General features: G+C 31.6%; 3 protein-coding genes across 9 annotated transcripts; all 3 read right to left on the bottom strand.

Annotated features, from left to right (window-relative positions):
* Positions 1-3,245: 3,245 nt before the first annotated feature.
* LOC143083215 (DNA damage-regulated autophagy modulator protein 1-like) lies at positions 3,246-25,409 on the bottom strand. Of its 5 annotated transcripts, none has more exons than XM_076259464.1 (10): positions 25,257-25,409; positions 15,585-15,708; positions 13,954-14,007; positions 12,613-12,680; positions 12,008-12,162; positions 11,410-11,578; positions 10,601-10,662; positions 9,968-10,141; positions 6,711-6,752; positions 3,246-5,778 (listed from the first exon to the last, which is right to left on the bottom strand). In XM_076259464.1, exons 2-9 carry the CDS (start codon positions 15,674-15,676, stop codon positions 6,717-6,719), a joined length of 810 nt encoding a protein of 269 aa, XP_076115579.1. In that variant the 5' UTR covers positions 15,677-15,708; positions 25,257-25,409; the 3' UTR covers positions 3,246-5,778; positions 6,711-6,716. The 5 variants fall into 5 exon arrangements, with proteins under 5 accessions (XP_076115579.1, XP_076115580.1, XP_076115582.1 ...); XM_076259465.1 differs by lacking the exon at positions 25,257-25,409 and adding an exon at positions 24,864-25,012; XM_076259467.1 differs by lacking the exon at positions 25,257-25,409 and adding an exon at positions 21,351-21,372.
* Positions 25,410-26,737: 1,328 nt separating this feature from the next.
* On the bottom strand, positions 26,738-48,909 carry LOC143083216 (DNA damage-regulated autophagy modulator protein 1-like). 3 transcript variants are annotated; one of them, XM_076259471.1, is made up of 8 exons: positions 48,758-48,909; positions 36,538-36,611; positions 35,908-35,961; positions 34,887-34,954; positions 32,650-32,795; positions 31,905-32,085; positions 27,669-27,748; positions 26,738-27,019 (listed from the first exon to the last, which is right to left on the bottom strand). In XM_076259471.1, the coding sequence occupies exons 2-8, from the start codon at positions 36,606-36,608 to the stop codon at positions 26,837-26,839; spliced, it is 783 nt and encodes a 260-aa protein (XP_076115586.1). In that variant the 5' UTR covers positions 36,609-36,611; positions 48,758-48,909; the 3' UTR covers positions 26,738-26,836. The 3 variants fall into 3 exon arrangements, with proteins under 3 accessions (XP_076115586.1, XP_076115584.1, XP_076115585.1); XM_076259469.1 differs by lacking the exons at positions 26,738-27,019; positions 27,669-27,748 and adding exons at positions 29,117-29,366; positions 31,269-31,354 and having other exon boundaries at positions 48,758-48,907; XM_076259470.1 differs by lacking the exons at positions 26,738-27,019; positions 27,669-27,748; positions 48,758-48,909 and adding exons at positions 29,117-29,366; positions 31,269-31,354; positions 47,333-47,472.
* A 9,015-nt stretch (positions 48,910-57,924) lies between these two features.
* LOC143083217 (plastin-3-like) lies at positions 57,925-90,492 on the bottom strand. The gene is made up of 13 exons (XM_076259472.1): positions 90,333-90,492; positions 73,663-73,821; positions 72,658-72,827; positions 69,598-69,693; positions 68,478-68,688; positions 67,710-67,895; positions 66,815-66,889; positions 64,559-64,766; positions 62,868-63,044; positions 62,108-62,209; positions 61,420-61,529; positions 59,355-59,498; positions 57,925-58,329 (listed from the first exon to the last, which is right to left on the bottom strand). The coding sequence occupies exons 1-13, from the start codon at positions 90,396-90,398 to the stop codon at positions 58,162-58,164; spliced, it is 1,872 nt and encodes a 623-aa protein (XP_076115587.1). The 5' UTR covers positions 90,399-90,492; the 3' UTR covers positions 57,925-58,161.
* Between the last annotated feature and the right edge of the window lie 33,672 nt (positions 90,493-124,164).

Here is a 124,164-nt window from a genome sequence, read left to right on the forward strand (position 1 = left end):
CTGTAGTCAAAGATACAGTTTTGCCCCAAAAAATTATTTCAAGAAATTTTCTTTTTAATTTCTGAAATCTTGAGAACAAATTGTCCCAACTCCAACCCCCAAATTTTGTTTAACCTTTTTCTAAAAAAAAATATTTCCCTCAATATATGTTCATAATCTCCGAATTCAAATTTCCAATGGAGTTTGCAACCATTATAACCCATTTAAATACATCATAAAAGTCTTAAAATATATAGAAAATTACATACACAATCATGGCAAAAATTAAATTACCATTTATCAGAATTTAAAAAAAAGCAATTTCTAAAAATAAATTGACATCTAATGCCCTCAAGACAATACAACATTTCTTTATACAAAATTTAGCAGTGTAAGGGAGGTACTTCAAAATGTTTAAATTGTCAAAAGGTGTTTGAATTACCTCCCTTACACTGCGTTTAAATTATGTTTTGTACTCAAGTAATCGTCCATTATCCATTTTTCCCTTTTTTATCCTTAATTCCTGAACGGTTTGAGTCATAATCCCCAAAATCCAATTCTTACCATCCCTTTGTGGTATGGAAACTTGTGGTATAATTTCAGAGAGATCGATACACCATTCCAAAAGTTATTGTCTGGAAACGAGAAAAATGCTTCTTTGGGCCTCTTTTTGGCCCCTACTTACTAAACTGTTGGGACCATAACCCCAAAAGTCAATCCCAACCTTCCTTTTGTGTTCACAAACCTTGTCTTTCAATTTCATAGATTTCTTATGTTATTGTACGAAAACCAAAGATCTTCGGACGACGACAGCGACGACTACGTGATACCAATATAGTTTTTAGTACCGCCATTTTTTTTTTGTGATCGCATAAAGAACGACACTGCTTCTTTTGTCTCATTTTTAAACTTATACCTCGAATTTAACATAAGCAGTTATCTAAGGACCATGAAACGATTTTAATTTTGAAATTATTTTCAACTTAATAATAGAGGGATGAAAGATACCAAAGGAACAGTCAAACTCATAAATCGAAAATAAACTGGCAACGCCATGGCTAAAAATGAAAAAGACAAACAGACAAACAATAGTACACATGCCAGAACATAGAGAAAACTAAGGAATAAATAACAAATCTGGTAAATAGTATAATTCGGTAGGTCACATTCATGAAAGGGAAGGGGATTGTAGTTACGACGTAAGGAACATATCCGATATTATTTGTGAAATGGTTATTCCATAACGGTCAACCAACTCGTGATGGCGTCCGTAAAATTTACGAAGGGATGATTTCAACTCCACCATTTAGAACTCTTGGTTTAATAGCTTCCTTGTGAGCAGCAACCCTCTATCAAGAAAATCATAATAGGAAATGCAAGCACGGGAATATCGTATCAATTGGGAGATATATACCCCGTATGCAGGTGCTGCTGGAATGTTGCTATTTAGAAATGGAAAGTTCACAATTGGAAAGCTGAAATCATCTCTATTGTCGTAAAGTTTTGTTTTAAAATTTAACCGACCCTCATTGTCAATTTCTAGATGTAAGTCAAGATATGAGGCCGACTTAACTGTATCTGTAGTATCCTTTATCTCTAGTTTGATGGGATAGATGCGTTCCACATAGTCACCAAATTTTGAATTATTTAGTGAAGGAACATCATCTATATAGCGGAAAGTAGAGTTAAAGGATATCGCTAACTTCTTATCTTTCTTCCTAGGAAGTTCCTGCATGAAGTCAGCCTCATAATAATAAAGAAACAAGTCGGCAAGTAGAGGGGCACAATTTGTTCCCATTGGAATGCCGAGTCTGTTGAAAACACGTCCTCCGAACGAAACAAATATGTTGTCAATTAAGAAATCAACCATCTTGATAATATCAGTTTCAGATAATTTTTTGTTTTGTTTGAATCAGAGTGATGATTTATATCTCCCTAAGACAAGATACTTGTATCTACGTTGGCCATTCGTTTTTATGAAGCAAAGCAATACCAACTCTTTCAATTTGTCTTTTAGTTTGGAATGTGAAATACTTGTGTAAAGAGTAGAAAAGTCAAATGCTTTAATACTATTACAAGATGAAAGAGAGTTAGATTGTATGTACTCCAAAAGATCTTTGGAATTTTAAAGTAACTACATCTGATTCACGCCACTTCTAGAATAGGCAGTTTCACAATAAATTTGAATCCCGTTTTTGATTGCTGATAACAATAGATGTTACTAATCTAGAAAGAGGTTTCGTGGAGCACTTGGAAGACCTGGCAATTTACCGTTGTTTGTAAAGACACTTATGTAGTTTAGGTATCAAATACAGTAATGGAAGATCCAGTCCTTCATCTTTGGTTGAAATTCCAAAGGAACAACGAACAGACCTATGATTATCCAGGATTTCCCCTTTGGTAAGTGTCGTGAGGTTATATGTTGAGTTTCCAAATAAATTGTCAATATCTAATTCGTCAGTGATCAAGCAGTTAATGTAATGAGTTTTACACACAAAAACGATGTTGTTTGGGGCTTTATCTGCGAGAACAACAACATATTTGTCATGGAGGTAGGATAAGTGTTTTGCAACATTTAAGTCTTTTAAGTAGCGATATACCAACTTCACCTGCATATTCATGCATGCATATGCCTTTTTGTTTGTCTTTGATAGTCTTTGTTCTAAACGTGGTTAAGGTTGACTGATGTACCCTTATTTATGACGACATTTTTACCTATTCTGTCAGTTTGTTTTGTTCCTACATTGTTGTCAATATGATTAAATTTTAGGCGACTTTTATACAAGTGAGAAGTTAAGCTAGCTATAAAACCAGTTTTAATCATTTTATACATAAGAAAATGCCTCTACCAAGTCAGGAATATGACAGTTGTTTGATGATATTGATCTTTTGAGTTTGCTATTTGATTACGTAGGGACTTTGCGTTTTGAATTTTATTCTGCATTCGGTAGTTTCGCTCATTATGGAGTTAATCCGATTTCCTCTGTTTTTGTTTGTTACCTTGGGTTATCCATTTTTTTTATATAGATGAGACCATTGATTTTCTCGTTTGAATGATTTTACACTAGTACTTTGTTAGGCCCTTTATACTTGCTGTTCGGTGTGAGCCTAGGCTCCGTGTTGAAGACCGAACATTGACCTATAATGGATTACTTTTATTAATTGTTAATTGGATTGAGAGTTGTCTCATTGGAATTGCAGCACATCTCCCAATATCTATATACCCCTCATACAGCCCGCTAACATAAATGAGGTATACAAGTAGCTTGTGAGAATTTGTACACAAATTTAATATACAAACAATTAAATCATGTAAACCTAGAAACCACATGTATCAACAATTACATGTTTTAAATATCACATTTTACAATCTTCACAATTTCATTCACAAAGTATTTTATGAACCAAAATATAACCTTTCTTAAAATAATCAAATCATTGCGCACACAAATTTTTATTTATAACCTGGAAAAGTACTGATATGGGAGAAGACTTTATAAGTCATTTTAACTAAATTGTTTTTCATCCCTTTTGCATATTTAGGCAAATAATTCGTTCAGTCATTCTTTTATTCTTTACCGATTGTTGATGCTAGATAGTAGTTAAAGCTAAAGATAAACACGTTCGGGTGAATAAGGACTAGTCTTGTGGCGTGCTCTAAATATGAAAGTAAGTAGAGTCTAATAGTTTAAGCCCTAGCATTTCGACGGACGTGTCCAAAGTAAATTTTCCAATGGGTCAAAAGTGTAATCGATATTACACTGCAATATAAATGCAAACATAAAAAAAACTTCCATTTTATTGTGGTTTCATAACTTTAATGTTTTTCTTCGTGGCCATTCACTGTAAAGCCATACGATGTACATATGAAATGATGAAAGTTATATGCCAATTGTATATGTTCATAATAATGAAACATCGTTTGTATTGTTTCTATATTTGAATGCATTTTTTTAAACGAAGATTCAAAATTATTAAGAAATACTTGCCACAGATTCGGTATATTTTTTTCGCATGCGTAAATAATATATTAACCAGCTCGATAATAACAATAGCACTTTTTAACAGAGATGAAAATACAGGAACAAACAAAGGTCTTTATCCTTGTTTTTGATACATAAATAAACCCAACATAGATAACAGGATTGAGATTTTGTATCTGCACCAGACGGGCGCATAAGCAACTGAAAATTTGCTGGGATATTAATATCTACATTTATCATTGGTACCTTTTTTCTATAAAAATAAGAAAAATTAACAAGGATCTTAGAAGATTTGAAGAAATATGCTGTGAAACGTAATGTATCAAAATTATGAAAGAGAAAGGAAGCTGAGAGCAGGCAAACGTTTTAATGGCACTACTTGGATAAAACAATGTCACTACACGGATAAAACAATATAGCTACATGTTCATGTATAAATCCAGAGGATTCCGATTAAAAAGTACAAATGTAAAAACACAAGAGCAGCGATTATCCTTAATTACAAACTTTGGTAATCAAGGATATCTATTATGACATAAAAATGTAATAGCTTTATATATAATATGTTTATGAATAATTGGTTAATTATATGAACAGCAATGACAAAAAAATCGTATAAAACGTTTTGAAATAAAAATCTGAAGATTATATTTTATATGTTGTATACAATACCCGTGATAAACAGCTGTTCATGTGAGATATAAAATAATATGTCCAAAAAGAGATTCAAAGGTGAATTATTCAAAAAGTTATTATATCATTTTATTTTTATAAATATAGAATGACTGTATTGGAATTTGACTATTTTTATCTCACTAGCACACATATGAGACAAGAACACAGTATGTTATTGAAGGTCTAGTAAATGCAACTAGTTTGAAAATGCTGACATGGTAAGTTACTTGAATATAAAGCACATACATTCTTAAACTAAAACTATCAATATATAAAAGACCAACTACTAGTATACAGCAAAACCTAATGTTATGGATGCACTACATTTAAAGATCAGTCGTTTGGTATCTAATCTCTCTATAACGAATTGATCGAGTTGAATACTAAAAGTCACTTAGGTTAACCATCGATGTCCCATTTCTAATGGCACCTGCGTATTTAGAGCCCCTATATAGTAATGGAAATAATAGGTGTTACGTTGAGTGTTTTTGAACATTTGATATACATGTTGACAACTGTAACATCAACTCGTATACCAAACTAACAGTATTACTCAAATAACCCTTATAAAATATATCAAATAACATTTCTATATGGAAACACTGTTAAAAATAATAATCTTACTCCAGGTAAAAGTGTAAATGCAATGTACGTTGGACCTAAGTTAAATTATCAAAAAGGTTTTGGGCAGAAAACATGTTTCTTCGAATCCATTTAACCATGTATAGTTACTAATCAATTGTTTTGCAATATACCATACCAAAAATTTATAACTGGCACCATACAAAGACATTATGAAAATTACATTGTATATATAGTTAACATATAAAAATATAAACACACCGCATGGTTAATTTAATTAAAAAATATAACATACAAAAATATTTCAAAAGTTGGAAAAAAATACACGTCACAAAAAGACTAATAACTAAAATGTTCTGTTGTAAAATAAATTAAAAAACAATTGCATTTAAGGCTTAATATACATTGCTAGCAAACCATGTGTCAATTTCTGACTATGTGAAACATATCACTCACTCGATCACAAAAACACTTTTGCAAATAGTCTTATAGTCTTGGTAATCATCCGAATCATACTTCTTTTGTCATGATTACTAATTACTGAATTCAATCATACAACCTGAAAGGAAACAATATGATATCATTAATAACAAGTACATAGATTACTTTTACCATCCTATTTGTGAAATAAAATGTTTGGGATTGAGCATTCATGTTGAAAATTAAATCAGAAAAACACCTGGAACACACATAATTAATAAAGTTATTTTCAATTTGTAATGTAATATATGAGTCACAGATTGTCATGGTTAAAACACATCTTCTTCCTTGCATGTTATACATGACCAATAAAATTGTGGAAACGGCCATGTGCTTTAAAAATTGTCTCAGTAAGAAATTGTTAAATGGGCTTGACATTTTGATTAATTTTAAATGTAAAGTATATCCAGTGTTAAACTTTGTTATAGTCTTGTTTTATATTATGTTGATTTTCTTACTAGGTATTAGTTGCTGTTTGCAATTTATTTTTTTGGAAACGTTTCAAGACTCGTCTGTGGTTATACTATTCTGGTCAATGATCAGCGTTCAAGGACACATAAAAACAACATATGGTGTTTATTAGTATTCTGTTTGTTTTGCTTAATTTTAATATATAATACTTTACAATTATAATTACTTATAAGCAACATGCCATTCATTCCGATAAAATATATGGGCATAATATAACAATAAGGAGATGAAGTGTGGTTGCAATTGAGGTAACTATCAACCAAAGTTTAAATAAACTGGAAGTGAACAATTAAAGGCAACTGTACTGAATGTAAACTGCGTTAGTTATGTATTCTATATTCATGCACATATCATCACTCGTGCATTATATATATTTCCATTAAAAGTCTACATAAATGGAATTACTAGTATGAGACACATTGATGATGCGCGTAGTGTTTATGTTACAATCACAGAAAGGTTATTGACAATCAGAAAGTAATGCGATCAAATAATGAAAGTAAAAGTAAGCGTACATGCAGATCTAATAAAACATTTTACCTCATGCTAAGCGGTCGAAGGGTCCGTTAATGCTTCTTGTAGCTGAAATTACACGAATGATGCATCTAAACAACTAACATGCATTGTACCTTCATACAAAGTAATGTTAATTATTTAGTAGACATGGTAGAGGATGAATAAACATAAATTAACAAATGCATTTAGTAAGAAGTTAGATGAAATTATCTGTAGTTAATTTGCACCAGAGTATAAACATATTCGACGTACTATTTTGAGAAGTATTTAACTTTAACTGTTACAATACAAAACACCAGTCTAGGAAAGTTTGATCAGCAAATGTATACAAGTTAACAAAAAAAAATGCAGTTCTTATCTTAGTTTTAAATTGTTATAAGGGAAACAATTTGTCGTGTTGCCCAATCATGCAAAGAATTGAGGAATTTGAATATTTCAGTTAATATTTTCGATGTCAATTTAGAACATATAAACTGATAGCAATGCGCAAAAAAAATGCAAATGAAAAATTTTGTTGCGCAAAAATGCAGAACATCATTAAATCTAAAAAGATAAGTAATGCAGTTCCTATAATCGTTTTGAAAAGGATTAAGGAAATTAACTTTGTTATGCAGAATCTACAACATTACTAAAACTAACCATCCATGCAACTATATTTATGAATTTATATTTTCTAACCAGATTATTACCCGATGTATTTCATGCTTGTTAAAACGACTTTTTGGTAAAAAAAAAACAACGAATGCAGTCAAAAATGTCATACAATATATATCATGAAAAAGTACTATTTTCAGTAGGATTTCTAACAAAAGCAATACTTTGCTGTCAATTTATTATCTTTCAGCATGAAGTGCACATGTTGTGCCAATGTATTCAAACTCTAATAGAAAACAAATATTATCTTATGTAGGTATATATTTGTATAACTCTGTATTTTTCGTGGGATCGTTTGAAATCACAATGAAACAAACATCAAAACATACAAACAAAGTCAACATTAATGAAAGGAAATCGCACAAATACTCCGACCGAAAATTCATTACATTTGTCAGATACTTGAACCAGAAAGCGAAGAAAACAAAAGAGAATCTCTATTTTGGTCCTTAACTATAATTTCCATATTGATTGTCCTCGGAGTTCAGTATTTGTGTGATTGTACTTTTTTCTCTCTATGTTTCTTTAAATCATATATAGGTTTCTGGCGTATTTTTATAGTGATAAAGATTATAACACAATGTTGACTGATGTATCTCTTTTTTGGACATTTTACTTATCATGTTCGTTTGTTTTGTTAACACACATCGTTTTTCAATATTATGGAGTTGCCTGGTACTGTCATACAAGTGAGCGGTTTAGCTATCTATAAAACCAGGTTTAATACAGTTAAGCTATCTATAAAACCAGGTTTCATCCAGTTATGCTATCTATAAAACCAGGTTTAACCCAACATATTCTACATATAAGTAAATGCCTATACAAAGTGAGGAATATGAAAGTTGTCATTCATTTCTTTTTATGTGTTTGAGCTTTTGATTTTGACATTTGATTAGAGACTTTCCGTTTTGAATTTTCCTCAGAGCTCGTTTTTTTTGTTATTTCACTTTTCTCTAAAATAAAATGTAATATGATTATTGTATGTTGTTCTATTCAATTTATAAACCAACAACCCAACTCAAGTTAAAATACTTGTTTACAAAATGTCCTGTACCAAGTCAGGAAAATGGCTTGTGATATTATAGTTAGTTGTTTCTGTGTGTGTTACATTTCAATGTTGTGTTTCTGTTGTGTCGTAATTTTCCTCTTATATTTGATGAGTTTCCCTCAGTATTAATTTATAACCTGGATTTGTTTTTTTCAGTCGATTTATGAATTTCGAACAGCGGTATACTACTGTTGCCTTTACTTACAGCATCATCCCTTTGTCTCATTAATGACCATATACCACTTTTTTGTTGTTGTAATGACTTCATTCCCATATGCTATATCTTAACGATGCCTCTAATGTTAATTTCGAATTTATGGTATGCAATCAAAAACATGGTTGTATTTGCATTCAGGTATCGCAGATCAAATTTATTTGTTCATAGTGTGTTAATTTACGTTTTTTTTATTTAGTAAAGTATCCAATTGATATTTAATCGTGTGGTTTTCTATGTTGTGGTGTTATACTATTGTTTCATAAAAGGAAGAAGGTTTGGTATGTACCATCAAAACGTTTAATCCCGCTGCAAATGTTTGCACCTGTCCTAAGTCAGAAATCTGATGTACAGTAGTTGTCGTTTGTTAATGTAATTTATACGTATTTGGACCAACTTTTTGGAATTATGGATCCTCAATTCTCTTCAACTTTGTACTTATTTGGCTTTATAAATGTTTTGATATGAGCGTCACTGATGAGTATTATGTAGACGAAACGCGCGTCTGGCGTACTAAATTATAATCCTGGTACTTTTGATAACTATTTACACCACTGGGTCGATGCCACTGCTGGTGGACGTTTCTTCCCCGAGGGTATCACCAGCCCAGTAGTCAACACTTCGGTGTTGACATGAATATCAATAATGTGGTCATTTTTATAATTTTCCTGTTTATAAAACTTTGAATTGTACGAAAAACTAAGGATTTTCTAACCCCAGGTAGATTACCTTAGCCGTATTTGGAACAACTTTTTGGAATTTTGGATCCTCAATGCTCCTCAACTTTGTACTTGTTTGGCTTTATAAATATTTTGATATGAGCGTCACTGATGAGTCTTATGTAGACGAAACACGCGTCTGGCGTACTAAATTATAATCTTGGTACTTTTGATAACTATTATACGTGTTTCTCGTTTCTCGTTTTTTTTTATATATAGATTAGACCGTTAGTTTTCCCATTTGAATGGTTTTACACTAGTAATTTTTGGGGCCCTTTATAGTTTGTTGTTCGGTGTGAGCCAAGGCTCCGCGTTAGTTAAAGGTCGTACATTGACCTATAATGATTTACTTTTATAAATTGTTATTTGGATGGGGAGCTGTCTCATCGGCACTCATACCAAATCTTCTTATATCCGTTGTAAACATGTATCCCTATTTGATTAGGGACTTTCCTTTTTGAATTTTCTTCGGAGTTCAGTATTTTTGTGATTTTACTTGATACCAATATTAAGTACTGGTCTTATGAATGAACCTGTAGTAAAAATGAATTAAATGCATTATACACGTTTTAAACATTTCTGAGACTATATGAAACATTGAATGACGATAACAAAACAATCACATAATGAATTTTGTGAGAATTACCTGTCCATTTTCCTGATCTCTGTATCTGTTATGGTCTTCTTTTAACTGGACGTCTATTGTTATTACACGTAGTTCTCTAAAACAGCTCACAAAGGTTATGACAAAGGCCATGATTGACAGGGCTAGGAGCCATTCGGTTACTGTTGATAACAAGAATACGCCTCTTAATTTGTCCTGGAAATAATTGAAAGACGTTATATCTAGAGTCTCACAAACCAAGTTTATTTGACTATTAAAGCGCATGTAGCTTAAACGCATGTAACTTAAACGCAATACTAAATATTGATTGTTGGGTATCACAATGTAACATTTGTAACCACTTACAATGTAAAATACAATAACTTGATTCAGGAACAATCCCAATGAAATTAAACACCAACACATCAAATGCAAATCATACTTATCGATTGAGGTGGTGTTCTCTATCTTTAATTTCTCGTGACATTTGTACATTGAAATATACCCAGAGAAAAGGGAAATAATAGTCTGCCTTCAGTTTGTTAACTAACCTAAAAAATATATCTCTTCATTTATTAGATCATTTAGAGTTTACAGAGTAAAATCTGCTTAAACATAGAAAGAAGTTTTCAACATATTTTCAGAAATATTAGAACAATAACGTGTAATACGTACCCATTTTGTGTACTCCGGATGTGCCTTCCGCTGCATTTTATAATATGTTTTTGAAAAAGAAACTGAATTGAAAGTTAAGGTCATTATCGATTAGTGGTGAGCAGTGACAACAGCTTAATGATTTAGGAACGGACATGTATACATGTCTGCAAGCATATAAAACAATATTTTTATATAGTATGTCTTGGTTTTCAGAATCGTGCGGTCGGACAATCATTATTTTTAAGTAGTCGAAAAGGCATTGATTTTAAGTGAAACATTTTAAGCATACATCGTGAAGGAACACATACAACATCAACACACACACACACAATACATGATAAAACTATTAAATTTGGAATAAGGAGAATTTACGAACCTTACGATGTATCATGTTTTTTTTTTTTTATATTAACCATTTTGAAATTGTTGAGAGTAATCTAGTATTTTCTCAACAAATGTGACTTTGCGATCGTTCTGTTAACCTCTTCAAATTCCCGAGGGGATGGCCGAGTGGTCTAAGTAGTTACTACTGTAATCACTAGCCAGACAAGACTGGGGTTGTGAGTTCGAACCCCGCTCGTGTGAGTGCAATATTCATTGACAAGAATGTCAGTTTTCCTATCGAAGGTTGGCGGTTTTCTCCGGGCACTCCGGCTTCCTCCACCAATAAAAACTTGCCGCCACGAGATAGCCTAAATGCAGTGCTTAAAAGTGGCGTTAAAACACCAAAAATCAAAAATCAAATCAAATTTCCGGATTTCAAATATTAAATTTGTGTTTTTAAATTAATCTAGAGTTTAATCTAGAACCATAAATATTAAGGATACACAGCAAAAAAATAATACACGTGGCAATGGAATTAATAATTTGCCACACAAACTCCCATCTAGCTCTCTGTAGCTTAAATGTGATAGCTGTCTGCAACCAAAGGTATGCCACTGCCAGTGTAAAACAAAGGAAGGCACCTGTATAATGAGGTGGCTTCATGGTATCCACCTGCAAAATAACAAAAATACATCACCTTAAAACTTGTTTAGCAATTGCACATTTATTAAAGAATTATATTCTAAAAAATCATGTTTTTAGGGTTTCACTTTGTGAATTCAGCTGTTTCTCAAGCCACTCTAAATTACTAGTTTGAGAACCTGTTACAACTGTTTTGAGGATTTGAGAAATAACATAAATTCTACAAGTTTCCACATCTTATAAAGAACAAGCACAAAATGTAATTCAGAACAATAACTAAATGTATATTATATTGCCTGAAATACTTTTTCCTTATAAGTCATTTTTTCGAATATTTCTGAATTGGCTTTAATGAAAAAGTTTATATATCAACCCATCACAGATTCCATATCACATAAGGTGTTGTTTATGTATACACCTTAGCATATTTATTTAATCGAAACAGTAGTAAGCGCTTACCTGAAAGCATGCTACCAATAACAGACCTAACGATGACAATAAAGCTAGAACAAGTCCAGCAGTATTTGCTCTCTGCCAGTGTTTAGTAAAACTTGCTCGGTTTCTTGTCATTTTTTCTCTAATAAACAGGAATCTCATTTCAGCATTTGCTGCCACTGAAAATTAGAATTCGAACTGAAGATAAAAGAGGGACGAAAGATACCAAAGGGACAGTCAAACTCATAAATCTAAAACAAACTGGCAACGCCATGGCTAAAAATGAAAAAGACAAACAAAAAAACAGCACACATGACACAACATAGTGATTGTTATGCACACTGGTTCATATCAGTTATACAGGTTATGTTATTACAACGTGGTCAAAAGTAAGTTGAGTTATATACAACACCAAATGTGTTTTCCCTGGTTGTTTAAGAATCTATGAAACGTTATAAACATCGTTCGTTAAAGTTATTAGGTTCTATAAGGAATTGAAGCGTAGGTCAAGTAAACTAAAACAAATGCCGAAATTTAATATATAACTTTCAATCAAAATTATTACTACTAGTAGTTAACTGTTTGATTCAATTTAAAATTCCACTTCAAAATCGATTTTACAAACTTACACATAATAGCTGACACAGCAACACAGAACGTAAATATACCACTCTCTGGTTCTTCTATACCAGTATAACTAAAACACAAAATAAAAAGATTGTTTATACACATGAATTTTGAAAAGGATGAGGGCATTCATTGCATTCTTTGTAAATGATTGTAAATGCCTCATATTCTGCATCATATTTATGATATGTAATTAATATTCTTCAAATTATAAGTCTTATTAAGGTGGTACCTAACACTTTCATTAAAATCAATTTGGCTCGTTTAATTTTCATAAAATTTTGACAAAGTATTTACTTTGGCCCTTTGACAAAAATATAAAAATTTCAAAAAATTTGAACCAACCATTTTATCAGAAAAATTACACTGGTTATATAGCAGTTTGACAAACACTAATTTTGATCATTGAGAAGCTTAATATTCTCTTAACAACGTAACGTAGTGTTCAGCTGATTTTACAAGGTTATCTCCCTGTAGTGTTAGGTACCACCTTAACGGGTGATTACCGATTCAGTAGAAAAAAATCAGTGTATGTATGTTCATGTTTTGATTATTTGTGTCTGGTATATTACTTAATTAGTGTAATTGATTGCTTGTTTGTTGCTTTACGTCTAGTTGCAAATATTTCATGAATATTCAAGACGACAAAAATTAACAATAAATTTAAAGATCATCATGAAATAGAGGTCGTCAGGGATAAAGGTCGGAGAAATTTTTATTATCACTGGAACATAAGGGTATATTGGATAATAACAATGATGCATTGCAACAGCCCACATACGAACCCTCCCTTTATCCTGTGTTGGGAACCCCCTTTTCAAAATGGCTGGATCCGACCCTGGACCGTCCACATTCTGATCGGTTGTGGCTGCGAATTTTTACAATCCGCACAACCAAGATGTTTATTGCGGGTCGGAAGAAGACCAAGAGTGACAATAAGTTTTTACCTCACTCACCGTTAGCGTTATAATCTGCAGGAGAAGTAAAATAACATAATATTTCGGAACAAAATTCATCCTTACCAGTGACCAATGGATAAACTCATCATAGATACCAGGCTTAAAAATTGTGTACACCAGACGAGTATGCAAAAGACGCCTTATTGACGCTCGAATGGAGCAAGTTAAAAGAAGTGAATGTAAACAGCATAGAGGACCCTAAATTCCACATTGGTTTTTTTTCAAAATAATACGAAAGCAATCTATTAGCGTGTTAGAAAATCTTTAGAATTTCGAAAAATTCAAAGTTTTACAAACAGCAAATATTCATTATGCCCATATCAATGATAATTCATACCAACACAGAAGTGCTGACTACTAACTAGAGTCGTGTCTTATTCATACCTAATATATGGAAAATCTGGAAATGTGTGATTCTGTGCAACAGCTAGCCCATATCTGTGAGAGAGAAAAAATATTGACTATATATATTCAAATGGCAAATAGAAATTATTGATAAATAGTAATTTAAGTTTTTTCAATATTTTCGAAGAGCATAAGGAAATTTGAAATGATATAAAAGTTTTATGAGGCGTTTATAACCTGATAACAATAGATCCGTCTTTATAAGTATAGACATACTTAAAATAAAACGGAAACAATAAATTAAAATTAATTACAATTACGTCTGCATCTAGTATACGTATTAGATCATAAAACTATAATCATTCGTGGATGTTCTATGAATCACATGTAAACTTGACAAAATATTTCATGGTATATATTGAAGTAATAACGATAAATATAGAAATTAAAACAAAATCAAGTATCTACTACTGCTTTATGATTTAAAAAAGACAATAATTGAAAATCAAACTTTACAATTTTCTGCGTCATATATATTTGTTTATTTATACGTTATAATAACTCTCATAGTTTAAAGGGGGACTTTCCGACTTTTTGTAGTAAAACAACTGCATCCGTCTTCCTGCATGAAATGTTCAACACTAAAATATTTACTTGTATTGTGTTTTCTTTTTGAAACTATATAGAGTTAATTTTTAATTTCCTTTACTTATCTCGTTACCAACCTATCTTCATATATATAATAAAAAAATAAATTAAAAACATTTTCCACATGGTTATATCATATTTTATTATTTATAGCGGTCGTACATGTATGTATTTAAAATGAGAATGAGTTCAGCTACATTGTCATGCATTTTCTACCGAAAAAGAGGGTATGTCTCTCATATGAAAGTACACGCAGACGATGTCGAAAATATCCATGGGCGAAAATTCAGAGGTACATTGTATAAAGCAATGGGTCATACATTTTCAATTTCAAATATAGTATGGTGTCTGTTTATACAATGCACCACTCTTTACGTACAACTGATGTTTATATATATATATATATGATGGTCCTTTCTTCGTCTGTTGAGATTTTTATTGACACGACTTAAATAATCACTTTTTAATTTATTTGAAAAAAAAGGTGTCTAAGATTTTATAACGGAAAATATTTAAATGGGTTATAATTAAGGAATTATCTCCCTCAGGCAAAGCTCTGATTGCTTGCCCGGCTTTGGTTATACTTTTTTTGTCCTTTTTGGGTTATAGCTCTTCAATCTGTTAATACACGTTGGATTTTAAAATATTTTGGCCTAGAACATCACTGAGATACATGTATTGGTGGACAAATCTTCGATACTGTAAATTCAGAAATTATTGCGTGCATTTATTATTGCGATTTTGTCATTTTAAACTTGAATGTGATTTTAATTTTAACGTGTGATTTTGTGAAAAATCTTATTTAATTCATATAAAATATTTCAAAATGAGTGTTAAAATTATTGCGTTTACAACTCTTTCGCATTTATCGCAATAATAAAAACCTCGCATTAATTTAATATTTTATGAATCTACAGATTGAATGGGATGGGTTTTTTTAACCAAGCTGCACCCCAGTACCCAAAATTGTATGTTATTCCCCCCTCCCCTTTGTATATACAAATGTAGTTTAATATACTTACGTAGTTGCGAATGATAACCAAATCCACACATTTGTTACTATAGGTAAAATCCAGATCCATCTTCCCAAACACCAACTCGCAGCGAAAAACATATTTAGAACTAAAATTTATCGTCTTTAAAACACTGAAAAATATAAAATACTGCACCTGAATAAACTCAGAAGTAAAACTTATATATCGTCTTGGAACACTGTAATATACATAATACTGCACCTGAATAAACTGAAAAGTAAAACTTATCGTCTTTGGAACACTGAAATATATATATAAAAAATGCACCTGAATAAACGCAGAAGTGAAACTAATCAAAATAATGCATACAAATTATTTTACGTAATAAATATTCTGTCTTAACGGAAATGAACTGACATGAACGTTCAATGGGTTATTAACGCAAGTGTTTTGCTTTACTTCTTTCAAGGAAATAAACAATTTGTGGGTTAAGTGGACTTTCAAATCAATAAAAATGTGTAGTTTAGAACTAGTGTAACTCGTTTAAATATCTGAATGTATTGTGATGGAGAAAGATCAGGGGGAAATGTAGGATTTAATAATGTCCCCCATGATGTCCAATGGACACATTTTCAATTTAGCAAAAAAAAACTGTCCATGGACAACATTTTATTAACTTATTAAATGTGTCCTGGACACAATTTCCTATGAAAATATGTCCTCAGGTATGAAAAAGTGTCCATGAACATGGACATTATCCACTACCATAATATTGTCCAGGGGGACATTTTTTCACAGGACATTGTGTCCGCCAGCATGGCCAGGGCATTTTTTTATATAATTAAATGATATCCATTGCCTTGTTATTACTGGCCGCATTTTAACTTTTAATTGCGAATTTTAATTAATTGTTACATTGACATAGAGTTGTCTCATTAGCACTCATACCATCCTTATCTTCATATTTACAAAAATGTATAATATACTCAAACTCAAATAGTAACAGATACTGTACAGTATTATTTTCCTTGAAGGACACAATTTAATGACATTTACTACAAAAATGTGTTCTGTAGATGGACCATATTTCATAACTGTTGCTGTAAAATGCTGTCCACTTAGGAGACAATATTTCATGGCAATGGACATTATGTATTTTGAATTGCCTTCTTCTCTGACATAATAAATATAGTAAAGTCCTTCAGATTTAATTTTACACTTCCTTCTTATTGTTATTCTTTCATTGTCATTACCATTTGCTGGAAATTTCTTAGAACTTAAATTTCCATCCATTATTTGTTGGTTTACATAAATGTATATCAATCAATTTCGCATCAATCCTTCATATTTTAATTAAAATTCAAGTATAATAAAACTTTTTAATGACCTTAGTATTACTCCTTTGGAGGACACAATTTAATAGCAACTATTATGAAAATTTGTCCTGCGGGTGGACACTATTTTTTTATCTTTTGCAGTAAAATCTGTCTATTTGAGGGACACTATTCCCTGGCAATGGACATTATTAATACCAAAATTCTATGAAAAACTGTCCTCATGGACACTTTTTCACAGGACACTTTTATGTCTTACAAAAATTTCCATATGGCGCCTCTTGGAATAAATTGCAAGGTGTTAAATATGTTTATTTCATACAATGAATAGATGCCAAATCGAACTCTTAACTACAACAAGTCAATTTGACAGATGATGTTATTTTGTACATTCATGAATAGCATGCTGCAATATACATGTTACATGTATATGTCAAGATTGTATACTAGATCTGTTAACATTCTCTCCAATCGTGCGACAACATAACGACAGACGTGTTCCGTCGCAACACCTAACATCATGATTTTAATAAATATGCACAGTAACACCGCATAGAATTTAACCCTGATTCTGTGCATGTGATCTTGCAATGTTTCCACCGCCTAGCTCATACCAAGCGGCCAACAAGGCAGTATGACTTTTTCGTTGTTTTAATTTCTTTACATTTGTCGTTTTGGGGTATTTTTACAGCTGACTATTTATGCGAAATGGGTTTTGCTCATTGTTGAAAGCCGTATTGTGACCCATGATAGTTGTTATTTCTGTGTCATTTTGTCTCTTGTAGAGAATTTTCTCATTAACAAACAAATGATACTACATCGTCTTATTTTCATATTATAAGTGTAATGTAACCTTGCAATTCTAAAATTTATTAAAGAGCTTTTCTAAGATCAACTTTTCCACCACTGCTTCCCTTTGTTCTATATATCTGGATACTTTTATTGTATAACAATTTAAATGGACATAGGCGGATCCATTGTGGACTGCCCCCCTTTTTAGTGCGAAAAATATGGTTGATCATATAAGAAATCACTGAAGCATGACCAGAGCGCCTCCCCTTTATAAAAAATTCTGGATCCCCCACTGATGAGGAATTTCTGCTAGTTTATATATTTAATGATTTGCCCTCCTTTTTATTCCTTTTGTGTAGATAATAAACCAGAGAAGATATCTAGGGTCAACAGATGGTCTTATACCATAGACATGCATGGAAGTGTCTATAATTTATGTCTAACGCTAAACAGTTCTGTAATGAACAGACCGATAACAAAAATAGATCTGTGGTATATGCAAAATGAGTCAGCAAACTTGCAACACGACGAAAGAGAAAGTGACGACATACTTATTCGTCATATGATCAAGATAAAATAAGGTCAAATGATCCACTTGTGGTTTTCGATATTAAACAACAGTTAAAAATCAGTCATTAATAGTCAGATAAGGTTTGACATTTTCCTCTAAATTTGTTTTTCTTTGTGATCGTTTATTTTGGAATTCGAAATAAAAATACGGTTTCTTATTGATTCAAAATGCTAGAAAATGCAGTATTTTGCTACAAGGCCCTTAAACCATCTACACTGAATTTTGATTTATTGTAAAAACTGTTGTCAGGTCAATAACGATGGCATAATTAAAACATACGGTTTCCTACCGATTTCATATCGGCAAATCTTAATCCACCTTGATTATATATAATATTCCAAAATGCCAGAAAATGCATCAGTTTGCTACAAGGCTAAGCAGTAATATCCTATAACCATCTACGCTCAATTTTGACTTATCATGCTTATTGCTAAAATCATAAGCTTAAAAAAATGTGTATTGCACATCTCGATCAATGACGAAACAGTGATTAATCATGTTAATGAGAGCATCCAGAGGGCTTGTAAATAAACAGCCGATTACTGTACTGATCATGTATAGTAGTAGATTTAGGTAAAAAGTACAAGAGACAAAACTGTACTAATACGTTTTCTATTAATTGTTCTTGAATTCTAATTGAAATAAAAAGAAATGGGATAGCAAAAATATGAATCAAAACATATATATTATGGAGCCTTTTTGTATAATCTAGGCTTAACTATGGTACCATCATCGGTACAGGTACATCATTCGTAAATATAATCAACACGCAGACATCTTATACATTTAGGTTTTCAAATCTAATCTTTTATGGTAATATTCTTTACAAAGCACAAACGATGTCGGCATTCACCTCAAAAAGCTAACCAAACCTTTCAATAGACTTATTCAAAAGGGATATAGTTACTATACTAGGGTCGTCAAGTTGATTACCTATTCCTATTTCTTATTTGTTACCTATTCGTTACGTATTCCTTATTCGTTACTTATTCCTCATTCTTATACCTTTGTTATAGTCTTGTATGTTTATTAATTCATTTATATGTTTTAAAGTTAAGTATGACGTGTACACATTTTTGTTTAGGGGCCAGCTGAAGATCGCCTCTGGGTGCGGGGTTTTCGCGCTGTGTTGAAGACCATTGGTGGCCTCCGACCGTTTTCTGCTCTTTGGTCGGGTTTTTGTAACAGTAAACCTTAAAGAGAAGGGTACTTAAACTTTGACAACATCTTTCAACACTGCTGATTTAGCCATCTTTAAACAGTTATCAAAGATCCAATTTTTAGAACTCATAGACTCCCTAAAACTATACTGTCACATGCCAACTGTCATGACTGTATACATGATTCTGGGAACTTTAAGTGAACATTTTTTTAGTTATTCGACTGTGCTGCTTACTGCTTAACACTAGAGCTAAATATTACTTTATTAAATGTGATTTGCTCATTGTTGAAGTGTAAGACATAATAGTGTCCTGTGAAAAAGTGTCCATGAGGACAGTTTTTCATAGAATTTTGGTTTTTAATAATGTTCATTGCCATGGAATAGTGTCCCTCAAATAAAGAGATTTTACTGCAAAAGATATAAAATAGTGTCCACCCATAGGACAAATTTTCTTGGTAGTTGCTATTAAATTGTGTCCTCCAAGGGAAGTAATACTAAGGTCATTAAAAAGTTTTATTATACTTGAATTTTAATTAAAATATGAAGGATTGGTTTGAAATTGATTGATATACAAATGTAAACCAACAAATAATGGATGGAAGTAAATATAGAGAAATTTAAGTTCTAAGAATTTCCAGCAAATGGTAATAACAACGAAAGAATAACAATAAGAAGGAAGTATAAAATCAAATCTGAAGGACTTTACTATATTTATTATGTCAGAGAAGAAGGCAATTCAAAATAAATAATGTCCATTGCCAAGAAATATTGTCTCCTAAGTGGACAGCATTTTACAGCAATAGTTATTAAATATGGTACATCTACAGAACACGTTTGTGAAGTAAATGTCATTAAATTGTGTCCTTCAAGGAAAATAATACTGTACAGCATCTGTTACTATTTGAGTTTGAGTATATAATTATACATTTTTGTAAATATGAAGATAAGGATGGTATGAGTGCCAATGAGACAACTCTATGTCAATGTAACAATTAATTAAAATTCACAATTAAAAGTTAAAATGCGGCCAGTAATAACAAGGCAATGGATATCATTTAATCATATAAAAAAATGTCCACCTGGACAATATTATGGTAGTGGGTAAGGTCTATGTTCATGGACACTTTTTCATACCTGAGGACATATTTTCATAGGAAATTGTGTCCAGGACACATTTAAATAAGTAAATATTGTCCATGGACAGTTTTTACTATGAAAATGTGTCCAGTGGACATTTTGTCATGGGGGACATTATTAAATCCTACAGAAGGCCATACGATGACCTGTAATTGTTCACATCTTTGTCCTTTAGTCTTTATGGATATTTTTCGCAATGACAATCATATCACATTATATCTCCTTAATTCCAAAGCACAGAGAAAAATGAACATAACAAACTAAATGGTGTGCAAAAAACACGATCAGAGAATAAAGGACAGAATATTAAAGAATACAGAAATACATGACCCCATCTAGACCCTTGGTGTTTCACTCAGGGGTCACAGACCGGACTGAGATGAAACCTAGTACAATGAACTTACATACATGTACACATAATTAGCTCTAATTCGGTTTTATTAAAGGGGCACTAGCTGTCATGGTCACCGATTTGACTCAAATTCTCATGTTTGATTTATAACAATGTAAAACATTTATCCAAACTATCAAAAGTCTAAAATAAACAGTTTAAAGAACATGGGGTAGATAATATATAGGTTCGTTTCGTGTGTATTTTAGTCGGGACGCAATCTAATTAACTATCGATTTGACCTCAGATGACCATATAAGCGATGTAAACATAAATAAAGATATGAATAGATTAAACCAACACGTGCATTTGGATTTTTATAGGTCTGTTTGATTTGATTTTATAGATCAAAAATAGATGTTTTTCATAGTTTTTAACCGTATAAGAATGATTTTATGTGCATCGAATTAGTAATCAAATGATTTACCGTAGTTTCACTTTCATTGTTGACATTCTTTTTCTCTAAATAACCAGTACACGTACAATGCATGCGTTGTCAATCTCTAGCTAGGGATTAAATTGAAGTTCACATGAATACGGATTTAAAGAGGTCGACTCATTCACTTGCAAGTGAATTACTAATTATCAATGTTTCTTAGCGTAATTTGACAAAATTGAACCTTTTTTGGCTGCAAAAAGCGAATTGTTATTTCACTATTTCACTTTCATTATTGCTTGAACAGAAAAAAATCAAACTTTAGATTTTTTTATATATCTCGTAGCTTGTGTCCCTTTAAAGTCATAAGAAACGAGTGACCGGTGAAAAATAACGTTCTTCCAATTCTTGAACCAATGCATACAAACATCATAAACTTAGTCTCCTGTTCAAGAATTTTTCATTTTTTTTTTTTTTCGCATTAATTTCGTATAATCGTCAATTTTTTTTTTCAATCGGTCAGTGTTGTTGTGAAAATATGGCAGGTAATTAAAGTTCGTGTTTTGAAGCCGAAGTTTAACGATTGTCACCTGTTTGTCAACAATTAACAAAAAGTCAACAAAAAAGCATGGAAATTGAGCACGTGTTTAACATGTAAATTCAGATAATAGTTTATTTTAAAGACATCCATGCGTATTGCGATCACCGGAGTTTTACGAGATGGGTCACACTGAGGTCACTTTGCATACGGAAAATATGTCGGGGGAATTGCTTCCTGGAAGGAAGCAATTAAAATAAAGTAAACTTCTTCTAAATATGAATAAATTAAAGAATTTTCTTCAGAAAAAAGTATATATACATAAGTTTTATAATGTAAACTATCCATTGAGTTATAAAAAACACATGCATTATTTTTTTTTAATTTGAGGTTTCTTATAACTTTAAAGAATGTCACTTTGTTCATTGTTGGGGATTATATTACATTAAGTTTTTACAAAATTGCAGTTTGGAGCTTTTTTTAAACTGCGTGTTCGCAGGTATGAAAATCGGCTTACACTCTCTGAAATTATAACCGAGAATTTTTGATGTAGTAAATTTTAGTAAAGATTGAAATATTTTTTCAGTGTGAAAAAATTCTAGAGACAATCGGCATGCACCTTTCGTATCTTTTCTAGACCGTCTAGATTGACATATTGTGTAGATGTTCCAGACCGTATGAGTATTTGGACCGTACGCGTACGGTCTGGACCGTATGCGTACTTTTTCAAAATACACATACGGTCGGACCGTACGCGTACGGTCGGACCGTACGCGTACGGTCCAACTAATAATAAGAAGATGGTCAAATTTATCAGATACAAATGTAAATAACAGATAAAAAAATCTTATATCTCAAATTAATATAAAAAGTTCAATTGATATTGAAATGAAAACTTAATATTCTAACTTTTTAAAAAGGTCACGCTAGTTTAATCTGTTAATCTCCTGTAATTAGCATGTCAGTAAATAATTAAAGGCCAGTATGCTCATTGAAATTGAGGTTAACGGATGTAAACAAAACGTACAAGGACAATTGGTTTATAATATTTGTGAACTTTAAAAAAAAAATGCATATGCTAAGGAACATGAATGGACCGCAAACATGTAAATGTAAATTAATAAAAAACATAATATTCCTTGTGGTAGTTAGTGTCAACTGGAGCGAGAGTACAAAAATGGGATTCAAATAGAATTAAACAAACATTTAATTTCAATTGTACGCTTATTCACTTACCAATCTGATGTAAAAATAGCATCTTGGAGAACTAAAGCTACAAATTTTTGGTTATTGTTTTTTTTTTAATTTAAGCCATATGATACCAAAACATGTAAGGTCAGCTGTACCGTACGAGTATACTCATACGGTCCGACCGTACGCGTATGGTCGGACCGTACGAGTATACGTATACGGTCCGGACCGTACGCGTACGGTCCAAATACTCGTATGGTCTGGAACATAGACACTAAGGTTTGTCTTACTGTTGAAGACAGTATTTTGACCTGTGAAATTCGATAAAAATATGTGAAAATTTTAATATCTTTTACTGAAGGGTATTTCGCTGAATAATTAAGCAATATAATGTTAAGGATTTGTGTAAAATGAATGACGCATCTTTTAAGTCAATCATTCAAGCTCTCTGGTATTTAATAAAATAGATGTCGAAAGGTGTTTGCGTCGTTCGTCTACTTTCTTGCACATTCCTTAATTCCTTAATGAGTTTTATAAAGAAGGACTACTGAAATGTAAATTTGCTCTCATTTATAGAAAACTACAAAAACCGAAAGGGAAACCACCGTGCCTTAAAAAAATCCTCCATGACCTACAATATCCTCTTTAATTAATGTACGTTATCTATAATAATTCATGATGTTATGGATTGAGTTTAAGAATTGAAGTACCCCTTCCCCTCCAGATCCTCATTCCTGGTATTTATAATTAGAGAAACCATCAAATTAGAAGGCAGAGGCGGATTTAGTGGGGCGCAGGGGGCCCGGTCCCCCCTTTTTCAGAAAAAAAATTGGTTGGTTATATAGGGAATCACTAAAGCGTGAAGGAATCGGCCCCCCCTTTTTAGGCAGTCAGTGGGCCCCTCGTATGAAAATTTCTAGATCCGCCACTGGAAGATACAATACATTTTGGCATTCCACTTGCTGCTTTACGCCTTAAATATGTGTCTCGATAAGCCGTATAATTACTTCGTACTGGTTCTTTTAAATTATAGTCGCCGTCAGCTGAAATTCGTAGCGGTTATCGGTAAAAATAATCTAAACTATCAATCGCGTTCACTCAAGATATAGTTTTTCATATTCCATTCATAAATCGCATAAAGAAAAACCACTACTGACCTACCTTTAAGTGATCACACTGTAATAATCCTGACCTTCACATTTTCCAGAATATTTTCCATTGTAATTCCGCCATCTTCGTTTCTATGAGGATCATTTGTTTACATATGACATTCGTCACTGTACGCAGATTCCTGAAATGTTCCTTTCATTGATGTGATAAGGTTTCCCGCGCTTTATGCAAATTTTATGAAATTGAACTCCACGGAAACACTTCCGGTAAAAACAATGGCTGATTCCACCATTCAAAATCGTCTATGAAAAAGTGAAGGTCAGGATTATTACAGTGTGATCACTTAAAAGGTAGGTCAGTAGTGGTTTTTCTTTATGCGATTTATGAATGGAATGTGAAAAACTATATCTCGAGTGAACGCGATTGATAGTTTAGATTATTTTTACCGATAACCGCTACGAAATTCAGCTGACGGCGACTATAAAAAAAAAGCTCAAGAACGTAAATTTACATAAATGTATAAATACATGTACTAGTATATAATTATATCCATCATGTATACATAAGTTTAGAAGTCGTATTACCAGTAAACAGAAAGTAGAAATAATGATGCTAATATATATTTATATACACCAAAAATATCTACAAATTTTCAAACATGATTTAGAAGTATCTATACACACATTATGTACTATGTGATAATTTATACATATACCAATACTTACAGATCAATAAAAAGTATAAAGGACAAATGCTTCCCTCAGTCAATATTGTTTTCCATAATACTGAAACCGGAAGACAAATTAATATTTGCCATAATCCAAAGTAATTATCATAATAAATCGTGGGGCGCTAAGAGGAATATAAACAAGATAACGAAATAATTGTAAAATGCTATAATGTAACGCGTACGTAACATAGGAATGCAGTGCGTGGTCATCCATAAACAAATATTTCGTTAATCATTGTATACGCGTTGTTTATTTTATCATGTTTATCGATTTGCACTTTAGAACAAGAGATCAGACTTGGCGAAATGGCGATCTATCGCTGTTCATCTATATTTTCTCATATATAAAAAACGTAAATAAAAATATAAAAATACTGTTATTTCTTACCTGTGTGATTTAACGTAATAACATGTGGAAATGTAACATCTATGTCAAAATTGTTGTGTATGCATTGTCCTCAGGTAAAATGACCTGATTAGTAAAGCAAGTGTGGGAAGTTTTATAAATGGATCAAAACTTCATTCATACCAAATTCGCCGATTAGAACCATGAATCATTGTATTCTGCACAAATATTAATTTTCACTGTTATCAATGTGTGATTGTAAATTATAGACCCACCTGTAAATTTTAGGGTTTTAATACAAGTATTCATATAGGAGATACGTATCAAGATTTTTTAAATTCCTAAATATATATATAGTAATATTCAAAAATAAGAACTGAATGTATGATATAATGAAAACATAATTTTACCTGTATCCTATGCACATGTCTTTTGGAAGTAATTGGCATATCTTTTGGTTCTTTTTTTACTTTTATTTTGTGAATAAAAACTGAATGTATAATGTGTTAAACTGAAAATTGTAATTTATTTAATCAACACATTAATTTTATTAGTTTCAGTTACTTTAGAATTACATGTACCACTAAATATCAAACAAATGTAATGGAGTTTTTCTATTTATTAATCATTTCCCCAAAATTGAGCTATCATGATTGATATGTCCGTTTTATTTTTTATATCGGATATATGACAATTTTTAGAAAATATCACTGCTTTTGGCGTATATTTAAAACAAAATACTAAAACTTTTAACTTCAACAAGTTTGAGCAACACTGGGTATAAATAAATGATCAGCAGCTAAACGTCTTTTTCCTATGTCATATTCAGAAATACCAAACGTCTAATTTAGGAGTTATTGCACCTCGAATGTAATTGTACATCATATTTTGAAGTTTGGGTTTTTTATCTTGAAAATTATCATTGATACAGAGAAAACTGACCAGAACAATTATATATCTAAATAATTCAAAAGTGCAGAATTTTTTGTTTGAACCCGATCATAGTTGATACCCTCGAATGATATGTTTACCTTTGCAAGGAATTATTCATAATAAAAAAATCAGAAAAATAAGATCTTCAAATAAATTAACATATTCGAAATCGTTCATTGATTGCATATAGCAGTTATTGCCCCTGAAAAAGCTATATTCTTACAATTTATTTCTTGTTTTGTAGAAATTATGATACATATTGAGAAATTGAAAATACCAACGATGGTATATATAATAAGAACATTAAGATCTACAAATATAAAACTTCGCCGAAAACTTGTAGTTGTTGTTTTGTTTACCCTTTTGGAGCCGTTGTATTATATTTTACAATTAGTTGTTTTAAAAGAAAGGCCTTTTTATTCTGTTGTGATGCCAGTGGGTATTTGTTTGTTTACGTTTTGTCTGTATTAATGATAAACTTGTCTTGTCTTGTCTTGTGGATGTGTTCGTTTGGTTTTGTTGTTGGGGTTGATGTTTTCTTCTTCTTATTCATGTTCTTCTCTGCTATCTTTGAAATAAACTTCAACATATATGTTGTAAATTTTATTAACAAAAGTACTAACAAAAAATCACTCAAATAAGTCAATAAAATAAAACATTTTGGCATAAAAAGATTAATTTTTCTGTGATTATGCAGATTGTTCATTTCCTGTTTGTTCGACACTTACAACTTTTGTTCTGTCATGCACACTGCATGTTGGCTTTTCCAATTTGAAATACCTGAATTCTTTGTAGAAAGTTGCTAAGAATATCACAATTAAAAGTGCAACTAACCATTCTGATACGGTTGAAGTTATTCTAAAGCCATAGCCCTGAAATATATATATTTGAAGAAAAAAAATACTCGATACAAGAAGCAATTGTTATTTTCACCTAATATTATAAAAGTTGGAAGCTCGTCATGTTTATGTCCTTTACCTATAAGATATGCACGGGTGTACGGTAAATATGGATATAAAACACGGAGCAAAAAACATGTAAAAAAATTGTATGTTTTTAAAGTAGCACTTGGGTTAGAGCGAATTTTATTTTATAGGCTTTGTTAGATGCGACACCATCAAATCGGGCCCGGTAACAAAAATACATACTGGAAAGTAGTATAATAAAACAAAACCACATTTGTGTATGTAGTGCAGATTTGTAATATTAATTTCCAATTATTTAATTCCAGTTTGCTCATTGTTGAAGGCTGTACAGTTACATAAAGTTGCTTATTTCTACGTCATTTGGTTTCTGGTGGAGAGTTGTTTCGCGGCAATCATATCAACTCTTATCTTTATATTATGTAGTAATAAAACTTCGGCTTCATTATTTCATAGAACATTACAGAATATCAACACCCATTATCAACTTATCCCAATTATTTGTTTGACATCCTAGGTTGAAGTGAATGTACCACCAAACAGTCTAGATAGAAATATTATCAACGTACTAACTAAGTTTATATTTATCATTACTCACCGGAACTGAAGGATTCCAATAATCCAAATTACTCTCTCCTTTGGGTTTCTTTAATTTTGATAGTAACGAGAATATTCCTACTGGAAAATGCTAAGGAAAAGTTCATATGATAAAAGTCTGATCTTCTGTTTTCATCTTTCACGGTCAGTGGATTGACGAATCAATGCTTTTTATCCTTTCGCTCAGGATCACGCATTTTTTTTTAATTTATTCAATCCAAACAGAACAGAACAGATCAGAACAGAATAGCTAAATAAGGACTAATTAAGGAAAGATTAGATGAAAGCAGTTTGATAGCTGAAACATATATTTCATTTGTTTTCATACCAACATAAATTGTCAAATTTGCTGCTTGAATTTGCAGTGATAATATCTAAATTTGCCGTGTTGTCGAATGTATTACCCTTTTCACTTTTTAATATTCATAATCGAGCATCACTGATGAGTCCTATGTTTACGAAACGCGCGTCTTTTGTACAAAATTTTAAGTCTAGTATCTTTGATGAGTTTTGTCATATGTACTTGTATCATATTTACTTGGTTGAGCTTGTACAAAGTACAACGATTCTAAGTTGGCTATAGTGTAAGATTGATCATAAAATCAATGTCCTCCTTGTTATCAAGCACACACTAACAATAATTATAACTAGCATCATAGGGAAGGAACAAAAAGGATAATAAAAAATTGTTAGACCTTCAGGTTGTTTGTATACTTACACATGCTAGTTAACACTTCATGTATAAAAGGAAAATGAAGAAGGCAAAAGAAAATGAAAAAAAAAACACAAGTCAAATAAACATGGACAGAAAGCTCACCAAAGAAGAGGCAAATAAACACCATTAACAAAACATTACAAAAAAAAAACCCAAACAAACAAAAACCTAAAGATGGAGCAAAAGAGGGACGAAAGATACCAAAGGGACAGTCAAACTCATAAATCTAAAACAAACTGACAACGCCAACCTGAGACCCGCCTCAAAAAACGGGGTAAACCCAGGTGTTTCGGGCGGGTAAGCGGTAGAGGTTGCTGCATCAAATGTGGCACACTCTGTGTTGCTAATTCAAGTAAAATTCCGGTGACAAGTCACATTCGGTCATGTCACAATTTATTTAAAGCGGACGGGAACGTGGTTACGGCAAGTGGAATACTAGTATATAACCGTGAAAATATAAAACGGTAAAGCAAATACTGAAAGCGTCTTGATACCTTCGAATGTTAAGAAAAACGAAGCAAATTCAACTTGTGTGCAGCAATTACATACTATAATTCTAGTAACTATGTTGTAAATTCAAGTCTAGTGTTTGATTTGTAAACGACATCCGACAGAGAAAGCAAACGAAATCCGACAAGGCAAAGAAACGATATAGTTTTACATTTTGTAAAAATATCAAATAAAAGTATGTGTTTAACTATAAAAAAAAAATACAAAAAGGATAAACCTAGAAATACAAAATATAAGGCAATTTTATTGGCAAATGTATAAACATATAAAAATTGTGTTCGATTGAGATCATGGCAGTCCACTACCAGATTGTTCAATATTATAATTGTTTGTTATCTTTTTGTCTTTATGTGTACATTCTGGTGTGTACATTCTGAAGAATTTGAATTCCTTCACAAAAGTCAATAAAAAGAACACAGTAGATAAGGCTAGTAGCCATTCTGAAATTGTCCCCGCTAGTCTTAAACCATATCCCTGCAATAAAACAGTAAACGTTATGTCCAGTGGCAAATATTTCATGCATATTCAGTACGAGAACAAATAAACAAAAACTATATCATAGGTAAGTCATGTAATGGAGGCCATCAATAATGGAGGTCAGTGAAATTTGTAATTGCACAGGTAACAAACCGCTACTGATGTTATATTGGAAAGGGATATATATTTTGCCATATGTCAGGTCATATACGGACAAAGAGATGCTGTAAATGTTTTTAGCTATCTGCACAATGCATCATATTTAAATCCTTTTTATAATCAGACGTGGCTGCGTACTTGCACATTCGGAGCAACCAAACAGACGCCTCAGGCAAGGGTTTAACTGCCTGTTGGAGGAAGACAACACTAGACCATATTTTGCTCACAAGTCACCTTGGGAGGTAGCTGTATTTTGCTTATTTCTAAACTTTTAACATACGTTAAAGGGGAAGACATATATTGGAAAAACTCTGAAACTGCGTATACGTCGTCCATGATACGGGACGCTAAACCTTATAATATATGAAATTATTTTAGAGAAGCAAGGCCGCATGTTTCGGAAAAAGTTGTACCACTATGGCAGAAACTAACGACCACCAGATACATGCGTAGGTGATTTGGATGTTTATAGTACGAGTTTTCTTATGCTTTTAAGGAAAATATAAAGATATCAAGATGCAAATTAAATAAAGCCCTTAACCTTCATGTCATGATGGACAAAAACAGTATTGCTACATAAATTGATGTTAACTCTGGTGTAGAATGTTTCAGTTCCAACCAGGGGTTTAATTTGGCGCTGGTCCGGTGGTCCGAGACCAGTAAAATTCGCCTCGGACCAGTAGATTTTGTCAGCTTGTGGTCCAACGGACTAGTAGAAATTTGTCGATAAAACTCACTGATTGCATCGCAATATCGGTCTGATTGCAAACAAATTTAACTGCTAAATCAATTACACGGTAATGGGGGTACTAAGTATTACAATTGATCAAGTTAATCAATATCTCGGATTAACGTCCTTCAAAACAACACAAAATGTGGAAATTTTGGAAGGACCGCCAGACAAAAAAATGTGTCATTCAAGCGGAAGATCGGAATAATGTTTATGAAATTGAAAAGGAAACGTAAATATAAAAAATCCTGGGAAATAGATCGCATTTATTAAGTTATAAAGTCGATCGCATAGTAGTTAATTATATAACATGTGAAAAATTTGTCCCGGCTATTGATATGTGGAAAATTTCTGGACAACGCTCAAGACGACCAAGTCAGGCACACTATGGTTGTCGAGAGGACTGTATCGATGTGAAAGACAATGTTGACAACTGTCCTTGATCCTGATTTTGATAAAGAAAATCATTGAGATTATCAAAGCCTTTATCAAAATCAGGATAGAGACTCTCTCGTTTTCTTATCTAATATTTGTAAACATAGCATGAAAATAAAAGTAAAAATCTATCATTTACATTAGTGTTTGTCAAATGAATGTCATTTTTGTAGGACCAGTAGATTTGCAGCCGGACCATTAGATTCTTCAGTCCACTGGTCCGGCTGGCCAGTACACAAAAAAGCTTAAATTCGACCCCTGGTTCCAACAGAAACGTATGCTACCTTGTTAAAATCAGATGGTAAGTAAAGCTGAGTAATTTATCTCGACAGATGATATGGTCGATAATTAGTATTTTATTATACCTTTTGCGGCATTTATAACTTTCATATGTACATTTATTTTAATATATTCAAAATATTATGTTGTGGTTTTCGTAACAACACTATCGGCAATATATAAGATAATGCCATTAAACTCCTTTCAGTGGAGCAACTGTTCAAAATTCTTTCAGATGTCCATCAACATTAACGGTTAACATACAACTGAACTAATTCATTCTATTATATACCTACCGGTTTTCCGGGTTTCCAATAAGTGTTATCTGTAACGTTAACCCAGCTTGGCGCTTGCTGGTTTGAAAGCGTTGGAAATATAAATACTGTTTAGGGTAAAGAAAACAAGCATACAAGTTCTTCCAAAATGATAATAGAACATGCAAAATAAAGAGATGTGTAAATATATTTGCCATTGAGTATCCACTAAAGACCAAACACCATTACTTTGTGTGATAAACGATAACATGATCAAATTACTTATGAATTGGCTTAATTCAAACTAATTCAAAAATGTATCGTGAATTCTTGAACTCAATGCACTATTAAACGGACTGGAAGTAGCAAATAAAAGATGCATGGGGACTCTAAAAATCAACATGTCACCTGGTCCAAATGACAGCCATAATATGTACCGATTATCAGATTGTTTGCATATTGATATCGTAAAATGTCAGCCGCGAGTCACAAGATGAAGCTTTTTGTCGAGTTAGCGCAGAGGTTGCTAGTTATGTTCTCGCAAGTAAAACCTTTCACTTAGTCTTTCTACTTTTGTGGGTTGTTTTGGTACAATTTTGTCAACTATAATTCTCGAATTACGCTAAATTATTTTTCTATCGTAATTTACCATACTCATTAGTTGTTAGAAAAGGATACACATAATAATAAATATGAATGTCAACACACTAATAACTGTCCGTATTCGACACACTATGACAGAATTTCCTGGAAGATCTGGCATTTTAAACGACATTCCAGTCTGTATCCAGCAATATATACTCCCTACAACAAATGCTAGAAGTGCTCCAATAAGATGTATCACTATAACATTCGTTTCCTGAAAAAGAGAATTTGAAAGTAGATATAAGAAGATGTGGAATTAGTGATCATGAGTGCTAATGAGACAACTTTCCATCAAAGTCAAAGTTAACCATTATTACTCGTTTTCATTGAAAATATATCTATATTTTTATAATTGATCCAACCATTAAAATACGTAACTTAAGTGAAATTATACTCATTTGGGTTATTTTCATTACTCTTATATGTACTCGTCTTACAAACAATGGAAAGTATCATATAATTTTAATATTACCAACTACAAGTACTTATATTATATACTTTACTATCAATTGAAATGATAATCAATTAAATCAAAAACTTATCATTTAATACTTTAATTGATTAATCTACTTTTATTTTATTTTCTTTCATTTGATTTTCATATTACATAATTTGCAAATGAAATATTTTCATATATGTTTCAATTTGATAGAAAAAGAAAGTCTTCGCCGTTATAATTCCCTTTACTCTAGAAAATGTATTTCCTCTTTTCATTTAAACTGTTATCTTTTTTTTTGTATAACATGTAAAGTTTATTTGAATATTTATATAATTGTACCTGAAAGTTTCCTACCAGGCTTATACCAAGTGCAGCTGTAATTCCCATAACAAAAGTCACTGTGTTGTATTTTAATAGTTTTGTTCTTCCAGCTCCTTCATAATGCGTTCTTATTTGTCGATATCGTATATAAAATATAATGAAAGCTGAAATATAATCAATTATCATATACTTAGACTAAATAACATATAAATTTTACCGTATGATAATAGCATTAAATTGACGTAAATTCCATATTTTTCGAATTGGTGCTTAGCGGGCTGATATGAAAAGTTTATCACATGCTTCGATTGTTATCACATGCCTTTCCGTAACGTTATCACATGGCATTCCGGTAATACTCGGCCAATTCCGGAAAATACACCTCAATGCTACGTTTTCAGTGAAAAACATTACAAAGTAGTGTACAAAACAATTATTTGAATACTGGAAAGTATATTGTTTAAAATAATAAAAAAATAAAAATAAAAAAAACCAAACAAATTATTTAATAAATGCATTTTTTAAGTTTTTCTGAAACATAATTTAGAAAGTTTCTTTAAAAAGTTGACTTTTCCAAACAATGATCATTATGTATATTGTTGAATTATTTTTTTGCCGATTTGTCCATATTAAAATGTTTTTTTCTCTCTCTCTCTGAGGCATATGATAGAAAGGTTTCATATTTAATGTATCAAATTGTGGGCCCGACGGTCGTGAACTTTTTTTACTCTTTAAACTTCGGGAACCACGTAAAAGGATCAATATATGAATCTGTTATTTTTCTCTACTGTTGAAGCATATGATACAAAGATCATAACATGTCATTTTTCATATCGCATGTATTATCAACCCTCGGTCAATATCAGCCCTCGAGCCGTGCGGCTCTTGGGCTGATATTGAACCTAGGGCTGATAATACATGCGATATGAAAAATGCCATGTAATAATCTGATATTATCATATACTTAGACTAAATAACATATGATTTTTACCGTATGATAATAGCATTAAATTAAAGTATTTTCCATATTTTTCGAATTGGTGCTTAGCGGGCTGATATGAAAAGTTTATCACATGCTTCGATTGTTATCACATGCCTTTCCGTAACGTTATCACATGGCATTCCGGTGATACTCGGCAAATTCCGGAAAATACACCTCAATGCTACGTTTTCAGTGAAGAACATTACAAAGTAGTGTACAAAACAATTATTTCAATACTGGAAAGTATATTGAGTAAAATAATTAAATTAAATTAAAAAAAAAAAAAAAAAAAAAAAAAAAATTAAATAAATGCATTTTTTAAGTTTTTCTGAAACATAATTTAGAAAGTTACTTTAAAAAGTTGACTTTTCCAAACAATGTTCATTATGTATATTGTTGAATTATTTTTTTGTAGATTCGTCCATATTAAAATGTGTTTTTTTTTCTCTGTTGAGGCATATTATAGAAAGATTTCATATTGAATGTATCAAATTTTGGGTCCGACGTCCATGAACTTTTTACTCTTTCAACTTCTTTTCGGGAACCACGTAAAAGGATCAATATATGAATCTGTTATTTTTCTCTACTGTTGAAGCATATGATAAAAAGATCATAACATGTCATTTTTCATATCGCATGTATTATCAGCCCTCGGTCAATATCAGCCCTCGAGCCATGCGGCTCTTGGGCTGATATTGAACCTAGGGCTGATAATACATGCGATATGAAAAATGCCATGTAATAATCTGATAATACTAGTTCAATGAAATAAAAAATCATCTTGACATTTTTGTTAGATCATTGGATTTGACAAAACGGTTGTTATATAAATTTATGTCTAGACTATATTCCTCTAAAATGTTTATCAGAATATAGAAAATTACATTTTTGTAATATATAAACAATATGTATAATGCCTCATACTAGGACAAATGAAAACAATTAATCGTTCTCTATGTTTTTTTGCCAAGAAAAACTGACTAGCATAGAGAAGTTCGTTTTATATTTTTTCGATAGTTGATTTAAACATACATCTATTTTACCGCAAAAACCCAGGTTCGTATCCTGGTCACGGCACCATATGTGTTGGAGTTAAATAAACTATTGCAATAAAAGAGGCAGAACACACTCATAGAATGGACATTTACTTCATTTTTTTTGTTTTTTTTTTGTGTTAATGCTACGTCATACATAAGACGACAACCTTAGATTCGAAAGGCAAAACACAACGTCGTTAAATAGTATCAAACTAAGGCGGAATATATAACCTCACCTAGGACGGCACCAATATTGAGCATCTGACCGAACACACAACTCTCAGGTGGTTTTGTACCTGTATCACTGAAACATATAGTATGGATAACGTTCTGTAAAATTTTGTAGATATGTAATATGTTGCAGACAATTAAATTAAAAACAAAAATATTTATTTCCATACACTTCAAACTATCAAAGTGTAAGCCCGTAAAGCACATACCAGAAATGTTTTACGCAATCAAGGTAATCTAATCGATGAGATTCTAAAGACATTATTTTGAAATTGTCACTAATTGTGAAAGGCACCAGGCTTATAATTAAATACGCCAGACGCGCGTTCCGTCTTCATTAGACTCAGATCAAAATAGTTATAAAGAAGAGCTTTGAGGACCTATAATTCCCACAAGTTGGGCCAAATACAGCTAAAGTAATCCATAGATATTGGAAGATATGGTATGAGTGCCAATGAGACAACTATACATCCAAGTCACAATTTATAAAAGTAAACCATTATAGGTCAAGGTACGGTTTTTAATTTGAAGCCTAAGCTCACACTAAACAATAAACTATAAAGGGCCCCAAAAATTACTTGTGTAAAACAATTCAAACAGTCTGCGATACCGAATGGAATTTGATTATATACATCTGTTTTATTTAAGGTTGATAATCACTATATATATTTTCTCATATAGAATTTTCTAATACTTTGCCAGAATGCAAATTTGTTTCCGCTTCGTTGACAAGAATATGATAAAAGTATTGGTTCTTTGTCACTTTGCAATCTACAGGTCATGTAAAATTGCCAAATTTATACATTGCCAAAATGTGTTAATGGTAGATCTTGGTTCTCTTGATCGTCATTTTTCGACAAAGGTCAATTTATAGCTTGTCAGATGGAATAACTGCACGTGTCACATGAGACTTTTGTAGCGGACGATATTCCTGCTCATATTTGTCTTTCGGATATTCATGTTGTTTGATTCTTGTCACATTAACGTGTACCCTAGATAACATTGTAATAGTTATACGTATCTTACCTTATATATGGAAAGGCTGGTTCTACATGACCACTGGTTACTGCTAAAATGTATCTGAAACAAGTAGTTTCATGAATTCAAAAAAGGAAGCAGAAGTTATCAAAGTAATATTCAAACTCGTTTAAATCAAAGACAAACTAAACACTACAATGACACAATATAATCTCCTAAACACAAATGATGTCAAAGATAACTAAAATGGTTAAAATGTATTTTGTTGGACTGGTAATTTTCCAGTTCTACTTAATAAATCAAGACAAGAATTTCTTTTCTTTTTATTTCTGTATTACTGGTACTTGTTATCTTGTATCAATGATACCTGGTAAAAAATTAAAACTAGAAATAAAAAATGCTTTTTTTTAAAAATTATATGGTAAGATTTTATATCCCATTAGAATGTTTGGATTGATTGTGACACAAATCGATTGACATCATGCAACAAGATCTGGAAACTATACGTTTAGTGTCCAGATTGTATTTTGCCTTATTACATTGATATCCTCAGTGGGAATCAAAAGCCTTCTCTGTTTTTTTTTTTTATTATTTTGCCAGCGAAATTTTTAATGTTAGCATAAAAAATTTCCGTGAATAATGTATATTATTTATGTCCTTATTTTTTTATATACTTACGTTATTGTGAAAGTCAGTGGTACAAAAATTGCTATAACAATAGGATACACGTGTAGTCTGTCGCCAAACATTACCTTAAAAGATAGATAACACCATTTTCAAATGATTGTAGTAGAAAATGCAATAAATAGAAATCAAAAGAAAGCCTCCCATTTGAACTATCTTTTGTACAGAATAAGCAAAATACACAGGCAAGGGTTTTGAACTGAAGTCTTGCAAAATCAAAGACACACTCTCTATAATTTGAGGCACGTAGAGCGCTTTTTGTCGAGCCTGCGACTTTTGTCGCAGAAAGTTTGATATAGGGATAGTGATCCGGCGGCGGCGGCGTCGTTAGCTAACTTCTTTAAAGCTTTATTTTTTTGAAGGTGGTAGACCTGGATGCTTAATACTTTGTATATAGATACCTCATGTTACGAAGTTTCCGTCAGTCACATGTCCAATGTCCTTGACCTCATTTTCATGATTAAGTGACTACTTGAAAAAAAGTTAAGATTTTTTGTAATGTTAAATTCTCTCTTATTATAGGTAATAGGATAATTATATTTGGTATGTGCGTACCTTGCAAGGTCCTCATGCCCGTCAGACAGTTTTTACTTGACCTCGACCTCATTCGTGGATCAGTGAACAAGGTTAAGTTTTCGTGGTCAAATCTCTATCTCAGATACTATAAGCAATAAGTCTTGTATTTTCGGTGTATGGAAGGTCTGGAAGGTGTACATGTCCAACTGGCAGGTTTCATCTGACCTTGACCTCATTTTCATGGTTCAGTGGTTATAGTTAAGTTTTTGTGTTTTGGTCTGTTTTTCTTATACTGTATGCAATAGGTCTACTATATTTGGTGTATGAAATGATTGTAAGGTGTCCATGTCTAGCTGGCAGGTGTCATCTGACCTTGACCTCAGTTTCATGGTTCAGTGGTCCACGTTAAGTTTTTGAGTTATGGTCTTTTTTTTCTAATACTATATGCAATAGGTCAACTATATTTGGTGTATAGAAATATTTTATGATCTATATGTCATTCGTGCAGGTTTTATTTGACCTTGACCTCATTTTCATGGTTCAGTGTTAAGTTTTTTGTGTTTTGGTCTATTTTTCTAAAACTATAAGCAATAGGTCAACTATCTTTGAATGGAAGAATTGTTAGCTGTACATGTCTGCCTTGAATGGTTCATCTGACCGTGACCTCATTATCATGGTTCATTGGCCAATGTTTAGCTTTCTTGGTTAATGTTATGTTTATGTGAAAGTTGTAATAAATTTTATATATAAGTTTTATATATAGGACTATCAACACTATCAACATAATATTAATGCTTAGTAAAAAAGGTGAGACATTTTAGTGTGTGTACTCTTGTTTGTTATATTCATTCGAACTGAGTAGAAAATGAAATTGTATAAAAGACCGTCAAGAGAAAATCAAAGACAACTTGATTTAGTTAACATATTTTGTAACTACAATGCTGTTTGTATAGATTATAACGATATTATCACAATTGCAAAGCAAAGCAATATACATATAATGGTGATATAAGAACTGTACATGAATATCGACAAAGGATAACGAAATTAAAAATCAGTTATGATTCAAGAATGTGAACAAAGGAATTATGTGGAATTGGCAGAGTAACACTGACTGTACATCTCCTCGTCCATTTGAATTTTTCTCACAAGTTTTCAATACATATTTTCCCGTGTACTGAATGAAATTTCACGATTGACCCAACTTTTCAAAAAATTTTGTTTAAAATATTTAAAAAAAAAAGGGACTTAAATGATGTCCACTTCCGTTTATCTTCAGCATTCGTCGCCATACAGTCATGATACAGCTGTTATAGGTTTTCAATTTTGTCTAAGCATATTTAGCTGATGTTTTAAAATGTTTTGTACTCTATGAAAAGCCGTTTTTACTTTTCCAATATTGCTTTGATTTTTTGTTCAACTTTATCACATGGTATACTGTGTTACCGATGTTAGCTAAAAACTAGTAAACCAATTTTGATATGAAATGGTCATTTTGATCTACTTAGCTCTGCAAAGACTGAACAATATATTTTTCTGTCGTTTTCTGTCTTTCAAAAAAATTGTAGGCTTATCCAATGCGGCGAATTCAGTATTGCATAGACAATTCGCCTCCAATGAATTAAGACCTGTTTAGATAATGTTCCAGATTTTTCATTAAATATTATTTAGTTGACATCACTACCCAAACTTGGTTGTGTGAACAGTATTGAATTGGCTGAACACCAGGGGCTGAACATGAGTTTAAAATGTAATTTTCCAAATGTATTAGATGATGGTAAGATCAAAATAACTGTAAAAGAATAAAATTCTTTTTTGAATTGTATACATTGCAACTTTTTTAGTGCAAAATGTGATACTTGCGTTTTTCTCTGTGACAATTGCCAGTATTTGTGTTTTTTTAATAATCTTTTAAACCAAGCGAGCTAGAATATAGTCCAAATAATTATAAAGTTACGTAAGTCTATTTTGCTGGTACATCAAGGTGTTTTAGTCGATGGAATACGTCTCAGAAGTCTTAATTATTTGGACTAGAACGATGCTGTTCTTAAAACTGAACTCTATGGAAATAATCCAAAGTCTGTACTTTGTGTTTCCCACTCGCGGATTACCCTTAACACTTTCAGCTGACAAGGGACCATGGTTCTCTTCGAACAATATTAGAGCTTACTTCAAGGAAAACGGAATGAAGCAACATTCGTTTTCTAAATATTGCCTGCAAGAAAAAGGAGAAGTAGAACGCCAAACATCCTATATTGAATTTCAAAGTGTTTAAAACAGCTAATGCAGGAAAGAGAGACTGGAAAATAATAAAATAACGGAAATTCCGAACCCAAGCAAAGTTCAAAACAAAACTGACATAATAAGTAAAAATTGTGGTACATCAGCCAAAAGTGTGTTATTATCTTTATCATTATAAAATTGATAACTATTTCAACAAAGAAAAACAAAATGACAAATTGACACTCTATAGGCAACATATATCAGCAAAAATGAAAGACAGAATACAAAAATTGACCATAGCACAACAACAACATGGCGGGGTTTAGAAACACAGAGCTATGCCAAACGTATATTACCAAAAATAGACTAAACAATAAAGACCAAAAGTATACAATGACAAATAAATAGAAACTGAACTATTCCGTCATGTCTCTTGGAGTACAGAGAAGCATGTCACACGTGACAAGAGGGCGAGCTCGAGTTGAAATACGATTTTAGCGGAAATTAAGAAAAAATGTACATACTTTCAAACGATGATAAGTCTAATCGAGATACGATTTCCTAAAAGAAAGGAAAACTAATGAGGATGTGGGCAGACACGCAAACATGTAAATTTGAACGAAGTGGATATTGTCATTCTGGTGCAATGCAATGTAAAAAAAAAACTGTCGACAAATGTTAATTAGGATACGTTTCGAGGAGTGAAGAAATAAGGAAGTAGAATAACAAAACAAACAATAATGGCGACTGTGGTCACCAATGACTGACACATTGGAAGATCAAAGCCTACAAAATACAGATGTATAATGAGAAATTTTCCAACCGATGAAAACAGGTCAATACCGAATGAACTATGTCATATACTAAACGATTTGTCAAAATATAAATAAATGTGTAAGGTTAAGTAAAGTAGTTCATAAGGTACTATTTTGTTATCTACAATTAATTAAATATTTCACAATCCATAGTTGATGTTTTAAAAAAAATATTAATTGATAATTTTTATTTCCCCTTTACGAACACAAATACAAGTATTTTAAGGAAAAATGACATGTAGAATTTGATATTAACAAGTAAGGTAAAGAAAGACTGAGTTCATTGTGACCTCAAGTGGTGTACATGTACTAATTAACACATTCCTTTCCAAAAAAAATGATCATATTTATAAAATGTGAGTTTTGTAACCCGAATTTGTTTTTCTCAATCGAATTATTAATTTTGAACAGCGGTATTCTACTGTTGCTCATATTTATTTTTTAACTAGCTTTCAGTAACTGCAATACCCTAAGATGATCGATACTATGTCTTTTTTTGCCTTCGGTGATTCTCGTTTAAGCGGCCGCTCGTTTAAGCATATATGGTAATTGTATCGGCCGACGGTCAAAAAAACATAATACAAATAGATCCTTTGACAAAAAGTTTTCATACTTGATATGATTGTTTGTCGTCATATTTTCTTGGCTTAGCTATATCCTAACCTAACTTTGATTTGACAACATTGATGGAACTAAAGGGATCATGACCTTTCTATTTTACTTTTGTTAAAACAGCACCTCACAGTTGTGAATGCAATTCATGTGAGTCCGCTTTATAGAACGCTCACATACCTGATACTTTTGTTTTCCATCATGTGACAATACTACTTTGTCTTTTATTTGAATATTTTTATAGGAACTATTGGAATTCTGTCATAGGTTTAAGTTACAGTAACACCATATGAACGCAAATCCATCGAAACCGTTTGACGGAAGCTCTTGTATTTGGAAGGTTTGCTTCCAATCATGTTATTGACCGTAATATACCTTCATTTTGGGTTGTCCCATTAATAAGAGTTATGGGATACTGTCGTAAAACGTGAAAGGTTTAGCGCTATAAAACCAGGTTTAATCCACCATTTTCTACATTTGAAAATTTCTGTACCAAGTCAGGAATATGACAGTTGTCCATTCGTTTTTTATGTGTTTTGTCATTTGATTTTGCCATGTGATAAGGGACTTTCCGATTTGATTTCCCCCTGAGTTCAGTATTTTTGTGATTTTAATTTTTACTATCCTACAATATACACAAGTATGTGGTCAACTCGGAACCTATTTATAGCAAACAATCCACAATTGGTTTTTGCATACAGTTAAATGCCGACCGGTGAAATAATGCTCCTTACATCAACGTTATTAGGTCACTAGAGCAAAGTCAATTCACACCATCTAATATGTATATTGGACATAAAGTTAATGTTTATCTGACCTTGTTTGATTAAGTTCACAGTTTCATTATTCCTCCTCGGACATTCATCCATTGCCTGATTGCAATTATTATTAACATCTGTGTATTGAAATATTTTAAACATGTTATATAACAGTCGTATTCCTATTCATTATGCCTTGAGCACGTGTGTCATCTAAAGACATATAAAAATTTGTAATTATTGATACAAGATTGATACCAAACCACGGGTATATTCGTGCAATGATAAATTTTAATTACACATATTTCTTGTACCTAAAACCCATTGCGTTGTTTATTAGAGAATTATTAACACCTTAAACTAATGTAACAGTCCGAACTTATGAAATAGGACAATAAGAAATCATAATTTTAAAAAAGAGAAACAATCGCTCAGAAATCCATTTTTTTATATTTATTTTTTTTTATTTTTGAGAGGAACTTTGCATCTTTTTATCTCAATTTACACCAAGCTGTCATTAAATTCAATTCTAAATATATATTTTGCATTAATTATGATATCATGGTAAAGAGGAAATGCAATCATCAGGCTGTCGCTCTAAGTGGTGTATTTAATACACGTATTCTAACAGTAAATGGTGTCCACCCTTAAATTGTAGAGTAGAGGGATTTTTAAGATCACTTAGTTTTACATTTAAATATCATTAATTATGTGGCGGGAATGGCTTTGACAGTATATAACTACATGCACAGTGCAAATTATTTCAGAAGATAGAGAAGGGTAGACAAGTCATAGTTTGCATGTATGAATGGTCTTTCTAAAGTGGAGTTGCATGTCACCACTAATTGGCTTGTACAATGTTTTTTTTTTATTACATGACCGTCTAACACTAAACATTGGACCTTCACTTCCTCTAACAGTTCAGTTACCAATGACATTTTCGCCTAAATCTCAGTTTAAAGTTTATATGTAAGAGTAAGTTTATTTGGTGGAGCAGCGGATAGATTTTTTGTTTTAATTTTCTTAGGGTAAATACTACTTTCTGTTTGATATATATGTTTTAAGGTGTCTATATCCATTTGATATGGGTTTTTCCTGCTGATGTCATTTATTCAGTTAGGTGTACATGACCTGCAATGGTTCAACTCCCTTTGATCATGTTCTCGGGGTTCAGTGATCCATATGGACATTTCCTGTACAGGGCAATCTTAAAGTTACGTGGAAGGTCAACTATATTTCTAATTGATTAAAATAATTTAAGTAACTGTAATCTGACTTTCTGGTATGAATAAAGGCAACAGTAGTATACCAGTGTTCAAAAGTCATAAATCGATTGATAGAAAACAAATTCGGGTTACAAACTACAACTGAGGGAACACACCAGTTATAAGAAGAAAACAAAAGAAGAACAGGAACATTGTGAAGTGCAACAAAACAAACGTCAACATACATAGAAACGAAATATTTTATAACAATTGCCATTTTGCAGACCAGGTACAAGACACCTGGTATTTTTTGCTTCATTTTCATTGTATTTAACAAATGCATTCCTACAACAAAAAGTGTCAATCCTTAAATTGTAGAGTAGAGGGATTTTTAGGATCACTTAGTTTTACATATAAATATCATTAATTATATGGCGGGAATGGCTTTGACAGTTTATAGCTACATGCACAGTGCAAATTATTTCAGAAGATATAGAAAGGTAGACAAGTCATAGTTTGCATATAAATGGTCTTTCTCAAGTGGAGTTGCATGTCACCTCTACTTGGCCTATATACTGGTTATTTGATTTTATGGCCGTCTAACACTTAACACTGGACCTTCACTTCCTCTCAAAGTAAAGTTACCAATGAAATGTTTGCCAAAATCTCAATTTAAAGTTAATATAAGGTGAATTTTATTTGGTGGAGCAGAGGATACATTTTCTGTTTTAATTTACTTTGGGTAAATACTATGTTTTGTCTAATATATGTTTTAAGGTGTATATACCAATCCGATACAGGGATTTAACCTTTACCGCGTTTCATTTGACCTGCTTGTGTTATTCTTTAAGTAGGTGTACATGGTCTTCTATGATTCAACTTTATTCGTTCATGTTCCCCTAGTTCATTAATTCATATGGACATTTCCTACACAGGGCAATCTGGAAGTTACAAGAATGTCAACTATTTCTGATAGGTTTATAGAATCTTAATCACGGTAATATGACTTTCTAAAATGAGACACCTTATGATTTTCGCTCCATTTTCAATGATTATGAATTGATTCAAAGCACGTTAACATATTGTTCACTTACATTTTGCGTCACTCTTACTACTAATCATGCTATTGGCCATGGTTTTAATTCGTCAACAGATGAAAATCACAAATATTTAGCAGATTTTATTTGAAATACAGCTTTACTAAACATGTCAAACTTTTTATAATGCATTTAAATAAATGTTGACCAAGGGAATTTTAAACAATATAGAAATTGCTTACAAAATGATAGAAAATCTGTTACATGTACTGATTTAAGACATCTCTAAATATCGTACTAATGTATAATGTATATCAGCATTTTTGAAATTTGAACTGCGATATTTAATGATGACTAATAAATACTGATATACGTTTGACAAATCTTTGTAACACTGTTAATTATGAGTGAGATTGAAATATTACCGACACTTTTGGATTTATACTGAATTTAATTCTCTTGAAAAGTAAGTTATACTGAGACAAAATCCAAAAATGTTTAATTTTTGCCAATAAGTGAACAAAAAAAAAGGTCTTGTATCTCCGGCGAAAACAAGCACACGGACCCTCCATTCTGTTCGGCTTTTATTGTTTCTTTATTTATTCTATCAATTCATAACGGTCTTTTAAAAAGCTTGTTATTTTTAAACAGAGTAGCGAACATCCTTAAAACGCACTTTTTTTGCACTTACATATTGGTCATGTCATGAGGACCGTAATTAAGGGCCAATGCCAGTTACATTCCCATTCTTTACTCCCTAGTAGATACTTAATTGACACTACCTCATCTCCGGATATTATTATATTTATGTAAGACCTTACATATAACTGCTGATTTTAAATACTTGTAATGGGATTTTTAAAATTCCACCCCGAAAAAGTTTTGTCCATTGTCTATCTGAAAATCAAATCTTTCAAAGAATATCCAAATCAGCAGTTATATGTAAGGTCTTACATAAATATAAGAATATCTCAGATAAGTTCTATGAAAATAAATACAAATTCAGTTCAGTTACAGAATATAGTCACCATTTATTTTAGGTTTTCATTGCCATTACTGTTAAGACAAGGAAACACATTTAGAGAATAATTCATTATTTTCAAATGATTTAATGCAAGGTTTTTATTCCTACGAAAATCCGGAGATGAGGTAGTGTCAATAAAGTATCTACTAGGGAGTAAAGAATGAGAATGTAATTGGCATTGGCCCTTACGGTCCTCATGACATGACCAATATGTAAGTTCGGATATTTAAAACTGGTTGCTATTCACCTAAACATATGGAATCATACATTCAGGAAATGGTGCTCTTCACATTGCATTACAAGAAATAATGTTTTGGTCTTTCAAACATGTCCACAGATGGAAAAACACCAAGCGATAACAGGAGGGAAATTACCCCTGGGGACAACATTTGAAACACCCTTAAAAATGCAAAATTTTCTTGCATGCTTTTGTTATAACAAAACCAGACCAGTAATGGAGAAGTGTTCTATATAATCTATCAGATATGTGAAAATCGGAAGGCTGTTTTATTCTTTGAATGATTTAATTTTCAGAAAATAACAGGGACCAACATGATTTTTTGGGGGTTGACCATTTATATTATGATATTTTATTAGAAGATATATTAAAAAGAATGTTTAATTGGTTGCAGCTAGTGCATTATATACTCTAGTTAATACTGTAACTTACAATTCTCAAAAGGATTCCTGAATAAAAAAATAATTGATGGTAAAGTGTGGGACATGGAAATTAGACTTATTCAGATATTGTCTCATATACCAAAAGGGTTTAGTTCCAATATAATAATAGACGTGCTATTTCTGTTAAATCGTACTCTACTTCGCCAACAGCTTTTTCATGTGCAGTTTTTAGAATTTCTGAAAAATTTGCACAAAACAAATTCAAAGTGAAAATCCACGATAGAAATTGTGGTGAAGAAACGTGCCGCTTTCCAGTCTTAAATTCTAATACACAAAATCAACTAATGACTGTTATAAAAAAGTTAAATCAACAAATGATCATCGCTGTATAAATTCATATATTATACAAGTGCTCCATGATTCTGTTGATTGGTCCATGATAGCGTTGAAATTCGGCACCAAAGTAATACAGCCAAAGTTTGGATCAGGAATCGCCATATGAAGTATTTCTGTCAATTATACGTTATATATAATCAATGTTTATAGGTGTAACACCACTAATTCGGGCCCGGCCAGAAAGCACATACCAGAAAGTAGTACATATTTAACGCAAAATAGTTCCTACGCATGAGTGTAACTTTCAAAATAGAAAAGTAGTACATATTTAACGCAAAATAGTTCCTACGCATTAGTGTAACTTTCAAAATAGAAAAATAGTACATATTTAACGCAAAATAGTTCCTACGCATGAGTGTAACTTTCAAAATATGTTGGATATTTAGGTATTTTAGGCATCAAATGAAAGCTGAAGGACTGGTGATCATTGTAGAACACTTTTGGACTTTTAATTTTAAATATTAAAAAAAAATGCACCAAAGTTTAAACAGATGGTACATTTTGTCTGTTTGTCAGATCTGAAGTACCTGTTTAGGTACATCTGAAGATCCGGGAACCAGTTCTTTCTTATATGCCATTAAAGGTATGTTGATGTTTTTAGTAGAAGACACCATAAAGTGTTGATTTGACATGCAATGGTTGCCACTTTATTTGAACTTAAAATGAAAGAGGTGTGCCTGCTTGAAATGAAGGAATTTAACATAGAAAGCAATGGGACCATGAATTAGTGGTGTACTTCCAGAAAACATGAACAGAGAACTTATAGTTAAGCAAATATGCATACAGTGCTCAATAATTTCCTTAACATTATCACATGAAAGTCGATTCATATGAGCCTAGTATTCAATATCATAATATACAATTCAATTACATTTCATTTATTGAATTTACCTTTATAATATCTTAGAAGGAGATCAGATGCTTCAACTTAGGTCACTAATACATTTGAGTTTTCTACTGTTTGTGTGTGTGTTACTTTGCACCTAATGATAAGTAATAAGGTAGCAACTTAAAAGGATACCAATGTCAGAGCGGATGACACCACTTTCTAGAATCCCAAATTCTACGTTGTGGAGCTTTTTGCATGACAATAGAAAGACCAATCAAATGCTTCTAGCCACCAAATATCAACTTTGATTAGGATAATTAAAATATCTTGGTAATTTATCATTCTATCAATGGAGAATATCATAAAGACATGGTATATATCATGTCAATACAGACTCACTGATCATTGGGCTAATGGTTTCATCGGTCACACAGCACTAAAAAATGATGATTTGGTGAGTCATGAGTTCTTTTTCTGGGTTTACCTTTATCAATAACGTTCAATTCAATTTCTGCTACGACTAGGGTGAAAAGTACTTGAATACGGAAAGAGTTAGTACCATCAAACGGTCGGTAAATGAAAGGAGAGGACAAAATATATATTATGAAAAATTGAAGAGCATCAAAACTAAACAACAGCTTTCCATTTTTTTTTAAACAAAACGATACGCATTATTGTTGATTAAATACTATATAGGTAGAGCAGGGAAATACATTAATGTAAAATACACAAAATACAGTAACCTATACTTACGGAGTATTATTTTGATTGGAAACGAAAAATAATTGATAATGCAACGATATTTTCCTGCTGTTATTTAACGCATTGTAAGTATACTGAGTTTAAACTTTAAAGAAAATTATTTAGATTGTTCGTACATTTTACCCCAATTTATCATAGATAACACATGCATGCATCGTAGACCCATCCGATATCACTTAAAGGTTTCGCAATAGTTTATCTAAGATTAAACTTTGTTTAAACAACAATTTTGTATTTTAATATCATATGATTATTAATCTTAAAACATGGCAATGGATGACCAACGAACTTTCAGAAAAATAAGCTAATGGTAAATTTAAAGAATCAAGACTGTATACAAAAAGATAGAAAAGTAAAAGAATTTATATTACATACTTGTTAAATACATTTCCAGTGCATCTTAATTCTTTTAAACTTAATTGATAAAAAGGACCACCTGGAAAATTCAAAAACTGCATGCACTATCATGAAGATAGTTAAAGCGGCAGATAACATTATATCATGCCCACATGCAGTTGCATTTATATAAGTTCTTTAAAATTGAGAATGGAAACGGGGAATGTGTCAAAGAGACAACAACCTGAACAAAGAGCGAAAAACAGCACCAGATCACCAATTGATCTTTAGTACAGCAAGAAAATACCTAACCCGGAGGCAGGATTCGGCTGGCCTCTATGCCCTTTTTGTTAAACAGCTCTCGATATATTATGGTAAAATTGGAATAATCGGTATAATATTCAAAAAAGCTAATTATTTACAGTTAAAATAGGTAAGAAGACATGATTTAAAATGGATATGTATGAAAAATGTTTTGACTTATTTTCTTGTATTCCTAACTGAACACAGTTTAAGATAACTAAACTGCAAGGTCTGCATGAAAAAAAAAGATGTGGTATGATTGCCAATGAGACATTCCTTTCAGAGACCAAAATGACGTAGAAATTAATAACTAAATGGCACCATACGATATTCAACTATGAGCAAAACCAATACCACATAGTAAGCATTAGAGGCCCCGAAATAACAAAAGGTCAAATGCATGTAAAAAAAATGAAAAAAAATCATATACAATCAAACAAAACGTCAGTCAATGAATTACAGGCTCCTTACTGCCTTAGAACAGGCAGATACATAATGTGGCTTGGTTAAACATGTATTCTCCCGATAATCTGGGACAGTTGTTGTTTTAGTTACAAAGTTTCACTGAATGTGTAGGAAGCCGAACAGTGAATTCTGGAGAGTTAGGAGAGACAAGTTGTAATCAGAATTCTATTTCCGTTTTCTCTTTTTTGAAACGCTATTTAGCATATATACTGCTTTGTCTGTCATAGGGAATCAAGACTCCATGATCAAATACTTCCTATCATTTGTATCATTGGTTAACGCTTTAAAACTCGTGTTAAAAGGTCTACTTACGGTGTTCTATTTTTTAGCATGTAGAATCCAAGTTCATTCACAAACGTCCATACGAGAAAAGATTATACATAAACGTCAATATTTTTATTTACTTTTAATCTTAACATTTTCAGATAAGATTATTCGTTTGTCACGATCCATAATCCTGAGAGTTGTCGGTCGTGATACAATGTGATACTGCTCTTTTGTCAGACTGTTTGATTGTTTGGTTTTTGATTGCATGTGTTCTAGTTTTTATCTTATCTTGATGAATTTTGTGATATTGAATTATTCATATCCTAGTCATCAGACGGATGGGACATTTTGTTTTCTAGATCGTATACCACGATACCCATCTTCCCTAGAGAAGGTATAATGTCGGATGTAAAAATCACGAAAATGTCTCTTCCTCGTTCCAGTGTTGACCAATCTTTGAAATGAACCAATAAGATTGTTTATGTGTGGTCATGATAATTTCCATTAAAACAAACTTTCAATGGTGTGTTGGTTTTTTTTTTCGTGTGTATATTGTAAACTATTTGTAACGTTTTACATTGAATTATATATAGACAGTGCACAGACTTGTTTTGACTATATTGTGTCTTCCTGTACATTTTATGACGTTGTTTTATTAAGCTATATACTTATTCCAAACGAGATGTTAACAATGATCTTCTTTCTAGATTCTGTAAATTAGAGGCAATCTTTCCTTTTAAATAACTTATTTTGAAGGTAATTTTCAAATTAACACTGGGATGAGATCTTGGTTCAAACATTGATTTTGCTATCAATGAATTAAACATAACGTAATATTATTGCTACGTATACACTGGTACATGTATTAACATTTATATAATTAGTTTTCTCTGTTGAATTGTTTTACATTTTTTATGTCGGGGTCTTTTATAGTTTGCTATCCAGTATAGATTTGCTCATTGTTTTAGTCTATGCGGTGACATATGATTGCTATCTGTTACGTCATATGATTGCTATCTGTTACGTCATTTGGTCTCAGACTGTAGATCATGCAAGGATACCATATACCATAATATGTGAGAAATTCAAGTGCAAAAAAAACTATGCATATGACATGAGGTCAAGGATAATGAACATATGACAGACGAAAATTCAAATTGTAAGACATTTCATGTTATATAAGGTATCCGGGTCTTATATCTTCTAAAACACAAAGCTTTTTACAAATAGGCTTACGCTGTCACAACCATCAGAATATTTAAAAATGAGAATAAAAGGAGATATTAGAAACACGAATATGAGAAAGCTATCCAACACAAATAACAAACATAAAACTAGAGGTCAACATACAGTCTTCAGGTGTCTAGACCATTATAATCGTCTATACGCTGTCCTGAATATAAACATGTTTTGTGAGTATTAAATCAGAGAAAAACATCAAATATCTATTATCAACACCAAATTCTCCGAAAAACAAAACAAAACTTAATGGCATTACGAAGCTGTTTCAGAGACATGGAACCGGATTTAGAGGGCAACAATATCATGCATGTACTGGTCTTTGTTACACTTACTTCAAGGATACAAAACTCCCCAAATAAAGTTTGATCTTATGACTACCAACAGGTATACACAAGAACATAATGTCCAAGTCACAATGTATAAAAATTTAACGACTTTAATTTAAAGTAAGGCCTTCGTCAAAGTACGACCTTCATCACAAAGCGTTTGCTCACACCGAACAGCAATCTATAAAGGACCCCAACACATGACTAGTGTCAAGGGGCGGATCCTTCCATTTTAAAAATGGGGGTCCCAACCCAGGATAAAAAGAGGGTTCCAACTATATGTCCCCATTCAAATGCATTGATCGTCCAAAAACAAGGGGGGAATCCAACCACCGGAATCCTCCCCCTGGATCCGCCACTGAGTGTTATTCAATTCAAACAGGAAAACCAAAGTACAATTTATAATAAAAACAAGAAAAAGAGAAACACAAATGAACCACACCAACAAACAATTGTGTTTGAATTAGAAGTACATAAAAACTGAGCAATAAATAAAATGAAATGGATTAAAAGATAGAAAATTAACAATACTTGATCAAATAATCTCTATAAACTCTATCGCGACAAAAGGTCACAGGCTCGACAAATATGATTGTCATAGATACATATTGTTGTGGTGTTTCCAATTGAAAACTGAATTAGATTGCTCACAATCATTTAAGTATATCATTTTAAGGTATCCCTTATATGACGGATTGGCATTTAATGTCTAGTGGAAAGTATTACATGCATATCAGGAAAAGAAACTAATAGGCTTGAATTTTTAACGTGCTATCTGACGAAGTATCTGAGTAACAGGCAGAAAATATTATAAACGTGTGAATTATCGACAATAAAACTAACCTTCTTTGAATCTTTCAATGTCTACCAAGAATACGATTTTTAAAACAATATTTAAATACTGCCTTCAGGATAATGAAGTAGCAAAGTTATCTGACAAGGGTGAACCTTACCTCATTATTTATCAGCAGACGATAATTATATATTCGGGTGTGGACAGGAGGATTTTTTTCCAGATTGACTTTTCATTGTCATGCTTACTTCTTTTCCGGTCAATTATTTTATTCAAAATAAATTACTAATTCTTATCAGGTAAAGATATTCATTTTCAGAATCATCCTGGCTCTTTAACCCTGTCTAAATTAAAAAGTCGTCTGACTCTAATAATTCGTTGCTGGTATTGATACAACACTCTACAAAGATGATATTTTCAGAGAAATATTTTTGTATAAAAGTCGGTCAACATGAACTTTCTTTCTCTAAACTTCTCACACTTAAAATCAGACACATGAGAACCATGGCATTATAAACTTACAAAAGTGTGACAAAATCCAGTCCGAGTTCTTAATAATACAATTAATATTAAATATAACTAATGTAATTTTAGATATAAACTCACAGCTGATTTACAACGACCAAAAACTACAAGGTATGACATTAGAACCTCTAGCTTTCAGGTAGCAAAGTTGTGGAACTCTGATTCAAACATGCACGAAACCTCTCTACATTCATCACATATATTCATTCTTTTTGGGTTTCTGCAAAAACTACGAATCTTTCATCATGAAATATGATTACTTATTTTGAATAATTTCTTCACTCTCTTTAGATCTTGAAATGCTTATAAAACAGATTTTATTCCATTCTATGGGAAAAGTGTGAGTTGACTCAACCAAAAATAGTTTCTACAAATGTCAAGATATCACACTGAAAAAAAAATTGTGGTTGTTATTCCATATCTTTAGTGTGTTTTATTTTAGTATAAGGAAGGGAATTTCTTATTTCCTGATAAGTAAGTAAGCCAAAGTTTATTTTATTTGAAAATATAGGTCGAAGTCTCAAATGGCTGGGTTGAAGTATTTGCGACTAAATTTTGCTGAAAAATGACAAAGTTTCAATGTCAACAGCAGGGGCACACAACTTCAACATACTAGTATTTGTAATCCTTCTGATCAGTTTCAGTGATCTGGGCTGGAAAAAGTATGAATAACTGATTACACAATAGTAGTACCCTCTTACATAAATATTTCTGAAAAATACTTTTTCCTCTAAAGTCCTGAAATAGGGAAAAGTTCCCCATACAATTCCATAATAGCAGGTGCACAGTTTCTACATGCTTACAATCAGTGATAGTGCAAAGTTTCAGGGATCTGGTTTGAAAACTTTCAGGGAGTGATTATACAAAACTTGTACGGTCTTTCATAATTGCTGCTGAAAATAAATGTGTCCATGGTACAGTCTTTAACAAGAGGCTGTCACAACGACAGCAAACCGGATTTATTAACATTTATTTGTGTCCTGGCAATATCACAAGAACCATTACTGATGATTGGTGCAAGTGAAAATCGTCAACATCAAATTTGACCTCCATTTTGTCATAAGTATCAACATATTGAAATTTGAAAAGCTAAGATTGAATGGTTCGTGAGTAAATGCAACAATGTGAATGGAAACACCATTTTACGACCTTTCAAGAACCATAACTCCTGAACGGTAAAAGTCAAAATCGTCATTATTGAACTTGACCTCTATTTTGTCATCAGTAACAACATATTAAAATTTGAAAAGCTTTGGTTGAATGGTTCATGAGAAAATGCACGGACACGACTGGAAACACCATTTTTCAATCTTTCAAGAACCATAACTCCTGAACGGTAAAAGTCAAAATCGTCATTATTGAACTTGACCTCCATTTTGTCATCAGTAACAACATATTAAAATTTGGTAAGCTTTAGTAGAACAGTTCATGCAAATGCACGGACACGACTGGAAACACCATTTTTCAATCTTTCAAGAACCATAACTCCTGAACGGTAAAAGTCAAAATCGTCATTATTGAACCTGACCTCCATTTTGTTATCAGTAAGGGAGCTACCATTTGATTTTTATGGGGGGGGGGGGGGGGGCTAGGATGAAAAATTTTGTCCTGCATTTTTTTTTAGCTGTAATCTCTGTCCTGCCTTTTTATTTTTCACTCTGTTCGGTCCTGCCTTTTTTGTTTTAGTTTATCCTGACTTTTTTTTTTACTTGTCGTCCTGACTTTATTTTTTGCAAGTGTCTCATCCTGCCTTTTCTTTTACCTAAAACTCCTGTCCTGCCTATTTTTTTTCAAATTTCATCCTAGCCCCCTCCCCCCCCCCCATAAAAATCAAATGGTAGCTCCCTAACAACATATTAAAATTTGGGAAGCTTTAGTAGAACAGTTCATGTGTAAATGCGCGGACACGACTGGAAACGCCATTTTACAATCTTTCAAGAACCATAACTCCTGAACGGTAAAAGTCAAAATCGTCATTATTGAACTTGACCTCTATTTTGTCATCAGTAACAACATATTAAAATTTGAAAAGCTTTGGTTGAATGGTTCATGAGAAAATGCACGGACACGACTGGAAACACCCTTTTTCAATCTTTCAAGAACCATAACTCCTGAACGGTAAAAGTCAAAATCGTCATTATTGAACTTGACCTCCATTTTGTCATTAGTAACAACATATTAATATTTGGGAAGCTTTGGTAGAACAGTTCATGCGTAAATGCACGGACACGACTGAAAACTCCATTTTTCAATCTTTCAAGAACCATAACTCCTGAACGGTAAAAGTCAAAATCGCCATTATTGAACTTGACCTTCATTTAGTTGTCAGTAACAACATATTAAAATTTTAAAAGGTTTGGTTGAATGGATTGTGAGTTAATGCACGGACAACATTTGATTGCCGCCCGCCGTATATTCCCAAATCAATAACTCAACATTTTTGTCACAAAAATCCGGTTAAAAATGTGAAAAAAATCTTGAAGAGTTCCATGAAAGCAAGGGCACAATTTCAATCAATGTGCAAGCTACCTGTGAAGTTTCAGGGATCTCGGCTGAAATATGTAGGGATAAATTACTGGTACCCGTTCCGATCAATATTGTCTTTTGATCATGACAGATATTGATGACTTAGTATTTGAGACCACTCTTCTGCACAAATGTCGGTCTATTCAAGTGTTACCAATTATTACCTAAAATTTTGAGTCCAACATCAAGAGGTCTTCCACTCATTATGTTACCATATATCCAAGTAAGAGTGCAATCCTATTGGGCAACCGCTTTTAGGCACACATCTTTTTTATAATAATTTTGACCTTGACCCTTGAGTTATGTAACACAAATTCATTAGGGATTTCCCTTTCTTTATATGTAATCAAATGTCCAAGGAAGGTTGAAATTCCATTTGTTGTACTTAATTTGTAATCCAGAAACCACTGTTGTATGCCAATTTTGGTCTTCTTTCGTGTTGCTTGTTCTAAAGGCTAAGCAACAAGAACCCCACGAAAAACTTGCAGCTCTTCCTCCATCGTTGTTATTTTTGAATTCAGCAAGATTTTTTTTATATTGACCACCAATATACATATGAATAGAAACATAGCATCAATATACATAAAAACAGAAACAACACCTTGGATATGTAAAATAACTTTGAAACATGTGATGGTCATATCCAATGAAAACAGTAGAATGCTACACCATGTTATTTAATAATATAAACTATAATATTGATATGTTTATTTAAGAAATCTATCATTCATACAAATATGTTTATACCAGGTTTTAGCAGAATTTATTGGAATTAATTTATTAAGCATCAAGCTCTCACCATAAACATATATACAAATCCTCAAAAAATTAGCCAAAAATATATATAATATAGAATATACATAAAATGCTGTGCAAATAACAGTCAATAGTATCAACAAATTAGCATTCCAAAAAAACAATATGGAATAAATAAAAATAAGAAATGATAGAAACAATGGTAAACTTAATATAAAAATGATAAAAATAATTATAATTATCTGTTATTGTAAAAATCTAGCTCCAAAAATGTTTCATGTTTTCTCGCTTTTATATAAAGAATCTTGTTACTGTCGATTCAATTTTTTTTCAGGGTATTAAATTTTGTGGCTTGGGGAAAAAAATCATATCCTTGGATTTTTACATTCATGGTTTTATAAATAATCTGAATGAAAACCTATAAGAAATATGTGTTTTGTTAAACACTTAAATGTCTTGTTCTCCTCAAGCCACAAACATGAGTACCCTAAATAAATAATCCACATAATTTATATAAATTATTAAAAAATGATACACCATAATACCAACAAAAGCCTATAAATTTGTGACCTTTCAAATATTTCACGGTCTTTTATTATTGAAGAAAATAAACAAAGTAAATGAACTTTGCATATCTCTTCATTTTAAATATCAATTTTAGTAATATTATTTCATACTACATTAAAAATATAAAATATCCTGCTCAGTAAGCCAAGATGAAGTTAAAAAAAAGCAGTAACTATATTTATTATTGCTGTGCCAGATATCATGTATATCACACATATACATTTTCTCCATGTTATATATATTGTAATAGAAGTCATACTTAAAAACGAAGTTACCGCAACCAAGTAGTTCTTTTAAACAGAATGCTTTTGAACTATTACACCAGGGGCTGGAAACTAATGATTTCACAAACCTTGAAAAACTTGTAAAATTGAAGAAATTAAAAAAAAGACTTGGTGAAAATTACTTCTTGTTTCCACCTATTACACATTCAATATCTACCAGCCAATAGTTGGGCCTTAACATTCAATAGTATCGAGGCCAAGATTTGTGCATTATTGTGAGATCGCTATTCTAGATTTCTTGAACAAATGGGGACTTGTGTAGGATAGTTAAACAAACTTTCAATATATACTACAAAATGACTACTTACTTCATAACATACAGACTGAAATTTTGATTTATCATAATTTATAGCAGTTTTAACAAAAATTACACTAAAAAATTGTATATATTTCTACCAGTCATCTAAGCGTTCTGCTCAAGCTTTTAAATACTGACCAGCATAGGCACCCAAGATTTATATTTAAACAAAAATAAAAGTCATTGCCATTTGTATGGAATATTATTGAACAGAAAACAAATGCATACATTTCTTTGCATTAACATTTGCAAAACAAACAGTGCATGCTAAAAAAATAATAAATTAAGATATTTCCAGAGACATTATAGAAACACGCCAAAATCAGGTTATTTTGAACTTATTTGAAATGACCTATAAATAAATTTGTAGCTATCACAGATTACTTATTTAACTTTCACACCAGCTTCATATGAGACATACCATTTCTTGTAAATAGCTTTTATACTTTGGCTATAAAACTGAAAACATGCATATATGGTCCCTTTGTAATTCAATTGGTCCAGCTTAACAAGTGATTTAAACAAAGCACTTGGAAGATATTGAAAAAGCTGTTTCATTTAAACACACATGAGCGCCTGCTCAGAAAGATTGAGAAACATTCTTCTTCAAGATAAAATAATATTTCAGGAATCGAAATTCAATTTCTGTGTAAGAAGTAATTCTCTCATCGATGCCATGTATGTTGAAATGAAACAGCCCTCAACATAAATATTTGATCATTTGTAAATATCACTTGGTTATGGAAAATTATACAATAATCTTATACATGTATATACATGGTCCCTTTATCATACATAGTTAAAAACTTAACATAAAACAATATCCAAAAATTTATGCCAGGAATGCATTGGTTTTGGTCAAATTCATTTAAAAATCTGCAAGATAACTGTCTGGAAGAAACGTAAACAGTTTAGCAGTGGTCAATTTATACAAAATTCAATGGACACGCTAGTCACATCTTAATTAAACATACTCTGCAAGCAAAACTATATCTTTTCCTTTTAATGATTCAAAATGATAGGTACTCTTTATCTGGTAAAAATGGTCCAAACCCATGCAATGTCATGAATGTAAAAATTGGTCCAAACCTATGCCATTAGCTAACTCATACATGTAACAATTTGATACAAATTGTACACATAATTATCATGCATGTGGCAGGTTGCCGAGGAATGTAAAACTATCTTATATATGTAAAAGTTAAATGGTTCAATTATGAATGCTCTGCACCAATAAATAAAAATATTGTTTGAAACATTATACCATGCATGGTCAGGTATACAAAAGAATGGAAACTTATTATTTATTTTTTTCACATTTCACTTGAATACACTAATGTAAAAATCTGGTCATGATTGTTCAATTATCACATTTGGAAAACTGTACATTAAAATTTGTTATTGTTGACATGATATGACATGATTAAAGGGAGATAACTTTGAATGTCAAACTCTCCTCCAATTTGGTTTAAGAACTATAGTTGCACCCAATGTCATATCATGTAAACAATACACATTTGCACTAAAATCTAATCCTTCAAGCTATACTGAATATCATATTTAAATTTACTATCAATATAGTCCTTGATTCTAGTCTAATATGGCAAATATTTCTAGCTTCTTTCTACGTTCAATTCTATCAAAATGATTCAAAAAGATTTTCAACGAGATCTAGCTTAATGACACAAGAATATTTCTCGTTAATAATATATCCAAAAGAACAATAATTCTTCCTTTAAAGACTTTAAAAAATGTTGTTGTTGCAAAATTGTATAAATTTTTTCTAAGAAAAATCTATTAATAATTTCCAATGATTTACCCATGTTTTTCAGTAGTCATATAAATAAGCTCCACTTCATATACAATAAAATCATTTTTTTTATTCTAAAATTTTCAGCAGAACCGCAACATTCATAGATAAAACTTATTTTTGTTACTTCCCCTTTTTAAACATATCCATATCTGTCAAAATTTCATGTGAATAAATTTTGGCGGAAGCAAAGCAGTTTGATTTTGACCATCCCATCCCACATTTTTCTCCTCACTCACATCCTCAACAAATGATTAAATACTGATATCATGTGTTATTAATGAATTAAATTAGCATAAAAGTTTGATCAGATGAAAGGTCTTCAATCTTCTTGTGGCTTGTTCACCTGCAAGTCTTTGAACATCAGACATGCAAAAATTGTCATCACCATTTTTGGTTTAACTTCAACAATGTCCTCAGGAAGAGCATACACTTTTGCTCCAATTTTCCTTGCCATAGAAATAGCATATTTAGCATTTGACAATCGATCCTGCAAAGTAAAGGATTTGTATTAATGCAATAATTTTTTATTTTTTTTTTTTATAAATCTAATTATATTATAATAAAATAACATTACATGGAAGTTTCATACGATTCAGTAGTTTTGAATGGCTGTCAAAGACATTCCAAATGTTACAATTTATTTCTGTTTGAAATACAACATCTGTGACAACATTAAAACAAAACATAAAGAACAAAAGAACATTAAAAAAATAGATAAAGAACAAAACACTTGATTTAACTCGTAAAATTAATGGTTGTAGTATAAAAATGCAATTATAAGAGTTTTTTTATTTATTTCATTGGGGCGTAAAAGTATTATACATATACACATTTTTAGCAGAAAAAATGTTCTTCTGTCAAGGCTTTTACAGCCTAATAAAATTACAAAAACAAGCAATCAATTCTTAAATAAACTATTTCAAATTATTTTTGAAATAAGTCATCACTGATAGCTTTGTGATTTTTGTTGGTATAGCTGTACGTTTATGGGACATTTTGTTTCTGTGTAATCATCTATGAAATTTTCATTTCTTTAATTATCTCCCTTTACTTGCATTTTTAATTATTCACATTTTGTATATGTAAAAATATAATTGTTAAATATATCACTGGCCTATCTTTTCCTTTATGAGCTACACGTTAAAACTTAGAAATGCCATGTTGAAGGCATGAAAAGACATAAATATATTTAAAAGGAAAAAGTTTCAGACAATACAAACATTTCAACTGATCTTTATCTGAATGAAAGTTGATACATTGAGATTTAACTGAATGTTTAACTTACCTCTTCATTAGAACAATCTTTGACTAAATCAAAGTTGACCATATTTCTTTTGATGTTTAACCTACCTCTTCATTAGAACAATCTTTGACTAAATCAAAGTTGACCATATTTCTTGTTTAACCTACCTCTTCATTAGAACAATCTTTGACTAAATCAACCTACCTCTTCATTAGAACAATCTTTGACTAAATCAAAGTTGACCATATTTCTTTTGATGTTTAACCTACCTCTTCATTAGAACAATCTTTGACTAAATCAAAGTTGACCATATTTCTTTTAATGCAGTCAATTAAATCTAATATGGCTCTGCTGTCATTGAGAGATGTATCTTGGAATGAGCGTAATGATGTTTTCTTTCCACCTTCCTTCAACTGAAATTAGGCAACGTAAATATAGTAAACAATATTAAACATCTATCATATATAATGTATGATTTAGAATTCTGAATACCCAGCACATTTCTGGAATAATGTTAATTCTGTGTAGTAAGTGTGCAAAAGGTTATCAAAATTAAACTTACAGGTATATGTTCATGTACCTGTGCCAAGTAGAAACTTTCAGTTGTTCTAATTCTGTATGCATTTATACAGATTCTGACCAGTTAAATGAATTTTTATTTATTGGTGTTTATTGCCACATTCAACGCAGTTGGCTTTTCTGTGGCGGTCAGTTCTTTTTTATTGGTGGAAGAATTCTTCTGTTGTTACGTAGCTGTCTCATTGATAGAATATATAGTTCACACTACTCAAGTATTCTGAAATTCAAAACACTTGTTTCCCTCAAATAAATTAAGGTCTCTGATTTTTAAAGCCTATACAAAGCCAGTGATTGGTGTTTGCCTGCATCAGAAACATCGAAAATAATATTCCCATAGCAGAAAAACAAAGTATATAGGGTATGCATCCATGGCACAAGATCCATACATGAATGGCATAAACAGAACAAACTAGAGGCTCTAAAGAGCCTGTGTCGCTCACCTTGGTCTATGTGAATATTAAACAAAGGACACACTGTCAGATGGATTCAAGACAAAATTGTGGTTTGGTGATGGTGATGTGTTTGTAGATCTTACTTTACTGAACATTTGTGCTGCTTACAATTATCTCTATCTATAATGAACTTGGTCCAGTAGTTACAGTGGAAAATGTTAGTAAAATTTTACAAAAATGACTATATAAAGGGCAATAACTTCTTAGGGGGTCAATTGACCATTTTGGTCATGTTGACTTCTTTTCAGGTCTTACTTTGCTGTACATTATTGCTGTTTACAGTTTATCTCTATCTATAATAATATTCAAGATAATAACCAAAAACAGCAAAATGTCCTTAAAATTACAAATTCAGGGGCAGCAACCCAACAAAGGGTTGTCCGATTGGTCTGTAAATTTCAGGGCAGATAGATCTTGACATGATTAACAATTTTACACCTGTCAGATTTGCTCTAAATGCTTTGGTTTTTGAGTTATAACCCAAAAACTACATTTTACCCCTTTGTTCTATTTTAGCCGTGGCGGCCATCTTGGTTGGAAGACCGAGTCACAGGACAAACTTTTTTAACTAGATACCCCAAAGATGATTGTGGCCAAGTTTGGATTAATTTGGCCCTGTAGTTTCAGAGAAGAAGATTTTTGTAAAAGATTACTGGGATTTACGAAACATGGTTAAAAATTGACTATAAAGGGCAATAACTCCTAAAGGGGTCAACTGACCATTTCGGTCATGTTGACTGATTTGTAAATCTTACTTTGCTGAACATTATTGCTGTTTACAGTTTATCTCTATCTATAATAATGTTCAAGATAATAACCAAAAACAGCAAAATTTCCTTAAAATTACCAATTCAGGGGCAGCAACCCAACAACAGGTTGTCCGATTCATCTGAAAATTTCAGGGCAGATAGATCTTGACTTCATCAACAATTTTACCCCTGTCAGATTTGCTCTAAATGCTTTGGTTTTTGAGTTATAAGCAAAAAACTGCATTTTACCCCATTGTTCTATTTTTAGCCATGGCGGCCATCTTGGTTGGTTGGCCGGGTCACCGGACACATTTTTTAAACTAGATACCCCAATGATGATTGTGGCCAAGTTTGGTTTAATTTGGCCCAGTAGTTTCAGAGGAGAAGATTTTTGTAAAAGTTAACGACGACGGACGCCGGACGACGCCTGACGCCAGACGCAAAGTGATGGGAAAAGCTCACTTGGCCCTTCGGGCCAGGTGAGCTAAAAATAGCAAAGGAACAGCACTAGTATTGATGTTCTTCATCTCAAGGTCACAGTTAGTCTTACTAACCTTTCCATTGGCCCATTCTGTAATAGCCTTGTCATTGATTGGTGAATCACTTCCAGATATCTTAGTTAACAGTGATAATGTGTATCCTCTCATCAACTGCCATACCAAAGCTAAACAGAAAACATGTAAAGATTTAAATTCAGTTACCACTCAGATACACTTTAACTATGTAGTCAACGTATAAGGTTTTATTTAATAAAAATAAAAGTAAATAAATTAAAAATGAAAAAAAATTATTTGAAATTAAATCTTGATGTTTAAAAGTAACTAAGAGATGTGAGTATGGTCTTAGAACTGGAGTTTAGAAAGTTGACAAAGTTGACATATAACTTGACACTAAATTTGTTGGATGTTCACTGAATGATACTTTAGTCTGGGAGAACATGAATTATTTATTAATTGTAATTGGATTTGAACTACATTTTAGTAACAGGGAGTACTCTTGTTATTGGTGATTTGTGTCTATTACTTTCAGCAAATTGTTTTAGTGCTGATCCTTTGAGTTGAGCCAATTACACTATTGTTCTTTATGTGAATGTCCCAAGTCAAGAGCCTGTAGTTCTGTGGTTGTTATAAGTTAGACTGAATAAAACTTCCTAAAACATATCTTTTTTTTAAATTTTAATTCAGATTGTCCAGATAATTCCCCAGACTCTCCTGGTACAAATTCATACAGCCAAGATCTTACCTAATGTAAGTGTTTCATTTCCCTCAAGAATATCCTGACCACCAATTCCAACCAATGAAAACTTGCATTGTTTTCCTAATTCTACTGCATAGTTGCAATTCTCTGAAATAAAAAGAAACCCAATTAAATCTAAAATCCTTCTATCAAATGATATATCAGGACAAAAAATAAATTATATTTTCATTTTAAACACACAAATTCTGTACAACTAATCAACAAGATTTCCCCCCGCTCAAATATTTAATTACATTAAAAAAAAAAAATCCCAAAAACTTCCATTTTATAGTAATATTGAGAAAATCCATACTATGGGAGACAACTCTTAACAAATATTTACATTGATAGCATTATTTCATCGTTCCTTCTGTTCAAGGAAGACATTTAGACAGTACTCAAGATATTCCCTTGACGGCTTAAATCTGTTACTGTTAATTCAGAAATTATTAAGAGGTTTTATTCATGCAATTATGCAACTGGGTCGGTATCGCAATGAAAAACGTTAGTGTAAAGAATTATTGCCATAACGTCTAACGACTTATTATGTTTTTTCTATTATTCTTATATATCCCTTTCAGAAAAAGGACCTACCTTTTAAATGCAACTGAAAATTTCTGTAATTAAATACATTATGAAACACACCATTAATATGGCTTCTATTAACCAAAGATACATTAGGAGAGAACTCCATTTATAACAATATTACCTAAATACAATAAGATACTTATTTCTTGACACAACTTAATTTTTTTAACAGCCATACCTAATTTTTCAAAATTAACTCTCATCTTATTGAATTTCTTGACAACTTTGTTCCAGTCAACACAGCCTGGTTTGATATGGTCATACAGTTGGAAAATGACATGTCCATCTTTAAGGTCATTGTATAGGTATGATACAAAGGGATTAACACCCATACTGTTCATCCAGTTTCTGTATGCTGAAAGTAAATAGATTCAATATTAGTCTTTTATTGTCAATTATAGCTACAATTTTTCTAATTATATAAAAATTCTTTAAAACATACAGTTCTTATAAAGGGAAGCTGTGATCTCCCCTTAATGTTTTCAGCATTTTCTAAGTGAAAATTGGATCATGCAGAGCTCCAGATAAGCTGCGTATTTGCGTGATCACGCAATACAAATAATAAAAAACCCAATGCAATTGCCCATTGCAGGGTTCAATAACCCAATTAATTCAAAGGAAAACCCAATTATAAGCCAAAACCATGAGTTCTCAATCCTTTTATAGGCTACCATTTGCGTTATTTACCCTTATCTGTTTACAGTCATCGCGTAAACTATTTTTATAATATTTATAATTGGAAATGTCCTTTCGTTCTAAAAATAGATTCCTGCATCAAGTAGCTGAAATGGGTTCCTGTTAGAGTTTTCCGTTGCTCAATAGGTACACATGTTTTTGAAAACATTTCGATCTTTTCGGCGTTCATCCAATTAGCGTGTTTCATGTAGTCATATTTCTTCGCATTGCTCGTGATTTATCATAGCATGCATTGAATTAAAACGAAAGTGAATGTTCGGTAAAAATATTGAATAGAAGCATGTTTTTTTCTGCTTCTTTTGAAAAGCTGAGGGAAAGTTATGATAACAAGACTCAGCCAGTGTTTAAAGGAAGCGTCCATCGAACACACGGGCGTGTGTGCGTACCTTAACGGGAACATTGCTTATAAAAACAGGGTTTCCTCAAAAACGAAATCAGTTGGAAAAAGTAAAAAGCCAAATCAATTATGACATCATAAAGCATCAGAAACCAAAAGTTCTGATAAAAGACAACTAAACCCAGATTTATGAAAATTGGAATAAAACAGAAACATTCAAGTATAATTAGAGTTTATAAACAAATTTTTTTTCTTCATTTTACGGTTAATTTATGAATACACACACAGGCACTGGTCTCAGAATTTATTATATAAAGGTATAAGACGAGTGCCTGTGAATACACATATCCGTTTTTTTTACAGTTTACATGAGGAAATACAAAACTGGCAGAAGGTTTGAAACGGAACACAAATTAACCTACAATTGCTCCTCAGTGAATAAACCAAATAAAACAGCTAACAATAACCCTAACCCTAACCCTAAACCAAATAAAACAGCTAAACAAAGAAAGAAACATATTTAAGATGGAAAAAAATCTGTGAAAACTAGTGGATTTTTTTTTCAAAGAAAACTATCTATATTTCATAGACATAAGAAGATGTGGTATCAGTGCCTATGAGACATCTCTTCATTTCACATTTTCATGCTAATTTTACATTTTTCTGGTTTTTTTTTATATTTAGAAATATTTTCATATCTAAAAAGTTATAAATCCACTCGACACAACAACAATTTTAATTGTGCATATGGATAAAACAATTTTATCTTACTGAATCCACTCTATATTCATAAACCAAACCTAAAAACACATGAAGAATTATCAAACTACACCTACTTTTCTCTTCCCTTGTTTCTTCAATTTCGACAAATTCAATGTCTTCTGGAGGCACTAGAGCAGGATATGTGTTGAACAAGTTAGCAACAAAAGCAAGATTCAATTTAACATTGCCAGTCACAACATCTTTAGGTCCAACAAAACTACGACATCCAATCTTGTCAGCCTCACATAACATAGCCTCAGCTCTCATGGTATCATCATTCTCCTGTTAGTTTATAAAATATTTTATGAAAATAAACCTCTCATGAAGAAACTGATCTCACAGATATAATCATATCAAATGGAATTATTTGACATAAACAATTTATATTCTGTAAATCAACTTTGAGCCATGAAGTGCTATTAAAATTCCTATCTGATTTCAATACAGATTCTATATCTAGGCTTGGGAGAATGTAGGCTTAAATTCCATTGGACTATAAAAACCAGAACAGAAAACTGAATAGAGTGTTGTCAGATCTGTGTGTTGCAGCATGTACTTCAATCAAATTTTAAAATTCTAGCTTTTTAGTCTGTTTCCTAATATTTAAGATATAAAGCTCTAATGGAAAAAGAACATTTAAAATTAGGCCAACATTAAAAATATCTGTGTTTCCCCTCCCCGACTGGGGTTATCAGGGTATGGGTAGGTAGGTAGCAAATTATTTTATTTTATTTCTTGATATAATTTTTCTATATTGAATTCAACAGGTAATATCAGTCAAGAAAAGTGGGGTATTCCCTGTATTCAGTGTACACCTCAGTTTTCTGGTGTTAAAAACAGTATACAGGGACCTCCTTTTTTCCTATTCATTTTATGGTATGAAATCTACAAAAGCACACATTCTTCATGTGATAACAATGTTTAATGAAAGCAAGTGTTTAATTAGTTAAAATTCAAGCTTATTTCAAGTCTAATTTGATGCATAACTCACAATAAAACAATTCCTGTGTTCACCAATTCATACCTTGATCATCAATTATGAGATGACAAAAAGATATGTTAATCACTTGGGAATTAAAATTCAATGAATAAAAATGTTCAATAGAAGTGAACATAATTCAGTTATGTTCAGTTACACATGGATCATTCAGCTTGGTCAATTAATTCCTAAACAAAAGATTTGTATGTTTTTTTTCGAGTTCTAGAAAAAACAAGGCTTCACTTATTCATGTTTTGTTGTACCTAGAATTCTTTGAGTATTTACAAATTCAACTGATGTTTAACCTAAAACGTGCCCTTTTGTAAATTTCATGCCATAAATTAAAAAATAAAAACACATTTAAACTGGTCTTGTTTACACCAGAAATCAGGGAGGCTCCCTGAAAGCAGGGAATTCACGTATCCAACATTTTCTGACTTGTGCCCAACCTGTTCGAAGTCGAAGACAAAGTAGATTGATTTCAAAGCACGATTCAGACCATTTTTACTCAAAGATTGTATCCTTTAAATATGAACAGAGGTTAAAGACAAAGCCAATCAAGGTGCACTCAGTGGGTTGAAAGATGCTTCAGATTTTTTATTTTCTAATATCACCCTTGCACACAGCACAAATCGTGTGGCAAGGCTTATGTTTGTTTTCCTTGATTCCGAATCATATAGACGCTTCAATGCAAAAAATGCCTTGATTTAAAACGCTTGTTGACTACAGCATCGGAAAGGTATGACAAAAAACCAACGCACGTTTACTACAGCATCAGAAAGATATCACCATAAACCAACATAGCCAAAAAAAATTTTGGACAAGAATGGCCAATAAAATTTTTCAAGTCGCGGCGATTTTACCGGGTCGGTCGGGGGAGGGGAAACAAACAATATTTTATTTTTGGCCTTAAATGCTAAATAATCTTACTACTGTGATACAACTTAGCACTAAGGAAACATAATTTAATTTTGGATGCAGCGCATCTTCTGATTGGCTGACGTTATTTTGTTATTAGCCCATAGACATAATTTAGTCATGTGACCGTGATGTCATCAACGTTTTTTCATGGTTTTCTACGGTTTAAAATGGAATTTAGAATTAAATTATAAGAAATGACTGTAATATTTTTTCTGTCTATTCGAAATAACATAAAAAATGTGGTGCACACTGTTAAATAACCCGCTACGCGCGTTATTCAGTGTGCACCAAATTTTTTATGTTATTTCTTCATAGACAAAAAAAATATTACTGTCATTCCTTAAATAACTTTCTCAAATGTTTGCCTACTCATTTAACCCAAAAACTAAATAATGTGTTAAAAACAAAGTTTAAAATGAATTCAACTTACACTCATTGGAGCTAAGGATACTCCGCTGTCTTTTGGTGAAATCTGGTTCAACAAATGACTGTATGCCTCGGAATCCTGAGAAAAAATAAGGATACATGTATGGGTGGTTTAATTATAATCTAAACATTGTGCTTACTGTGTTGCATTTTGTTTATTTTCAGTTTAGTATGTTCACAGACTCATGACCATTTGGGGCTTCACATATTGTATAGACAATTCAGTACTATTCACAAAATTCCGTCTGCAGTCTATCCAATACCTAATGAATTATTTCCATATATATTGAACTCGTATAAATGAACTTCAAAATGTACTGGACAGACCTCAAGTACATACAGAGAGACAAAACAGTACTTAATTTTAGACAGAAGACAAGCTAGTAAGTTACCAAGATTGCTGCATATTTCGTGATTATACCATTTAGAAACATTTAACATGACCAACTTGGTTTATACTGTCATTTCGGGGCCTTTTATAGCTGACTATGCGGTATTGGCTTTGCTCATTTTTGAAGGCCGTACGGTGACCTATAGTTGCTAATTTCTGTGTCATTTTGTCTCTTGTGGAGATTTGTCTTATTGGCAATCATACCACATCTTCTTTTTAATATAAACAGCTATTTCTGTACAAAATTTAAGTAATAGTTATGAAACAACTTGACATCCTATTTTTAGATTGTTATTTTGTTGTGACCAATATACATATTTTTTTTATCTATAAGGTCAATTGTGTCAATTGGATATTTAATTTCAAAATATAAATATAAATAATGCAAAAATCTTTTTTTTATTTAAATATATTGCTGCTGTGTGTGCTGTTACCATGACATTTTCATTTACAAAAGCATAATTTTTTATCAAAATGATAATCCATCAAAAAGTAAACCATAACATACCTTGATATCTCCCCCAAAGTTTGCAATCTGTCTGTTAATGCCAGCATTTCTGAGATGATAATTAACCCATCGGATTAGGATTTGTTCTGGGGATAATTTCAGAAGATCAGCCTGTTCTTCACCTTCTTCCAACAGTAACACAAGTCCTGGATGATTCATCAAGTTGATATCACTCAACAAACCAATCTGTTAAAACAAACAAATTTCAATAAAAGTCTTTTAGAAAGTAGTGAAAATTAAAAACAAAGTAGGGTTCTTATTTCTTGAAAATGTTCTCAATGTATAGTTTTATGTAAATGACATGCAGGCGAGAGGTTTAGCTGGCTATAGAGCCAGGTTTGGTCCGCTATTTTCAACATAGGAAAATGCCTGTGCCAGGTCAGGAAATGTGATAGTCATTGTCTATTTGTTTGATGTGTTTTGAGCTTTTGGTGTTGCCGTTTTAATGTGTACTTTTCGCTTTGAATTTTCCTCGCAGTTGGAGTTTTTAATATTCTACTTTTTTCTTATTGGGAAAAATGCAAGGGTATAGGTTTTGAAAAAATCTATAAAACTCAGTTTTTTGTTGAGTTAACAATCTGTTCAAGATGGAAGTGAATAAACATCATAGCTTGTGTATTAGGGTTGCAAATTCACTTAATTATACCCCACAACTCCTTCCATTCATATAATTTCTTTATTTCTATAAATCTAAACAGAAAAAAAATAAGCAAATTGCAAATCAAATAATTTGCAATTTAAACCATGTGGGGTCCGAAAATACTTTACCTTGATGACTTGCCACAAGAGACCAAGAACCAAATGTTGTTTTCCGTCCATTAAATCTTGGGCACCAATATTGACAATATTACATCCTATAGAACTAGCAGAGTTTAAGGCTAACACATGGTTCTCGTGCATCTTGTACACACTTATTTTGTCATCTAAGTTGATTGTTCTTTCATCAATGGTGTCTGGGACTGAGCAATTGATCAATTTACTGTAAAGACAAATATCTTATTAATTTAGTTTTCAACAATATAATAATTGTATAACTTCTTAACCATGCTTATAGTCTAATTTTCTTGTTAATCAGATGATATGAATTCAGCAATTTTAATATATTGTGCCGTAATAAAATTGAGTAACTTTGATTTCGTTTGCAAGAATACTGGTACATTGTAATAGCCTTTCAAAGAATCAAAGAAACTTGATGCAGGTATTTTACATAAATAGATACCGTGATAATGCAATTCAAATGTGATGCAATCTTATTAATTAAAGTTCATGCATTTGGCAAAATAATATATGTGTGAAAATAAAAATTCTTTGGACTATATGACTTTTTATAAGGTCACACAATCTGGAAATCTCTTGCTTTTAAAAAGTTCTGTTACAGCTTTTCAAAGTAATTTTGAGTTCTTCACTTGATAAAGTATGGTGATAGAATCCACTTGCATTATGAGTTCATGCATATGGCAATTGGATTTTATGTGAATACTTCGACTATAAATATGTTTTTTAATAAATTTGGATAAAAGAAATCAGTGTCTTTGAAGAGTGACTGATAGGTGCAAGACAGAATGTTATATGGTTAAACACTGCTTTTATTTGCAAAAGACTATTCCTCCACATCTTATTTTTAAGGCAAAAGCTCACTACATCAGAGTATGTAAGAACATATTTTGTACCACCAGAACATATCATAATGCCTTTTAAATGTAGTTGAACAACCATTACTCCAAATTCTAATTGCTATCAGTTTGGCATATAGGTAGCAAATATCAATTTGAAAGTCTTTGGTTTGACCTATCCAGGGAATAAACACATGACATCCTGTACTTTAGGCAAGCATTCTACAATAGGTGACCATTTGTGTTTAATCATATCAATCAGAAAGATGTCATACCATATTAAAATACCGTTTCTGACACATTTATATAAATCGTCTGTCTCTGGGTCTATTGGTAGGAGATTTTTACAGTCAGGATCCTCCTTCAAATTTCTGAAATAGAAAAGAAATTAGTTCATAATAAATTACTTTTACAGATGTTTTACACATCTTGGTTTATCATCGACTAGAACAGGTTTACAAACAATTGTGTTTATGAAACTAAACATTACATTTCTATGATGTATCATGTGTACTATTGTTTGTTTGTCTTTTTCATTTTTAGCCATGGTGTTGTTAGTTTATTTTTCGATTTATGAGTTTGACTGTCCCTCTGGTATCTTTTGTCCCTCTTTTACATCCTACGATAACAGGTTACAGTATTAAAATATGTAAAACTAACTAAATAAGTAAGCAAAAACAAAATATGTCACAACTAACATTAATTATGTCGTTTTATGAGTAGAAAACGTTGCAATAGTTGTTCTGTTGAACCTATATATATCTAACTTTTGATTATTTGTGTAATGAGGAAAAGTTTTTACTCATGTTTTAAAAAGACCGTTTGCTACAATTTTTGTATTTCACAGTTAAAATCTGCCAAGAAGCACCTTTTAAGAGAAACTGTATTCATAATGTTTTTTTTTTATCTTCTGATTATGATTACAAAAGAATTGGTGTTTTATGCTAATATATATTGATAAATGTCCTTTATGTAATATTAACATGATAAATGTATTTTTTAATGTGTGTTATACAGTCTCTCATAACTCTTTTATAAATTGATCTGTTAATATTATATTGTGTTTTATATCAAATGTTTCAAAGAGGTAAGACTCTAATAAAGTATTTGTCAGTTGCTGTTGCATTTTTTTTATGAGTAAATTCTGACAATTATAAACCAGATGCTCCACAGGGCACAGCTGTATACGACCACAAATGTCGAACCCTGAACAGTTGGGGCAAGTATGGACACAACATTTAAGCTTGATACAGCTCTGAATTTGGATTGTGATTAAATAGTTGACACAACATAGATTTCTGACACAAAATGAATGCGGCCTAAGAATTTTAACTTAAAAACTTAAAAATTTTAAATTGGACATTTACCTCTTATGGTCCAATATCCAAAATCTAAATACATGGTTAGATTTAGCATATCATAGAACCCTAAGAATTCAATTTTTAATGAAATCAAATAATGTTCAATTTTAGACCCTTTAGACCTCAATGTAGACCAATTTGATAACGGGGCCCAAATATTAAAAATCTAAATACATGGTCAGATTCAGCATATATTGAAGAACCCCATATATTCAATTTTTGTTGAAATCAAACAAAGTTTAATTTTGGACCCCAATTTGGACCAACTTGAAAACTGGGCCCATAATCAAAAATCTAAGTACATGTTTAGATTTAGCATATAAAAAAAACCCAAGAATTCAATTTTTGTTAAAATCAAACTAAATTTAACTTTGGACCCTTTCAGTTTGGACCTTAATGCAGACCAATTTGAAAACAGGACCAAAAATTAAGAATCTAAATACATAGTTAGATTTGGCATATCAAAGAACCCCGATAATTCATTTTTTGATGAAATCAAACAGAGTTTAATTTTGGACCCTTTTGGTCCCCAATTCCTAAACTGTTGGGACCAAAACTCCCAAAATCAAAATCAATCCCAACCTTCCTTTTGTGGTCATAAACCTGGTGTTAAAATTTCATAGATTTCTATTTACTTATACTAAAGTTATTGTGCAAAAACAAAGAAAATGCTTATTTGGGACCTTTTTTTTGGCCTTAATTCCCAAATTGTTGGAACCAAAACTCCCAAAATCAATCCCAACCTTCCTTTTGTGGTCATAAACCTTATGTTAAAATTTCATAGATTTCTGTTTACTTATACTAAAGTTATTGTGCAAAAACAAAGAAAATGCTTATTTGGGCCCTTTTTGGCCCCTTATTCCTTAACTGTTGGGACCAAAACTCCCAAAATCAATCCAAACCTTCCTTTTATGGTCATAAACCTTGTCTTTAAATTTCATAGATTTCTATTTACTTATACTAAAGTTATAGTGCGAAAACCAAATGTCTTCAGACGACGACAACGTCGTACCAATATACGACCAACAAATTTTTAATTTTTGCGGTCATAAAAAAATGTTGGGTTGCTACACTGAAATGTGATGTAATTGTCCAATATATTTGAGAGGACTTAACAAATATATGGCAGTAGGATCAAAAGGAAAATGAACAAATAGATGAAAAAAATCAAATATACTTTCAATATTTAAATAGTACAAAGAAAAAAAAAATCTGTCTCTCAATTTTAAAATGAAAGACTAAGATTTTTATGGAATGTTATCATAATTACATAAGAAAAATTACTTTCTGATATGCAATAAAAGTTGACAAATTCATGGAAGATTTACACTAACAGTTTAACCTCGTTTAATTCAGTAGTAATTTTGTCTTCCTGTTCAGTCTAATATAACAATATTAACAGGATAAACAGGATATAAACACAAACACTAAATCATATTTCAGTCAGTAATATTTGTATCTAAGTCTCACCATTTTAACCTTCTTATACAAGAGCAGCAAATATAACATTTTTTTTCAATTTGATACCTGAAACATTTTTTATAAAAAAAAAAATATTCATTCATGGATATTCCTTTTATAGTTGAATAGAAAAGAAAACTATTTAGATTTTAGTTTCACTGAACAAATCAACTAAGTTTTGGTTTTCATTTTGAAACACCACTATTACGGTGTGCTGTATGGGCTTTGCTAATTTTTGAAGATCAAATGGTGACCTATAATTGTTAATTTTCTGTGTCATCTACTATGAATACCCTTACTTCAATCTAGTTCAAAAAAAAATTCCAACGGCCACATAGGATGAAACCTACACGTGCTATCTGCCATAATAATTAAAATTAACACCTTTGGACAAGTTCACAATCATTATTTGTCCCTTGATAAAAGAATATTTTACAAAACTATCCAGCTATACCTCAAAATTATTACAATGTATACATGGTATATGTATAGTTGTAAATTTAAACTGGTTACCTATTAATCCATTCTGCAAAGGCTGTTGTTTCTGCTTTCTTCACAGTATGTGTTGTACCTTCCACAGAAGCATGAGAAGTACCACCATGTGTTTCAATGTCTTTTCTTGTTACCACTTGTTTCTTGTATTTAATTCCAAAATCTTTTTCTCTTCGTAACTTGGCATATAACTGAAAATATATAATGAACATGAACAATGCTGCATAAATTCATAAATATATGGTGTACTATTTCAAAACTAAATATTTGAATCCATAGTGCACATGGTACACTCTGACTACTATCATGACTATTGTTTCAATTATTTTCCTTCCATGTTATATATTTGAATTAGAGTTATGTCCCTTTGTTGTCATATTGTTGCCTTATGCACTCATTTTTTCTACTGTCAGACCCATAAAAAAAGTATTTGCATTGTATAATACATCACTATGATCTAGTTAGGATGGTTTAACAGACTTGCATGAACACACATTCTGCTACAAACTGGACTAGTCAAATAAGAATATCAGCCGGAGTATTACATGATAACAAGAATATTATAACAGATAAATGCTGCACCTGCCAACATCCATTTTCAAAATCCTACGGTTTGTAGGTTATTACAAGATTTCACACTGTATCAGTGTTCATAACTCGCTATTTATTTACATGATATATATGTGTATAGAGACAGTCTAGCAATTCTATAATTGAAAATGTGTAAAAAAAACAGAACTATAGGTGTCCATTGTTCTGATGCCAAAAGAGAATCCTTTTTTATAATAGTTTTTTTTGTTTTACTATTTCTAAAGTTCATCTCAGTTCTGATTGTTTGATGGTGATGCACAAAACTTCCACATCATACCATTGGCTTGCTATTTTTAAAACAATGCATGTTCTTTTTTCACACCATGAAGACATCAGTATATGTTTATATTTATCTATGAAAGGCACTAGATACTATTAAATATACATTTTTTTTGTGTGTGAAGAATAAGGACATTTGTTTTTCTTGGTACTTACATTCTGGAATTCATCAATGTCCAGTTTTCCATCCTTAATTTTTGAGTCGTACTGATTGATCAGGTCTCTTACTTCATACCCAGGTAGCTTCATTCCAACCAATTCTAAGGCAGACTGTAGTTCTGATGCTTCAATGAAACCACTGTGGTCATTGTCCATCTGCAAAACAAAAATGGAAAATTCATTTAAACTTGCTGCATTTGTTTGCACCTGTGTTAAGTCAGGAATCTGATGTTTAGAAGTTGTCGTTTGATGATGTGGTTCATAAGTGTATCTCGTTTCTCTATATTCATATAGATTATACTTTTTTCCCCCGTTTGAATGGTTTTACCATGTCATTTTTTGGGGCCCTTTACGCAACTTGATGTTTTGAGTGAGGCAAGGCTCTGTGTTGAAGACCATACTTGAACCTTCAATGGTTTACTTTTACAAATTGTGACTTGAATGAGAGAGTAGTCTCATTGACACACATACTACATCTTCTTAAATCTATTTGTTTACATGTACATTTATGTTGGTTAACTTGGTTTTTCCCTATTAGTTCATATTGAGAGTTTGCAGTGTATCATGATCAGCTGGAACCATGTTTCTAGGAAATTTTTGGATGTTTTATTTTTAAGGTAGTGACATTAACTAGGCAGATTATTATAACTTCAAGATAATTATAATCGACTCCTTGGGAAAAAAACAGCAAAATCTGTACTTCATGTTGACTATCACCTGACCAATAAGGCTGTTTATCAATGTAGTCGAATATATGACAATGCCAGACAGTTTGTAATTATCATTATTTTAGTGCATGTTTATGGTAAACCACAATCAAGCATTTCATTGTTCTAATTATGTAACTGTTTTAATTAAAATGTTAGGTTTTTTTCAACAAAAACCTACATGGTATTTATTGACTGACTGCAAATTGAAGACTTCATTGAAACAAAGACAATTTAAACAACATGGCCAATAATCATAATAAAAGCATTTGAAAAACTGGTATATATTTTTGTTGCTGCAAGTTACAAGTCATAAATTTCAGTAGTTCCTGTTTGCATATATGCAACTGCACATACTTTGAGGACAGTATTAGTATAAATGGTGCAATTTTTGTGCATACATTACATGTACATGTATGCCACTGAATAATAAGTTTACAAGATATTTTTGCATTTAAATTAATTTACAGTCATATTATCAAATGAAACCTTGAACAAATGTACTATCAATATGGATTATATGTAGTTTAGTCGGTTAGATATATGTAGATAATACGGTTATGCCTATAAGCCTCAAACTACATCCTTGTACGGAGAAAAGATATAAATATTTTTAGCTGGTTTTCTCTGGATTTTGTATAAACCAAGGTCAAAACCTGGAGGTTGATTAAAATGTTGTTTACAACATATAATAGTCTAGCTAATTAATGTATTTGTAAGACATTTCGACAATTTTTTTTTTTAGATTTCTATTCACCATAAAAAATGGAGACAAAATTATTTCTTCTTAATAATGACTCCAATTTAATGAAACTCTTTCAATCTGGTATGTTTAGGTTCTGCTTCTCCATTTAAACATTGCATGTTCATTCAAAGCTTTTAATAAGTTTTTCAACTTTTAAAGAAAATTTAAATCCACAATTGAAATAAATATCTAAGAAAAATGACGAGGTCAGCATTTTTCCCAACACCTGTATATTTGCATTTTTTCACAGGTAAATATTTCCCTATCACAAACCCTCCCTTTAAATCAGACCATCAAAATATTTAGTTTATTAAATAGACTTGTGGATTTATTCGAGCAGATTGTTTTATCTTTTCCAAATATATGTATGCAATAAATATTGACATTGGGGTCATATGTAAACATAATAAAAACTTTTAGGATAGATAAAATTCTCAACAACTTTGTCAGTCTGAAATGGACATCCCTTACAAATTAATAAATGATATATTTGACCAGGGCAGGGGCCACAGATAGTATTCAGAAGCGGGGTAAAGTCTTAAAATACCAAATAGGCCATTTACATAAAGGGGGAATACCATTGTATTTGACATGTACATGTACAGACATTGAAAGTCTGAAGATCCAATAGTGACATGACCTATATAGTGTTCAGAAGCGGGGGTAAAGTATAAAATTCCAAATGGACCTGTCACACAAAGGGGAATACAATTGTTTATTACATGTTCATGTGGAGACACTAAAGTCTGAAGATCCAATATTATTAAGTGACATGACCTGCTTTGTTAAAATCTGACAGACTGAACATCACAATAATTAAATGTTGTAATTGCTGGTAATATGTGTAGCAATTATATAAAGAACTATGAATTGATTTAACAGCCTAGTCTTTATACTTCATAGAAATAGGGAAGAATATGGCTAGAAGTACATTACTGGACTATATAGTTCCAACACAAAAAGTCAATAAAACAACCAACAATGGTCTTACATAGTCATAAAGTCACAAGATCATCAACAACTGAACAAGGAGCCAAAGATCACAAAAAAGTACCTAGCAGTAAATTGAAAAGCACATTGATGTCTCAACCATATATTTTCATGGTATTATATAAGATCTATCAATTGTATCAATTGAGGAATGTTAATAAAACCTAGGTTAATCTCATGCAAACCTATTTCCCATAAAGTACAATTTATTTATTTTAAAAGTTTAAGTACAGTCCTTTTTCAAGTGTTTATTTTTTACTATTAAATGACTCTGCTATTTGAAAAGGGGAACCCCAAGTTATATGTTAACCTCAAACAGGTGTGTAAACTTAACAATCCTGTTGAATCAGTTTAAAAAAAAATCAAAACATAATTAGTTATGGCCCTTGAATTCAATCTGACTAAAATTCAATAGCACTAGTACTGATGACCTAGTTTTAAGATTTGTGGATCAATACCCAGTTGATTTTTATCTTCTGTCTACTGGTGTACTGAGGTAGCTTATGTCCCAACACACTCCTACTACCAAAATACAGGTATTCATATTACCAAATAAGGTAAAAAATCAGCCACTGTTTGTTGTTTACTTACGAAGGGGTGATTTCACACTAGATAAATCTGACAATTTAATGACAATCGGTAATACACAGTCATAAATACTTCGTTAACTGTCATTCATACCAATTAAATCATACAATCATATGATTATATCAAAATAATGTAACATTAATCATTAAAATTAGGTAATGGTTTTGTTTTCTCTCTATGTACAAATTATCACCTATTGTAATTGTCACAATGGTTACTTTCAATTCATTTCATTAACCAGTAAAAACTCCTTATAAAGTCAAAATGATGTTATAAACATCTGAATAATAATGTACATGTACTTGTTAAATTACTTATGGTTTAAATCTACAGGAAACTAAAATGTAACTTTAAAACCGTTTAAAACAGCCTACTACGTATAATTATGAGGAATTTAAAAAGTTGTATTTTAAAAATAAATTTGTATAATATTATAACCGGGAAGGTTGTTTTATGTACAAGGAAAGTTAATCTGAAACTATTAGATTATTATCACAAAACCTTCCTGATCAAATATTTCTGGAATTGCATTTTACTATGTAGTATCACATCAAATAACTTGGTTACGTTTCAAATACATGAAATAACGGATATACAGGTCATGTTTGTCTAAATAGAGATTTTTAGTCAAGTTTTCAAAAAAAAATTACAAGGTAGACAGGAAGAAAAACACCAGTAACAATAAAATACCACACACAAACTTAACAATTAAATCCAGTTTAACATCAAAATTATTCTTTTTCAATAAATACTTATTGATATATAAACATGATAAATAGAATAGAATATATAGAATATAGAATATTTTTATTTCCCAAATTACAGGGCCCATAAAGGGCATAAAATCAGATACAATTGATTTACATAATTGGTAACAACAACAATAGAGGCATATACATATATATTTGGAATATAAGCATTGGTCAGAATCAAGCTAAAAACCACATACATTGTATATATTGTGAATAAAAGGATAATAAAATTACATTATACATGTATATGTATTTATTCTCAAATTATTTACTTGACTTAGTGTCAGTGTTCATACCTGATCTCCTTAATTCAAAACAGTCACAAATATAACAGCCCAGTTTTTCCATAAGAGTAACATTTTCTTGGGTCAAGAGCCATAAAAATTTAGAAGATTTATTTAAATTTATAAAATTACAACAATTGTTAGAAATGTCTTTAAAAAATCGTCCCTTTGAATATCATAAAGAGGGCATTCTAATAAGAAATGAAGCTCATCTTCAACTTTACCAAGTGAGCAATTAGAACAAAGACGCTGAGATCTTTCTATATGCTTTTTTGAATATCTGTCTGTCTCAATTTTTAAAGAGTGAGCACTTATTCTTAATTTACAAATTGACTGTCTTTTTTTGAAGTCCTGCAATTCTAAATATTTTTCTTTTTTAAAACAATTTTTTATAGAAAAATAAGTACCAAGCTTCCCTTTTTGGGAGGTAATTGTTTGATACTTAGTTTATTCCAAAATGTGAAATAACTTTTACATAGTTTATTTTTAACATACTGACATAAATAGAATGTTATTATTTTGGACAAACTACAAATTTAGGAGATGCACATATCATGCATGTAACAAACATAATTGAAGTCAGAAAAAAGCTTCGTAAATCTACTTTTTGTGCGTTTATTGATTTTAAAAAGGCATATGATACCATCAATAGAAATATACTATGGTCCAAGTTAAATGTAATGGGGGTGGCTGAAAATTTTTGTGCTGCTATACAGTCTATTTATTCAAATATATTATGTTCAGTACGATTAAACGGCCATTTATCAGAATGGTTTAATGTTAACAGTGGTCTTAAACAAGGATGCCCATTATCTCCATTGTTATTTAATTTATATATTAATGACCTAGTTTCATTCTTGAAATCATATGAGTGTGGTATTGATATTGATGATGAAAAAGTTTGTATTTTGCTCTATGCTGATGATGTGGTTTTACTTGCAAACGATGAAAAAGAATTACAAATTCTGTTAAATGCATTAGATATATGGTGTGGAGATAATTGTATGACCATTAATTCCAAAAAGTGTAATATTGTGCATTTTAGAACACCTTCTGTTGATAAGTCACATGTTGAATTTAAATGTGGGAATGATATCATTGAATATTCTACTACTTATACATATTTAGGTTTAGTTTTAAGTGAATTTTTAGATTATAATGTAACTGCTAAAGCTGTTGCAGCTTCTGCAAATAGAGCACTTGGCCTTGTTATAGCCAAGTGCAAAATCTTAGGTGGTGTTACTCATAATGTCTTTTCAAAATTATATGAGAGTTTGGTGCTTCCAATTGTTGAATATGGTGCTGGTATTTGGGGTTGCAAAAATTTTTCTTTTATAAATGCCATCCATAATAGAGCTTGCAGATTTTTTCTTGGAGTGGGTAAATATACTCCAAATGCTGCAGTTGCAGGGGATATGGGGTGGATACCTATCTTTCAAAAACAATGGCAATGCTTAATCCGACTATGGTGCCGTTTGAACAATATGAGTTCTTATCGTTTAAACAGAAAAATTTTCATATGGGCAGACATTATGAGTAAAAAACATAAGTGTATAAAAAATTGGAATTTTTATGTAAGGAAAACGTTTTCTGAGTATAATGCAGAACATTTGTGTATCATTACAGATTATGTTGATAGTACCTCAGTTGTCAAAACTGTTATGTCTAAAATGTTTAGTAAATATGTCGAACAGTGGCAAGGCAATTTACAATCAGAGAAAGCTTTATCTGGTAAAGGTGGTAACAAACTTCGTACATATAATCTATTTAAGAACAGTTTTGAAACGGAAACTTATTGTAAAATTCCAATGCCATTTTCGCAAAGGAGTTCTTTTGCCAAATTTCGATGTGGTGTAGCACCACTAAGAATAGAAACGGGGAGATTTGAAAAATTAATTTTAAAAGATCGAGTCTGTGATAATTGTATGAATATTTTAGAAGATGAAGCCCATGTTATTTTATCGTGTCCTTTGTATGATGATTTTAGAAAAAAATTATTTGATGAAGCAACACATTTTAATAGTGATTTTATGTCTTATGGTGATAAACAGAAATTAGTGTTTTTATTTACAGATAATAATATGATTCGTAGCTGTGCCAAAGCCTGTAATCTTATTTTAAATAGACGTAGAAATGTTTTATACTGTAAATAATGTTAATGTCAATATGTTTTATAATAGATGCATTCTTTATATAATTTTTAATGTTATAGTCTCTTGTAATTCTGTACAGAATGGCTCTCCTTTTATATTTATATATTTTTACATTTAATGTAATGTTGTATTATATATTATTGAGAGATGAGACTTAAATAAAATATTGAATTGAATTGAATTGTAACTAATCATATATTTCTCTGCTTGTTCTAAGATCATAAGATCATTTAAATCGCTTCAGACTAGGATAAAGACAAATTATCAAATTAGTACCTCGTTACACAACAATAATACCAAAAGAAGATATACACCTAAATAAAGCTACACAAATCATTGCTATTGTGTTTATAAAAAAAAAAAATCTTGACAAAAATTTATTATACAACTTGTCATGCTTGTTGGGAGTAGAAATATTTCTCACTTTTAAGTTTATTTACATTTGACTGATAAATCACACTCTATAATACAGACTACAGTATGAAAGATTTATCATTTTAATTTTTCTATTTTCCAGTTCATAGGGTGCACTTTTATAAAATTCAGGGTTCCTAAAGCTGTCAAGTCCACGTTGTATTTTCTTTATACAAATTTTGAATACCAGTACCACAACCAGTCTTTTCCTGAATTTTGAATTTAAATATATATTTAAAAACGTTATTTTTCTCTGCTAGAATGCTTATTTAACCTAAACATGCTAAATGTAGGTTCTTCTATTTTATCATGTTTATTTATAATTCATGAACAAGATTCTTTTTGATTCTTGTCTCCATGAAAAGACACAATCCCAAATAATTAGGAAGTAGCCATTTTTGAAGTCCCAGTTATCATGTCTATAGGTTAAAATTTATCCTCATAATTTGCAAAATTCAAAATACAGTCGTTATTATGTATTTTAAGATGTTGAAGCATAATACCGATAATTACATGTACTTGTAAGATACAAACTGGATTAAGCTTAATAATGTCATTGTAACAATATAATATTTATATTAATGATTATATAATAAGAAAACAACAACTTATCCCCAAATTTGTAACTGTCTGCTGTTAAGACTTTCATAGTCAACTAATCTGTTAAAATCATTTATTTTCAGTAAAATCCTAAGGCTATTAAAAGCTTAATTTGTATTTGTATCATTCAAATGATATTTTCTTTCCATTGTCAGCTCCAACATGTTGAATCGTTAGATCTGACATGTTTTCTTTACCCATTTCACTAAATATGATAAAGCCTTTAATTGATGAATACTTTATATGACTGAAGTAATTATTCACATTTCTGAAGAAGTTGCCTTTCAACCTTACAATTTGTAAAGATGCTGTGTGGTACCACAACTGAGCAAATTAGTGAATCTAATACAGGATTGATTGATTGTTGATGTATAATGACACTTTTCAGGTGCAGACCCAGCCATTTTTAAAAAGAGGGGGTTCCCAACTCAGAATAAAGAAGGAGAGGGTGTTCCAACCATATGTTCCTATTCAAATGCATTGGTCGTCCAAAAAAAGAAGGGGGAGGGGGGAACCACATGTTTCCATTCAAATGCAATGCTTGTCCCATAAAAACTCCAGGACCCCCCCCCCCCACCTTGGATCGACCACTGCTTTTTTATTGGTGGAGGAAGCCAGTGGGCAGGAAAACTAATATATCCTAGTCAGTTATTAATTGGAGTTGAAAACCATCACAATGAACATAGTTCAAACTCTAAACTTTAGTGCTGACAAGCTAGTCATGCTAGTGATAGACAGAAGATGAACTGCTGAGGCCCATTTAAAAATGAGGATGTTCATTACTTTAGTTTACACTCCTATCACAAATTCTCCAAAAAAAAAAAGTTATCTTTTCTTACTAATCTAATTATTATCAAACTTGAATATTATCATGTAGATTTTGTAATTTAAGTTGTGTCACAAACTTAAACTTCAAACATTATTCAAAATTGTGTCAAGCATCACTCGTCATCTATCTACGGTACCTATTAACCAATTTATCTCCTTAAAAGGATAAAGAATTAAGAGTATTAATAAATACATGTATATAAAGATGATTCATTTACTGAAAGTCAAGTTTTCTAAAATAAAAATTTCCTATGAACTTTGTGTACTCTAAAAATTCATACTCATAAGGAAAGGTCCCCAAAAAGTTTTTTTTTCAATGTCCATGTGTATAATAAGTCAATAAGAACCATGAAGTAATTTAGGATTCTAAGGTTAACCTTAAATACCAACTCTTCTTACTACGTTAACCTTAAATACCAACTCTTCTTACTACATTAACCTTAAATACCAACTCTTCTTGGTACTACGTTAACCTTAAATACCAACTCTTCTTACTACATTAACCTTAAATACCAACTCTTCTTGGTACTACGTTAACCTTAAATACCAACTCTTCTTACTACGTTAACCTTAAATACCAACTCTTCTTGGTACTACGTTAACCTTAAATACCAACTCTTCTTACTACGTTAACCTTAAATACCAACTCTTCTTGGTACTACGTTAACCTTAAATACCAACTCTTCTTACTACATTAACCTTAAATACCAACTCTTCTTGGTACTACGTTAACCTTAAATACCAACTCTTCTTGGTACTACATTAACCTTAAATACCAACTCATCTTGGTACTACGTTAACCTTAAATACCAACTCTTCTTACTACATTAACCTTAAATACCAACTCTTCTTGGTACTACGTTAACCTTAAATACCAACTCTTCTTACTACGTTAACCTTAAATACCAACTCTTCTTGGTACTACGTTAACCTTAAATACCAACTCTTCTTACTACATTAACCTTAAATACCAACTCTTCTTGGTACTACGTTAACCTTAAATACCAACTCTTCTTGGTACTACATTAACCTTAAATACCAACTCATCTTGGTACTACGTTAACCTTAAATACCAACTCTTCTTGGTACTACGTTAACCTTAAATACCAACTCTTCTTGGTACTACGTTAACCTTAAATACCAACTCTTCTTGGTACTACGTTAACCTTAAATACCAACTCTTCTTGGTACTACGTTAACCTAAAATACCAACTCTTCTTACTACGTTAACCTAAAATACCAACTCTTCTTACTACGTTAACCTTAAATACCAACTCTTCTTACTACGTTAACCTAAAATACCAACTCTTCTTACTACGTTAACCTTAAATACCAACTCTTCTTACTACGTTAACCTTAAATACCAACTCTTCTTACTACAAGTACATGCAATCAGAAGTAAATACAACAGTCTTATTGTATTATTTAAGCTTGTATCAATTCACATTTTGGTTTTATTAGTTTAGAAGGAAGGAATATTATTATGCCTCTTGCATCGTTATATAACACTTCTTGATTACTCTTTTTCTTATATATATATATATATATATACATGAATGTAGGATTTTTGTACTTTTGTAGCATGCCATGTGATTGCTTCAAATATATATCCTTTTTCAAGTACACGACTTTACACTTAATTCTCATGATCTTAAAGACAATTAACAATTGTACTTTAATGTCAAATAGAGGAAATATTTCATAAGGACGTTAAAAAGCAGGATGTTTTTTTCAATTGTTGGTCGATTTTTTAATAAAATTTGTAAGAAAAGGGATTATTAAGAATTTAAAACAAATGAGAAATTAAGGCCAAAAATTGTAATGTGAAATAAATTGAAGAAAAAATGTGACAGCTGCCTCTAATATTGTACATAATGTATCAAGATTTCTTTTGACTTAAATATATGTTGATGGAGAAGGGTTCCAACTCAAAACCTAAATGCAGACAGAGGAAAAGACTGCCACCCAAATATGTGTTGGAGTGTAAAAGATGAAGGGACAGACACTTAATTAGGTAAAGCAATATAGCCCCAAACTGTTTCGAATGGAGGCCCTGGTATATCAAGATGGGATTTGATAATGTTCATTAGCATAAATGTCAGGGTGCAAAATCTTGGAATATATGATAAATGACAGTTTTGGATATATATAATTTATGCTCACTATTGAGTTAATGTCAGCTTTAATTTACTCATTACTGATAACTTATATTCACCAAATGAACAAAATTATAGGGTCACAACCACTAATTATTGCTTATGCAGTTCTTGACTTGGGACAATCACATCATAGACTCAGTGTAACTATGAACCAAACTTGGTTGTATTAAACTAGCTGTTTAGATCTTAATCCTTCCCCTTTTTCATACTAAGTACTAGAGAACTAAGTGCTCTTTATTTTACATTTTGGCCAGGTAAACCTTCAATCAGGGACCAATTAGTAGTAATATATTACATGTATTATAACCATTCAATTGAAAAAGACTATTTTCAACCTAGACATGCTAAACGAGAGTGATCAATCATTCTTCTTTCAATCTACCGAGTAAATAGTCCACAAAGAAATGGTTAAATATGTAAACATTGAACACTTGATTGGGTAACATGTGTCGTAAGCTTTTAAACTCTACCGATCGACATCCATAGATAACCGTTTAAATCCGTGAAAGGTAACCAAACCATGTAAAAAATGCTGCATGTGGGTTCAATAGACAGATTTGTAAAGCTGAATCGGTTTATATATATACCTGTCTATGTTAGTATGTAGTTACAAAGGTGTTCATAAGACCACACCTTAATTAAAATAATCAATTTTACTAAAAGAATGGACTCTTGTTTAATAAGTTAAAAAAAAGATATATATAAACTCAGTATGCACAATTGTTTATGTATACCTCAAAAGTATCAAACCATTCTACATGTGTGTCATAAATTTTACTTTCGGTACGCTTTATAAAATTATGACTGATAATTAAAATTTGAAGTGTTACATGGTTGTGTTTGAAGGTCAAATCCACATTATGCAAGTAACAAAGTCGGGTATTTAATATTGATCATGACATTTTTTTTGTCACATGATGTGATGATGTACAAAATGATGTAGTACATACCAATATCAAGGGGTGTACTATACATGTAGTATAGTTCAATGATGGACAATAAACAGCACATAAAAAAACGTCTAGAGGTCAACAGACAGTTTTTAGTATAGTGTCTATGTCAAACTCTTAATTGCACCAGGGCTAGAAAAACTGAATAATCACTATCAGTGGCCAACACATAATTCCTCAAAACATTCTTTATGAGTAGAAATTACTGAAAAATTTTGTAATTATTCAGCTTCCAGTCTGTGGATTCAAAAGTATTCCATGAAGACTGCCACAAGCATGACACTCACTGACCTAGGTCTACATGCACTTCTTTAAAGACTTCCATTGACAAAGTTCAGTACATGATGGACCATTTTTTATTTAGATCAGCTGTTGCATCGGTTCAAGTTCGAATCCGTTACATTTGTAATGGGCCAAAATTAAAAATAATTTTCCTTAAACTTTAATATTTTTATCCTTCCCCTCAGTAGCCCCATTAGCTTCTGATTACTTACTTTGCTACATCTTAAAACATTGTATATAAACTGTAAGATGTATAAAGGTATAAACAAAATTAAATTTGACAAAGATGCATTCAATTGATGTTAAATTTAGCTGAATAAACACGTTTTAAAATACCAGGGCCGCATTGTAAAATCATCCCGTTTAAATTCTTTTGACTTTAAATGGGGAAATAAATATAACATAATGTATACATTTAAATAGAAGAGGTCTGGCTGATGAATTGTCAAATGCAGGAGTTGTTCAAAACACACCATTACACTTTCATAAAAGAAGAATAAAACGGCTATGTCACCCATCAACCGATTGCCATGATTCAATATAATATCCATAAAGAAGTTATTTTCATGTGAAATAAATTCTAACCTTTTGCCACCAGGTTTATCTAGCTCATGGCTTTATTCTATCTTGATGTACATACATTGTATATATTATACTATACATATGATATGTACTATTAGTTTTAATTTTGAACAATAGATCCAAGTTTCTGCAGCAGCAGAAAGTTTAGACTTTTAAAAGTTTATTACAGAGCAGAGGTTGGTACATACAAGCAATCTGAAGCTTTTTTTGACAGTAGGGGCCTCGGTGGCCAGATAGTTACTACTGTAATCACTAGCCAGTCAACACTGAGGTTGTGAGTTCTAACCTCGCTCGCAGGGGTGCGTGCTCGACTCCAATCTTAATTGACTAGGATTGTCTGAGTTTTCTAAGGGCACTCCCACTTCCTCCACCAATAAAAACTAGCTGCCAAGAAATAGCCTAAAATTGACAGTACCACAGGGAAATCATGTAATTAATTTAACAGTTTCATATCCCCCCCCCCCCCCTTTTCCATATATGTCAAACATGTCAATTTTCATTTTTGGAGAATATAATGTGCTGTCAAATTTAATCTGAAAAGAGGATACAACTGTAGGTTTCTCATGATCATGATGATAGCAAAGTTGAACTGTACATAAGAATGTCGGTGAAATGCTCCCTAAAGCATTTACTACAATATATACAACTTATATTATATATTTGGCATATTTGTAGATAAAAATAATTACTTGATTCAAACAGGAAATTAAGTTGGCTTTATCAACAATTTCTTTAGGGTATATATACATTATATATAAACCATAAATATAGTTATATATCTGTTTTAACCATGTTATCTTATAAAGCATTATGAGTGTATAAAATTCTTTTTTAAATATTCAAATAATAAATGTTTAGAAAATTTATACAAATGACAATATACTTTTTTCTACATGTATTAATCTTACGTCTGTTGTCCAACATTTGTCCAATACAATGTCATCTAATATATCTATCTAAGAACTACCAGAAGTGAGAGCTGCCATAAAACATGCAACTGCATCAGTTTGAGACAATTTATACAAAAATTTATTTGGTCAAACTTTGTCAAGTATTAGCTATGAGTAAAAGTTTAGTTCAGGTGAAGTTTTCTTTATATATTGTACATGTCATGTGTTTGTACAAAAATTAGTTAACCTTCAAAATATGGAAAACTAATATATATAGGCAACACTGTACAATGTTATTGGTGATCATCTGGACTGTCCTTAAATCATAAAATAGCTCATGGCTAGACAATCTTCAGCCCCAAAACTATATAGTTTAGTCCAAGACTCTTATGATGTTCTGTGACTGATCTGTTTTGTGGATTTAAACTCCACTAGCAGCAATGAGTAGCTACACTTTAGTTATAATATAATGTTTTATTGTGTTATAATTTTATGTAATTATTTAAAAAAGTGTGACTTAAACTAAAAGGTAAAATAATGAACAAAAAACATCATGTGTGGAATGATATATACTTCAATCATGTCAATCATTTCGTCAATAGGACACCAACACAATAACCAAACAACACCTAGAGGACAATATGAAGTCTTCAATATTAGAAAAGCACTATTGTTATGTACATGTATTATGTTACATTCTTAATTCATGTAATTGTCCAAAGTCTAAACTAGAAGACATAATAAGTATTGGGAGCATACTACATTGTATTAACAAAATGATACCCAGCCCCCCCTTAAAAGTCCATAATGTGCGAACTTCTGAAGGAAACCATCAAAAATGAATTTCATAAAAGAGGAGATGCTATCAACATAACGTGGTGTCAACGTTAAGTTCAATATTGTCCATAGTCTAAACGAGAAGTACTGGGAACGAAGCTCACTAAATTATACCCTGCCCCTTGCAAAGACCATGATGAGTTGCAGATACTAAACAGGAATTTCAAAATAATATTTTGTCCATGTACATATGGGGCTGAAGATTGTCTAGCCATATAATATCAGAACCTGCTCTTTTGACACAAATCACTACTGAAAGTGCATACATGTGATGTATATATAAAACCTTAGTGGGTCAATCTTATAAAACATATTTTTTTCATTTTGCCCTAAATAAAACATAATTTCTTGTAAAAAATAATCATGTGTAAATATGTGAACTACTTGTGAAAGAAACTCCTACAATAACACTAAATGAGGCACTTATTAATTGACAAGGAAAAAAAGATTTACACTAAATACTAAAATAGGATATGAGAAAGGAAATCATCCATTAAGAGAACGGGAAACTCGAAAGGAAGAATAAACAACAGATGGTTCAAGTGTTTCAAGTTGAAACAATATCTCAGGTCATGTATTTTGAAGAGACTACAAAACTTACATTAGTTATAAAGGGATACTTAGCACTTAGACAATTGTACTGTTACAGTGACTGTGTCTATGTCTTGAGTTATTACATGTAGACAGTTAAAACTGCCCAGAAATGCTTATTATTACATAATTATCAAGATTATGAAAATATATAATGACTAATGTACATCATGCTCTTTTAATTGCAATGATCTTTCTTAATTCAAAATTTCATATTTATATTTGGTGTGTATTATTTGTGGTCAAAGATACAAGTACATGTATACATGGTGTATTGTGATCATTTATCATTTTTAACAAAAAAATGTTGCTACATGTATATGCATGTTTATATGTAAACATTACTTTCTTGCAAAAGTTCTGTAGTAATATTGTATAGTACAGGTTCATTTAGAAAGACTTTTGTGAACTTTTCACACAAATTAATTTTTAAAGTTCTTTAAATGTATTTAAACAAGGAGATTGAACAATAATAAAATATTCACAAGTGTGATATTGGCCAATATATCATCAGTTGATCTAAAATCATTGTAAATCTAAATCTGTCTCTTAAACTGAGGCTATCTGATGTTTTTTATGAGGTGATAATATTATCCTGACGACTTTTATGACTTTTACCTGAGGCCAGGTAGATTTACACAGGTATAGACAACAAATGACCCATACTAAGGCCATATAAATGTTTACATGTTTGTTTAATCACCTGTAATTATGTCAATATGTATAAAATGTATGACCCAATTCATCAATATTAAGAAAGGTCCAATTTTCACAGGTATTGGTCTCGATGACAGGTAAAATTACATGGCATCAATAATACGGGTGGCTATAAATTTGTATTACTACAAGGCATATGTTTCTTTCAGTTTAACATGTTTCATTTTTGACAAGGTGAAATGTTGTGAATGAAATTGCCCCCGATAGCTACATGTATATAGTAAACAACTGTGTTTAGATTTTGTACCTTAACGTCTTGTAGAACTTTAAAAGTGCACTTCTTCTACTTCTTTGAGGTTAATTAATCGCAGTAGAAATTAGCAACATAATGCAGATATGACAATAATCATGAGTAGAAACAAAATAGGAGAAATTGGTACGGAAATAGTCCTTATGAATAGAATAATATTCTCCATAAGTAATTTCAAGCCCTAAAAATAAAATTTTAATGAAGACTAGCATGACTGGTCTATATATAAAACTATCAACAAACATGCACATGAATAAGGTTTTTGTGAGATGAAACTCCTGATTACCATGATTACCAGAACATGCTAGTATTTACTTGAAAAAATAATGAAAAATATAATAATCATTTACAACTCAGTCATGTCAGTGGGTTACATTTTGGTGGGGAAGGACAACACTCAGTGTTAGATCATGTAGATTGAATCATTCAGAAAAGTCCACAATAGTTTCCTGATGTAAATTTCTTCCTTTAAAAAGGTTAGCATGGTTGTACTTTTAGTTCATGAAGGATATCTTGATCATGTTTCACAATGTTATATTCATGATAAACATGATAAAATTATTAAAGGTACCTTAACAAGCTCAAGACAACCTATGCAATCCTTTGATTATTTTCATTGTTTGAATATAATAATATTCTTTTATCTTTGGTCCTGTAAAATTTTGTTTGGTAAACTAGGACTGTTCAAGTAAGAGATCATAATTCATTTAATTAGACAACAGCTCTGATTAATACTCATAATCATGAATCATGATGATACCGTTATAAACATGATCAACCTCCAGGATTTTACTTTGACCAGTACGACTGATCTTCTTTTCTTGTCTTTAATAGTTTCATCAATTTTGTTTTGTGCTTAGAAAAAAATATATGCAAAAAACCACTGTGTTTTACAGGTATCAGCAATGAAAGACGACTAGAATAACTGTATTCTAATTATGATACAAAATTTACGTGTACATGTATGCTTCGAAATTCCCAATTTTCTCCTGTGAATCCCCTTTTTACTCAATCAAAAATTATAATAGCCTTTAAAGGCGACATATTTTTTTAGAACAAGAAATTTAAAATGTGTTAATATTTTAATAAATTTCAAGGCAAAATGTTTTGTCATGACTACATGTACAAAAATGATGTACCAAGATAACTTAGGAGTCTGTCTGCTTAGAAAAGTAATGCATCAAGGAACAATTTCATACTTATGTTTTTTAAAATTTATAATTCCACATGAATTTGAATGCCACTTTAAAGAACCCCCCTTTTCCAGGTGACGCATTGGAAAATGGCTTCCTCGTTGACCGGTTTGGGAACTTGGCTATTTATAAATAAAATGTTTAATAAAACTTACCGTTTGAAAAGCTGCCACTAATTCATCGATTTGTTCATGAGAAAGGTCCACTGTTGTTCGACTCATCTTGAAAATTTATAAAAACACTAGAAAATCAAGATACAAAGTTTGTGTGTTCAGGGTGGGACGACGTCACGTGATCAATCATACGGAAGTTATAATGACGGACATGACTCAAATTTTCCGGAAACACAGATTATTTATGACATTTTGATAGTGTCATGGTTACTAAATCACAGGTGTAAAACACAATTTCTGCTATTGTTCTATATAAATGTCATTAGTGTTTAATTATCTTAAAAAAATGTTATCATTGTATGAAATTTACAAAGCCACAAGGGTCCATGATTGGCCAAATAAAGAACGTAAAATACTGTTTTCACAAATCATAACATCATAGATTTAGTAAAAAAATAAAAAGTGAAAGTTTTTCATACTTTTCAAAAATGTATTTTACTTAGTATCATAGTGTAAACATGGTAGTAAAAAAATGAGAGTTTTTCAAACTTAGTTTAAATGAAAATCTTCATAATAATCATGAGAGGCCACCTAGATTGTTTTCAAGCTACTGGTTGTGAAAAAAATAAACATTTTGTGTAGACTATTTTTCAGATAAAAGCATCATCATATGAATAAAATGAGAGAGCATTTCCGATGCAAAGAAATTTTCATAAGTGGGGGCCCACTGACTGACCTAAGAGGGGGCCCGCTCCAGTCACGCTTTGACAGTGATTCCCTATAAAAGCAACCAAATTTTTCCCCAAAAGGGGGGGGGGGGTCCGGGCCCCTTCCCCCTAAATCCACCTCTGCATTTGATGGTGACAAGGGAACGTTAACATCTGAAAATGGATAATTTACAAAAGGAAATAAAAACCAACACTTTTATCATAAATGTTGGCATTATAAGCTTTTCGTTTAAGACATGATATATACCAAGATCCAGGAAAGGTTATTGTTCATTGTTAGTATTAGCTTTATTTAAAGTTAGTTCAAAATAGCAATGAATTGAATAAAATGCTTTAAAAAAAAAAAAATTATTGGGTGTAAAAGCGTCCTGAACCAAGTGAAATGATATGAATATTTCAAAATAGAAATGGACCTAGCTTTTGTGCATCCTAAAATGATATAGCATTATAGCTGCTGTATTTAGTTTCTGTCGTTGCATGCCAAGCCTAAAGATTCCATGAAAGTATTTCGAATTGTATAAGCTTACCTTGCAATCAGGGTAATTTGGGCTATTATCATCACTTTCCGCCTGTCAGTCCGTCTAGAGTAAATTTAACACATTTTCATCAATAATAAATGTTTTACGAGTCGACATCACCGAGTTTGTACTTGCATGTGCAACAAGACGGGTGCCACAAGTGAAGCATGATTCAGTCACCGTTTGATTCTTGAGTACCTGTTTTTGGCACATGAGTTTACTTCAAGTTCGTTTTAAGAAGTCTTTTTTTTTGTATTTTGTGTTATGTAGACTGGTGTTTTGCTTTTTTCATCGTCTTTCGGTTTTAGTTCGTTTCTATGTGTTGCATTGTCGTTTGTTTTTTGTTGCACTTTAGTGTTTTTGTCGTTTCATTTTTCCACCCTGGTAGTTGGTGTGTTTCCATCGGTTCTAGTTTTTAACCCGGATTAGTTTTCTCAATCCTTTATGACTTTTAAACAGCGGTATACTACTGTTGCCTTTATTTGCCATTGCATTGTTAGTGACTATAATCTAAGAAAATTGAATTTGGTATCAAACATATTTTTTGTGTATCTTTTATCTTTTCTTTTCACATTAGTCGCACGAGCTGTCTCGTTGAAAGAATGATATAATTTTGGGATGCCTGGCGATTGTTGTCATGTTGTCTGACAATCAAAATTATAGATTTTTGTAAAACATACTGTTATTTATAAAAAAAAAAAAAAAAAAAAAGAGAAGATGTGGTATGATTGTCAATGAGACAACTATCCACAAGAGACAAAAATGACACAGACACCAACAACTATAGGTCACCGTACATTGTTGTACGTGTTATTTAGTTATATTTGAATATATATGTACTATGTTAGAACCGATAAACTCAAGTCTAAATTGATACCTATAAAAGAGGGCGAAATATACCAGATGGACATTCCAACTCATAGATCGAAAAAAAAATGACAACGCAATGGCTAAAAAAAAGAAAAAGACAAACAGACAAATAATAGTACAAAAGACACAACATATTTTTTTTCCACTATAGTTATACCCTTCATAGTTAGAAATATGTTTAAATCATTTGTTGTTGTCCATATAATTTCACGGAAAGATTTAAATAATGCAAGTTTACCATTTATTTATAGATGTGGAGTTCAAACTGATATATTTCTGTAATGTTACAGCAGAGGCGTTACATCAAATAGCGATGATAAGGGAATGGTATAAACATTTCAGGTTACGTTTTCCTAGACACAGTAAATCATGTCTTTTCTTTGGAACCGGAACATCAGTTTCATTGATCTTAGTAATATTTTTGGAGCCTTGAAAGTGGAATCAAACATTTCTGTCGTATACAGACTCAAAATGTTGTAGATAAAACCAACTGTACGCACGTACAAGCTTATTTAAATGATATTGTAAATGTAATGTTTACAATCAAAGATCTGCACAGTCCAGCAACCAACAGAATGTACACTCCATTGAAAATACACTAACAAATTTGCAAATGATCTGGAAAGCAGGATAAAAATGTAATCGTTACTACTGATAGCAAACTAATAGAGTCACGGTTGTTGGCTGAATGCTACATTTAAGTCAAATTTAAAAACAAAACTGTCGTCTGAGTTTTTAATGTCTGACTTACTCTTTTATAAATCTTATACAAAGTTGTAAGCGCTATACCCTTTATTTTTGACCGCGAAATACAATATCATGTAGGAAACAAATTTATGGAATTGAAGAACACTTTATTAGCTATTTTATTATGAATAAACACACTCTTTAAATGAACAAAAACACCCCCATTTTGGAGATTTAAAACTACAATTCCAAAAACCATGTTTTAGTACAGAAACTATATGTCGTATGTTTCGAATAATGACAGACTACGAGTTTTATTATGTATAATTCCACAATTACTGCTGCAATGCATGATTTGCTGAGAAATTCAAAGATAGCTCATTCATAAAATATCTGTAAACAAGAATGTGTCCTCAGTACACGAATGCCCCACTCGCACTATCATTTTCTATGTTCAGTGGACCGTGAAATTGGGGTAAAATCTCTAATTTGGCATTAAAATTAGAAAGATCATATCATAGGGAACATGTGTACCAAGTTTGAAGTCGATTGGACTTCAACTTCATCAAAAACTACCTCGACCAAAAACTTTAACCTGAAGCGGGACAGACGGACGGACGGACGGACGGACGGACGGACGGACGAACGAACGGACGCACAGACCAGAAAACATAATGCCCCTCTACTATCGTAGGTGGGGCATAAAAATTGTGCAGATTCACACAATAACATAATATTTATTACAACTGCCGGAATTTAAACTGGGTAGGAAAAGAGAATATGGAGAAATGATAATATAGTTTTGAAGAAAAATATTGTAGAACACAGATATCTGGTATTATAGTTGTATAGGAACATACAAATGATTGTATACATTGTACCTGTATCTCAAATATTTGGCTATACATATTTTTTATCAATAGTAGTCATAAAAAGGCAGTATTAGTTATTTAAATCTATTGGCTACGTTTTTGGTATTTTCTCCAAATGATGCAATGAAAAAATATCTTGGTGTAGCGTGTTCGTAGCCTTTTCCCTTCTCTAAACAGACCACCAAATTACAAACAGCAAACGATAGCCAAGAAAACTGCAATGTTATCAAATTTTGGCATTTTGAAAAGAAAAACCGAATAGAGTAATTACCCACTCTCCTGTCCCCCCAAAAAAATATAACAAGGAGATCATTTACCGAAACCAAATTTCTGTAGGGAAAAATACAGTTAATATGTATAATGTATTTCGGGTATACATATTTAATAATTTGATGATCGATGTCATTCGACCAAGACACGTACAATATGTCATCAAAATGCCTTCAACAGCAATTTATAGTACTGAATTGCATTATGATTCCACTCGATATATTGAATTTTAAGAAGATTTTTCAGTATTTCAGCCTATATGGTGTATTAGATGTGATGTACGGTGAATTAACCGAGTTAAATTGACTTATTTCCCCTTGATAGCTATCCTACTATATATATCATTTAGTCATGATATACATTTGTTTTTGTGTAATTTGCAATCCATACATTAACCCGAGGAATTGCAGTACTAAGACAATAAGTATAAATAAAATACAAATTGATAATATAAAAAAGAAGATGTGGTATGATTGCCAATGAGACAACTATCCACAAAAGACCAAAATGACAGACATTAACAACTATAGGGCACCGTACGGACTTCAACAATGAGCAAAGCCCATACCGCATAGTCAGCTATAAAAGGCCCCGATAAGATAATGTAAAAGAATTCAAACGAGAAAACTAACGGCCTTATTTATGTAAAAAAAATAAAATAAAAAATGAACGAAAAACAAATATGTAACACACAAACAAACGACAACCACTGAATTACAGGCTCCTGACTTGGGACAGGCACATACATAGATAATGTGGCGGGGTTAAACATGTTAGCGGGATCCCAACCCTCCCCATAACCTGGGACAGTGGTATAACAGTACAACATAAAAACGAACTATAAAAATCACTTGAAAAAGGCTTAAACTCATCAGATGGACAAAAATACAAGTGGACGTGGATAAGTTCAGTCTAATTTATAATGTATTGCTTGTATTTGTTGCTTCAAAAGTATGCCCTTAATAATTTGAAAAAAGCCTTAACTGTTGTCTCATAATAGACTGACGGTCAGTTAGTTTAAGAATTATACATGCCTCATTTTGTGATTTCACTGGGTTTATAAAAATGTCATCAAAGATACATGTACCAGGCTTATAATTTTGTACGCCAGACTCGTGCTTCGCCTACAAAAGATTCGTTTGTACCTTAAAGGGGGTTTGGAAATGGAGAAAAAATAGAGGGGACTTGACATTTTATGGGAATGGAAGGGGGCGGGGGTTCTGATGTTTTGTTTTCTTCATAAATTTGTGGAGGGGGAGGCATCGAAAATATTTGCAAGAGCTGCGCGCAATAATGCATTTCAATTTCAAACATACAAAAATTATATCCAATTTTTTGCATATACTAAATCAGTATCATATTATTTAGAAGTTGTGTCTAACGCTACCATCGGTTCAGTTGTAAAGATTATAAAATCTTAAGTTTCATTGATCTCTTCCATGATTAAGCTTTAGATCCACTACTGATGTAATATGTTATTGAATAAAATGACCACAAAGAATAACAGTATTGCAAATGTCTGGGGGAAAAGGCGATGTTGAAAATTTCGGGTCGTTTGAAAAGGGCGGGGGCCTTGCATCTGTTTCAATCTGCATTGTGGGAATTTGATAAACATTTTTTTTCGATATTTCTCTCCCAAGTTCATACAATGAAAGAAAATTATCAGTCACTAATTACGAAGTCGAAAAAGGGCACTCACTAATCACGAAGTCGAAAAAGGGCACAGGACGTGTGTTTTTTTTACCTATAAAACGATAGGACATTTGCGCTTCAAATTTTGATTCACCTGTAATAAATTGACCGGACATTTGCACTTTTTACCTATAGTCGTCTACCTGTAATTTCACGGGTGTCATTTTGTTTAACGAGAGAAATGGTCGTGAAAGAATATCTAACGGCGGTCAAGTATTGAGAGACGATCGTGAAAGCTCTTGTAACGGATCGTAAAAGACATTTCATGTAAATTCTAGTTCAGAATCTTTGAAAAAATCGCTTCATTTTCAAAACGCGGAACAAATCCGAACAAAAAATTATGTCTGTCAAAATGGTGTAACTTCCTCATCATAACTGTGAAATAAGATAAAGAAAATATGCAGCACTTTTTTACCATTTGATAAACCTGCAACTGGTTGAAGCCTGTAACTATTTTGATAAGGATGAACATTAAAACTATTTTTTTTTTCTATTCAACACTTTACCTCGAAAGTAAAAAAACAACAACAACTAAATCGTGTCTAAATAAGTGTGAAAGATTCAGCTCTGAGAATCGGTCAAGTGCAATTCAGGCAGACCGACACTATTTAGCCAATAATATGGATATGCAACGTTTAAACCAAAATGATATCCATCAAATTTGTTTTACAGCAAAACAGCATCTTTCATGAGTAATTTGAGATTGAACGATTACCAACATTTTGTGCAACAGTACTTTCTTAAGTTCTTTGTATGCAACGCAGATGTGGATTGATTTAACCATATACTACAGACTATAGAATACCAGAGCGCAAATGCTGTAGTGTGTCGTCTGCTTTACTTATAGTATATTTGTTGAACGTCTATAATATCAAGGGTTTTACTAGAAGTTTCAAAGCGCTTAAGATTGTCAATGGTTCATAAAAAGAGTTCAAGGTCAGAATACCATGCCATACAGATCTCAACAAATATCCTGTACACCAAATAAATGTGTTCCTATTCTTACAGCGCCTTAGAAACTGACAAGTTATGCTTGGCCAATTAATTCAGAACATAAGGTCAAAAGTATATGAACCCTGATCGACAGCCAGACATAGACATCTTACTATCATGCAATATATCAAATACAATTGAAGTCATCATGGTCATATGAAACATGCAGACAGACATGTACACCATACACGACATACCTTGGCGCTATAGCATACAGGTATATATCCAAAAGGCTAAACAACATAAAACGAACATTGCCGAATGATGCATGATAATGAGTTCAAAGTTATTTGAAACCTTGCAGAAGTCGAAAATGTACACCTTACAATCATAACAACAGACAGTTATTCTAAAGCTTAACGAATCCGCCATACGGACTTGACCACAAAATGAATCTTCGTCCATGAAATGAGGCAAATTCGGGGTCAGGTGAATACTGTGGGACGGACATATAGTTTATAGTATCCAATATACAAAATGTGGGTATCCTATAACTCGTGATAAGTGAGTACTTCACATGACAATAAAAAGCTTCATCCTACAATCATCCAACTATTTTACATTTCATTTTCTGAAAATATTAATGATTTGAAATGCTTAAACCTATTGAGGATGTTGACCTATCTAGCTTTTCTCAATACCAATACCAATACCAAATATTAATTATGATATAATTGAAGAACAATTTGAACATCTTCGTAGCATCAGATCTTTCACGATCCCTTTCACGATCTTCAAAAATGCGGTACGTGATCTTTCACAATCCGAAAAATCAATTTTTGTGTAAATAATTCTTTATTTACCAAGTTTCAGATTATGTCTATACAAAATAACTATGAGAACCATTTGATTAATTCAAACAGAATGCCCTTATTCGGATAAAAGTAGTTTTTCTAGTCGAATTTGTGAAAAAAATCATGTCTGTTTACATTTTGTATGTCATTGAAATGTCGAGAAGCAATCTGCCTTTTGTTGATTTGTAATAACTATGTACTTTTAAAACTAGATATTCTCACATACTGAGCATTATGTTGAACCATTTTGACGTGCAGTTTTATTTTGTCGTTAATTTGTCTGTGTTATTATTTAAATTAGAATATTTATTGACCTTTCATATGTCTTCTCGATTAAATGTCTTTCACGATCCGTTACAAGAACTTTCACGATCGTCTCTCAATACTTGACCACCGTTAGATATTCTTTCACGATCATTTCTCTCGTTAAACTGAATGACACCCGTGAATTTTCTAATGAGAACTAGTAATTACGTAAATAAATTCAACCTATATTTGTCATTACTTCACTCTAACACGGTCTTAGATATGGAGTTTAAAGTTATAGAGACTAGTGAAGGAAAACATGTTCATGTCTTGATAGATTTTTATATCGTTTTGATCAAACCTTCAAAAGAGAAGACCTTTCATGGAGATGTACCGTAAAAATGTTAAGCTAGAATTAAAACGGACCTTACACAGAGACCATGCAAAATAATTCATGCTGGATTGAAAGATGTTGGTGAGGATTCTTTGCATCCTAAGGATTTACAGTCAGTAGCAAAGACTGTGTACATAGTAAATCTCGCTGCATTGAAGACCCATTGGTGGACTACGGATATTGTCTGCTCTTTGGTTGGGTTGTTGTCTCTTTGAAACATTCCCATTTTTAATTTTATTTTTAAGAAGAAAATATCAACCAAAGTCAAGAGGAGATGTTTACACTAACTTTAAAGGTTATCCCGTACGGACATCAAAATAAAAAAAATAATCTTCAAGTCAACGATAGAGAAAACGAAATAATCCCCGGATAAAAGAGGAGGGAAGTCATAAATACCCGATATTAAAAAAGCGCATATGTCCTATGTAAAAAGCGGCAATGCCTCCTCTGAAACTACTTAATAGCGAATTTTGTAGAACTTTATACTGAACGGAACGGATTTACTTTATATCGTACGAAAGACATTTCAGATCCTTTCAACACTAGGCATCCGTCTAGTATATTTTACCCAAATGAAGCAAATATTGTCAATTGATGTTGGCGCGATTTGCTTGGGTACAATCAACGCTTTTAAATTCATTAACTGTTTAATCTGTTTCATGTGCGTCAGACTTCTATATATGAATAAGAGATCTAGAAGGAAATACATTAAGACAGAATGTTAGAGAATATTGGTTTCATAGATGTTCCAATTGTAGAAACTACAATTCAGTCCTCAGTCATCGAATGAGACTTATCACCAAAACTATACTTTCGTAAGCAACACAACCGGTGCTACATATATAACATTATCTGCTAATCATTCAATACAGGAGTACCTGGGATCACCTCTGTTTTTGGTTAATGGGATCACGTCAAGGTCTTGTTGTTCAATATGTGTCTTCTTTTTGTTCCATTTTGTAGACTGGTGTTTGTATTTTCGTCGTCTTTCTTGTTTCTGGCGTTGTCAGTCGTTTTACTTTTAAGTTAGAATATAACAAAAGAAAATTTGCTTTCAACATAAACATTTTAATTCTAAATATCTGAGAGGTCCCGTGGAGGGAATTTCGTGAATTCGGAATGGATCACGATTGTTGATGGCAATCACAATTTCGAATTCTAACTAGACAAGTCACACTGGAATGAAATAACATTTAAATACATAAACAATATATATAAGAACCGGTAAACTAATTTTTCATAAGAGTTTTTAATGGAGGAAAATATTTGCCTTAATTCTCTAATTCATACCCTTTCAGAAGATAAGAAGTTAGCGGTATCCGTTAACTCCACTTTCCGCTATATAGATGAATGATGTTCTTTCACTAAATAATTCAAAATTTGGTGACTATGTGGAACGATCTATCCCATCGAACTAGAGATAAAGGATACTACAGATACAGTAAAGTCGGCCTCATATCTTGACTCACATCTATAAATTGACAATGAGGGTCGGTTGAAAACAAAACTTTACGACAAAAAAGATGATTTCAGCTTTCCAATTGTTAACTTTCCATTTCCAAATAGCTACATTCCAGCAGCACCTGCATACGGGGTATATATCTCCCAATTGATACGATATTCCCGTGCTTGCATTTCCTATCATGAATTTCTTGATAGAGGGTTGCTGCTCACAAGGAAGCTATTAAATCAAGAGTTCCAAATGGTGAAGTTGAAAAAATCCCTTTGTAAATTTTACAGACGCCATCACGAGTTGGTTGACCGTTATGGAATAACCGTTTCACAAATGATATCGGATATGTTTCTCACGTTGTAACTGCAATCCCCTTCCCTTTTATGAATGTGACCTACTGAATTAGACTATTTACCGGATTTGTTATCACATAAGCAACACCACGAGTGCCACATGTGGAGCAGGATCTGCTTACCCTGCCAGAGAACCTGAGATCACCCCTAGTTTTTGGTGGGGTTCGTGTTGTTCATTCTTTAGTTTTCTATGTTGTGTCATGTGTACTATTGTTTGTCTGTTTGTCTTTTTCATTTTTAGCCATGGCATTGTCAGTTTATTTTCGATTTATTAGTTTGACTGTCCCTTTGGTATCTTTCGTCCCTCTTTCAATTATATTGAAATAAATAGGAACTCTAACAAGTTCAGATAATATTGTAAAAGTAATATGAGTGTTTTTTTGTTCACCCCAAGTATAAGTTCTAAATTTTCACTCAGGGTAACGTGAATATATATTTTTAGACACATAAATCTACCTTCTTATATTTGGAGAAAAGGGAAGTAACCAACCCACACACTTCACTCTAATGCAGTAAAATACTAGGGAAAAAAACTCATTAAAGATACCAGGATTAAATTTGTACATGCTTCTAAAAAAAATATTTATATCTTCCTTTTTCAACTTTCAACAACCCATTATATTAACACCTTTTTAAGGGGATACACCTACCTTACTGAGAAATCAAGTCACAAATTGCATGTAAATGCATAATAAACAGACAAAACAAGATTGTGAATATTTCCATATTGCAAACCCTATCAATTTCAATTTGTAGAGTAGTCGTCTCGTGTATGTTTACCACCTATTTCCAACTCAAAATAGGTTTAAGAAGATGTGGTATGAGTGCCAATGAGACAACTCCCACCCAAGACACAATTTGTAACGTCAACTATTATAGATCAAAGTACTGCCTTCCACACGGATCCTTAGCTCACACCGAACAGCAAGCTATAAAGAGCCCCACACAATGACTAGTATGAAACCATTCAAACAGGAAAACCAAGGTTTAATCTATATATTAAAAAGAGAAAGATCTACGAACCACATCAACAAAGGACAGTCACTGAAATCAGAATCCTGCCAGGTGCAAACAAATGCCTGAGACAGTAATGTAACATATACACGACATTAAAGGACGTGCACTATTAAAAATTAATTGAAAAAGGCTCTACTGATCAAAGTATGAATATTAACAGATTTTAGACAAAAGTTAGACTATGAAAACCAAAATACCAAAACGTTCTGTGAATTTTAAACCACAGAAAAATTCTATCAAAGCTATGAAATTATGTTCCCAAACAACCGGTCGCTTATATATGGACCACTCAAAAATATATTGTCGATGTTCATTTTAATAAATGAACAATAAATCAGTATAATAATTTTTATTAACATTTATTGATACGGTTAAATTAATATACAAATAAAGTAATTAAAATCATCTTGTTGGACTTTTGAAAACACGCAAACCATAAATATATGTTTAAAGTAAAAAGTTACATGAGCAGCTTTAAATGAGTGTACACACATTATCAATGTTTAAAACAGTTCATATTGTACATGTTGTTTAAAATTGAGAACGAAAATGGGGAATGTGTCAAAGAGACAACAACCCGACCACTAGTTCAGTGATTATGAACGCCATACTAATTTCCAAATTGTACACAAGAAACCAAAATTAAAATAATACAAGACTAACAAAGGGCAGAGGCTCCTGACTTGGGACAGGAGCAAAAGTGCGGCGGGGTTAAACATGTTTTATGAGATCTCAACCCTCCCCTATACCTCTAACCAATGTAGAAAAGTAAACGCACAACAATACGCACATTGAAATTCAGTTCAAGAGAAGTCCGAGTCTGATGTCAGAAGATGTAACAAAAGAAAATAAACAAAATGACAATAATACCTAGTAAATAACAACAAACTGCTAGCAGTTAACTGACATGCCAGCTCCAGACTTCAATTAAACTGATTGATAGATTATGATTTCATCATATGAATATCAGGCACAATCCTTCCCGTTAGGGGTTTAGTATCATATCATCATAACATATATGAGAAGAACATAACCCGTGTCATGCCAACAACTGGTGTTTGAATAAATGTGTTTAGGTCCGATGCAAATACCCTATAAGTGAATCAATATTTACGCCAAAATATGCAATCTTTAATGACCTGACAACAGCATCGTAACTATATCCCTTCTTAATAAGTCTATTTAAAGGTTTTGTTAGTTTCTGAGGTGAATACTGACATTTTTGTGCTTTATAAAGAATATTTCCATATAAAATTAAATGTGAAATACCTGAACATATAAGAAGTCTGCATGTTGAGCTATATTTACGAACGATGTCTTTATACCGATGATAAAATTTAGTAAATGTTTTGACTAGTTTGTGATATCAAAAACCCTGGTGTAATAATTTTTCAGTAATGCATAAATTTGAGATGGTGACAAGGGAACGCCACCATCTAAAATGGATAATTAACGATAGGAAATGAAAAATCATCTCTTTTATCATAAATTTTAGTATTTTAAAACTTTCCGTTAGTGATATAGATATCAAGATCGAGGAAAGAGCAGTGGTCATTATTAGTATAAGCTTTATCTAAAGTAAGTTCAACAAGATAAATGTCTTTAGTATACATACTGTATCATCATGCTTAGTCTAACGCCCCATTTAAACTGATAGCCAATTAAATAAGCTATTTTGAATTGTACCATAAAATAGGAAGTTAGTAATAAGTCTACTGCTCAGATTAATTTGGAAAATAACAGTTGCTTGATAAACATTTTTTTTAAACTTAACAAATGAGACGGGTACTATCAAAATCATTTCTGTTGCTTTATATGCAACTGGTTAAATGATATTTGAACCATGTGAATGAGCTGATTTCACTTCATGTGAATATGTGTTACTACTTGCTAAAAATGTCTTCACATCTAAATCTAATTATGATATTCCAAACAGAAAAATGAAATACAAATGGTTTGTCACTACGCAGAAACATATCTTTGCAATATTTGCACTATTTAGCTCAATTTAGAAGATACCACTCCATAATCACATTCAAATGAAAATATTCTCTTCATAGATTTTGATAAATTGAACTCAAAATGTGTACAGGCTGATTTTGTATTGATTCATCAGTATTTGACACTATCTCATATATTGTGCTCTTTGCCATGAATCTGTTCATAGTTTACAAAATCAAGTTAAGGTACATTATATATAAACTTAAAGAACAAAAATACATCTTCATTCTCAAAGCAGCTGTACATGTAAATATTGTGTCAACGGTAACCACTTTTATCTTGCCTCCTATACATTTCTAGGAATGTGATTGGTTAAAACCGTCCCCGTGGAAACCGTGTATATTTAATATTAGGTTAGTAGGAAGGTGGGGCTTATTCAATACACGGTTAGTAGTGGACTTGCGTCCCTTTATATTCCAAATAAGGTAGTAGGGAGGCGGGCTTATTTCATACACGGTTAGTAGTGGTGTTACGTCCCTTTAGAAAAACAAAACAGTACTGAGAAAAAAAATCTAAGGTTTTAACAGATAAAGAAAACGATGATTAAGATTGAAATAAATTCATAAAAGACATTTAAATCCAACAAGTTGTCATTGTTGGCATCTGTTTTTGTAGGATCAATGGAAGTAGTTTCTTAATCATGTTATTGCTTACTGGATTGAAGACTTGCTCATTTTGATAGGTCACGAGTCTACATTTTACACGTTGAGATAGTCGGTAAGATTATCGCTCTCACCCCATATGGAATTTACTGACCCCATATATACCGTATTAGGTCACTAGCACACTATGTAACTATTGGATTTACAACTGAATGTTCTATAGTTGAATATTGGTAGTCTTTCCATACTATACTGGACTCTTTTAAAATATTATACAAGCAAAACAATAGTAAAACCTATGAAAAAAACATGCATCTCAATATACCTTAAGCCTTTGCTTCTTAAATTTTTCTTTATACAAAATAGAGAAATGAAAAATCATAACAAATTGCTGAGACACTCCACTGAAAATTTAAACACTTGTTCAAATATTTTAGCATTAGTTTTACTTTGAGATGTTACAATTAGGTAACTATTTATCTAGCGTGATACGTAGAACAATATTTGTATTATGAAATAATTAATATCTGAAATTGTTATCAGAATCTGCATCTGCAACACTTGTTTCATAATAATAAAATTGACATCAACATTATGTACATACATCCAGGCCTATAATGGGACCAAACATGCAACCAGAAAAGTTGTTATTCAATATCATCTATCATAACTCATCTAGACAAAGACATTAGCAATCGAGTACGAAACCTATGGAACAAATGTACTACTAGACCAGACGTGAAGAACTGAGAGCTTATGTTATCGTTCCGAAAACCAATTGGCTTATATAAAGTAAAATCACAAACATATTAAACTCCGAGGAAAATTCAAAACGGAAAGTCCATACTCAGTTAAAAAAAATTAAAAGAATGGACAACAACTGTCATATTCCTGACTTGGTACAGGCATTTTCTTGTGTAGATTATCGTGGATTAAAACTAGTTTAATAGCTAGCTTAACCTCTCACTTGTTTGAAATTAGCATACAATTCTATTATATTGACAACGATGTGTGAACAAAACAAACAGACATAATCGTGAAAAATGTCAAAAATAGGGTACAGCAGTCAACATGGTCAACATTGTGTTATTATCTTAATCACTTTAAAAACAAACAAATATGTAAACAAACATTTACCATGGCACATACTCATGAAATCGTTTTAAATACAATTCGCTCGAATGAACTCATCATTCAATATATTACAGGACAAAAGAAGGATTCTGTGGTACTTTGTTTAACCATTCAAACTATTAATGACATTACTATTAACTGTAACTTTATGTTCCTGTTATTATCTTCTCAAAGAATGTTTTAGTATTGTTTTGCTATGGTAACAATTTATGAACATATGCCATATGTACATATTTTTGATTTTTTACATGAGTTATAAACATAATTATATGCAACTAATACTGAGACAGCGACAACAGATAAAGGGAGGAAAATCATTAGTTATTGAAAATTGTTCCATGCACCCTTTCACGCTGCCTGCAGTGATAGTTCTAACGCTGATTTGGTTATATATGACTGAACTCGAGATGTTCTGTGGAAGGAACATTTCTGGCACTTGTGTTAAGCACTCAAAAATTACTGTAAGAAAGCATCTACCTGTAAACGATAAAGATTATCAGTTTGCATATTTACTTATTTCTATTGATGTGTTTGGCTTTGATAATATTTTACCAAGAGAACCACGTATTCATATATTGACAACATAATTGGAGAAAAACACAATTTTCAGACTGAACTGCATCAATACATAATTTTAGTGTTTTGAAATATAAGCATGAGAAGATATGTTATTAAGTTTACCAATATACAACTAAGAAGATACTTTATAATTGTCAATGAGACACCTGTTCATCCAATACAAATGACGTAGATGTTAGCAACTGCATAATACTGCAGGTTTAATCTTCATCAGGTACAGACCTGAGATGGATTTTACTATTTGTTATGTCATTTTTAGTCGTACAGCTTTTCATCTGATTCTTGGCGTTCCAATATTCGGCTCTAAGCGATTCTAATGATGGTAAATCCAGAAAAGCATTTCGAACGCAGGAAAGTTATAACGTTTTGTTTTCATTTTTTCTACAGGATACCATGACATTGTAAATTCCTAATTTATAATACATGCTAAAGACTTCATATCTCATATCTGCTCAAAAATCTTATATCCCTATTAAAGATTTAGAAATTCCTAAATTGCAACTATTTTATAATCATTTTATGGTGATATCTAACGTAAACATGCATTTCGGGTTTTTTATAGCTGACTATGCGGTATGGGCTTTATTCATTGTTGAAGGCCACACGGTGAATTATAGTTGTTAATTTTTGTGTCATTTGGGTCTCTTGTGAAGAGTTGTCTCATTGGCAATTATACCACATCTTTTTTTTTTTTATTATATTTACACACAATTTACTTTTGGCGGTTTTCTTGCTACTCAGTCTTTAGTTTTCTAGTATTTTGTGAACTAGTGTTTGGCTGTAAGCCATTGCTTTTTCAGTTTATTTTGACTTATGAGTATGAATGTCCCTTTGGTATCTTTCGTTTCAGGGCTTCAAATACCCGAGTACCCCAGACTTTTTAATTCAAAATGAAATTTAATGAAAACGACTGTTTTTTTTCTTTTTTTTTTCTATTAACTTGAAAAGTGTCCAATTTACAACTGTAGCTACCTTCGCTAGTTATGATCATAGTTTAACTCTGCTTTCAAATCATTATGTGTTTTGTTTATTAGTGTTCACCCCTTTATAGCTACAGTCTGAAGATATTTTATTGTGTGTTATACTTTACGATATGCGGTTTGCGGGCATACAAAACTAGGATAACCCTTTTACAACTGTTACATTTTTGTCTGTATCAATCCGGCTTCATGGAATGTATGCTGTATGCTTTTTTATCATTATGAACACATGAATATATGCCTGTTTTTTTGTGCTGAGGATCGGATATTGATGATGGTTGTTGTATGTTGTTCTTCAATTGTTTGTTATTTTTGCTTTATTAAAGAAAACAATCCGAAAAGATGATAATTTTTATATTAAACAAATATCGAGTTACAACACGGACACACGGATGAAAAGGCAATACAAAGGCTTCAACAAAAGACCAGGTTACAAAAATAAAGTAGTTAAATCAAAAGGAAACTATTTAAACTGAAATCAATAATTAATAGTATGGTCCTATGGAAATAGTTGTGTGCATAGAAATCATTTATGTGATAAATTAGGAAAGAGACGACAATAACAACACATCAGAGGAGGAGACAATTGATATTTCAAATTCAAAAAAGTTAAGCATCTTAGGTATAGTTAAATTAAAAAAATGACTAGGATTGACTAAAATCATTTAATGTCAATATGATTAAAATTTTAAATATTGATAACCGAATATTTTATTGTCGTTAAATCTGTTTGGTGTATACCCTACGTTTCTTTGTATTCATATTTGAACAATCTTGTTGCGATTCCCAACAAATATTCACAGGCATAAACTTTAAAATATGAAATTATAGTTATTTCTATTAATGACTTAACACTGATACATACGTTTGTTCATTTCTTTTTTTATATTTAAAGCTGTAATCAGTTGTTTCAGCCATTGTTCTTCATCCAATGTAGCGTCAACACATTTCATATTGATACTAAAAATTGGGGGCGAACATACTTCCACCATTACTGCAACTAGTTTATCAATATTTTCGATAAGTCGAATTTCATGCTGCCTTTTGCATGACATCTCTGAGAAAGTAACAACAACTGGCGTATGTTTTTTCTATAAAATTGAAGCTGTCATCCGTTTGGAGACCGATCATAAAGTCTCTACCAATTAGTCCACAAACAAGACCACATTGCTCTTCAAGCATTTTAACAGCTCTTTCGACCCACTTTCTTTCAACGGTGACATCAAAATTGATGAATACAACATCAAATGGTCTAGCTGGTGGGTTTGGCCTTTGTTCAGATTTAATATTATCAATGTATGACACCTCTGCAATAATTTATAACATTAATCACGGGATTCAATCTTTGTGCATATTTTATGTTTGCACACATAAAATAAAAAAAGTATAAAGCAAAGAAAACGAAGCAATGATACAGCAATCAAAAATATCAGTAATTTGATAGATATTGTTAATGATATGCCCCGGTATTTCTTTCGTTTTTAATGTGTAATGTACACTTTCATCCCAAGTTAACGCTATCTTTTATAAGAAAACTATAACATTTCTTTTAATATTCTAGCACTGACTCATTGAACTAAGTAGATTTCAAATAGTATGTTCCATTGTCTTTATGTTATAAAGTAGAGAGGCTTATCTGTCAAAACATATCTGAACAAACAGACTTGAGAAATTTAAAAGAATGACACCATATGCGACTGTTAAACGTTTTTGAAAGAAAGTTTAATAAGAAGAATAAAAAAAATCCAGATTAAAAGTCGAACGCATAAAACAGACAGAAAAAAAAAATTGCAAGACAGCCATTTCCATATATACTCGTACATGTTCAAAGCAAGCACTTGCGGTCAGTCGTACAGTGTATATACTAGCACTAGCATATGTTTTAGCCTTTGATTTACAATCATATCATTTCGTGTAAAGACATATGTCACTTGTTTTGACGATCAACTATAGCTTTATTCTAAAAGCAATAAAAAATTAGATAAGTCAGCAGTAGATAATCGAGACAGGTTGAAATGCGGGACTATGTTCATTTATCCGTTATTGGCAAAACATTTAGGAATTTTGAGAACTCTATGCTCTTTAACGTGTGCTTGTTTTTTTTTTTTTACCTTTTAACTGTTTTGATTCAAGCATCACGGATGCGCCTTTTGTGTACTAAACATGCGTCTGACATGCACAATTTCGATCAGGTAGACACTATGTTATAAAATGGAAATAGATATTATCATATTTGACTGTTTACAATCGTTTCATTTTTCGATATAATACGGATTTTCGATCGACCTCAGAATTGAATGCGTTAGCTGTATTTGGAAAATCCTTTCATTATTTTGGGTTTTCTTATCCTCTCATCATTGTATTTTACCAGGCTTTTAAACATGTTTTTTTTATTTAGGCGTTACTTATATGTCATTTGTAGACAAAAAGTATGAGAGTAAAGATCTGATCAAATACATGTATAATGGTGTGTTCAATAACCCCTTCGATCATATACATGATATAGTTCTTTTTCGTGTTGAGTATTTATATCTTAGCTTTCGAATGTTAATAATTGAGCGTCCATGATGCTATTTAATAGTTTCATTCAAAATATCCAATTAAAATTGATTGATTAAAATTTTACCTTCTAGTTGCTGTACAATTTCATTAGCTTGATTACTTTTCTTTCTGGTAATGCACCCAACAACCCCATTACTCAAAAAACGGAAAACAACACGTTTTATAATTTATTGCGTCCGAAGCGCTTTTCTGGATTTACCTTCATCAGGAACGCTCAAAGCCAAACATTTGAAATCCGAAGATGTATAAGTACCGAAAATCGTTGAAGAGCTTTATGTCAAAAATACCTAAAATAAATAGCCAAATTCATCTAAAGCCAACTTTGCCTGAGGGAGTTGAAGCCTAAGTTTCATAATAATTTCAAAATTTATAAACAGACAATTTTAGTAAAGTTTGTTAAATCATGTCAGTACCGAAGCACCGACTACTGAGCTGATGATACCATTGAGGACCTGACTCTTCTGTAATAGCATAGTTGGTTTGTGAATTTATGCTCATTGTATGATTAAATACAGTAGTTGAGTTAGTGTTTTGTTTAGTTATTCTAATCATTCAAATTTAAAAAGGATCTAAAAATAATAATACTTAAAATTCGGCAAAAACTATCAAAAATAAAAGGAATATTTACACGAAAACCGCAATAAAAAATCTGGCGTATTAAATTGTAAGCCTGGTACCATTGATAACTATTAGGATTGACTGACGTGATCAATACGTTTTACTCATCTTATCATAGTTGCATGGGGGTATAACGAGACTATTCGACATCAGGAAACTACACCGAAATGCTGTCAAGTTTAGCTTTTGATAGTTCATTGATAGCATTCTGGCGTATCACAAACAAACAACTTGTAACGTCTCATTTCATTGGCTGAACGATTCATGTATTACAACAATCATAGTATGCACGTGAGTTGACACAGGTGACTGACAATGGAATGTATTATGTTACTATGAATATAAAAACAAGGATGTGTATAGTTTACAAATCTTTGGTCAAAAGAATCAAATAAATGTTTTGTAAATTTCAAATAGTTGTGTCGTAATATTATACTGCAGCAACATAATTATCTTGCACCGCATAGCAATATACTATCATGGTCACCACGAAATTCAAAAGAATTCAGTGAAGGCATGTTGGTGTAAAAAGGATTGAAATGTTACATCGGCGAACATTTTTTCTTTTGCATGTGCGGAACTAAAAATAATAATAAATACCCGTGAGAAATATCGTAGTTTATAAGGAACAATATAAAAGAGAGACGAAAGATACCAAAGGGACAGTCAAACTCAGAAATCTAAAATAAACTAGCAACGCCATGGCTAAAAATGAAAAAGACAAACAGACAAAACAATAGTGCACATGACACATAGAAAAAGAATAAACAACACGAACCCCGCCAAAAACTAGGGGTGATCTCAGGTGCTCCGGAAGGGTAAGCAGATCCTGCTCCACATGTGGCACCCGTCGTGTTGCTTATGTGATAACAAATCCGGTAAATAGTCTAATTCGGTAGGTCACATTCATGAAATGGAAGGGGATTGTAGTTACGACGTAAGGAACATATCCGATATCATTTGTGAAATGGTTATTCAATAACGGTCAACCAACTCGTGATGGCGTCCGTAAAATTTACGAAGGGATGATTTCAACTTCACCATTTGGAACTCTTGGTTTAATAGCTTCATAAATGTACTGTTTTCGATTTTAATGGATGAAAATTTATCTTTTAATTTCATTCCCTAAGAATAGTGATTTGCATAACATTGTTGAAACATCCACCAAAGTGACGTGTAGTATGCATGCGTACTTAAAATGAAATACATGTTAGATAAATTGATAAACGAAGTATTAAGAAATTATTAATAAGGATGACTGAATATATGTACAAGAAGGAACTCACCTTTTTAACAATACATTTAATGAATAAACACGCTTTTAAAAACTAATTGTTTTCTAAGTATAAACTATTTAAATATTTGCAAGATATAAGTTACGTTCGTTTTTCAACCGAATGTAGAGGAATTGATAATTTGGTTTTGAAGAAATCCAGTCGAGTATATGCGTCACACCACCACTACATTATTGGCTGCCTTGTCTGCCGGTACGAACACAAACCGCTCTGCGAGTACCTTGAGTTTATTTTTTATTCTAGAAATGGGAACATCATAGTTCCTATTATTAATTTCAGAATTGTTTTCTAAATGAGATATTCGAATATTAACAGTGTTCATAATTTTATTCAAATAACTGTCTAAGGATTTTTTATCAGATTTTTCACGTTTGCACTAATTTTTACAGTAGGAAGACAGAGCGTCTTTAATGACTTGACGACACTGTTTCCAATCTATTATAAATGGAGGACGGTATTTCGGTCCTTTCTTTAAAAAAGTTATGACCTCACGGTCTTCGACGATGTTGAGGTCTCCTGTAATAATATGACCATAGGGAACATATTAAAACTAGATGTTTCGCAGTCTCAAGTGGAAGGAACATTATTTTCTATATTGACGTCTGTTGTAATTGAAAATCAAATTTCTGCTCGTTTTTTTTTTATAAGAATACGAAATAATGGGTTGTTCTATATTATCAAAATATGGAGGTATTAAGCTATAGACAGAAGAGTCATTGCATATGTTAGACAAATTAATAAAATCAATACCTCTATATATATATTTTAATTTAAGAAAATGTCGTTTATGATTTTCAGGTTTATCAATACTAGGAAATAGCATGTGATGACAAAAGGTTGTAATAATACGGGTGTATTCATAAAAGGGGCTAAAAAAAGAAATTTCATCACACTCCAGAAAAATAGCATATAATTTACTTATAGGTATATGACCCAGTTTGCATAATACTTGATGTGTGCCATTATTCTTTATTATAGATAACAGATCAACAAGTGTATAATTTATACGATGTTTAATACGTTGATTACGGTTTTTGCATTTACCATGAGACCTATTATTTCTAAGTCGTTTATTAACAATATTATTGACATCGATAGAAGTTTTAGATATGTTCCCTTACCCTAATATTTTATCATTTAGACCGAGAGGATAAGCTGTTTGAAGTCTGTTTATCCAAAACAATTCGCGAACTTAAAGAAAAAGTTTTTTTTATTTGAAAAAATGGTCTTTCGAAAAATCTCATTGTAATTTTATTTGCTGTAACTCGTTTAAAGCATTTTTCTGTAACGAAAAAGGAAAGTATGCTAGATACACTTACTTGAAATGTGAGGATATGATTGAAGCTTTAAATTTTCTGCTAGATAACATTTATGTACGTTTCGGCAATAAAGTGTATCGTCAGGTAGTAGGTATTCCTATGGGCACTAACTGTGCCCCTTTTATAGCAGATTTATTTCTATATTGCTATGACACTAAGTTCATGAAAAAACACAGTAAAGATCCATCATTGTTATATTTGGTTGATACATATAAAAATACCTACCGTTATCTGGATGATATTTTTTCGTTGAATAATCCAGAGTTCTCTAAATATACTTTCAAAATATCCCAAAAGAACTTACTTTAACAAAATTTAACATAAACAGCAGCAGTTGTCCTTTTCAAGATTTAGACATTTCTATTTCAAACTGGAAACTTCATACTAAAATTTACGACAAAAGAGACGATTTTTCATTTCCTATTGTTAATTTCCTTTTTTAGACGGCGATGTGCTTTGGATCCATCATACGCTGTTTATATATCCCAACTCGTTCGGTTTGCCCGTGTGTGTTCTGATGTCATAGATTTTAACGAACGTAATCAATGCATCACTGGGAAATTGTTGTGTCAGGGATTTCCATACCATAAATTACTTAAAACTTTTACTAAATTCTATCATAGATACAAATATTTGATTAGTAAATTTGGCTGTACCTGTAGAAAACTTATTAAAAATGTTAAAAATGGTATTTCACATCCTAAATTTTATGGTAATATTGTTCTTAAAGCGAGGAAATCACTATGTGATCCGTGTAATCTTATAAGTAAGGGTTATCGTACCAATATTGTAATAAGATCTCTGAATATAGTTTACATTGACACTAATATCGATTTTGTCATTAGCAAATTAAAACATAACTAAATTGTTTCTTCTTTTGAGGCGGGATGTATAGAGACACAGACACGTTGATTTTTGTCTCTGTAGAAGTCGCTCCTCGCTATCCTACTGCCTGTCGATACATTTATTTTTGGCATTGCACAAGTCATGTCTTCTCTGACTGTTCATGACGTTAAAGTATGCAAATCCCTGGGATGTGTTTTAGTTGATTTTAGTCTCTGATGTATGATTTTTTATTATTAATTGTTTTTGGCTTTTAACTAGCTGTCAGTAACTGCGAGTACTCTCAAATCTTATTTTCTTGTTAATTCAACCTGTTGATACTGTTTATAATGCCTTTTTGTCATTTTATATTAATATGGAACTTGCCTATATACCAGCTTTGATTATTATGAATATCTTCTAATTTTCACTTACTGCATTTGTATAAACTTCAAGATTTTTCTGTATTATTAAAACTGGTTTTTTAATATGATAATGTTCGTAGGGTTAAATATTTCGCAGTGGTGTCTTGCCATGGCTTTGTTTGGACTTATTTGTTTGCTTTTTGGCCTTGAATGTTTATCCCTAATATTTTATTAACTGTGCATTTACATTCAGATATCGCAGATCAAATTTATTCGTTCATAGTGTATTAATTTACGTTTTTTGATTGAGTTAAGCCTGCCAATTGATATTTTATCGTATGTTTTTCTATGTTGTGATGTTATGCTTTTGTTTCAGAAAAAGGGAGAAGGTTTGGTACCATTAAAACGTTTAATCCCGCTGAAAATGTTTGCACCTGTCCTAAGTCAGGAATCTGATGTACAGTCGTTTGTTTATGTATGCTTTTAAGTTATGTAGCAGTTCTTTGGTAATAATTGACTATTATCAAATCTGTATGATTTTAGAAAAAAAGTATTTTTTTGCTATATATTTATCTATTTTTCGGTGATTTCTCCATAAAAATTGGAATTGGAACAAAATTGTTTCATACAATATAAAGTCAGTTGTCATTTAACAAAAGAGAGATAGAGAGAGAAAAAAGTGGATGGGGATGGTCCATGTGTTCGTTTTTAAACTTCTATTTAAAATCATTAAACGAATTCATTTTCCCCAATGTGTCGCAGTTTAACGTTGCAAAAAATTACATTTTATGTTAGCAATCTCATTACCTCGCCTGTAACTGTATCGTTCACTCTTAAGAACTTTTCGGCATGTTTATGGTGTTTAAATAAAACAGCGTCTTTCAACCGACAGATTATATATAGTCAATATTGGCCGAGTTATTCTGTATTGGGCAAGATGACAGTTCCGTATAGCACAGGCAGTTATCATCATATAAGTCCATTAACAGAGAAGTTTATCCATAAAGTAAAATAATAATAAAACGTGGTATCAATTATTAGTTAGACCTACTGCTCCTCTCAATAGAGTGTGTTTGTATTGCATGGGTAAATTCTACACATAAGTTAACGTTAAACATACTATTTTTAATTGTATGATATAATTTGGATGTAATTTGGTCAATCTGAGTTAGCATTAGAGCAATCGGAAGAATCTTATCTTGACTTTAATCTGAGTACATCTACGTTATAACGCAGCAAAAATCGATAGCAACTGCACTAGACCTCATTACAGTTAATTACCTGAATAATTCTGAGTTTATCACGTTAAAAGTGACATATCCAACGTCAAAAAGGTGATGATACATGAGACGATAAACATTCACTTTACACTCGATTTAATACCATACCATTATATGGTTTAAAAAACGAAAAACATACATATGATATTTGTTGAAAGATGAATAAAACAACATAATTTCTTTGCAGAAATGTTTGCAGCCTTAGTAGATTGATTTCTAAATGGTGATATTGTATTAAACTTTTTGTAGAAACATTTATCGAATGTATTGATTTTTACAAATGTTAATTACATATTTTAATGTTAAAAGAGAAACCTTGATGTTGTTTTTTTTACCTGGATTTGTTTTCGCTTAATCGGTTAATGACTTTTGAACAACTGTATACTACTTAAGTCTACCCCCATTTAAAGGTAAAGCATTTGACAAAAAGAAGTATTTAAAGATCTTTTCTTTACATCACGCCGTTACATGTAAGACTATATTTATTTTATTTGAGCAGAAGAGAGATGAATGTCTGCACAAGGCACGTATACTGGTCTTATTTTCTCAATTGTTCGCAGTTATATAAAAAGTGAAAACAACACGTTTTTAATTTGATGTATCCAAAACGCTTTTCTTGATTTATCTTCACCAGGAACGCTCAAAGCCGAATATTTGAAAGCCGAGGTTTAAGAATAGAAACAGTTGAAGAGCTATATAACCAAAAAGGACATAACAAAAATAGCCCAAGTCATCTAGGGTCAACTTTTCTTGAAGGAGTTGGACCCTTAGTTTCTTATGATTTTAATATTTTTAAACGGACAAATTAAGAAAGGTTTGTTATAAATCCTTTCAGTACCGAATTACTGATAACTTTAACGTGTCATTAACTTTCAGCTGTTCGTGGTGTGTTTATCACAAGTTAATTCAAAATATGTTCAATACTAATATACAAATTAGCAGTTATGTACAGTAGTAATGCTAATATAATCTACATATAAACAAATTCTTTACTTGCCAGGGTTATAATATTCATTTTAACAATGTACTATCAGTTAGAGGACATACAGTAAATACCTATTGATTTCAGTTTTGTCCCGGATCTAACTTTTTACTTTTTTTATAACTGTTACGAAAATATCATTATTTGGCTCTTTTGTTTTTAATCAATACATAGAATCGAGATAAACTAGAGCGAACACTAACCGTTATACGAAAAAAATGCAAAATGTAAAAAATAAAAAAAAATAAAAAAATGAATGGTTTGACAAAATTTTCCATTTATTCTGAATAATGCTAAAATTCGCAAGCAATATTAGTTGTGCTTTAGCTGAAGGTGTTTACTGACGGTTTGGAAAATATATGTGAATATTTTATTTATAAATCATCTTATATTGCGACTTATTATACAGCAAATTTTCGGATTGCCTAATTTTCATTTTTATTCAATGTACTAGAAAATACACAATATCAAGGGCAGCGTTCCTGAGGCTATTGTATATAATCATACATTGAATACCTATTGACTCAAAGTTGTCTCTGATCTAACATTTTTTTTTTACCAAACTTATAATTATTTGACCCTTTCGTCATTAGTCAATAAATAAAACAGAGATACACTCTAACAATTACACTGCACGATCCGTCATATACGCAAATATTGCATAATGCAAAAATGAAATAAAAAGTGAAAATTTTATCAATACAAGAAAATTAATTTTCCTTAGCCCTTTGTATCTATTTGCGAATTTTACAGTTTCACATGAAATAAACTGCTATGATAAAACATGGCCTTAGTAGTGATTATGTGTTTCATATTGCATACAAATAATATGACGTAATTTTGTTCATATTTTGATATTTTCTGAAATTGTTTGAATTTTACAGCGGTATATTACTTTTACTTTAACTATTCATCACTCACTGTTATTAACTTTGTATTTACATTGCATCACAAATTTATTCGTTCAGTGTGTATTAATTTGTGTAACTACGTTAAAGCCATTCCAATTGATATTTCATAGTGTGTCTATCTATGTTGGGATGTTACACTATTGTGTCAGATAAGGGAAAAGGTTTGGTACCATTAAAACGTTTAATCCCGCTGCAATTGTTTGCACCTGTTCTAAGTCAAGAATCTGAAGTTCAGTAGTTGTTGGTTGTTAATGTGGTTCATAAGTGTTTCTCGTTTCTGGATTTTTATATAGATTAGACCATTGGGTTTCCCGTTTGAATGGTTAAACACCCGTCATATTTTGGGGCCCTTTATAGCTTGCTGTTTGGTGTGAGCCAAGGCTACGTGTTGAAGACCATAATGGTTTACTTTTATAAATTGTGACTTGGATTGAAGATTGTCTCATACCACATCTTCTATATCTATACACAGAAAGAAGGAGTTTTATTATCATTAACTGGTATTAATTTCCACATTGTATTCTATATTAAAAGAATTTAAAAACAGTTTTTATGATAATTTATGATAAAAATACCATGGGAAATTATCAAATTTGTCAATAACTGAAATATGGAAAAGTTACCACCAACCTTTTTCCATATCGTATCGATTAAGAAATATCTACAACGAATTATCCTGTGAAATATTTCGTATTTGAATTTCATGTAAGAATTTCATTTAATTTCATGTCTCTACTAATGTGCTATCACGATTTGTTCTGAATTTCTAATAACATAAAGTTGGGATGTTTTTATAGATTGGTCTATAAAATGAGTGACTGAGATTGAAAAGAAGCAACTTTACCTGACCATATAGGAAAATAGGTATTTAGCCGGATCTTAACACGTACTTGTGATTTGGTTAAAACCGGTTTTGTTCAAAATATACGAAGAAATGTCGAAATGTTCAGGACTTAATTAAATCCGTATTTCGGTAGGATGGTGCAAGCATACGATTTTTATTGCGTCTTACACTTTTAAAAGCGAATAATCTGCAACTACTGTATTCAAATATTGTGTAAAAACGTTAATTTTGAGCTATGAAAGTCAAGTGGCTCGAGTATTTTTCTGAGGAAGTTTTAAAAATTTGCAAAGAAATATTTTTACATTGAGTTAGTTTTCATTAGTCTTAACTATCTATAGATCAACAACTTTTGATATTTATAATTTAGAATCATCATTGAAGGTGGGGGACGATTTCGCAGATAATTTATTATATTGATGTGCCATTTGTATGCAAGAGTGACATTTCGTTGTATTATGTGCCAATTCGAAAAAGTAATGCGAGTATTCTCTCCCCTTAACAGGTTCATTATTTTATAATTAAGTTTAGGTTTCTGATATAATTTTGAATAATTACAAAATGTATCAATTCAATATATTTCAGTTTTTGTTATTGGTGTATCAAAAACATTGATATACGAATATAATGTCATAAATTTGAAACGTTTAAAATGATTACATACCAATATAAAGAACCGTTCATCATTTTTGAAAAAGACTATGAACGAAAATCGACTTTTATATCTTCCCTTGGTGACAAATTGATTGGGAAATGAACCAGCGTAATATAATGGTAATCACAGAGAGGGACCAGCAAGCAATTTTTAATTATAGCTTATTCAACGTTAAAACAATTTTCCACTATAAACGAATGTTACTTTATACAAATATAAGGACTTTGTTAGCTAAATCTACAAATTTTATTAGATATTATGATTTTTTATTGCAATAGATTAATATGCTATGAAAAGGAAAAAGTTTTTCTTGAAAAAAATTAAAAGTATGTCTTGATTTTACTTGAAAGTTTAGCTAGTGTCAATATGAAGTTTGGTTTTGATTTTGCTAGTTTAGAATTATTGATGTTTTTGTTTTGAATGACAGTTCATCGTGTCACGTGGTTAATAAGTGGTTAATTAGCCATCGAAACATGTAAACAATAGATTTTGGCGAACAAGTCAGCATGTGAACACCGTTAAAATATGTGGATTTAAAATAAAAAATATAACTAAATGAACAATAAATTAGAAATATATGAATTACAAAATTATTTCAACAAATTAAATGTTTTTGCTAGAAAGAAATGTTTTTATATGGGGATGAACTAAATTGACTAATGAGTAAGTACATTTTTGAACCTTGAAAATGTAAACGGTAGAACATTCTTTAGAATATAATGCATTGTTTTAACATCATTCATGTTTAATTACTTGATTATAATACAAAAATTATACAATTATTCCAAGAAAAGTTTAATTAGGTAAGCAAAGATTTTTGAAGAAAATTTATGATAAGGTTAGTCGTATACAGAACACTACGAAATCACGGTTACTCAATTTGTATCAACTTCTGTTTTCAAGAAAAAAAACTTTAGGGTTTCTAATTGCTCCGTTCTGCTTATCAAACTGCAACTAATCTTTTTTTCAAACAGAAGTTTCGATTTCATTTGATATAAAAGAAAATACTATGAGCGTTTTCATGTTTAATTTGAAAATCACTTCAATTATACAGGACTTTTTACGACCATTTTCTCAAATTTAACAATGATTGTTGTGGTCCATTGTAGAAGAAAAGAAACTTGATTAAAATTCAAAACTTTATGTTTTTCTTGTCAAGAATTATATGTTATAGTTTGCAACATCACAGGATAGTTTTGTTTGTTTATTGTGCCCTCTTGATTTGAGTATTTGAGTAAGGAAATAATCATCAGTACTTTTTTTTTAAAATTAATTCATCATTTAAAGTGGCTTCAGTCTAAACATATTACGAAATATTTTCGTCAATACAGGCAAATTGTTCAGAATTAACGTAGAACATTCTGCATAAATTCTATAAATGGCAGAAATATTAAAGAAATAATCACCATTAGTTTCAAAAAGACTCTACATATACCAATGCAAAACAAGATTATACAGCAAAATTATATTACGGTAGGTAGTCGGGTCCAATAATAAAAGTACTGTTGTTTGATTTTTTGGATAAAATATTAACAATGTAACACACAATCCGATCCACTTTCTTTTACATGAGCACCCAGTCAGGTGCAACATGTGGAGCAGGATCAGCTCACCCTTTGAGACACCTGAGAGTATCACTAGTTTTTTTTTTATAGGATTCGTGTTGCTCAGTCTTTTGTTTTCATAGTTGTGTTTTGTCATTTTGTCCTTTTCATTGCAGTACTGACTACTGTAATGTGTCAGACATAGTAATAGGGTATATTCTTCCATGAGGCAGTGTTATGACAACAACAAAGTTCGACTTCTATAGTTATAGATTATCGTTGATCATCCAACTAGATCGATATTCTCGCTTGAGCCGGTACGGCAAATGAGGGGGTCGAAAGATACCAGGTCCGAGACCACAATTGTCGTCCCTTGATTTTCGTTGTTCACAAATATAGTCCCTAGTGTTGACAGTGGGTTACTTGCCATTAATTTTTGTACCCCTTCCAAATTTATTTCTCCATGTTTAATGCCTCATATTGCAAGTAGGGGGGTGAAATTACACTGTAAAAAAAATTTAAAGGCAAGTAGTGATTTGGTCCAGGTGAAAAAGGTTGAAAAATAGCACTTCGGAAGCTGTCAAAAGATTTCAAGACGCCCTAAAGATAAAATTGTCCATATTTTGAGTTAGAGGCGATGAAGTTTTCTATAATTTTGATATAATTTGTCCCAAAAGTAGTACAGCACACTGTAAAAGTTTCTTTGAGAAATCGCAGGTGGGATTTTTTTTATTTTCATTTATGTTCTAAAAGAAATGCACTACGAAATAATTGTGGTCTCGGACCACCAGAGGGACAGTCAAACTCATTAATCGATAAACTGACAACGCCATGGCCAAAAAATGAAAAGACAAACAGACAAACAATAGCACAAAAGACACATAACAGAAAACTAAAGACTTAGCAACACGAATCCATGCAAAAAGTGAGAAAAGCAATCGAGTTATGATGACCATTGATAATCTTTTTATCGCTATTTTACCTATGACGAAGTTGTTAATTCCATTAACAAACGGCAGGGACACCCTTAGTTTCTAGCGATAATTTTTCATATCACTCTACTGGTCTGAGAAAGGGAATTATCAGTCAGTAAAATCAAAGGAAAATTTCGTAAAATAGCGATAAAGTGGGTTTACTGATGAATAAGTAAGATATGTAAGTGCATCATTTATATTCTAAGTAGAGTATTTCAAACTGAAGGACGCCTCCGGGTGCGGGAATTTCTCGCTACATTGAATACCTGTTGGTGACCTTCTGCTGTTGTCTTTTCTATAGTCGGGTTGTTGTCTCTTTCACGCATTCCCCATTTCCATTCTCAATTTTAGATATCACAGTGAACTAAATTAGTTTTACCACTTTTCAGAATTGTTCTAAAAAAATTCTTGAATTGGTTTATATTATATATCTAACTATCAATCACAGTGTAGATACTATTCTGTACGCTATCCGGAAGTCGCGATTTTCGAAGCGAGGATTTCAAACTGGCTAACAGAACGGTTTTGTTTTGGTGCTTTTTCTCATCATTTGTTTACTCCTATATCTATAAAGTGCTTTGCACATCTTAAATGTATGTATAACATCATAAATATGAGTAACTGTAACAAAAACATGCAGTAGAATATAAAATATTCGCGTGCATCACACCAACTTCATAGAAAAAAGTGAAATCGATTGACAATTTTGCTCTCGTAGTACAAAGCAGATAATCTTTTATTGCGAATATTTGCATCAGTTTACAGTAAAATATATACGGTTTCAATATTCCTACCGTATTTAAGTAGAATGTTCGTATTTCAAATAAAAAAATCTGCTTTCCTTGAGGAACCCAAAATAAATTACTGTACGATCAGTCTAAAACTGACTGTATTCTAGTAGCGATTTCAGATTTTTTGTCTGTATGACCAGTCGTGATTTTGAAGAAAAAAACAACAACAAATGGAAGTTTTTAACGACCTTGACTGAAAAACAACCGGCAATTTGAAGGTATATACGTGTCTATGTGATATTATGATTGTGTCCATGGAACTTTAACGTGTAATTTCTTTCATCAGACAATACAAATATATTTCTGATGATTTTTGTAGATGGCAAATTAATTTTTGTTCCGTCAGTCTTACTTAAAATCAAATGCCTAAAAAGCAATACATGATTCGCTTGTGGACTGTATTAGTGTGTCGTTGCAGTTATCTGTTTAACTATTACATTTTTAAAGACTATTTACACCGTCTACCGTTGATCAATTGGTGATTACATACATCAAGCCTGTCTCTTTTAAAATGACAAAAAATAGATAGAGAAAGCTTTGTTAGAAAACTTTAGGTATTGAGGAAAGAATTAACGAAATTATACCCCGCCACTTCTATAGTCCATGTTTTGGAAAAAAATAAACCACCAGAAAAACTAAATTATAGGTGCACAGGGGCATCATTTAATAACGAATATGAGAAAGTTTTATTAATACTAGTATATGGTAAGTTTTTGAAAGTTGCGTATAGTAAGCGGGTACCACCCAATAAGGTAATGGAAAAGTCCATATCATGGAAATAAAAAACTGATGATTTTTCGAAAAACCAAAATAAGAGGTACACAATTGAATTAAATGATAAGGAATCTGAAGAAGAAAAAAGATTCATTAAGTTATGACAAGTGTCTGAAGGAAGTTGTGGATATAAAATAGGTACGCCCAATATAAGGTTATGACAAAGTCCGTATTTACGATAGAGAAACATCAAAAATATTTTTACAAAATATTCGAAATAGAAGGTCCATACATACATTAATAGATTACAAATGGAGCAATTTTAGAAAAGTTTAACAATTGGTTTTGGAGGTCACGGTTAGAAATATCTGATGGGTGCCCCCATATAATGCAATGTTCAAGTCCGTATCTTATATAAAGAGACCCCATAAAATATTCTTAATAAAATCAGAAATACATTCCTTTTTTTATATAAATAAGGCCGTTAATTTTCTCGTTTGAATTGTTTTACATTGTCATTTCGGGGCTTTTTATAGCCGACTCTGTGGTATTGGCTTTGCTTATTGTTGAAGGCCATACGGTGACCTACATTTGTTAATATCTGTGTCATTTTGATCTCTTGTGAACGGTTGTCTCATTGGCAATCATACCGCATCTTCTTTTTTATATTTTTTATATTTATGATACGGAATCCGAGAAAAAAATAATTAATAGTTATACCAGTGACGGATTCAAGAAAATTGGGATCCGGCGGTTTGAAACTCTTTTTTTTTAACTTTCAATGCATTTGTATGGGAACATATATTTGGAATCCTCGTTTCTCCTGGATTGGACCCCCTCTCCATTTAAAAATGTCTGGAAACACCAATGTATATTAAGTGGTGTATGTGGAGATGCGCTTGCAAAACCGGCGAAACATGTTGTACCGGTCCAACGGACGAACGGAAAGACGGACTTCATTATCACTATAAACCATCGCCTCACAAAGTGGTGTACAATTGAGTGTGAAAGAGACAGATCTACATCCAAAACAAAGTGAAGGAACTGTGATCAATTATAGGCTACAGTACGGCCTCGAATGTTTGTAAATTCATGCATTTTTATATAGTAACTATTAAATCTGTGTGTTTGTACAATTTTAAGTAAAACGGAGGACATTTCTGAAACTTCTATAAACAAACAAACCTTTTTCTTATTTCAGCCACATTCAAACATCCTTATACTTAATGTAGTAAGTCGAGTACACCCTATCAAGCTAAAACATGTTTGAAAAGTTTACAGGATGTGAATTTATTAAAATATATTTGTGTTATTTAGAAAAATACCATCTTGTAATGTATCGTAAATAACTTTGAAATCACTACTAGAATACAGTGAAATAACGACTGATCATACAGTTTCAAAATATACAAGCGAGACTGATCGTACAGTGAGAAATTCAAACAAGTGTAATTTTCTTATTTCTGGCTTCAAAGATCTGGCTGAAACTTTTACCACCACTTAAAATACACTTTATCTAGTAAATTAAGTCTGGATTTTACGTTAATTTGTACAGTAAGAGTGCAAAAAGATTGTTTTTCGGTTCACCAACTGATTTTCCTTAGTGATGCACTTGAAAATCTCTTAATTAAGGCAAAGATACGAATAATGAATGTGCTAAATTTAATTATAAACCATTTGTGAGTATCGATGTCAGCTGAATTAATCATTAAGCAATGTACAGATGAACATCTTACCGTTTAATATAGTATATCCGACAAATTTAAAATGTGATCCAAAAAGTTCTCGCTTCGAAAATCGCGACTTCCGGAAAGCGTACAGAATAGTATCTACACTGTGTCAATATATCTAGTATTTTGCCACAGTGTTCAACCAACTACCCAGTTATTCATATCTTCTATCTTTCCATTTTCTAATAAATTATACATTTAACAGTATGTAACAGTACTTCGTTATTACTTAATAAACCTCAGCATCCTGGATTAAGCACAGTATGGCAGACTTCAATCACATTTGAG

Source organism: Mytilus galloprovincialis, chromosome 7 (genome assembly GCF_965363235.1).
Source record: "Mytilus galloprovincialis chromosome 7, xbMytGall1.hap1.1, whole genome shotgun sequence".
Lineage (NCBI taxonomy): Eukaryota > Metazoa > Mollusca > Bivalvia > Mytilida > Mytilidae > Mytilus > Mytilus galloprovincialis.

What these genes read in the sequence shown, in the direction of transcription:
- LOC143083216 (XM_076259469.1), bottom strand. Translation starts at nt 36,608, where the DNA reads ATGTTTGGCGACAGACTACACGTGTATCCTATTGTTATAGCAATTTTT. An exon ending in CAATATTGGTGCCGTCCTAG is followed by an intron (nt 32,796 to 34,886) that starts GTGAGGTTATAT and finishes ATTATATTTCAG; the next exon opens with CTTTCATTATATTTTATATA. An exon ending in GCCTGGTAGGAAACTTTCAG is followed by an intron (nt 32,086 to 32,649) that starts GTACAATTATAT and finishes TCTCTTTTTCAG; the next exon opens with GAAACGAATGTTATAGTGAT.
- LOC143083217 (XM_076259472.1), bottom strand. Translation starts at nt 90,398, where the DNA reads ATGAGTCGAACAACAGTGGACCTTTCTCATGAACAAATCGATGAATTA. An exon ending in TTTGCAGAATGGATTAATAG is followed by an intron (nt 69,694 to 72,657) that starts GTAACCAGTTTA and finishes TTTCTATTTCAG; the next exon opens with AAATTTGAAGGAGGATCCTG. An exon ending in TATCCTTAGCTCCAATGAGT is followed by an intron (nt 64,767 to 66,814) that starts GTAAGTTGAATT and finishes ATAAACTAACAG; the next exon opens with GAGAATGATGATACCATGAG.
- LOC143083215 (XM_076259464.1), bottom strand. Translation starts at nt 15,676, where the DNA reads ATGTTTTTCGCTGCGAGTTGGTGTTTGGGAAGATGGATCTGGATTTTA. An exon ending in CCAGATTTTCCATATATTAG is followed by an intron (nt 12,681 to 13,953) that starts GTATGAATAAGA and finishes TTTGTGTTTTAG; the next exon opens with TTATACTGGTATAGAAGAAC. An exon ending in ATCCGGAGTACACAAAATGG is followed by an intron (nt 10,142 to 10,600) that starts GTACGTATTACA and finishes AATTATTTCCAG; the next exon opens with GACAAATTAAGAGGCGTATT.